Source organism: Grus americana, chromosome 13, assembly GCF_028858705.1.
Source record: "Grus americana isolate bGruAme1 chromosome 13, bGruAme1.mat, whole genome shotgun sequence".
NCBI lineage: Eukaryota > Metazoa > Chordata > Aves > Gruiformes > Gruidae > Grus > Grus americana.
Window position 1 is genome coordinate 16,216,290 of NC_072864.1, and position 144,179 is coordinate 16,360,468.

The 144,179-nt window shown below is 40.4% G+C and overlaps 1 protein-coding gene across 2 annotated transcripts; it reads left to right on the top strand.

The window, feature by feature from the left end:
• Positions 1 to 3,214: 3,214 nt before the first annotated feature.
• Positions 3,215 to 119,432, top strand: NKD1 (NKD inhibitor of WNT signaling pathway 1). Of its 2 annotated transcripts, XM_054840862.1 has the most exons (10): positions 3,215 to 3,459; positions 3,599 to 3,631; positions 3,834 to 3,991; positions 74,811 to 74,868; positions 93,723 to 93,829; positions 96,400 to 96,495; positions 105,073 to 105,220; positions 106,267 to 106,351; positions 111,076 to 111,206; positions 111,953 to 119,432. In XM_054840862.1, the coding sequence occupies exons 1-10, from the start codon at positions 3,435 to 3,437 to the stop codon at positions 112,525 to 112,527; spliced, it is 1,416 nt and encodes a 471-aa protein (XP_054696837.1). In that variant the 5' UTR covers positions 3,215 to 3,434; the 3' UTR covers positions 112,528 to 119,432. The 2 variants fall into 2 exon arrangements, with proteins under 2 accessions (XP_054696837.1, XP_054696838.1); XM_054840863.1 differs by lacking the exon at positions 96,400 to 96,495.
• The last annotated feature ends 24,747 nt before the right edge of the window (positions 119,433 to 144,179 follow it).

Sequence of the window (144,179 nt, forward strand, 5' to 3'; positions counted from 1 at the left end):
GAGATAACTCCTATTATTGCAAGTATTGTCATTAACTTTACTATGCTATTGAATATTGAAAATTAATTCCCGGAATGCTCTTATTCACTTGTTCCTTGGCTAAGTTACATTTATTTCCTATCATCAACTAGTTTATGTTATATCAAGGTTCAAAGGGGTTTTCCGTCCTCTGAAAAAGTAGAGTGTAGTCAGCACTAATGAAAGGGCAATGAATAATACTCTACGTCATGGCTTTCAAACTTTAAGAATTCCACTGGGGTCACTGGGTTGAATTAGAGACCCTTTAATCATTAGTACAGTTTTATGAATGGTGTACTTTACTCTGCTATTTTACTAGACGTCACTACTTAACGCACTTCTGGCTCCATGGAAGGAAAAACAAAAGGCTTTGTGTGCCTCGAGGTCCCTGTAGTTTTGAGGATCATTATAATTCTACTGAGTCAAATCCTGAGGTCCTCGTTTAGTTGTTATACCATGCTAAATCCTCCTGAAATCAACTGGAATTTGTCTGAGCAAAACCACGCTAAGAATCTCAGATTTGGCCCTGTAAGAGCAGCTAAAACTTTCTCCCAGGTGGAGGAAGAAATAGCTCCAGTTGTGATTCCTACTCAGTGTAGTGTCACCAGCTTATATTTGTGTTAGTTCTGTGCCCAAGCATCGCAGTCATGAACCCCATTGTATGCGGAGTCAGCATTGCAATCATGAATCCCATTGTACGCAGAGTCAGCTACTGAGATTTGGGATTCTTTTGTCAGATTTGCTCTCCTGTGAAAACCTTGGTTTTGCAGGATACATTGTTGACAGTAATTAAAAAGGGCTTGCTTTAAACTCTAACAAACGTTGCATATGTGAAAGCAGTACTGCACAACAGTGACTGTGTCACAAATGCAAGTCCCTTCAACTCTGTAACTGGGACACAAGTGGACCTCTGTAATCCACTGTGAAAGCGAGGGCTTCTTCCCCTGGTCCTTGTTCAGACCTGCTGAACTCAGGACATTTCTAAGGCCTCGTTTTGTTCCCAAGAGCTGAATGATGGGGACACCATTTCACAAAATAAATTAATAAATCAATTTGGAAGGCACTTCCACTAAGGTGTTCTGTATTTCTTGTAAACAGTGAAGATAAGTGATATCTCAAATAAAACATTTGCTGATGAAGTTAAAAAAAGGTACCCGAGTATATGCCAAGCTGAGCAGCAAATAAAATTGGTATCACAATTTCAAATTTCTTAATATGCATCAGAGAGTTTTTACAAGTTTTCACTGTCTAGGTGAGACTCATGCCCCACGGAGTCTGCTTTATCTAAATCACTTTCTTCCCCTTTTTCTCCTTCCCAAAACAAGAGGCAATCTTCAAAGGAACAAATACGTCACTTTAAATACACAACATAAAAAATGGGCCAAATAAATTATTAAAATACATAAAAAAGAGATTCGCAAAAGATGCATGTTATTAGCTATTTGACAAGCAATTGATGCTGTTGCAATGGCTGCATTTCACAACACGAGTGTTTTCTTTGCTAGACAGATAAATAGTTGAAATAATGTGAGAAATGACTTTGCAGTCATCCAAAGAACAATTTGGCTTTAAATGGTTCATTTAATGGCTTTCCACTGGCTGTGCTGTGTAGTCGTTTCATACCAGACCTTCACCACATCCATGTGCTTTGGAATTCCTTCTAAAAATGAGCTCCAAGCTTGACCCTCCTCTCCCCGTCCCAATTCCCTGCAGAAGTGTTACTACATATGCTTTGAATCTTTTTTTTTCAGATGAGCTCCCAAGTCTAACTCATTCCTCCCTGTGCTTGAAACGTATGGATTTGAAAGCACAGATGTGGCCTTGAAGTTTTTGGACCAGGCCCATCTGGGTCAATCCCTACATAGTTTGACTAGTAGTTTCTTGAGTAAAATTCTCAGAAGCCTTCATTTTTTCTTGTTCTGAATCTACTATGCACTCCCTTTTATCTCCCCTAGTTGAACTATAAGGATCTCAAGGGAGATGTGATTTTCATACACAGAAAAATAACGACCAGCCAGATGAAGGAAACAAATTTTTAATGACTGTGAGAATTGTCTTTATGAAACAGCAAGTTTCCTTTTAGTTTATTCTATATGTAAAAAATATACCATTCATAAACTGGAGAAAGGGAGATTCTTTTTAAATCTCATCTACTCAATAATAATAATAATAATAATAATAATAATAAAGCAGCTGATTGAGACTTTGTCCTTCCGCTGTCAACATTTTGAATCACTGAGAAAGGGTTCCAGATCTGACCCTGAAAACTGCGTTTTGGCATTAACAGTGACTTCAGTAGGATCACTTGTGTGCACAGAGGTGCCCATGAGAAACAGTTTGCAGGACTAAGTCAATGGAACAACTGCTTTTCCAGACATGCTGGCTTCTTTTGCAATCAAGATACTGCTAGGTAGGGACACGAGGGGTTCGGGAGCACTTCATTACCGCATCCGAGTACCAGGGGTGATGGAAAGCGGTTTGCGAACATCACAAACGGCGTGCGGGGTGTCCCGCCTTAGGATCCCTTCTGCATCCCTGAAGAGGCGGCCGAGCGGCAGATACAGAGTCGCGGCTGGGAGGGAGACCCTTCGGCCCATGCGGAAAAGCTGCTTCTCCGCGAATAAAGGGGGCAGGCCCCCGCGGGCTCGGAGACCGGTACCCCCGCAGCGCCGGCTGCCCGCGGGCGTCCCCGCAGCCTGCGGAGGGCGGCACTGCCCGGCGAGGCAGCCCCGGGAACCCCCGGCCGGGCCGGGCAGGGGCGGCCGGCGGCAGCAGCCCGGGCCAGGAGCCGCCGGCAGCGCGGAGCGAAGCAGGGCTGCCTCCGCGGGCGCGGCCGCCGCGGGCGAGCAAGGCGGGGGCGGCGGGGGGCAGAGCGGCGCATTGTCTGCCCGGCGCCCCCGGGGCTGCGCGGGGAGCGGAGCGGGGCCAGCCCTGCCGCCCGTGCCTGGCTGGAAGTGAAACGCGCCCTGGCTGCTCCTTTTTCTTTTTTCTTTCTTTCCTTTTTTTTTTTTTTTTTTTTGAGCCTCCAAAAGGCTCACTCGCCCCTTTCATCTGCCGCCGCGGCCCAATGGGAAGGCGGAGGCTGCCTGCAAGTGGTCTAATCTCAATGAGGTGTCAATCATGTTCCCCGGTGGGTGAAGTAAGGTCTTTTGTAACCGCCTCTGTCTTTGGGAAAGAGAGGAGAGAGGAGGAAGAGTGGAGCGGAGAGGAGAGGAGAGGAGAGGAGAGGGGGACGCCGGACCGTGCTGCAAGAGAGGAACTGAGATTTGATCTCGCTTGTGCGTTAGCAGGGAGAAGCGGAGCACATGGATTTCTAAACACGCTGGGATTTTATATATCTACAAAAATAACAACAAGCGAACCTGACCCTACTGCAAACAGTCAAATGAATCGTAATTACAGATCAATGCAGAGAGATGGGGAAACTTCACTCGAAACATGGTTAGTTCTTTTCACTTGCTACTTCCTTAGCCCCTTCCCCTTATTCGGATTTTACTCGGTTTGTTGCTGTGATTTTATACTGGTGTCTAATGATCTTCCTTTATTATTCCCCCCCCCACTTTCCTCCGGATCTGCCTAGCTGCCGTTTGTAAACCCAGAGAAAGTCCAGAAGGTAGGGATGGCTCCTTACTGCTAGTAACTTTGAACGCCTTCCCCCGGTCCGGGTGGCTGTCCCTGTCCCCCTGCCCTCTCCTCTCAACTTTCCGCCACGGTTTGCGCCCTGCGTGCCCGCCCCGGCTGGCCGCGGGGATGGCCGCGGGGGCCAGGCGGGCTCTGCGGGCGGCTCAGCGGCGGCATTGTCTCCTCTTTTCTAGGTGATAGTTTTGCGGTGAACGCCTCTCTGGCTCGCAAAGGGCTGGAGGACTGGATGGTGAAGCAGAAATACTCCGGGGGCAGCAGCAGCGGAGGCAGCAGCTCGGGACTCCAGCAAGGCTGCCAGCACCGGGCTGTTTGCAGGCTCTCCAGCGCCAGGGTATGTCAGCCTCCTCGCTGTCCCCACCCCCCCCGCCCCTTCTTTTTGAAAGAGGGAAAACCAAAAGCTCTTTCTACATCCCTCTCTCCCTCCCAAGGGGCGGTTGTGCAAAGGAAGGGTTTTCTTTGCCCTAATGTTGCTCCAAGGGGCTGCCCCGTGGGTGGTTTCCTTCAGCCCTTTGATGAAGTTAGGAGCTGCAAAGCAAACTTGGTGCTGGTATAAAACCCAGAGGAGTAAGGGGACCTGTCCGCTAGCGTCTGGGCAGTACGGTTAGAACAAAACCCTTCACAAACAGGAACAAACAGAGAATCTCTGGGAAAAGCTCAGCACCCTGCCAGTGTGCGCAAGCTTAAGAACCCTGATTGGCGCACAAGTTTGTCTGTGACATTTTGGCAGAGGAATTCAGGAACGGAGAAGTCCCTGAAGAGTGTATTGTTATTTATTTGCTCTTTGCTAATAACGCATGGCTGACTGTCTCCGTAAGAGTTACTGCACATGTCACTTGTCCTGGCTGTTACCACTGTGGTCACTTTCCACCCTTTCTTTTTGTCCAGTCCTCCCCTGTAAAGCTGGGCTGCAGGAAATGTTTAAGTTGCCTTTTTTTTTTTTTTTCTTTTAATGTTGTCTCTTTAAACAAAAAGGCATGATGGGAGGTAAACAAACTTAACAATTCTTAGAGATGGTCCTCATAGTGTTTCAGGGTATGATCCAGAGCTTATTGATGTTTACTGAAAGACTCCCATTGACTTCCGTGAGCTTTGGATCAAGCCCTGAAAGCTCCATCAGTGGAAAAGTAACCTGAGAGATGGGGAGATTGGAATCTGTGCTTCCCAGCAAGGAATGTGGCTCTGAAAGCACAAGCAGAGCAGGGCCACCAAACCTCCTGCAGGCTCTTTGCTTTGTTAGCCACCGGTTTTATTGTCAGAAGCCTGGACTTCTCATGTCTCAGGAAAAATTAACTCGCAAGTCAAGAATACTTCATTTTAGGTGGGGCATTAAAGTGCATGGAAGATGTGTAGTATGGGACAAGCTAATGATGACTTTTTAGATTCCACCAGTATTGTATTTAGAGGAGGATAAATTGTTTGGGAGTCATTAGAAGTAAGGCGAAGGGGGTAAGATATTGATGTAAGTGTTTGTAATTGATGAGCATAATCATTCACATTCAACTTGCGGGTGTGGTTGGTTGAAGTGATTTTTATTGTGCTTTACTTCGAGACAATGTGTACGAAGAAAGACATTCTCAGTAATAATGGTACATACATATATGATACAGATGCAAAGAGTAAAAATGTGCTTTTAATTATTTTTAATTATCCCCATTTTTGTGAGTCAAGCTTTTTAGATATGTTCTACCTTTCACATATATATTTTCTAGGAAAGAAGTTGAGCTCAGCAAACTAAACATAGATTTTAAATACAAGAGTTAAAGGTCAAAAACTGTGACTTTAGCTTTGTGAAATGTATTTTCTTCCACAAAGACAGTTTGCTTTCTGAAAAGCAGAAAAAAAAATCTTTTGTCAAATATACTTTGCTATTCACAAAACTCTTCAGTTTTCAGTTCCGTGAGGCTGCTCAGCTGGAATGACAGTAGAACAGTATTTCTCTTACTCAAGGTGTCCTCCTCATGATAACTCAGCAATTAGCAAGCCATTAACTAAAAATTAATCTACAGTTTTAGTACATTAGAAAACTGTAAATAGGTTTAAGTATGTTTAAAAGCACTGTTCCCATGAACCTTTTTGCTGTCATGATAGAGCTGTTTCTGAATGTTTGAAAATATTTGCAATTTATTGCCTAATATATTTGGTAGTATCTGTGTGCATGTATAGCCTGCTAATTGATTTAGTTTAATTGTCATCCTGTCACAGGCACACTGTGACAGCTACATTAAAGTTCCTTTAAAGTATGAACTTTTTGTAATATGGAAGGATGCATTTCTAATCCTACATTGGAACCAGATGTGCCATATGTACAGTCCTTTTGACAAGGATTGTGCAGTCACAGCTATTGCCTCCATAACTGAGATTGCCTGACTGTTTCACTTCTGAGATCTCTTTGATCTCTTGTATAATTATACCAAGATACAAAGCAAATTGTAGCTTAACCTGTTGGCTCTTCGTTCACCTCAAGTTGTAGAAATACTAGATGCTTCTACTAATGGTTAGTCACATGGGATTGTGTGGGACAGTTGTGTATTCCCCAGTAATGTAGTACTGTTGCACTTGAATTGACCAAGGGCTCTTCTCCTTACAACTTCAAAATTCCTCCTAAAATGTTCAGATACCTTACAAGGCTCTGTGGAATGGTACAGTTTTGTAGTGTCACAGCTGAAACCTTGGATTCTCATTAAAACATTTTTTTCCTGAAATAGGGGGAAATGGCAGAAGGAGTTAGATCAAACACTGATGAAAATGTCTGCATTCAGAGAAACATCCAGTTGAGTTTAAAAAAACTAATGGTCCTAGAAATAATTTTCCTCCTAGGAATCCTTAACCAGAGTTTTCTTGATAGTAGTTTCATTAGTATGTAGGGCCCTGTTTGGTGAAATCCAGTGTACTTCCAAAGACCTGTTGATGGAAGTGAGCACTCTGTTGCTTCCAAGTCTGAAACTTCAAAGATTTGAATAATTTTGATTAGAACTTGAATGCGATAGTGAAATTTGACTTACACTGCTCTACATAAGCCAAAAATTCTGTATTGGTTGTAGTTGGAAGGCTGTTTTCCTCAATAACAGAAACACATTAGTCATCCAGGGGAGATGACACTGAAGTTCAGGGGGATTCATGCAGCGTTTTATAAGAGGAATGAGTGACTAATACAGGAAAGCAATAAAATTTCATTTGTGCTCCTCTCTAGAATGATTGAATTTACAGTAGTTGTGGAGGGGAGGTCATTGTGTCAGTTCACTCAAGGAGTGTTTGACACAAGGAGGGTTCAAGAATACAACACCTTTTCTCTTCCTGAAGTGAAGTTTTGAGAATTTCTTGGTTAGAGCAGACTTCCCTCAGCTGACATGTTGTCCATGTCGTGTCCTGTCCATCTGGGTCTTTCCGCTCCAATTCACTGGAAGAACAGTAATTAGTGTCCAGCTATTGCCAAATGCATCAGTCATCTGAGAAGGATCTCAGAGTAATGTTGGGTGAAGGCATGAGCCATGGGAAGGGGAGTGTATCTGAAATATGCAGTTCTGGTGTGTATACAACTTTCTGTTCTGGGCTAAGAGCTCTGATCTCATTAAACCATTGCTACCCGCCCAGCAGGGGCTGCTCTGCTCTAAATGTTTTAATTACTGTGGAGGCTGAGGGCTGGGCTGCAGCCTTCCACATCGTGTAGAATTAAAGAAAGAAGGAATTCTGTTGCATCCATGAAAAGTATGAGGTCCAGAGTCATCTTCTAGTTTCAAAGCTAATTGAATCCACTGGGGTTGTAAATCTATTAGAGCAAGTGAATACGCTTTGCTGCTTTATAAATGAGTTAACTTGTGCCCAGAAATGTTTTCTGACGCTGTGGATTGTCCTGTATAATTCTTAAGTTTAACTTTATTCAGGGTGTTTACTTTTACAAACTATTTTTGGAGATCAACATTGTTTGCAAATATTCATGTGTTTATTTATTTAACTGAGAAGTAGTTCTATGCTAGAGGGGAAAATATTAAATATGACATTTGTTTAGTTCAATTTACTTTTATCTTCAAAGCCGTAAGAAATTTTAGTAGTTTCTTGTGTGTCTTGTTGAGATCTGTGCTTGGGATTGGAAAAAAATCTCATATTTTTAATTAAATTTCAAACCGGCTCACAGTGAGCCAAGTTGTAAGTAATCGTTTTAGGTAAAAAAGAAAAGACTTTAACATACCACTTCTGCTGGGCTCTTTGGTGCTGAGTTGAGTATCTGGTCTGGGAATAATACAGTATGAAATGCTGAGGCACATCCCTACTTCAGAGGTGGAGCTTGTTCTCCATTTGTTCTGTGCCTTTAACTGTCAGTGACATTAATGGGCATTCCTTGCATGGCTGAGAGGAGACTACGCCAGTGTCAACTTCACTGCTCCTCTATAGCATGATCTTTCTTAAATTTTAAAACAAAAAACAAACAAACAAAGCCGTTCCCCATGTCCCACTGTTGAATAGCATGTGTGTGTGCATATAAAAATACATAGCCTTATGGAAGACACAGCTGGGTAGGTCATTTATCCAAAATGAAATTATTAGACTTTTTAAGTGGTATGTATATACTATGGTTTAGAGGCTGTTGAAGTGGAAGATTTAATTGTAGCACTACTTTGGGGTCATCTCAATTGGGTAGAATGACATTTGAAAGACTGCCTTCTTACTGATATGGTGACAAGAGCAATTAAAATTTCCTTGGGTGCTATCTTGTGTGACTGCTTGAAGTGATCTTCCCAACTGAAATATTTTCAAGTACATTAATGTCAGTATTGTATAGATAATTATTTGTATTGACTTTGAGGATAAAAGAAACAACAGACTCGGCAGTGCTAGATATTGGTATGACTAAAAAAATATTTTGATATACAAAATATTGTGTATGGCATTTAAAATAAAATTGCCAAACTTTGTATTTAAAGAGAGAAGCAGAATATTATTTAGTGTTGAAATTTGGTGCTGACAAACCAAGATAATTTAATTAGTGGTGCACGTAGTATATCTTGACAGCTCTGGTTTGGGAAAATTATAATATGAATATTAACAATCAAAGAGTCTCTGAAAGTATTACTGCCATAGTGATGAGATTAGTGAATTGGCCAATAGTGTAGCAGAAAGCTGGATTCCAAGGGAATTATCCTTGAATGATACCAGTTGGTGCAATTAAAAGCCACAATTCAGTTGCCATATGGAAAGTGTTAGGCATCCTTACATGGTTTCAAAGCTATGTGCCAGAGGTTAAATTGACATATGAAGAAAAGAATAAATTAAATATTTTGTGTTATGAAATTAAAAGTTTACTTTGCTTGAGCCATATGGAGGAGGTGGATGGAAGACAGTCTGTATTTCATCAGGGCTTGTTTTATAGGTGTTTCAGATTTAACATGGTGCACTTTTAATTTGGCATGTTGATTGGAAAGCTGAATGGCCCGTGAAGTTTCTGCGAACAATCTTGTTAAAGTAACTTTTTTTTGATCTCTAACAACCCTCTTTCTCCCACCCCCTCTAAAGTGGAGTTACTTAGGTTGATGTTTGTGAGAAGGAAGTGTATTCTGTGTAGTAGCTGGGTGAAGTCCTCATCTAAGTGATAGAAGCTATGTCTCTTGGGCTACTGATAAGTTCCTCTTGGCTTAGTGAAACCTTAATTCTTCTGAAGGAAGCGGCCTTGGTTATGGAGTACACTTTCTTCGTAAATGGGGATGAAAAGTAACGACAGTAAGTTATATTCTTTAATGACTTAAATGTAAATAATGTAGTCCAGACTTTACACTAAAACTTTGGTTATAACAAAAATGGGAAATTTGTAGCACATGATTGTCCACATATGGGAATGTTCTTTACAGCAGCATTCATTAACAGAAGGGTTTTCTGTAGGTTTTGTGAGATTGGTAATAAGACCCAGGAGGAGCTCGGTAAGTGGCTATTTGTAGGCACCCTTTAGAAGAAGATCTTAGTTGACTTTTATGGTTTCTTTTGAATTGAGTTATGAACAGAGGAAAGAGAAGTCTTTTGAGTATTGAAACTTTGTAAGAGTTAGGTTTTCCAAAGTTGAGGAAATAATTGTTTGGTGATGATATTTAAATCAAAATGGAACATTGCTCCCTGTGCTGCAGATGTTGGCCTTTGTAGAAATCCTTGTGGATGGATTTTGCTTCATGAATGTCAGTATCAAAACCTGGTTGGAAAGTAAATGGTAGATGTTGAAATGTGCAAAATACTTGAAGTATTTTTTGTAACTAAACCACTTTTCTAGTTAATATACTAGTTACTCTGAATACTTGGGAGTTTTCAGACTATGTGATATTTATGGAAAATGAGGTATAGTTTTAGTTCAAAAAGTTAATGTGAAGAAATGATCAAATAGACTTTCTCTGTGAATTTATTCAGTCATATCTGCCAACATTGGCAGCACAGCTAAGCTTGTATTTACTCCTACAGAGTAACTACAGCTATGGGAGACTGAGTTGGACTGTATTCCATTCAAGAATTATTAACCAAGTTCCAAATGCAAAAATCTTCATTGTGTCTGATTTCTGAGCCAGCAAAGCATGTTTGTGTTGGAATATCTCATGACATTTGTCTTGCAGTGGTGGAACACCAGTGGTGTTAGCTGTGGTGAAAGGGCTGTGCTGGCACAGATACTTTAACTACTGCGTAATCTAAGAAAGAGGGGAAATGACTTGTGTAGGTTCAAACATTGCTGTCCTGGTCTCTCTGCAAGGGATACAGCTGTACAGTATACATCTGCTTTTTGTAAACTTCTGGATTTATTGCCATCAGAGCAATATGGCATATACTTTTATCTTGTAATTTGCAGAATAGAGATGACATTTCTGAATGTGTGAGACATCCTTTTTTGAGTTGGAAGTCCTGTATAGTTAGTGTCTTGCGGTTACGTGACAGCAGTCTATTTGCATGTCCGCTGTTTAATAAGGACTGGACCATTGGCTTGTCATGGGAGTTGGCTTTCAAACAGGCTTATATCTGCAAGTAGCTGTTCAGCCAGGTTCCTTAATACCTATACATGTGTGTCTCACATGGCCTGATATGTGCCCATCATATGTGAGAAATACTTCTGGATTAGTCATACAGAATCTAATTGTTTGAGGAAGGGAACGATGCAGTCTCTTGTCGGGAGGTCCTACAACAGCTATGAAACTTAGTACCACTGATTTTGTTTGTGTGATATGGCCTACTGTATGTTGTAGGGCAATAAATGATCCTATCGTTTTAGTCTATAAAACTTTTGGTGGAGTAAATCGTTGTGCTCCTTGAAGACCAGACTCTGGCCACAGGAGACTGAAATGCCATCAGTGCCTGAGAAGCTCCTCAATGGCCAAGAAGAGCCCTGTAAAAACACACCTAAAAGATCCCACCACACTAACCCCTTGGCAGGGATAATGGAAGACCCTGTGGCTCCCTGGTTCAAAACAAGGTCCTTGCCAAACATTCATGAGAAATTGTTGCTCCTTAAATCTGAAACTGCTGTTAATAAAACTGAATGCTTGTTCACAAGACTTATCAGGCAAGCAGTTTTTCTGCTTTTTGTCAAAGAGTTTAATAATTTTCTCTGATAACCCTTCTCGATCTGAAAATTCAGTGGAACTCTGAAGCTCATCGAGCTGACTGTGAAAGGGTGTCTTGCTTATACCTGAAAAACTGCCATCTACCAGTCTAGCTTTTGGTTGTAATGGATTTGGATTTAAATGCAGGCTCAGTGGCACTGGTCCCTGATGCCATTTGCAGTGAGAATCCCTTGAGAATGTGAGATCCTCCCTTAAAATGTGGGAGGGGATCAGTTATGTTTTGAGCAAAATTTGCCGCAGAGAACTTTTAAAGTGACTGGAATTTTCACCCACCTATCCTTGGGCTTCAAACTAACAAATGCAGGCAGTGTACGTTGCTTTAGCTCAGACATGGATTGGCATGTGGTCAGAATAGTCTATGCACTGTCCATCGAGAGAAATACTTTGTGTTTTGCAATTAGGGTGGAATTTAATGCATTTGGGGGCATTACTGTGGCAGCTTTAAAGGGATTAAGTATATCGAGGTTCCTATTAAAGTATAACATTGTGATTCAAGATCTGTGAAAGAAAATCATGCATGGGTGTTTGATCTTGGGGTGCAGCCACACATGCTGTGAGGCATAAAATAAGGGGATAGACTCAGTAGGGAAGTGACAGAACAAAGTACTGTCTTGCAGGAGAAATGGGATTTGGGAGCAGCCTCGGATCTTTTGATCCATACTCTGATGCAAATGATGAGTGGTACGGAGGTGACAGATTTGTCTTGGGGGAGGAAGGAGAATGGTGGGTAGTGTGTCGCATTGCCCTCGGAGATAGTTTTCTGTCTGATTCCCCAAAGATTTGATAGCAGTAGGTAAGGACTAAGCCGCTTCTTGTTGTCCTATCTTGAAAATCTTTTATGATTCCAGGACGGTTAGTTTCAAGAGAGTTAGGTAAAGAAGGTAGTAGCTGTAAAGCTAAGCCTTATGCATTAAATGCATATAAAGAACAAATGCCTGTTTGCGGGGGCAGGAATTTTCTCTGAGCATAGAGTGCCCCAGTCCTGAGCTCACAGAATAACAAGCAGTCTCTGTATTGCATAAGATGCTGTGGTTAAGCCTGTATCAGTGTTTCTGTAATAAACTACTCTTTTTGAAACAATAAATAATAATTTTGCTTGTGAACTTTCCAAGTCTCTCTCTGTTCACATAGTGTACGTGTGTATAAACTACAGACACTCATTCCCCTATAAAGAGAGAACATCATAGTCTAGCAAACAGAGTATCTGTCATTCCAGCTGAGCAAAGGTCTAAGGCAATAACCCAAAATATCCTGGAAGAAATTCTAAAAAGCATTGAAGAAATCAATCGTCTGATCCTAGAGGAAGGTCTTTGATGTAATCCTGGTAAGTTTATACTGGGAGCCTGCCTATTTCTTTATGGTCAGCCCTAGACTCTCTATATGAAAAGTGGATCAAATAATTTCATATGCTTCTGCTTTAAAAAAAAGATGGTTGATAGTTTTCTAAAGCATACACGCTGTTTAAATGTAGATTGTGGCTTTTAGCCGAAGCCCAGGTGGGGAGGAAAGGCTTTTCAAAACAAGTACTTACAGAAAAATAAATAATACTTTGATATTTTCCCATGGAAAAACTGTGCCTCATTTAGCCATCCTGAATATTTAATTTTATTTTGAGGATAAACTTCATAGGTTATCTCAGTTAAAGCCATTTTTATTTATGCAAAGCTTATGTGCAAGGTCTTGTTCCTGATGTGGATGTGTATGTAAAAGGAGTTTTTCAGAATACCATAAATAAATTACTTTTAAAGGTATATTTTTAACTCAGTGCAGTTAGGTAAATCTGGTTTTATCATCTTGAAAAATTCTCCAATATTTCTCTGTTATGCTTTGATGCAAAGCCCTGCCGTAATAGAGGGGAAACTTCTCATTGCTTTCAGTGGTTTTGTATCGGGTTCTCTGCCACATCAGTGGAAGATGAAGGAAGGTTGAAGTGGTGAGACTAATAGTCTTTTTATCTAGCAGCTACATTGCTGGTGGAATGGCAATGTATTTTCCCCTGCAGATGCAGTTTATCTGATCATTTTATGACAGGTTCGCAAAAGTTTTTCCCAGTTGTACGGCCACTTAAATTCCCATTTGCAATTAGCAGTGTAATTTTGCAGATATGTTTTGGAGAGGCTATTCCCACAGCACTGCTTAATACCCATTAAAATACCACATTTTTATTGTACGAAGGTGTTTTTTATCTAATTAGGTTGGTTTGTTAAAGTATTGCACCACAGTCTCATTCTTTTTTTTTCCTTTTTTTTCTTTTATTTTTTTTTCTTCTTCTTCTACTCTAAGGCTGTTTTTAATTGTCTATTTATGACCAATAGGAAGCACACAAAATCTTTAACTCTGGCCTAATGCACAGCATAGAGTAGTAAATGAGATCTCTTCCTGCCTAAGCTATTGCACAGGTCTTTTCTTTGAAAGGCAGTCAATCTTGGATTAGAACATGGTGATGTGTAACAGAAAAGAAAGGAAAAAAGACCCCAGCATTCGGAAAGGAAGTATCGTATTCATTGATGCTACGTAGACTTCATTGGAATTTGGCCATCAACCTTACCATGGCACTCTTGTCCAGTTGTGCTGTTTGATTTCTTTTTTTTTTTGATGCAACTTAGAAAAAAATGAAATAAATTTTTGTGAGAACTGTGTGATGAAAGTCAAAAGTAAGGCACGTTGAAGTAGCTCTGTGTCCTTGGACATTTGCTGTTATCCAGGAGGGACTAGCTAGGCTGGAGCATGCAGGTGTTCCCTGTGCTTAGCCAGTGAACATACATGTGCTGTTTAAAGACAGAACAAACCTCTGCTAAAACAATTTAACCTTAATCTATGGCCACCTCTGATTCTCCCCATTTTGGAATGACAGAAACTGAAGATACTGCAGTGGAATCGCCCTAGATTTGCCAGTAAATCAATAACAGACAATGGGTAATGTCCTGTGGGAGTAGCAAAAAGACTGTGAGGTCCCTTATTAGTTCTGCAACAGTAATCTGACTGTCCTTGTGTGTTTGTGATGGCAACACCAACAGTCCTGGTCTCCTCAAAAAAATAAGGACAATTTCACCACCACTGAGGAAAATTGGAAAGCTTGTCAAATACAGAACAACAGAATGGTTACAAAAGAAAAATGCTAATGTCGTGCCTTTAGGGGTATGTTTTAAGCAAGGAAAGAGTCCTGCCCTACTGTACAGTCAGCGTGTCTCCTAATAGCAGCAGGAGCCCTATCCAACGACAGGGTGAGGCTTCCTCCTTCCACGCTCTCAATAGACATGGAGTCTATTCAAAATCTCCTGTTACTGCATATCAGTTCCGATATCCAGTAGTATCAGGGGTGGATAACCCGTTCTGCTTTCAGTTAGAAATATGTCCAGAGACATGTTTCTCTTTTCTGAGAGGTGTGCCAGTCTGAGAGACATGCCAGATCAGGGGGAGGATTTGGCTTTAAATTGTGTTGGCCCAGCTTACTGATGCCAGCGGGCTGGGTGCTAATAGCTGAGGGCAGAACTGGGCAGAGGGAAGTAACTCAGCTGAAAAAGCAGTCTGCTGGTGTTCAGTCTCGTCTGTCTGTAAATGGGTGGACATGTGTGTTACCTGGACTCAGCTCTCCACAGCCAAGAATCTTTCTTCTCATGATGATGGTGACTAACAGTGAGTATTTTGTGTCATACCCGGCTGTGCTCCAAACTATATTGTACGGTTTGTGCAACACTGGTTTGCAGTGGCCCTTCTTGCAGGGTGATGCCTTCTTTCTGTACCAGCGCTGCTTTGTCTAGGTGTAGCACCCTTTCTTCTGTTGACCAAGTTCTGCTTACAGCAGGGTTTCCCAAACTTCATGTGCCTGTTGGAATTGCCTGTGTTGTACAGAGAGTGAAATGGTACAGGTTTCGCCATACAGTTTTTTGACTGTATGCTATTGATAGGACAGCTTTTGGAGTGAGTGATCTTTGTGGAATATAAAGGGTTACGTTGTTGAAGTTACACAGGCGCCAATCCACTGGCACACCGCAGGTGATCTCGGAGTGAATGTTGTTTAAAGCGCCTGTCCCACGGTTTCACAAATGTGCTCTGACCAGAGGATGTTTTTCTAACTTCAAAGGGCTTCTCGGGCTGGCTCGGTGCCTCACAGACTGAGTCCACAATTCCTCTCTGCTCGTGATGTGTTCTAACCATGTGTGATTTTTTTGGTATGTGATGTTTTCTTAAAGCGGCATTGACCTGTGTTCAAGTGAAACTTGCTCTTAAGCTTGTAAACACAAACTTGTCGTGTGGGCAGTTTTCATCTTAACCTGATGTGTGTATTTTTTTTAAGAGCAAGAATAGACATCAAAAGGAGGAGTAATTTATAGGAAAAGAAAAAAAAAAAGAAGAAATAAACTTGCAGCAGCATTTTGAGTTGCACTATCCAGAGGCTTTTCCTTGAAGATCAAGGTGGGGGTCCTTTGCTGGCTGTAAAGAGAAGAGCATCGTTCCACCTTGGCAGTGCCAGTGGGTTACTTTGTATGAAATGTGCCTCTGCACAAGGGGTGTGCATAGGGGGAAAGCAAGGCAAAAAGGAGTAGAAAGTGGAAAGAACCTTAGGCCACTTAGCAGTGATGTGATTTTTAAATTCATCCCCTCTTTAGCAATGTTATATTAATATTTAAAAACATACAAGCATATTCCTAAAAGTTTATATTTTAAAGTTTTCTTTTTCTTTTGTAGTACTTTGTAGTATGGTTTTCTGAAGGGGATTATTTTCAGGTTAATGCAAAATATACTTTCTTTTTAATGCCAAGAATTAGAAATGACTGAGTCTTTGTTGGTCAAATTCTTTTACCGTTGGAGTCCATTAACTCTGCTGAGAGCAGGATTAGGCCCTGAAATATCTCCTGAGGCACACTATGCTACATGCACTATGGTTGTGAATCTGGGAAGATCTCGTGTTCCCTTGGTGGGCACTGGTTTTTGCAATGTTTGAGCATTCATTAAGGCTAGAAAAAGTGGGCTACTTTCAGGTTTTAAAGTCATAATTTTTAGTTTACTGTTATTACTATTATGGGTGCTTTTGAGTGTATTAAAAAACCCTGAACCAACAGCAAAGCAAAACCTTTCTTCAAAGAAAACAATACCTTACAAGCCAGACCATAATACTGCTTGCTGAGTGATTGAAAAGGATCATCTGCTGTGGGAATAAAACATCATACTGTGAATGGCATGCCGTGAACAATATATCTCAGCTGTGCAATGAAGCTTCGATCCTCATGAGTAACAGTACTGCAGTCTAGCACTTAATAATTAAGCCAGCTTTCAGATGTGGCTTGATCCCCAGGTCCTCATCCAGACCAGATCCTGGAGAAGTTCGTGATCTCTAGGACGTGAAGCCCTAGCAGCAAACAACCTGGGCTACCCTGCCATCCCATGGTTATCGACAGCAACCATCCCACCACGTTTATTTTGGCTAGTTTTAAAGCAGGTGGCCAGGATGAATTCCTAGTTTCAAAGTCGCAGCTGCTGCTTTGAAATTGTGTAAGAAGGGCTTTGGTTTCTTAACACAAAATAACTGAGCTGCTGTTTGGTATTACAGCATCATTATTCTGGGAAATGCACTCTTCGTTTTAAAAATATATTCTGTATGGAAGTTGAAAGTTTATACCTCATGATTCTAAGGGCAAAGAGCTGAAAAAGTTCCTTGTTTTACTGATGACTGCAAATACTTAAGAATTCCTCAGTGACTTGAGTGAATGGAATCTGAAGGTAGTATTAAAATTAATATTAGAAACACTGATTTACTGCAGGAATCTCTTGTTTGTTGGTATTAAATAATTTTGAGGGGGGTTTTTTTGCGTAACTATAATTTAAGATTTTTTTCCCTCTTAACTGAATGTCCTTGTGGCAGTTAGCCCAAAATTGTTATGTCTTTATCATTAAATCAATTAAAAAGTCCAAGTGGACTTTATACCATCACAATAATGATGCTGTGATTAAGTAGAAGGAAATGTACCACTACAAGTCCTCATTTCCTCTCTTTGTAAAATTTTGTTTTAAAATGAGACTTCTTGGGTGACTTTTTCAGTAGTGTCAGCAACAGTGTCAGCAGAATGGTGAATTCATGTCGTTGCAAGTATAAAGAGAATTCATGAAGAAGTTTGTGTTAAGCATAGTTTTATTTTTTATAAAAAAGGATTCTCTTCACTGTGTTTTTTTTCTTCTTTTGTATTCCTTCCCACCTTATGATATTATAATTTTTTTTGCCTACTTTCAAAATTTCATAGATATATATTTATAAAAACTATATGTCATGTAAGCCTTTTTCTAGTGTAAGGGAAAGTACATTTTATGCAGGGTACATAGCATGGGGTTTTCTGGGCCTTCAATCTCATATGATCCTGTCTCACAATAAATATATCAAACAGGAATGAGCAAAGTGCAATCCTCCCGGAGTGGGTGAAAATGCGCTCTTAAGGAAGAAGATGAGGCAGGGCTGGTTAGAGGAAAGGCTAGACCTTTCCTCTGAAAGGAGGCCTGAAAAAAGCGAGTAGGCAGCGGATGGAGTGTTTCTTCAGCTTATGTAGACAGGCTTGTTAAAGGATGCAAAGTGCAAAATTAGGGTTCATTTGGTACTGGGAACGTGGTCAAAGTAATAAATGAATGTAGGATACACATGCATAGGATGGAACAAAATCATTGACTTGGTTGTTAAGGGGATGGGGTGAGAATGGGCACATCAGAAGCACAGGCAGTACTGATGGGATGTCTGGGCTGTGCCCTTAATCCTTTTTGCTTCAATCATAAGATAATTTTTGTTTGTATTTTTATCTTGTGATAGTAATTACTAGTAGCTCTCTTGTCTGTTGGAAGCTGCATGTTCTAGTGCAGCACTTCTTAGATTTATCCATTAATAAGTGGTGCTGAACCATATTTTGTATACATATTTTATATATATGGCAGAAAGATCCCTACTAAGTTAAAGCTCTCGGTGGTTCAGAGACAGGCTTACTGTGCAATCCTTGCATCCCTGATAACAGGGTATGCCTTTGCTAACAGGGCTGACTAGTGTAGCCCCTTGGGTCTCTATTTAGTGGTTGGGATTTTCCTGGGTAGGATGTCAGTCCTATTGTACTTAAGGAGATAGGGTTAAATACAGCTTTCTTGAGGACTTTAAATCACAAATTAGGTAGGCTTTGAAGTCATCTGAGATTAGAAGACTGGTCTGTGGGTTTGGATGTGAAGTTGGGAGGTGTTTGTGATATGGGTGGTCAGATGGATAGCCATTGCTGTGGTGCTACCTGGTCCCTGAAACTCTGAATTTATGGCTTAAGAATGAGATACAGGAGCCAGTCTAGACCCTAGCTTTGGCTGTATATCCCTCTCAAGTTGCTCAAACATGAGTCTTCACAGAGACCCAAGATGGCTAAGCACTTGTCACTCATTTAGTCTCACTTGTCTTCTCTTCGAAACTACCGGTTTTATCCACTTTTTCCCACTTTCCCATCAGGAAAATGAGGATAAGTTTTATCCTTTTACCTGCCTAGGCTGTTGAGGTAGACAGAGAAATATATAAAGTTCATGAACTTCAATGCCAGCTGTACACCTAATTCATTGGTATGTCTTTATGAATAAACCATGTATTTATTACCTGCTTTCCTGAGCAAAGTAAGAAAATAAGAATGTAAAAGAATGTTTGAATTCCCGTTGGAGTTTATATAATCCTCCTTTGCAAAAAACCCCTCTTACATTGTTTCTTCTTTTGCTCTACAGTAATCTTCCTGAAATCCTTTTGGAAAGGGGCCTTTCTGAACTGTCCAGCTCTCGTCACAATCCAGTGGCCCAAGACGTCTAAGTCTAAAAAGTTTGTATTTATCAAAGTAGTTTTAACATATGGAGAAAAAAGACATTTTACTTCCCCCTCATCCGAACAAGAGTTTGGACAAGGTTATAAGGTGGTGGAAGGGATGTGTCTTTAATGTATGAGCTGAATCTCCGCTCCTTGTGGAGGGCTGTCTGAGGACACCTGCATTCAAGTGATGTAGCCTTCCTGCTTATTGCTGTACCTTGCTTTTTGTAATGCGCATAAATTCAGTGCAAGCTTAGCAGGAATGTTGGGATAGAACATATGGCTAGCATATGTATAAATCATAATTGGTAAATAATGTAGGTTGAGGAGAATGCCAGATTTTTACCACTGTTACTAGATGAAGTGGACTACACAGCCATAACTAAAGGGAGAAGGAAAACATTTGTTAAAAATTAGACTGAAGATGAGCTCTGATGCGCCAGCTAGACTTGAAGCTTTGCAGGGAGATGAGCTTTTTTTGTGGTGTTTGCTTGAATAATGAAATTGCCCTCTCTTTAAGGATATTCTTTGGAGCAGCAGAGTTTGTACATGAGTGAAATGCATGTCAAAATGTTTACAATGAACTGGAGTGGTGAGTCAAAGCAGTAGGCTTTTGTTTGCACTGTCTTTGTAATGGAGAGCCTTATAATGAGGGTGAACTATGCCTCCTATTCTGGTGGGCCTTTGTACTATCTGGAGCACGAAGTGGAGCAGGTTTACAGGTTAATTAACACCTCTTCCCTCCTCCTTCTGGTGTTGGCAGTGATGTATCACCTATGATCATGTTTAGAAATGGTGACTGATGGCTAGTGATGGATACTCCCAAGATTTTTAGTTGTTGCCACTGGATTGTCTGCTGTGAATGTCATTTGTTCTTTTAAACAATAGAAATCACAGTTAATGTATGGTGCTGAAGAGAAACTTATTGTCCTGTTAGCCTGGCAGCAGTGAGCACACCCCTCCAGCTGTGTGTGTGCAGCCAGGCACATCCCCGCTTGTAGCTTCCCTGCTCCCCCCTCCTTATAAATATGATGAGAATTCAGACAAATTCTGCCTGTCTAAAGAGGATTTAATGGCATCTTGTAACCCATTATTATGTATTTAAAGATGATTTCTCTGAATATTGAATTGTAAGAATGGTTTTAATCTAGCGGCTCTGTGGTTTTGAGAGTTCAGTGAGTCTGGCTGGAATCGTTGTAATTTGTGTGTTAGATATGGGCATTTGTTGGGTGTTTTCCTCTCCCTTTGGAGACTTAAAGTTTTCTTTGCCACCTATTGCCAAGGGTTCACACTTCCTCAGCAGTTGCCCTGTGCTTCTTTCTTTCCCTCCTGGTTCCTCAGGTCTCAACACTGCATGTGTTAGATACTTCTATTTTAACAGCTATTGCCTTTGCCTGAGCTTGATCTAAATGATACATTTGTTCAGAAACTAAATGTTGGTGGAGAAACAAAGCCACATGGTGGTCTAACTAGCAGGGTGCACATTTGGGTGTGGAACATCAAGAATCCTTTTGCCATCTAGCATCGGCTAGCACACCATACTGTACCATTTGAGGCAAATATGTACCATACATACTGCCTAGTCATACCATACCCACTGTACAGATTGATAACAAAAAAACATGTATAGCATATGTGTATTTTGTGAGGAGAAATTCTTTCAGCTCCAATATCCTACTTCCTTACTTGCCTATTTGTGAGTGGAAAGACAGTGGAGCATAGCCCAGCTCAGGAGCAGAATCATTTCTGGAAGAGGACAGTGCAGAGGCAGTGCTTGCCACCTTCCTTGAGGCAGCGGGGAAATTGGAAAGGAAACTGTGATTCAGTGAATCATAGCCATCTCTCAGACAGCTCCAGGGGCAGTGCAGCTCTCAGCTGCTGCCTTGCTCGCAGTGGATTATAGGGTCATAATACAGCCCACTATGCTGAAGCAGAAAAGCAGTAAATTCATCCTCGGGAGCTGCTTTATGTAGTCTAGAAATGAAGAATTTCTCTGTTAGAATGTAGTGCTTTTTATCCAGCTTCCCAATTCCCATGCTTCAGCAGTATATTTATCTTCACCATTTTCATGCTGTGAATAGAGGAAGGCCAAGAAACATGCATAAAGGACTTCCTTTACAGCCAATGATATGTGCAGTATAGCATCCTATAAAGTTAACAGGGATTAAGGTGAATGACCATGTGAGCAAGGGAGGCATTCCGTCAGGAAATATGTCTGTTTCTGTGTAACAGCTAAAGCAATACTATCTACAGACTTTGAATCAAAGGCTTGGACAGCTAAACAAAGCTAATCCCCAAAGATGTACTATTAAACTCATTTCCTGTGTATGGAACAAATATTGTAGGAGTTTTGAAAAGCATTTTCCAGCCATTGTTAAGAGAAGAGTTGGGGTGTGAGCTATAAAATTCTGATCTGGGTTCAGACTTTCTCCATATTTGTGGTTTTGGTTTGAGCCTGTCTCTAGTTAGCAGGGATATAAATGTTAAAATTTACCCATGTGGCTTGAGAGCTGTGCTGTGTTAGTAGTGTAAGACTCGCTTTTTCAGCGTGTCTTTATTTTAGAACATATTTCTTTCTGCTGGGATCAGAGCCTTTCTTTTACTGGGCAAACTCTGAATACTCTGGCAAGGAAGGACAACTTGACTAGGCCTAGTAGAGCTGCAAGTGTAAAGTGTTAATCATCTATGAAAAATCATGTTTCTCCCTCATAAATTCTCTTGAAGTGAGAACTCAAGTTTGTATGCCCTTATAGAGAAAAAAGTAAATGTCCTATCATGTTATTTCTTTTAGGAAAGCTTTCTTTTCTTTGTTTCAGCTTTTGATAGCTTGTTATATTTCATTGCTCAAGCAATTGAAATTAATTGATAGATGGGAAAAGGTGAGTAAAGAATATCCTTGGTTTTGGAGAACTGAACTTTAAGTGAGAAAGATGAACACTAAGAATTAGGTCCTGTAGTGAGCTCAACTTTTTTAATATTTCTTTTTTTAGTTTGAGCCTAAATACAATTGCAAGAACAACTCTCACTTTGGGTAAAAGAGCTGTCTGCTCAGATCCATTAGGTAAGGTCTGACTGGGTAGTATGTTTACAGAGTGGGAGGTTAGGGCTCCAAATTTGAATTCTTGTCATAAGACATGATGATTTATGAATGGCAGAGAGAAATGATTACCCAGATGTGAACAGAACAAAGAAGCTAGGCATTGAACATGCTTTCTCCTGGGCTGTCACCCATTGTATCTGTAGCCTGGTGTGTGGCACTTAATGCAGTTTCAGACTAGCTTCATTCTGAGCAAAGGCTGATAATGCGTGAACACGTGTGATGGTCCTGAGACGATGGCACGCAAGCCCATTAGACACTGCATGGTGTCTATTTTCAGAGGGGATCTTAGTTCTGATTTCTGTAGAGTTATGCTCTGGCAGTCAAAATTGCGTAGCAGAGAATATTACAGAAATTGCTATACAAGCATTCTCAAATGCTTGGCACTTTGTCGTATATTTAATCTATTTACATATTTCCTGTACCGCTGTGCAAACAAACCAGTGGGCAGAGTCCTGAAACCATTTTCTCAGGCAAAGTTCCAGTTGATACCAAAGAGGTTGGGATTGAAAATAATCACTTGATTAGAAGCATTTGAATGTGACCTTTAGAGAAATTCTCTTTCCTTTTGCTGACTTTTTGAACCCCTCATTAGGGAGTTACTGAAGATCAGTAGGAATCCTCAATGAGTTCAGGCTACAACCCCAGCTGAGTTGTCACTTGTTCCTTTTGGAGCATTGCAGGGGACATCGCTTCTTCAGAAGGTAGCATAGACCTACGGTATTGTTACTCTTCCCCGTTTCTCATTCCTTGTTGAATTTGCAAGTACTCCTCTGTTAGCCTTATTAGATCTGTGGGTAAAAGCATGTGTGGTGAACTTAGACGTGTTTCAGCATAGATGCTGAGGCCAACCCAAGTCTGGTAGTGTTTTGCATGCTTGTAGAGATCTTATCGCACAAGCAGTATACAATATTTTGTTCTCTGCCACCATTACAATATCCTTTTGTTCCCAGAGAAACCCTCAAAAAGATATTGGCCAAGCTTGAAGAAATTCATAGAAGAGCTAAAGGTGGTTGAACTAATATGACTGAAAGAGCAAATTATTTGCTTCTTGTGTACGTAGGGAAACTGATAAGAAGAGTTCTTGTTATAGAGTGAAAGAATAAAAGTACTTTTATTTATCAGTAATTTATGTGCTTACTTATACCGACTTTTATTGTGATACAGAATGTTTGTGCAGCAACTATTCTGGAATACCTATTGCAATCAGTTTCCGTATGTAAACACGTCAGTAAATACTACTGAAGCAATGACCGAATGAGAATTTAGTCTATATTGTTTGAAGCTTAAAAAAGGTTATTTAGACCTGTGAAGGAATATGATTAGGAATAGTAATGGGGGAACTTAGGAAAGATTGGGTGTAACGACATGGTAATGAAGGTCTATTTTAATGAGGAATAATTCTTGGAAAATGGTACAGGTTTTATTTTATCTCAGAATTGTTAAACTGCACAGTTTACATCTCTAACTTTCTCCAGTATGTAATGAAAAGGCTCTTCAAAGTTGAGTCCATTGAACTCAGTTCATTTCAGTTTCTTCTACTGAAAACATAGAATAATCATGTGCATCTGTGTCAGCAAAATTGAGATTTATGGGATTTTTTTTTCCCTTTCAATGAACATCTTGTACATGATACCATTCAACATAGAAGTGCTGTTACTTTAGGCGTGGCTTTAGCAGATTATGCTGACAGCAGTTAGTTGTAACTCGGAGCTCCATCCTTTATAAAGATTAATGATCCTTGAAATAATAAATATATTGGAAATGCAAACCCTGCAAGTCATTTTCAATTCATAAATATCATAGTTTGTGTAACAGCATACATCTTCCCGCGCTATTTCCTATAAGAGAGCAAAAGTAAAATACTAGAGCAGTAAGGTTTCGGTATCTCAAAGGTGCCATTGGAGAGAAAAGATCCCTTCATGAGGAGTATATGTGTTGGGAAGGGCAGGAAGAGGGTGATGACAAGCCATTTTGCAATATCACATTTGCTTATGGCTTATGGGGAGTGCTGCAAAGAGCTCGAAGCTTTTAACACATCTGAGCATTGTTGATTTTTATTCTGGTTGCCATCATTCAGTGGGCAGAAAACAGCTCAGCAGGCACAGGGGCCAAAAGCTTGCCTTCTGTGAGTGGGCATTGTTTTGGGGGAGAACCAGTAACTTATTTTTAAGTTTGTTACAGTACAGACCTAGCAGTAAATTAATCATGACATTAAAAGGGAATGTATGTATAGACATTACTTCACAGAGTTGTCATAAATTCTGCTCTTGCCATATTTTAATTTCCAAGGCTTTTGAATCTCAGACAAGGTGCTATAGATGTCGTTATTAAATTCAGCAGAAATATTTTTATTGGGTAGGACATTGCTTGATGATGTAGCTGTGAAAGCCAAATTCAGAGACTAGCAAAAGGTTCTTTATCCATGCATTTAGGAGGAAAAATATTATTTTGTAACACTCACTTATTATTGAAATACTTGTTTTAAATTTACCTTCTTTTTCTTGAGAGTGTGTGTGTGTTGTGTCATAGTCATGACAATGTAGGGTTTATTCTGTTTGTTAATGGATTATCAATAACATTGTCATTGATAACACAGAGGTGGAAACACAGCTTTGGAAATAGCAGAGGGGTTCTAACTCTGGTGGCTCAGCAGACACTTGTTGTTGTAGAGTGACCTGAGGACATACTGCTCTTTTTCAGCTTTTCTGAATACTCTTAAGGAAGCTTAGGACAGGTTGTCTGCACTGAGGATGTATTGGCAACCAGGCAAAGAATAGAATGCCAAAGTGCTCAGAGAGTTAAACCCCACCTTATCCCATTTGATCTGTGTAGCAGATCTGTGCGTGGGTAGGCTGGAGGTATTTTAGGATCAAGTACCTTGAAGGCTGATATGGGAGTTTGGTTGGAGTTTTGGGGCAGATGGTCTCTGGGTGAGCAAGGCTGTGGACACACTGGTAACTGGCTGCTCCATGGAGTCCTGTCTGCATTCCCTTATACCCCATGGTAAATACAAGGTAATTTGAGGCAGCTTATGCCTTCATTTACCCCAGTGGAAGTGTTGACACGAGCTATTACTGTGGAATGCCTGCCATGTAGCCATACTCTCAGATGTCCTGATGTTGAGAAACTAGCCCAAAGCTATTTGCTGAGATTCATCCAGTAAAACTTCCTAGCTCTTAGTCATTTGCTCCATAAGCCATGATAGCGGAGCTGTATCGGATGGCAAAGTCCTACAGCTTCTCGCTTATGGCTTGGAACAAAATTTAAGAGTTTTATGTATCGAGTTTAATTTGATGTAATAATAATTTATATAGTGTAAACATACTAGATATATATTCTGTTGCTGGAATTAATCAGGGAAAAGTCATGTATGTAGAATTCTCCTCTTCGTCTTTCTTTTAAAAACACATGCTCGCTCCTGGTTCATATTTTAACAGCACTGGTAAATGAAGTTCTTTGCCACAAAACAGGTGTAAGCCACCGTCCTGCCCTGCCAGCACGCCTTGGTCATGGCTTGGAGAGCCAGAGCTTGACCTGCCTGGTGAAACTGCCAGTTGTGTTGCAGACACCTACTTAACAGAAATGGGAAGTGAAATCACTGTTTCATTCAACATTGGCCACCTATTGGATAGTAACTCTCAGTCACCATAAGACTGGGCTGGATTTGAAACAGCAGCTTGTTACCGAAAGACTCTGTTTCCCTTTCTGATCTGCTGAGCCAGCTTGTGCTCCAGAAGCATTTGAAAAAATGTGAGTGGAGGGTAAGCACATGAAATTTCCCTGCCTCTTCCATCTGTTTGCCTGTGTCTAGTTCTCATGTGCCCTTCGGTTCACTGTTCAGTCCTGAGTTCTCACATGCCGTTTGGCTTCAATTTCCATGCAAAATTCTTGGAAACCGGAGATGATTCAGAAGGGGATGAAACCCTTGTCCTACAAGACTCTTCCTGAAGCAGGCAAATGGTTTTCTTTCGTGTAAGGAGCAAGCGAGTGCTCTGAGCCCTTGAGAGCCAGCTTGGTTCCTTGCTCCTCACGCTTGACACACACAAGTCAGGACACTTCTGCCAAGAGTTTTACTTGCACTCACATTAGCGGAAATGTCCCTGATAAGAAGTAGTCATTGTTGAAGTCCCATGGCTTCGACTGTGAAGGCTTTTAATTTTTTTGCATGAAGACTGTTGATCCATTTATATTTGTTATTGTTGTTTTATAAAAATGTGAGGGTTTATCTTTTCCTTTGAGATGTATGGCACTAGCTCTGGAATTGCTTCCAAGTTTACAAAATGAGTCTGTGGTTTAGACCTCTCTGATAAACATTTTTTTTGTTGTTGTTGCAAAGTTGGATCAGATTTTTGTTGTCATAATGGTTGGTGCACTTGGCAGCTTGCATTTTAAGTAATTAGGAGATAAAATTGGACTCTGTTTGAAATCCAGTATGTCTGGTATTTTCTTGCTTTACTTAGTGATGTTTTTAATCCCCCTTTTGACTTTGAAGACTAATGTAAGGCAGTTAAGAACCGAGGGTTGATAATTTTTTTTGTCATTTTTGAAACCTAGATCCAAGTCAGCTTCTCTTGCAATATTTCAGCCTCACCCTCCCAGGACACTTTGAGATAAATCAGTGTCTTTATCAAAAGAAGTAGGCCTTTTGTGGTGGTAGCATTGTAACATTAAATATTCATTCTGATTTGTAGAGTTGAGACAATTATATTGAAGTTCCTGATAAACTTGACTTAGGATTTTGAAGCCTTAAAAACATGCCACTTGCTTAATTTCATTCTGCAGTAGCCAGTAAGGGAGTTTACAGCTCAGATGCATTGAAGTGAGATACTCTGGAAAGCTTGTGGAAACTCTTCAGCGCCCTTCATGGCACATGAAACAAACTGAAAGGCAGGCATTGGGGTTTTGAGGGTTTTCTCTTTCTTTTTTTTTTTTCCCCTTCCCCTCTTCTTTTTGCTGTACACAGTGTCATGGGAGTGATGAGGGAGGAAGGAAAACAGCAGGCTAAATTGGGAAACATTCTTCCCACTTAAAGAATCTTTGCTGCATGCAGTTTATACATTGAAAATATTCTTTTATACAATTTTGAATCCAGTCACATTGAGGAAAAGGATCCTCATTTGCAATATTGTTCTGCGCCTCTTAGGAGCTATTGGTTCCAGTTCTGGTCCAGAAGTGGATGCATTTAAACAACCAGAGAAGTAATTTTCTGTATCATTAGAATCAAATTCTAAAAAAAAAAAAAAGAAATACAAACTTGGCCTAACTGACCATAATTTGGCAATATACTCTACATTCAGCAGAGGATTAACAATACAATATTTGTGACAGTGTGGCTCAGGCTGTGTCCTCTATATCCAAGCTTGGGAAAGGAGATGCGCTTTGGAATTAAGTAACATAGACTGCAAGCATCAAAGTCTAACTCATACACAGATACTTTTTTTTTTAAAATTATTTTCTTGATTTTACTTAGTTAACTTCTTTAGCCCAGAATAAATCATGTGAGGAAGGAGAACTAGAAGTCTGGTTCACAGCCAGCTATATAGCTACAAATGTCACTTCCAATGAAACATTTTTTGTTAACAGTCTACCAAATATGCCACAGAAGGATAGTTGTGGCACCTGCTCTCACTTCACATTCTCGTGGGCATCTTCAAACAGAAAGCATAGAAATTCAGGGACTTTGAATCACCTTGTTTCCTTTGCTCTGACAGTCCCTCAAGTGTGGAGTTGAACATGGCAGCATGGAAGAACATAACCTTGCTCTTGTCTGAGCTGAGTCTGTTCCGAGGATAAATTGACTATTCAATCTGCTTTCTTTCAAAGGGTCTAAATTCACTTTACTCTCTTTACAGTTGATTTTCTGTAGAGATTGGGCCTCCCAGTTTTTTCCTCTGGGCAGCTTGTGGGAGGAGATCCAGATGCATAGGCAACTGGTAAAGCAATTTTGTTCTGCTGCTGGTGGCCTTAATTAATTGTGTCTAGATTAATTAGCTGATCCATTTGTGGATGCAGTGTTTGGGGAAGAAAGTAACTGGGAGTGTTGTGAGCCAACAGTTAGGGCTCTTGCCTAAATATGAATAAGAAAACATACACTAGCTGATATTCTCAGAGCAAGTGTGCTCCCTCTTCGTGCTTATTGTGCATACATATACATGATTTTAAATGGTGAAAATAGAAGTTTAAAAAAAAACCCACTGAAGTTTGAATGGTAAAAGTATATACATAAAATCAAGCTGTTTCCTTGTGGAATGTGACTTCTGGAGAGGAACACCCAAGTTTTAAACTTCCTCCCTTCAAAATTTATGGAAGCCTCAGAAACTTTACTTTTTTTCTTTTTTTTTTTTTAATGTTAGGATCTGTTTCAGGATTTAACTTTTTTAAAAAACATGTATAACCCCCCAGTACGTTTCACAACTTGATTTAATGCAGCTTCCATGTGTCTTAAATACAATAGTAACTTCTGAAACCAATATTTCTTTAGAGAGCAGTAAAGTTGTTTCTTCATGACACCAGTAAGTAGTTTTCTTGCCAAGAAGTATATTGTAAGATTTATTAGACTCTCCATTGCCCTCCCCCAAGTAACCCAGATTTTAGCTTCAAGTAAAGCAAACATGTTCAAAAAGTACTCTCTAACTTCAGGCTAGGCGGATACAAAATAAAATCCTCCAGGGGTACATTACAACTAAAAGATTCACAAGCCCTCCAGGGGGTTTAACTTTTTAAGTAGGCATTTCACAAGTATTTGTTGCATAAACCATTATATGCTCCAGGCTGGGGTTCTTGGAGATTATTATTTTTTTTTTAATATAAGACATGCAGCAATAAATGTATTTTTGTGAAAAATAATATCTCATCTTTGCTTAGAAGTGATGTTCTGTGCTTTAGAGCATGTGTTTTCTTGGTTTAATATTTAATATCAAATTTCTTGGACTGTCATTTTAGTCCATTCAGTACCTTGGGGTGCTGCTGTATGGAAATGGAGATCATGCATTCCAATTACCTCCATTCACTCGTTTTTCTAGATTGAGTGCTTTTGGTGTGCTGCAACTCCATCTTTGGCAGTTGGAAAAACAGGTTTTGGAGACTGCAAAGGCAAATGACAGCCAATTATAAGTAAGTTGTCCTCGCATAATCAAATAGACCAGATGGGCACAAATGCCTTGGAAAATAGCATACCAGAAAGAGGAGGTAGTAGCCTTTCAGTTTTAGGCGGTCTGGCCTCACTTTCCGTATCTTTCAGAGACTTCTTTGTAAGCTTGGACAAGTCTTGTTTCTGTATTTTACACATTGTTCATCCTTCCCACACAGATAATTATCCTTTATTTGTTTCTTTCAATTTTTAACTCCTGGGGCAGAGTCCCTCTATTCCAGTGCTGTAATGGGCAAACTGTTGTCTACAGTTTCATTGGGATCTCCAAGTGCTACTGAAATGCAAATGACAAATAAGAATACAAAGAATGGAAAACAAGTAATGTAAGACAAAAAAGGGTCCTTTTAAGATTGTAACAGGAAGCAATATAAGAAGTTTAATCCAACCCTGAGCCTTCCAGAAGTGAATGAGGACCTGTAACTCAAACAGATTTTGGAAGAGAAGCCCTTGAGTATACAGGCTACCAAGTGACAGGAAAATGTGGAAAAAGAAATCTTGATTTGTCTTTTTAGACAACTTGTTAGTTGAAGTGTTGCATTTAAATAAGAATGATGATCAGTTCTGAATAGAAAGAGTAATAGAAACCCTTGTAAGAAGTGAAATGATGTGTCTGTCAGAACAGTGATACTCAAATCATCAGACATGAAGGATAAAGACAAAATACTAAAAGCTTCCGAAATACAGGAAGGGAATATAAATCCCAGCAAATTTCTTTCTTTCCAAATATGAGTCCCTTATATAAGAAAGAGGAGAGCCCTAATACCTGTAAGAATACCTCTTCAAAGAGGGGTTGAAGTCAAAATATTGTGTGCATCAGAGCTGAGAGTTATATAATAGAAAGTCTTAGGTATTTTGTAGACCGAAAGAGTTCTTGGTGGACAGAAACAGCCATCCAGAGATATTTTGAGATCTGAAGGTACTAGGATAACTACTAGACATTACTAAACTGACGTAATATTTGTCTTGAGACTTCAGTGTTGGAAAGGCACTTGGTAACGTCGGCTCTAGAAGTGGTCACTCCCTACATCTCCATTTCCCAGAAGAGACTAGTTCTGCCTTTTTTGCATGAGCATCCTTATGTCCAGCAGGAACTCATCAAGCTCTGACAGCAAGACATCTATACGTTTGTTTCTACTAACCACTGTTTTCAAAAGTGTAATCCATGAACAAGCCTTGCTTTAAAGCCCCAATTTGAAGGAGAAAGATGAAGCTCTGCCTGCCCTGTAGTGTAAATACTTCTACCCTGGCTGCATAAAGTTCAGTGGTATATTGTCTGACTGCCAAGGGACTGTGCTTATACTTTGACTCACACAGAAATTTGAAAACTATTAATGAGAGCGCAGATTTGCTTAATTATTGATTCATTCCACATGCTGCATGCTTTGTAAATCATATTTTGCATAAAAGCACATGGCTGGTACAATCAAGGGGACATCACTAGTTAATCCAACTGGCATGGTAACCTGCTGGATTTGTCCACAGCATAAATATGATTTGCTTTAGTGCCTGGAGAAGCATGAAATTGTTCCTGGTATGAGGAGGTGGCAGTAGAAGGTTGCCATTAATTAGAATATGGTTTGATGGGGCTATGGGGGTTTTTTGTTTGTTGGGTTTTTTTTAAAGCAGAAGCATACTACTTGTGATAAATCACTTTTTTCCCTCCCCCCCGCCCCATCCCAACTTCTGTACTCTATTTTACCTTTCCTGAACTGGAAGAGTTAATTACATTAACATTATTTATCTTCAGGGATGTTTCTTTGTAATTTCTGTAAATGTTCTGATGTCTATTGCAGATTCTTTTTGAGGTTTTACTATTCTGGCTCTGTCGTTTCCATTTGCATTCTTGCATTTGGACATGACAAGTTACATCCATTTCTGTTGTGGTTATAGCTGATGTTGGTTTTCCATTTTATGGGCCAAATAAAGTCCTTAGATGCATATGTGCCGTTCCCATAGACTTCAATCATCTATATATTTTATTTATAGTCTTTTTTTCCCCCAGACACTCACCATTTCAACAGGACTATCCAAATGTTGCAACCTCCTGGTCTCTTATGGCCTGAATAAAGTGCAAATGAGTCAAATTCTTTTCATGCTTACACACACAGAGTGCCTCACTTTGGGAGTGAATGTGTGAAAAGGAGAGATTTGTTTCAACATGCCTGAGGCTTTTATGTCTCATCCCTGTTGATACAACTTGTGCAATTTTAGTGAAGTCTAACTACATTAATGACAAAGCAAATTTGATTATTAGGAAGCAGTGTTAGCCACATAACATGCAGGAATGAGATAGCTGGTTGTAATAACTGGTATTGTTTCAACTCTGTCTCACTGAAAATTACTCAAGTGAAATGTAGATTACATAAATAAAACCATGAGAGTGCCTTTGAGAGCATTATTGTTATAGAGCAGTTCGTTCATTGTTCACCTGGGATAGAAAGAAATACTTGAATTTGAGAGGACACATGTACTCTGCAATTCAAGCTGTCCTGCTTCACAGGTAGAAATAAAGCATAGCCAACTGAGGACTGTTCTACTTGTTTACATATGCATTTCTAGTGTCTTAATGATCCTCTAAGAGTTTTTTATTTTTTTTTTTTACCAGATGCTCACTAGAAATAAAAGCCACTAATAAATTTACTTTGCATTTAACTTGGAGAGTGTGTTGTTGATGACATAGTCTACAGAACAAACAGTTCTACAGACAAGCTGGAGATTCAGGGTACAAGATCAGATTTTCTCGATTTGTGGGAAATTAATTTTGTCCTGGTTTCAGCTGGGATAGAGTTCATTTTCTTCCTAATAGCTGGTATGGTGCTGTGTTTTGGATTTTGGATGAGAATAATGTTGATAACATGCTGATGGTTTAGTTGTTGCCAAGCAGTCAAGGACTTTTCAGCTTCTTATGCTGCCCTGCCAACAAGAAGGTGGGGAATGCACAAGAAGCTGGGAGGGGACACAGTCAGGACAGCTGACCCAAACTGGCCAAAGGGATATTCCATACCATATGACATCATGCTCAGCATAGAAACTTGGTGGAAGCTGGCTGGGGGGTGCCACTGCTGCTCGGGAATTGGCTGGGCATTGGTCTGTTGGTGGTCAGCAATTGTTTTTCATTTGCATCACCTGTTTTTCTTGGGTTTTATATCTTTTTGTTATTTTCCTTTTCATTACAATTTATCATTATTTTTATTTTATTTCAATTATTAGACTGTTCTTATCTCAACACATGAATTTTCTCACTTATACCCTTCTGATTCTCTCCCCCATCCCACTCCTGGGAGGGGGAAAATGAGCCAGCAACTGTGTGGTGCTTAGTTGCTGGCTGGGGTTAAATCGCAACACATTGGAAACTTACCATGGAAAGAGGAAAAAAATCTTAGATACCTTTCTGGTGAACTTCTTGGTGTATGTGAATTATTTTCTGAAACAGAATGAAGCCAGGATATATTTGTAGCCATACAGGTGCTAGGATGCTGTCCAGTTTTGGCTCCTGATAGCTTACCAGCTCCTCTGTAGCGCACCTTCATGGTTGGGACAATCCTTCTTGAGAGTTGATGGAAAATCTAAATCAACTTTAGATTGCATTATCTCTTCTTTGGGGCTAAAGAAGACTTACAAGGGAGCCAGGGTGATGAACCTCGTGGGTTTTCTTTGATCTCTTACTGGCAGTGTGATAAGAAGCATATCCTTAGGACTGCAGAGCAGCAGTCAGTGCTGTGGATGCAATTGAAACTTGTTTTTGTGTTGCACATCCAGCTAGTCTACATTCTACATTTACTTACAGGAGAAAGGGGGGAAGATTAACCTCATTTTGCTGCCCACATAGTACCTTCAACAGGATGAAATGAAATCTGAATAGTGTGCTGTTGAATTCTTGCTGGTTGGTTTCTGTGGAGAGTCTGCATGCTTCTTTTTAATTTTTCTTCATTTTTTGATTTTTTCTTTTCCCTTGATTCTTCCTTTTTTCAGTCATTTGAAATAGGGAATGTAACTTGAAACTGGAAGCAAAAAATTTGCTTTGAGAGATCAAGAGTCTTTTAAGCGGCTTACTGGATCAGCAGTTGCAAAGTTATCATGAGGCCTGAACTCTTTCTATGGGTTTAATGGAAGCAGCACAGTGCAGGAGCAAACATCACAACTCTGTATCCTCAAGGGAAGACTTAGTGCTTTACACATACAAGCAGAACTAAATACTGTACTTTGATGTACCTTTTTTTTTTTTTTTTTTTTTTTTTTTTTTAGTTTCAACCTGTTGGGAGTAAGTTTTTCTGCACTGCTGGTTAAGATTTCCCTTGACATTTTGTGGATTTCATGTACATTATATAAAATTGGAAGGAAGGACACTAGATGGTAACCATCCTAATAGCTATAAGCTATGGATTTGTGTCAGTTTGTTTTTTATACAATTCCATGTGTGAAACAGTACTCATCATGTGGCAGGATTATCGCAATGTGTAAAAATTTGCTGTTTGCCTGGTACTCTTTGCTGTGCTTGGTGAAAGCAGAATGGATGCCCAGTGTCCATGTTGTAGAGGCGGGCTGAGCTGTTGTTCCGCGGGTTGAATTAGACTCAGTGAGTCAGATACAGCACCAGGACTCCAGTTTTCAGACTGTGTGTATGTGGTGGGTAGTTACTACAACACACTGTACTAGTACAGCACACCGTACACTCTTGATAGTCATTATGTTATCTGGGTGTTGACAGGTGCAATACAGTGGACTTTACTCCTGTGAAAGCGTGTTTTTAAAATGCGGGGTACTAAGTTGTATGAGCTATCTTGAGGTAAGAGCACAGTGAAGACGAGGCGCTTCAGCTTTACCAGAGAGTTGGCTACACAAGGTTAGCAGCAGTCAGAAGGTGACTCTATCTAGCTTGCCATGTGTTTAAAAACCCTGTATCTCTCTCTAGAATGTCTCATGTGCATCAGAAAAAATGAGGCAAAGGGCTGGAATAATCCTCTGGGTTGTCAAGGTTATTCCCTGTGGTTACAGACAGCCATGCTATATAAGCACGTTTATAAACTCGCCAAGATCCATTAAAATAAAATAACCCAACAACGCTCCAGGGTTTTTGATTGTTTGTTCTAGGGGGAAGAGGAAGAGGAGATTGCCCCATTTTTCCTGTTGAAAAGGTGTTCCGTTGCCTAACCTTTGGGTAGGAATCTATGTCTTAATTTCAGCCTAAATTAGTTATCCTGAAATACAGAAACACCTTTTTAGCAGCAAAACCAAGGCCTCAGAGAAGGAAAACTAATGGCTGGTACATAAAAGCTTCAGGTTTCAACCACTGCAATGTCCTGGCATAACAGATCCAAATCCTGGCAATGTCTGTGTTTGTCCTTCAAAGGTAAATAAATTAAGCACCATGGATTTCCCTGGCTGGAAATCTGTCATGGGAGGGTAAAATTTCCTTTTGTTCATCTTCTTGAAGACCATAGGATAGTCTCCTTAATAAGTACGAATTGTCCTGATGTCCCTGATTTAAATTTTTTCTTTCCCATTCTTGACTGTAAAGTGCACTAAACTGATGTCATCAATTCAATAAATTCTATATGTCAGATACAGGCATGTTGAAAACTTCCATGACAGAACGCACGTATGCTGTGGAAATTCAAGTGCAAAATAATAACAATAAAAAAAACTTCATTGTAACAGCTGAAATACATGCATTTGCATTGACATAACAAAAAAGTATTTTGAAGCTTTCCCAGGCGGTTTTGTGGAAGAGAAAAATTTACAGTAAAACAATTTGTAGGTATTTGTTCCGAGATTCTCAAATACCTGCATTACTGCTTCATATCCTGAAATCTGGACTTAACCAAATTTCCTACTGAAACCAGTAATCTTGCTTAAATAATATTAGTAAAGATAGTGGGAGAACCCAAAGCTGATTTAGAATTCTGTTGTGAATTTTATTTCCCAGACAATATGATATGTCAAAATAGACACACTGTGTGATAAAGCTTAATTTCAAAAAATGTCACATTTTATTCAAAATTGCTGAAACATCTGATTTTTACATGTTTGAAATGAATCTTTATTTCTACTGTTTGAGCAATTTTTTGTTCAGATATTTCAGTTATAGCAAGTAAACAAGCAGAGGAGATTGAACTTGAAACAAAACTGGTTGAAAATGATCTAAATAAATCTCTGGGTGCTTTGATTGGCCCAGGAAAATTTTTAGGAAAAAAAAAAAAGAATATGTCACTCGTGACTTTTTTTAATCCTTCCTTAAGATATGTAATTTTTCTGAAGTTTTGAAAATTATTGTTCAGCTCTTGAAGGTTTTTGGCTCACACTACTGTATGGAAGTCGATGTTTAAAGTAGTCTTTGATCTTTCCCTGTGTATGGAACTCTATGCTATGAACATTTTATAGTTTCTTACCCAAAATAATTGGACCTGCAATAATTGTATATGCAACAGCATTGTAGTGAAATAATGCTGAACTTCCCAGGTGCAACACAAATGTTGCCTCAGATCCGAGGACTCACGTGACAGCTCTACAAGAAGGTTTAGCTATACTAGGCTTTAAAGGGTGTCTTAGCTAATTAGTGTATTAGAGCTCATGGGCCACGGCTTGTGAGTTCAGAGCTTCTGCTAATTAAGTTTTGAATGTAATTTTAGTTAAACTATTAAAGCTTTGTCCCAGGGCTGTTCTCATTAAGCAGAACTCCAGCTCTCCTGGATTTTCTTTGTTCAGAGCTCTCTTGCAAGTGCATGGAGGCACATCTGGTATTGGCTATGGCATTCACATGGGTCTAAAACTGCTGCAAAAGAAACAATGCAATGAAATTTATCTGGGAAAACAGTGAGATCACAGCATAACATTTCCCTGGAGAAAAGCCTGAACCTTTTTTATGATCTGGCTTAGTAGTTAGTACAGTACCCTTAACCATCGAACTTCAGGGCATATGAAATCCCGAAGGATGGAAATGGAAATATTTTTTTGTTTAGTGAAGGCTAGAGTACACCAAGATAATGATTTCATCGCCTCCTCCAGGATTCGTTTAGGGGCCTAAGCCCCCCTGGGTAACACGTACAAAACAAGTACAGTAGGTAGTTACTGCAAATGGGTAGGGCGTCACATACTACGAACCACCTGTGACTCGAGTTACATTGAAACCTTGCAAATCTCTCTTATATTTCTGGTGTCATAATATCACTTTGTTTACCAGCCTTGGGCTTTTAATTAAATTTTACAGGATACTTGCCCACAATATGGATTAGGCCCATTCTGTTACTTGGGGGAAAAAAAAAATTATTAAACATGAGGCTTTAAAATTGGCAGTTGCTCAGATTTATTTTTTCTTAAGGCTTAATAGGCATGTCCAAATGAACATGGCAATTTCTTTAGAATAGAAATGAATACACTGTTTTGTTCTATCCAGGATCTGTGTAATAGACTGTGACATCTCCTGCTGTGATACCAGGTGAAAAATCTCTTTCAGAAGGGCCAAACCCCACCCGTTCCCATTGGCCTGTACTGCATCGCTTTCTCGCTGGTGGCCGTAGCCTGCTTCCCACCGCACTGCTGCGTGCAGGGGGAGGCTGCAGGTTGCTGAACTTGTAAGTTGGCTGAACTTCTAGGCTAGCATTGCTGCATAGCACACGGATATGGAACGATAAATGGAAAGGTAAAACTAAGATAGAAACTTGGGAGTTGATGTTCACTGAAAGTGAATGGAAGTAGTTCATTCTAGAGGCAAATTTTTTCCCTTTACATCTCTATGGAGAGCCCCATGTAGCAAAAGATACCTGGTGTTACTGTTTATCTTTGTCTTCAGTTCTTATGTACGCACTCTAACAGCCTTCCTCCGCCCCCTCCCCCTTCTGAACTACTTGTTTTCTTTCCTTATGGTTGTGTAGTGTGTCCTTTTCCTGATTTATTTTTTTCTTTCTGTACCTGCCTTTCCCCAGATCTTTCTTTTTTCCTCTCTACTTCTCATTTTTCATTTCTGTCATCTTCTCTTTTTGCTTATGGAGCAAGAAGCTCCTGGAGTGACAGCATAGAGTTTGGACTGCTCTGCTAGGGCTGAAGCTGCTGATTATTGCAGTGGTTCACCGCTTGGAGGGAGCTGGAGGCAGGCTACCAGCCGGGAAGTGGAGAGGGAAGCCAAAAAAGGCGCACTTGGTTTGCCACACACGAACACTTAGCAGCAAACAGCGCCCAGCACCTCTGCATGGAGATCCTACCCTTTAGACATGCTGACAGATCATTACCTTTTCCTGGGTATAGCTTTACTAGGGTGTTTACTGTGTTTCTGTGTGTTTGATGAAAGTGAGTTTTTTCTCGGGTGTTGAGTGAACTTCAGAAGCTGCTCCCTCAGGAAACCATAGCCATGGTCATGGTTTATCTAAACAGTGGGAACTCTGAGTACTCAGCTCTCAGAGGACATTTCAGTCATGTTCAAGGACAGTATTTGCCCTTACCCCTGACTTGCAGACCTGTCCTCTTAACTTCTCTTCCATGTCAGTCATAATCCTCCTGGTTCTTCTGGGGCAAGAACTCAGTCCAAGCACCATCATCATTTCAGATTCCAGCTCTTTCTTTATGTTGTTTCTCTGGCAGCACTTGTCAAGACTGTGGCATGTTTTACTCAAATTCTGGTTTTCTTTTTTACCAGGAAGAAACCACACCATTCCCTCAGTTGGCTTGGCAAACTACCACAGTGGGTTAGCAGTCTGAAGCTCTGTGAGGCTCCTGTTGTTGCTCAAATTTTTAACCCTTTTCTTATGTGTCAGGGAAGAGTTGCTGGTTTTGAGACTGTAGCAAGATAGCTTAACTCCCATCCTGCCAGGCTTCTGGGCTGGTTTTGCGTGTCTTTGCTTCCTCTAAAATGACAGCATTGAGAAACAATTTTGCAGATAAGGTTTATCTATTTCACCTTGTATTAATTTTTCTTTTCACTTACCCCACGTTAAACATCAAAAATAAGATAATGGGTTGTTGGTTTAGTTTGTCCTGTAATAAGTCTTTTCTTTACTTACATCTTTGCTGTTAATAATCTTTGATTCCTTTTTTTTTTTTTTTTAACTATAGCTCTTGGAGGCAATAAACAATTCAGCTCTCATTTCCTGTCAAAGACTAGCACCATATGACTGATGGAGAAAGTTAATGCATCAGCAGATCAGCGTTTATGTAAAATCTGGTTATTGTATTCTTAACTTTAATCGTTGTTCCTGAGAAGTGTGATGTCCACATTGAGACAGAAGCTCACACTAATTTGGTGGTGAGATTATTACTAGTAATATTAACCGTGTCTAAATAGCATTCAGCACGATAGCCTGAAACTGTGAGTGGTGTGGGTGGTTAAAATGCTACTGTGTCTGGCAAAGAAAATATTCTTTTGAATGGCTATAACTGTGGTCAGAATGGACCAGTGTACACTTGTATGCCATCCTGACATTTCTAAGGTAAACCACCACTTTCCATGGAGGGAGAATGAATTAGAGCTGAGCCTGCTTCCCCAGGCTTTTCATCCTCTTATTCCTTCCCCCCACTACAGCAGAACACTGCGTATAGCAGGACGGCAGCAGGTCTGTCCATCAGCTCAATTACTGTGAGATGCTCATTCCTGACTATGCTCAGCGCAGACCTGTTTCTTACAGCAACCTGGTGTTATTGGCATATTGTTGAAAAATGTGCCACAGAAAACACCTTGCTGAAGTTGTCTTGGGAGCCTAGTATTAAGAAGAGTTGTTCTCCTAAAGCCATGGGCTAATAATTTGTTTAGCTGTATTAGGTCTTTGAACTGGTATTTCCATTTCCTATCTCTCCCCACTTTTTCTAATTCTTCTTTTTTCAAACTCACCCTCTAACCTCAGCCTGTCTTGGACATTTCTTTTTCACTTCCTCTTCCATGTCTGCTCTTTCTCTCCATGCTCATCTTTGTCCACATCTCTGCTCCCTGAAAAACAGCAGAATTTCTTCTGTATCCTGGAGCAAAGTTATACCATAAGAGATTTCTGCTCCAGCACCACCAAAGCTAGACCTGAGTCTGCCTTTTCTCTCTCTTCCTCATAGGCATAAAGTATCCAATATAGAGATATGGTAAAGAATAAAAGTTTAACTTTTCTTTGAATAATGGTAAAACTGCCCGGCATTGCCTGGCTTTGTGTCCATTCAAGAAGGGTGACAAAATAAGCATTATATGGAACATTTTATCATATTTCTGTAATTATATACACCTTCAGGGTCATCATTCAGGAGATGGGCTGGAGGGACTTCCAGACTATTTTCAGTCTTCTATTGAACCCTTATGTGACTAGGAGTAAGTAGTTTCACTTCTTTTGAATCTTTTTTCCACTACTATGTTTACTTATGTCTCTCACCTATTAAGACTGTGTAGGGCAGGATATATCTTCCACTTGTATTTAGAGCCTGAATATTATTTGGATTTTTAGATACTTCCAAAACGCAACTGATCTTTTCAAAGTTTGCTTAATTGTGTGATCAACTGCATTTCTATGATCATAAATTGCTCTGTTGTCTTAGCCATGAAAGATATTCTTGACTCTCTCATATGTTCTGTTCATTTTAGCGGAAATAGACTCCCTTTTGTATATATCAGATTTCTTTAATGGAATTAACCGTCCTCCTTACCAGAATTATTTTGATGATTTAATCCCTATGGAATTTGATAGGAAATGTAATCTTGTTCTTGTATGTAGCACTTTAGTTATGATCTTCACAGCTGTGAACTGGGTCTCCCTTATGCCTGTCTTGCTTCCCTTGTCTCTGTTAATACGAATTTGGTCAAGTGTGGTTTATAGTTAGATTTCACGCTCATTACAGTGTGACATGAACTGGTAGCCTGCTGAAATGGGCATTCAGAGGCTTAAGAGATGGGAAGGCTTGCTAGTGTGTTCAAAAAATAAACACTGTGAGGAAGTTTCTTCATTAGATGGAGCTGGGAACTGTAAACCCTGGGAATTTGAGAATTATCTGTGTACATATCTAAGCACTTAGAGCTAAACCAGGGAAGGTGTGAGATTTCAGCTTTAAGTCATACCTGTCAAGGGTTAATGGCAGTTGAAGCTGGGCTACTTCCTTGGCAGCAGTATCCTTTTACATACATGATTTTAAAAACCTGCTAACCAAATACAATCTGACCCTCACTTTCCTAAGGTTTAACTAGGGCTGTCTGTCCAAATCTGCTCACATACCATTTGATATCACATGGGAGAATCATAACTACCAGTGGAAAAGACCACACATTTATCCTAAGAGCAATGTCTTCTAAGAATCCATATCCTAAGTGACACCCGAGCTGAGAGCTCAGGATTATATCCACTTGGAGATGTTCCTTTGCAACTTCACTTTCCCTTAACTTTCGTATTCATATACCAATGTGCCCAATATTTCATAAATACATTTAAAAAAATCTTTTCTTGTGTGTTTTTCAGAATTTGCCTTTATCATAGATGTTTGCTTATTAATTTTTAATGAGGACATCTGATTGCTTGCATGATTGACACAATGAAAGGAAAACTCAAAACAGAAATGAAAAAGCACACACAATTTGATTTAAAACAAAGTAGATTATAAAATTAATGAAGAATTGCAATTTTTATGAATTTTCATTTAAGATGATATTTTTCTGAATGGGGGTGTAGATTTGTCTGTTACAGCCTTCTCCTATGACTAAATTTGCCAGAGGCAACTGTTATCTTTCAAATCAGATCCATGAATGAGTATCTCAGCATTGAGAAGAGCTGTTGGCCAGAAGAAAATTGGGTTGTAAAAGTAAGAGTGAGTTCTACAGATTACCAGATGTGTGTGAGTTCACCCTCACTTTAAAGTTTGACGTTTGATAACCTTTTCTCTCTGACAGGTATGGATGACTGCTCAAATCAGTTTGGGGGATGTATGTAAAAATCAGGCTGGCTGTTTGTTTTTAGTTTTTATGGCGTATGGTGGGCTAGCCTTTGAACTCTGTTATCTTACTGCAAGTCCGAGGTGTGCCAGAAAACATGGAGTGCCTGAGTGTACCTCTGAGAGTTGGCTTTCCTTTTTTGCTTTAATTAAAGATTTTTCTTCCTAAATCATATAACAATTTTTCAGGCATCTTGCTAGTTAAAAAAAATTGCTCAATGTTAGAAACACAGTGAGAGATAATTTGACTTCTGCCTTGAATTTAACCACAGCAGATGCTGCTAAATATACTGTGTTTCCCAATGAAGTAATTTACCTTGAAGATGAGAAGTGGAAACATATTGTTTAAATAGCTGACTTGATTGCTCAGAAATGAGGCTGACCAAAATGAGTTGATGACTTGTACCTTAGGACTAGGCTATTAAACAAAACTAAACATACAATACTATCAGCAAAAGCTGTCAGGGAGAACCAGACGTCATTGCAATGGGGATGTTATGAATATTTTTTTAAGCAAATAAGCATGCTGAGTCAAGCAATAATGAAAGAAATGCTGTGATTTGCCTGCAAAACTACCATTAGAGATCAAGAATGAAAAACAGCAGAGTGCCAAAAAAGAGGGTACTAGAGGTGCGAATGCCATTTGTAGCAATGAGTGGTAAAGACAAATGTGCTGCATGTGACGCAACACAGAAAATTATTCTGGATTCGTTACTGACTTGAGCTATCAAGAATTTTGTAAGTTATAACTAAGCTGGAAAAGTTTCACATGCTCAACTCAGTAAAGTTGGGATCAAAACCTGCAGTACCTACTCAGATAAATTGTCATAGTTGTCTTTATTCTAAGACTTCCAGCTTCTACAAATAGGAAGTTCATTACTAATTTGGTAATAGTTTTGTTACCTTATTTAAATAAAATGGGCATAGGAGAACTTCCAGATTTTATAGTACTCGCATGCAGAATCTGGATTTAATTTATGGTTACCCTTTGTCTTGCTAGCACCCCTCATCACAACTGCAGAGGCACTGTGCAAGTACTCTGTGCTTCTTGTCATGTCTTGAGCTCAGTTCATCTCAGCTAACTTTAGATGTCTACAAAGTAAATGTAGACATCTGAGCTAGTCATGCTGTCTCCTTTCATCAGTGGAAAGAAACAGAAACTTAAGTGAGGTCAGTTTTAACACTTGTGACTCTTTCTGGTAAGCCATGTGAGCAGGAACGTCTATTTTGCTGTTTGTGTTATGCAGAGCAGAATGAGACCTTGTCTCTGGCTGGCTCCTCTGGGTGGTACTGTTAAATATAGACCATGGGTGAGAATATAGCATTGAGAACGTTGTTATTTTTGAATATATAGCGGGAGGTAAGTAAGGTAGGATTAGCTGCTCAGTGTCTAGCTGCTTTGAAATTTTACAGTTAGTTGTGCTATTTTAACCAGAGGAGATATATCAGGTTTCCATGGATAGACTCATGTCCACTGTGTGTGCTGGAAGTCACTGCTATGTCCAAAACTGTCACCCTCTCTCAGGGAAAACAAAAAACCCAACCATGGTCAGTGGCTGAGAAGGAAGAAACTTACCAAAAGAAACACTGCAATAAAAATCTGGGAGAGGATATGTATATGTTTATGTATGAAAGGAAAAGAGCAGATGACAGAAAAAGAAAAAAGGAAAGCTGCTGCCTGTCCTTTCTTTATTCATTGCTGCATTAAGAAAGGCCATTAAGCTGGAGAGCAAATCGGAGTGTCAGCAGCGACACGCAAGCATTAATCTCACGTATCTGAAAAGGGATAGATTTAGGAACCTCTGACTGCAAAGCTTGGCCTCCATTGCACTTTAAGTGTGGATGTTTAAGGGAGAGTGTGTTTGTGTGTACATGTGTCAGAGAGAGAGAAAACAGAGGTCCAAGGACTTTGCAGCGCCAGAACATGACAGCCACTATCAACAGCGGGTGCGTCTCCCTTGCAGGTAGAGGGGTTTGTCCATTGATCATCTTGTTCTGTGTGTCTGCAGTGTTTGCCTGGGTGTCACAGAACTGGATAAGCCCTCACAGTGCTTCTCAGCTTTGAGCTAGGGCTATGACTTATCCCGTATCTCTTTGTGTCTGCTTTTTACATTGAACAGACTGGGAAAATCCTTGCTTTTTCCCCAGCAGCACAGGTCAAAGTAACATCTCCGTTATGTTAGAGGTGAGATGTGCACCAGTAGAAAGAAGTGTGTGCATGTGTAAATAACTTGAACAACTGAAGCTGTACATTTTTTTCCAGAATGGTTCAAAATATTGTATGTCTTTTTCACATATGTATAACTAGCATAATGAACTAGTAATAACCCTGCCACTCTGCTTTGGAAGGATTATTGGCCAATAGTTATAAGTTAGGTGAGGTTATAAAAAGTCCTGGGTTCTTTGATTTGTCCTCTTCAGCTCTAACTTCTGTGTGCCATGCTTTATCTGTCTTGAAAATACCTCTAAACTTTTTCAACCCTCATTGCATCATGTACCCATCCTATCACCTGCCATCACTACTCACTACCACAGCTAGTTGTCACACTTATTTTACAAGGTTCTGTTAATGTCTGTAAAGCAATTTGTACTTACTTTCAGTCATGGATTTCAGTACTTTCTTAATATCTTCCCAATGGCATGGTATTTAGGGACAAGATTTTGTCTGCTGAATAACTTTTCACTGGAGAGTAATACCAGTGTTTGAGACTTTCCTGAACAAAAGATGATGTCAGCCTCTCGCAGGAAGGAAGAAGCCTTGCCTGTACTTTAGTGGCATAGATAAAGGGAGGGGGAAAAAAAAATTCCTTCCCTGAATACTTGTGCTTGAAGCAGGAGGAGCTCCTATCACTCAGATCTTGAGATGCTTTATTGTAGCCTGGTCTTCCTCTTTGATGCCTTTTTTTTTTTTTCTTTAGAGCCCTGTAGTTAATTAACTCACTTGATTAAAAACAGAATGTCCAAACTCATGGGTCACCACACTTGGGAAGTTTAGATGTCCTGTTTAAAAATAGGCATCAGCACCTGATATGCCTTTTGAAGACAGTGGGAGCCAGTCCTGCATGAGCTGGCTAAATATAGCGGCAGCCCCACTGCTTGCTGGAGAGATTAATAAAGGGGAGAAATTCCATTTGGGCAGGTAGGGTGCAGCGGATCCAGAAGATCTTGTAGCTGTGCTGTCTGGTGGCATGGGCTCTCAGTAGAAGGAGAATTGCTGTGGCTTTTACTTTTTCAATATAGGGGTATAGACAAACTTGCTCTGTCAGATCTTGTCAAGCTGTGAACAAGAAGGATTTACTCAGTTATTACTTGGACAGAGCAGGAATACTTGAAAATTGCGTTTTTACTTCACAGCTACTTGCAGAGATCAGCCATGCATGCAACCTTCACTTAGTGAAATAATGAGAAAATTAAATGATCCTAATTGCACGGTGCACCTTGATTCCATCTTTCAGCTGTCCTTCATTTTAGTTTTACATTTACTGCCATTCCACATAAACCTATTTTTTGTCTCATTTGTTTTACTGTAAATTATTGGCATCACCTGAAAGGGACGATGAAGGTGAAGTTAAAGGAGCTGGACTGGTGAATTACTTAAACTAAGGTGTAGTTCTGCAATTTTACTTTTTGTGTTCCTCAGTTTAGGCATATGTTTTAAGTCTGTGAGATTTGGCAGGTTGGAAGGTTTTGATGTATGTTGACTTCTGTATGTAAACATAAGCCACCAACTGTCCAGAAAAGGAGAAGCTAATCCAGTGAAAAGGCTAAGATCTGAAATGAGAAATGGGAACAGTGGATAAGAGGAGAAAGGAGAGAGACTAGCCAAATTAAAGATGCAGGAACAAATTCTGAAGGCTGACAACTAGCTTTTGGAGTGTTTTTACTCCACATGCTTACACTAGGTAATCCATTCTCTGAAACAGAGCCTGAAAAGTTTTGCTTGCATCAGCCAAAAAAAAGCTTTAACTGAAGGGGAAGAGTAGTACTATTGTGGAATTTCTGATTGTAGAGTATGATTGATATAAACTTCCTTTGCCTGAAAAGTTAAACTAACCTTCCGATTTTGGACACAGTACTGCTGAGTGTAATGTCCTAATACCTGCCTTAGTCTGCAGGCAACACCGGAGCTTCTTGTGCTGCCACAGCACTCTTACATTTCAGAAGTGTGCGCAGTAAGTGTCCCGGACAGTTTGGAACAGCATCAAACAGTCTTCTGCTGCTTAGGAGAAATTTGTAAATCCTTCATATGTCACTAAAGGTGTAAAGTAAACAGTGTTGACCGGATTTTGACACACAATGCAATACAGTACTCCACTGTCATAATTCAGATTCATCAAAGATCAATCAAACACAGCAAATAAATCAAACACAGGAGGCCTTGAAAAACTGCCAGAGACAGTGCACCTCTGGGAGTGTGGCACCTCCAGCAACTGAGAAAGAGAAGGTTGCTCATTTACCATGATATTGCCTCTGTACAGATAAAAAAATATGTTGATACAGAGTCATTTGACCCTATCGTTGCATTCAGTGTATAGTGAACAGCGTATGGTTACCCTGTACTCCTAATTAAAAAGCAAGTTCCTTGGGAAAGAGATATCTGAAAAGGAACTCTTTAACCTTGATTGGTAGGCTTAGTACTTGAAGTACGTGGTATGAATAAATCTTTCACCTTTGTATTTGTAGATTATTTCATCTTTTCTCCAAAAATCTGATATTTAGAAACACACCTACTTACTGCATGCAGATGTTCTGATCTGAGGACCCTCTTCAGGTAATAATTTGGCCTCTTTGAACATAAGAGCTTTTTTCCCCACAGACCACTTGAAGCTGAAACAGATGCCTGCCTGACCAGGAGGGCAGGCTGATGAACCCCAGACTGTCTAAATACTAGCAAAAGAAGGAAGAAACAGTGATATGAAAGGGTGGGGGAAAACATACTCTAAAAAACCTTCTATGGCCTCTGTATACATGGTCAAAATACACTGAGAATTGCTCAAACACAAATAATACAAAGGTGGGACTCCTCTTGGTCAGCTCTGTCCTATATTTCCTCCCTGTATATGTGTGATGCAGGCAGGCACATCCAACATTTCAGGTGGGGCTGAGAGCCAAAATTTCTTTGCTTTAATTTCTGAACTCAGATAATTGATCCTTACTATCAGTTGCTGATGGGAAGTGTTTACCAATGTCGCCTTCTCCCTCCACCCTGAAATAGTGCTGTTGAAATAATGCCTATCTAGGAATTTAAAAAAAAAAAAAAAAAAAAAAAGAGATGTAGCTAATTTTGTTTTATCAATGTTGTTGTTAAAGATGGGTGGTTTCAGCAGTTGCAGGAGAGGCTTAAGATCCAGATGAATGCTGCAACTGAGTGGAGAAGAAGCTGAAAGAAGTACATATTCCATGGGGACCCATCAAATAATTCTTGCCCCTTTGTTAAGAAGGAATACAAAAGCATATTCCCCAGGCTCTGCTGCCATTTTGTCCATTTGCTATTTATTCCTTTAGTACGGAAAAGACAGAGAAACTCTTTCCTGTCTGCATGAGGCAAAAAATACAAGCCCAGCCGGTCTCTAGAGAGCCTCGTGTAGGGCTGCTCCCATCTGAGATAATCTGGCGCAGTTAGGGCCGGGTGGTGCTGATTCCTGGAGGAATGCTTTTTGCGTGGGATGACGAGGAGCTGTTTGCACACAGGCCAGGAGCCTGGTCCACGCTCACAGGCTCATTTAAGTGGTAGTTCAGTGGTTAGTGTGAGAGGGTTCCAGCTTATCGCCAGGGCTTGTAGGCATGGCTGCGATGCAAATAACTGTTGTTACTGGCCTGTCGCATTTCAAGAGTGAATAGATATGGAAGCTAAAATGCCGTATTAAGTGAAGTTTGAAATAGAGGCAGCAAGGAAGAGCTTGTACAGCCAGTACTGCATGGCAGAGCACATAAAGGCTGTCGATCTCCTGTACTTTCAGGGGGTCTTCCTTTGTGCAATATGTTTTTATAGAAGTTAATACTCTCTCTCTCTAAAAATCTACTTGTGTTTGAACCTTGTGCATGCTTTTGTTAAAAGTTGGGAAGCTTGAAGAGAGGAAAGCTCCCCTTCTTTTCAGACTATCTGCCAGTAGCTTCTTCTGGATACTCAATCTCCTCATTATTCCATTGTAATTACATCCTTTCTCCTTTTGTGTAAGAGGGTTAAATATTTCAAGTGTGTTAATCATTTTTAAGAAAAGAACGTGTTTTTGGAAGTTTGCAAATTTCAGGTTGGCCTGGGTGGTCTTTGTTATTCTCTCAAGATGTTGACAGTATTTCTAATGATGGCTTCACTTTTACACAAATATCATTTAAAAAAACAAACACAACCCCCCAGCCTTTTGAGTTTCTTCAAAACGATATTGTCCTTCTGCCTGTATTACCCTTAAAAGTAGTCACCCAACTCTGAAGTTTCATGAAACTACAGAAAGTAATTTTTTTTCAAATGACATCTGGTCTTAAGAAGATATTTTCTATTTTCTGTGCTCCTAAAAACAGTATTTCCCTTTCTGAACTCCTGCGCTGCTTTTGTTTCTGCTGAAAAACTTGGCTAAATCAGATGTAAGAGATTAACAGAAATAAGAGGATAGAAGGTGAAGAGAGAAGGAAAGTACTTAGTGGCATCACTAGTTTTAAGTGTGTTGTACAAAGATACTGTCCTATCAGTCTTTGTGTAGTCCGTGTGCCTGTGCAATTTCTAAATGTGTGTATCTCATGAGTTTAGAGTAAGGAATCTATTAATTACTTCATTTAACAGGAGTTGTTTCTTTTTTTGGAGCCTTTCCCAACTTTTCTTTGGGTCCCAAAGAGGGTGGATAGAAGGTTTTGGAAATTTGCAGCATTTTCCTAATGCTGACTGTGGACAGCTAGGTAAATCCTGATAGATCAAGACAAATTACATGCACTTGCCTGTCTGTAAGAGACAGTAATATACTGGAAAAATATTTCTTTGCCAGCACCTTTCCCACATTGATTCATCTCGTTCCAGCAGCTTAATCGTGGCCATTTGAATGTGCCATTGCAGATATTAATTCAGTTTGACACATCCATTTTCCATACACTTGGGAAGGAAATCTCTTTCTACTGGTTCCCTACTTTAAGACACAAAGCAAAACAAAAAACAAAGGAACGTTATGTGATTGGTACCAGCACCAGTTGCTCTGTTTGTTTGTAAGTTCTTGTTCTTTTTGAAATAAGCTTTAGTGGCAAGAGAGGCCTTTAGACAATCTGGAGGGGATATAAAGAGTGTGCTTTGTTTATAGTGAGCAAAGATAATTGAGCTTTTCTCTTGCTGCCTGAAAGCCATGTCTCCTGTTTCTGGGACCTGTTTACTGTGTACTGTACAGAGCCTGCAGCCTTTCTGCAGCAGATCGGGACTCCCCTAGCCTTTCTGCCGTTTCCTTTTTTATGGTTGGGCTTTTGAGCAGCACTGGTATGCCCCAAACACCTGCCAGATTTGCATATCATTCTTGCTTGGCTTGAGCATCCACTGCAAAGTTGGCACATGAACTGTGGAGAAGCAGGGCTAGTGTTTTGATTGTACGCCAGAGCCTGATACTGAAATAGGCAGTGGGAAGGAATCCAGTAATTGTTGGCCTCTGATCAATGAAAACTGTCGTTAGGCCAGTAAATCGTCGGTATGTGGGCTTAGTTCTATATATCATCTTTGGGCTGGTGTCACCCTGACTCCAGGACGAGAACATTATCAACATGTCATCAAGTCTGCCGGGAGCTTTTTATTACTTTTTCTCCCTTTGATTTATATCCTTTCTCAAATTTCACGCAGGTCAGGTTCGACAACACTCTGGAGGGATGTTCAGGGGATTGTTTCTTTGGTGCAGAAATAGATTTGCCAGCCCCGTCTAGCAGGGAGCCCCACTCCTCTCCCCTGTACACCCCAAACCGCTGCTGGTAGAGCTCTGGCCTGGCAGAGCCTCCCTCACACGTTGCTAATTGCTGTGGCAGGAAGCAGAGCCTGCCATTATCTCCACTCAGACTGTTCGCTGGGATTGTGGTGAGACACCACCTGATTAGCTTTGGCCTTGTCCACACACACACGAGTGGCACAACTTTAGTTTAAATAAATTGCTACTTTTGTTTGAGTCAAATGGTGAAGACTCCATTGTGGGCATTAAGGATTCTGACTATCTTCTTTTTTGCTTGGCTTAAAATGGTTCTGGATGGGTTAAGCCAAATAAAAATAAGCTGCACAAAACAAACGTCCACGTGGCTTTTTGCACTCTAACTCAGTTTAAAACCAAGCCTCCCATTTAAATCCAGCAGAGCTTTCTTTTGCAGGCAAGCCTGTGCCACCTGTAGTGCTGCGAGAATAATGCTGGAGCAGCCCCTCTGAGCAGAGCAGATGTACCAGCTCGGGCAAAATCTTCTTCTGTTGCCATTGGGAAATGTAGGTCTTTACTGGCTACAAAAGCTGCAGCTTCTGTGGCTTTGCTCATATTTTTCTAACCAGGTAAATGGATAGTCATTGCTATGTATGGATGTGGGATAACGTAGTCTCTTCTTTAGGATAATTTATTGCCAAATAAAGACTTTTTCTGCAATAGTGCCTGCAAAATAAAGATACATTGTTAAAGCAGTAGCAGAATAATTGTAATTGTGACAACATGAATGTTTTCAGTGTAAAATACTGGCCTTCTCTCTGAGCTGGAGCTGGGGAACTAGGTGGTATTTCTTCAGTAACTTTTTCCTTTATTCCTAGCTATATCCAGTATTTTCGGTGCAAAGTAGGGTTCTTTCTCAGTTATTGCTTATGAGAATGATTAGTATTTAAAAGTATGTGGTGTATGCAACTAAAGCCTATTGTAGTGTAAAAGTTTGAATTCAACTCCTTCTGCATGCAAGTAACGACTGAAATCTGGAAGAGATTACAGCTGAAAAGAATTTGGCCTGAAAATACGGATGTTGCCTGTTGGATTACAAAAGTAAGACAGCACGTTCAGAGTTAAGGCTGGCTGCACAAGTGGCTGTGGTATACCAAGGGATTATACGCTGCTGCCTTCTACATATAGGCACAGCGAGTCCGGATACGGTTAAGAGTCCAGGCCTTGGTTTTTCCCACATTTAGCTGAACTTGAAACGTTCTGTTTAAAATAACTCTTTGTGGATTCCTTCCTTGTATGTAAGATAGCTTTATTCAAAGGCAAAGTTAGATAAAAAGTTGGTGGTTAAGGTGAATGGCTAGCTTTTTACAGGCTGAGTGGCTTTTCTGGAAACCTTTTATTCTAATGTGTAAATCCTCATTAAGGACCCTCTGTTTAAATCTGATCATGGCCCCATTTCAGCAAAGCACTTGGCGTGTGCTGAAGTATGCGAGAAGTCAGTGAGATTACTTGGATGCTTAAAGTTAAGGAAGTGCAGTACCGAATTGGGATGTGCATGAGCACAAGATTAGCTGCTACACAAGTACAGACCTTATTACTCAAAGTTAAATATTTTGAATTCTTTTTTAATCTTCTTAATGGGAAAGTGAGTAGGCTGCCTTGAAACTCCTTTCTTGCCAAATTCCATTTCTTAAATCAAAGCTCACATTTGAGTTACATGACCACAAAAAGCATTATAAACTAATAAACCTCTGAATTTGTTTACAGTTGTGTGAATTGAAAAACAGATGAACCAGTTTAAGATTGCTTTGTTCTTATTTTTCCTTTTCTTTTTCTTTTAGTATTTACTTTCAGAGTTGGGCCTTTGAACTATGTTCTTTTCCTTGGCCACATTATGCTCTTCCCTAGCTCGAGCAGGCAAGGGGGATTTCTGACTGCTGCCTGTACCGAACTACACAGCTAGCCTTGTTACCTCTGTGCGCACAAACTGTCTTCAAAGGAGCTACTGTTTTCTGTCAGTACAGTTTAGTATGTCCAGAGTGACGTACCTACCTGACCCAGTCTGTCATCAGAAGGCTTAAATGCAGCCCTGATCATAGAGGGCTGCACGACTGCTGCTAGATGTCACAGGGTGGTGACTTCCTCTGCATACAATTAGGAAACTTGTGTTCTCCGTGATTTTCCTGCTTCTTCGGTGAGGAGAGCAGAACGCACACTGTCAGTGGAGAGCTAAGGCTCTATGTGTTATGCTTTAAGGGCATAACAAAAATAAATACAGTGATAATACATTAGGGAAAAAAGAGCAGAGATCTCTAAACAAGCTTTTGTGTGTTATCTCCAGCAAGCTTATAAGAGAATTCACAGCATGAATTTGTGTTTGCATGTGATTATTAGCTTCAGCACGTAGGCTTTAAAGTCTCGTACAAATTGTATTTGTTGGTATTGCCTCTTGTCCTAAATTCTACCCAGAAAGTGAGATCTTGAAGCTATGATAGTTTCCTGTTCCATTTATTTATTTATTTTTAAATCTTTTAAGTTTGTTACTCTTAAATGGAAAAGACACCAAAGCAGAGGAGAAGGAGCTCTGCCCATCAAAACAGGCCTATGGAAATATCCCTAGCTAAAATAAACAGAGCTTTATTGGGCACATTTAGGATTCAGTCAGGATGCAAAGGAGTACCCAACCCATAACAAGCTCAGCAGCTGCAAAGTTTGCTTTGCAGGCATTGTGTAAGAGATTCACAAAATTAAGCTGTTAACAGGGATTCTACTGCCACATTACAATTGGCAAATATTGGGTATGCATAGTTATTTGCTGTAAAAGCAGAGAAGCTTGAAATGAAATGGTCCGTTAATAGCACAGCGCAAGCAAATGAAGAATACCTTGGACTCCAGTGCAAAATCCATATACTGCCAGCTTATGTGATTGAACTGGTGTGCTAAAACTATCACAGCCACTGTGTTTTATGATACAAGCCAGCTTGTGTTCATGTTTCCTGAAGTCAAACGCTTGTCACATGTTAACAAACACTCTCCTCCTAGGCTTCCTTCCAATAGTTGAGTCTACAATATTCATCAATTCAAATGGACCAGAAAGTTGTGTAAGTTCTGTTCCTGTGTGCTGCGAACCCCTCTGTGGCTCCTTTGCAGAGCTTATGAGTCTGCAGCAGGTGGCTTTTCAGGGAGACTGTCCTCTAGCTCAAGCTGCTGGGGCTTCTGCTTTGGCCCTGGAGACCTTGGAAAACTATACAAATAAGGTTTACCACAAACATCTGAACATTGTGTTTTTTCCATAAACTTGGTGTAACTTTCAGGGCCTTTACTTCCATCACAATATGTATTTTCCTAGCCTACCTCTATGTGCTTTTCCCACTCCTCAGGTTTTTCTTTTGTTGTTTTTTTTAGCATCCCTGTTATGGATTATTACCTTTGAGCAATGTCATTGGAGACGGTTACTCCTTTCTGCCTCATAGAACACATCTGAGTGGGATGTCTATGCTATACACCCTGCTGTAAGAGCTGCTCATGTAGAAACTTTGAGGATTGCTTTACAATGGTTGCTCAGGTAGCACCGACAGTGCATGGCAGCACAGGGGAGCTTGGTGGTGCGTGAGCGACTGCACTGTCTGCTGGCCACACTCTTTCAGCAGGGTGACACTGTTTGCAGAAATTTGTTAAGATGGATGCAGCATTAATCTGCCTCTTCAATAGTATGGAGTTGTCAAAGCGCTTCACTGAAAGACATCATCCACAGAACTATCTCCATCATACCCAGTTTTCTTTTGAATTCTTGATTTTTATTATTTTTTTTCAAAGCAGCTCTACGTATATGTTAGGTGTTGATACCTAACTTTATTTTACTAGGGCAGTGTTCTCAGTTTTTTCGGAACTGTCAGCCAGCAGCCCATCTCATTTCTGCTAGGTAAGCAGTAGAATTTGTCCATAATTTTTCAGAAATCCCAGTCTCCACTGGATATCTGTGTCTGCATTGCACCCCATTTTGTCACACTCCTAGCTATTTGTTCTCATTGGACAAGGCTGTGGCTGTTGGAGCCATATTGTAAGAAAAATGCAACCCTGAAAGGGCTGTGAGCTAATGACTAAAGCCTGCAGATGCGCGTGTGTGTGCTCCTTCACAAGAGGAGCCCCTGCAACTCTAAACCTGGGAATGTCTTTAGGAGTCAGACCCAGGTCACTGAAATTCACAGCCATGGCTTTAGTCTTTTCATCAGGTGTTAAATGTTTGTGGGCTGTGGCTCTGAATAGATAGGGGATAAAGACCTGTGGGCACGTTCCTTCTCTACACCCATCCCACTTTCTTTCCTGCTGTAGCTCTTGCTTCTTTGCTTTGTTTTTGTTTCAGTCTGATTACTCACTTTTCACTGCATATTCTAGTATAAACCTTAGCCTAGTTTCTATCATCACTTTTAAATCTTGCCTATATTACCATTCAGGTTTCTCGTCCCACTTTGAAGTTTATTTTTAATGAGGGATAATTAACATTAGTATTAGTGAGATACAACATTTCATGTGCTGTTATTCTGTTACCGATACCTTGTATCTTTTTTCATTGTTTTTAAGCATTCTTTTTAGATGCTTGATCCTGCAAACTGAAATTTACTCATTTAAGTAGTCACATTGGTTTCAAAATAACTGTTCGTTTGAGTAAGCTTCAGTGTTTGTGCAAAGGTTTCCATGACTTTAATTTCTTCTGTGCATCTGTTTTCCAGTCATCTTGTGTCGCTAAGCCTTGTCTGTAACTTCTCCCAACCTCAATGTCTTCTGTGGGTTGTTTATTGGTTTTTTTGTTTGTTTACTTGTTAAATTACATATATATAAACTCCCCCTAGATTTCTTACTTCATCTTCTTCCATCATTGTCACCATCCTAGTCTGTGCAAAATTGCTTTGCTCCTTCAAAAGAAGTCTGTTGGTAGTTTCTGGTAATAACTGTAAGGTAATTGTTAAAGCAAGTAACGGTGGGTTGACAGCAGTTTGTTAGGGATGAAAGGCAACTGTAGCCTAAAGTCAGACCTGCAAGGAACGACATATAGTCTAGGATGTTAATCTGCAGATGACCTATGCTATGCAATGGAAATAAGGTCTCCTTCCATTAAAATCAATGGCAAAACTCCCGTTTACTTAAACAAGAGAAGTAGCAAATCCACAACGTGTATTTTCTATAATTGCACACCTGAGAGTAGAGCCACTCAGATATTGAAACTTCTGTTTTAACCTTTTGAGGAAGGTATGTATTTTCCAGCGCAATGTATGGGTGCGATAGGATGGTAAGATTATTGGTTGGAGAGCTGGGAGAGTGTGGAGGTGAGCAGCGAGGTTCCAAGCTGTGCTCCTCCTTTTCCAAAGTCCCCAAATGTCGTCTTGCTCCACTCAGTCATTCCTCTTTTCCTCTTTCTTCCTTTCATGTTTCTCTTTTATAAGAGGAAGAGGAAGGCAGCTTTTATCCAAAGCAGGTAAATAGAGCAAAGTCTGCCAAATGCTAAGGCTGGTCATGGTGAAGAACACTAACTTTGACAACAGTTCAGGTATTGTTGTCCTCTGTTTTTTAGGACCTGAAAGTGGAATATATGTAAGAAATGAAGCAATTGGTTAGGGATTAGTGTTGGTGAGAAGCTTTGTTGGAGCTGTACCTACCTTGCTTCAGTTACGTCTGCCAGCTCCGGAATAGTTCTTCACACTTTGTATAACCCAGTGCCGACAAACCGAATTGCATGATAGAAGACTTGGTTGAAATCAATAATGAGATAAGAAATCTTTCAGGCGATCTAAGCTGCTTCAGTCTGTGTGGGGTGAATTGACCAATCTTTGTTCTGCTTTTCCCATAGAACACTGAAGGCTGTGCATTTGCAATACTGAATCTTGTATTCTGTGTCCCTCTAAATCAAATCTGTATTTAGTTCAAAATGCCAGTGTATCCTTAAGTGGAGAGCAGTAACCTTTCAATAACCTTTGTTGGGATTTATGAATGAATTTCTATCTTAAGGCAATACTTTATTTAGCTATTGTACATGGCTACAGCCCTGGGCCAGGTCCACTGCTAACACTAGCGGCTGGGACAGCTGGAGTAAATCTTAATAGCATCAGTAGGGAAGACTGATCAAAGTTTCAGGTCATTTGCAGCCTTGTGCTTCCTTCTTGTGTATCAGGAATTTCTTACTCTCTGCCTTCTTTCTTTTTTGTTTGCAATGTTTTTCTTTATGGTCAAAGAGGAACTGTAGCCTCCCAAGAGGTAAAGAAAAAATGAGGAAACTCCAGTGACTAGCATGAGCAGGCGACTGTTTAGATAATGAGGTTCATTAAATGTGGTGCAAATACCTTCATCAGTCAAGTGGCCCTTTAGAAGACTTTGGAGCCAGGATACTTCCTTTCATCATCGGGGCTTTGTTGAGGTGCACTGTTGATTAGGAACACGAATGTCAGGCTGTCAGTGTGCTGAGTTGGGAAAGCGTGTCTGAACAGACTCCCAGCAGGAAAATCGCTGAGCTACACTTAACAGGTGAAATAAGGTGGGAACTGAGAGAGAAAACCACTGCTAATAGAAGGCAGCTGACTGGGGAAGAATAGTGGCAAAAATCCTCATTATTATTGTTTCATGATAGATGTCATCTTTTCTCACTGCTTAGTAAGTGTCTTCTGAGGAACGACAGTGCACTGTAAACTGAAAGTTCACTTTTTGCACCTTCCCTGAGACTCTGCACCAGTCACTCTTGCAGACACTTGGGATGCTCTAAGAAAGCCTTTTTGCAAAGTTTTTTTCTCCATTATGCATTTAACAGGTAGACTGACAGTCCTTGTGAACAGCAGATACTGCTGCACTGTCTGGCTACTCGCTAAACTTACATATGAGGATGAGTCCTGAACAATACAAGGTAGTAGGTCTTAAGAGTCTTTTAAGGTCAAGTCCGGTAATTTAAAAACTAAAACCCTGTTGTATGGCTTTGTGATTTTTCACTGCATGTAAAAAAAAGAATGACCCACTAGCTGTAATTATTTCTTAAAAGAAAAAGCAGGTGGCACAATTTTTCTAACACAGGGCCATCAAAATGCACACCTCACTATTGAGTCAAGATGGTGTGACTGGTGTTGGTGCACTTGCTTCTGTCGTATTACAGTATACTTAAAGATTTTAAGACTTACCTACCCGTGGCTGGCAGGGCAGACATTCCCGGTCTAATACTTACCTGTGCTGTCACATTCATGGGTTACTATGTCATTTGGAAGTATTGGCTTATGCCTAAAGGCATTTCTGTTCCCTGCGATGCAGTTAGAACCAAAATTTGTCCTTGTAGTTGAGTTGGAAATGTGAGCTACTGCAGACCAGACCACCACAGTCAAGTGTTGCTCATACTAAGATCCTTTTGTGGGAAGTCAAGCAAAAACACCAAGAGGCCCCCATGGATGAACAAGGAGCTCCTGGGCAAAGTCAAACAAACAAAGGAAGCCTACAGAGGGTGGAAGCAAGGGCAGGTAGCCTGGGAAGAGTACAGAGAAACTGTCCGAGCCGCCAGGGATCAGGTTAGGAAAGCCAAAGCCCTGATAGAAATTAGTCTGGCCAGGGATGTCAAGGACAACAAGAAAAGCTTCTATAGGTATGTCAGTGATAAAAGGAGGATGAGGGAAAATGTGGGTCCCCTCCAGAATGAAACGGGTGACCTGGTTACCCAGGATATGGAGAAGGCTGAGGTGCTCAATGACTTCTTTGCCTCAGTCCTCACTGGCAGATGCTTGAGCCACACTGCCCAGGTCACAGAAGGCAGGGACTGGGAAAATGCAGAACCACCCACTGCAGGAAAAGATCAGGTTCAAGAATATCTAAGGAACCTGAAGGTGCACAAGTCCATGGGACCTGATGAGATGCATCCGTGGGTCTTGAGGGAACTGGCGGATGAAGTGGCCAGGCCACTCTCCATCATATTTGAGAGGTCCTGGCAGTCTGGCAAAGTTCCCACCGACTGGAAGAGAGGGAACATAACCCCCATTTTTAAGAAGGGTAGAAAGGAAGACCCAGGGAACTACAGGCCAGTCAGTCTCACCTCCGTGCCTGGCAAGATTATGCAGCAGACCCTCCTGGCGACTATGCTCAGGCACATGGAGGATAGGGAGGTGATTGGTGACAGCCAACACGGCTTCACTAAGGGCAAATTGTGCCTGATAAACTTGGTGGCCTTCTAGGATGGGGTTACAGCATCAGTGGATAAGGGAAGGGCAGCTGACATCATCTACCTGGACTTGTGCAAGGCATTTGACACTGTCCTGCACGACACCCTTGTCTCTAAATTGGAGAGACGTGGATTTGATGGATGGACCACACAGTGGATAAGGAATTGGCTGGATGGTCGCACTCAAAGAGTTGTGGTCAACGGCTCAATGTCCAAGTGGAGAACGGTGACGAGTGGCGTCCCTCAGGGGTCGGTACTGGGACCGGCACTGTTCAACATCTTTGTCGGCGACATGGACAACGGGATCGAGCGCACCCTCAGCAAGTTTGCCGACGACACCAAGCTGTGTGGTGTGGTCGACACGCTGGAGGGAAGGGATGCCATCCAGAGGGACCTTGACAGGCTGGATAGGTGCGCCCGTGCGAACCGCATCAAGTTCAACAAGGCCAAGCGCAAGGTCCTGCACGTGGGTCGGCGCAATCCCAAGCGCAACTACAGGCTGGGCGAGGAATGGATTGAAAGCAGCCCCGAGGAGAAGCACTTGGGGGTATTGATTGATGAGAAGCTCAACATGAGCCGGCAGTGTGCGCTTGCAGCCCAGAAAGCCAACCGTGTCCTGCATCAAAAGAGGCGTGACCAGCAGGCCGAGGGAGGTGATCCTGTCCCTCTGCTCCGCTCTGGTGAGACCCCACCTGGAGCACTGTGTCCAACTCTGGGGGCCCCAGTACAGGAGAGACATGGAGCTGTTGGAGAGAGTCCAGAGGAGGCCATGAAGCTGATCGGAGCGATGGAGCACCTTTCCTGTGAGGACAGGCTGAGAGAGTTGGGGTTGTTCAGCCTGGAGAAAAGGCGGCTCCGGGGAGATCTAATTGCGGCCTTCCAGTATCTGAAGGGGGCCTACAGGAAAGATGGTGAGGGGCTGTTTATCAGGGAGTGTAGTGACAGGACAAGGGGTAAGGGGTTTAAGCTGAAGGAGGGTCGATTTAGGTTAGATGTTAGAAAGAAATTCTTTACTGTGAGGGTGGTGAGGCACTGGCATAGGTTACCCAGAGAAGCTGTGGATGCCCCATCTCTGGAAATATTCAAGGCCAGGTTGGATGGGGCTTTGGGCAACATGGTCTAGTGGAGGGTGTCCCCGCCCACAGCAGGGGGGTTGGAACTAGGTGGTCTTTAAGGTCCCTTCCAACCCAAACCATTCTATGATTCTATGATCTTTAATATAGATGTCTTAATCTCTTCTTGCTGCTTTCTGATTTCTTTGGTCGTGTTGGCCCCTATGTGCACTTCTGGCCTTGTCCTTTATTAGATTTCTAAATAGCGAAACCTCAAGTGCAGACAGCAATTTGAACCATTAGGTCATGTGCACGGCAAGATAATGGCTGGGGCACGCTTGAGGTGGAGGTGACTGTATAGGCTTTGTGAGATACTGAGAACACAATGGCTGAAAAATCCACCATCGGTGACAAGCATGGTAGCTGAGGGGCTTTGCAATGGCTTCCTGCATCTTCCCAGCGCATGTTCCTGGTTACACAGAGCCAGGCAGAAGCAGATGTAGACGGTGTAAAAAGCCTGGCTACTCCAGCACTTGCTGTGGCAGGCATGCGGCGCTCGGATGTGAGGTGACCGCGGGACTGACGGTTGTGGCAGTACTGGTAGGGTGGGCTGCTCCAAAGGATGAGGGTTTATACAGCAGCTTGGTTTTGGAGCACCATAATGGTGTTGGCTTTGTGCATGTTTAATGGCATAACCTCTTCAAATGGCTCCTAGCCCTTATTTAGTGATTTTTAAATAAAAGCTTTCCTTTTAAGAAAGGATGTTACTGGTTCTTTTGAGTGCACGTATTTGCAGAAATGGTTTTCATTCTCATCTGCTTCCTCCTGCCCTTTTTTGTTGTGTGGTTTGTTTCTTTTTTTTTTTCCCTGTTTGTTTGTGCTGAGACCTTTTTTTCCTTCGCAATTTGATTGATCCTCCTTCTTTCAATTCCGCATTGGCTGGCTGCATATGGAACCCCGCCTGGCTTTAGCTAAGACAAAATCGACTGCACACAATTTCCCTCTGACAGCTTGTACAAGAGCAAACATTTCCGAAGAGCTGAAAGTCTAGAAATTCAATCAGCGGAAAACCTACTGTGTGGAACAGCTTTGCTAGTGCTACAGCTCCCTGCTGGGTAGAAAAGCAATCCAGTTACAATAAATCCTTAAGAGTGGAGTCATTTGGGTAAAAGGAAAAACAAAAGCTGGTTTATACAAACTGATTGAAGTCAGACGTTTTGACTTCCCATTGAAAAAGGAGTCAAGGCCCAGGCTTGCTTGGTAATTTAAAGGGGAGATTGGCTCCTTTCATCTTTCTCTAGGGCAGGGTTCTTAATATTTTGCTTGTGGAAGAAATATAAAGAGTTTTCAACTTAAGTTAAAATACCTTCTTTGATATCGATATTGATGCTGTAGCTGACTATAAAACAAGTTGGTCCTGAATGCTCCGGCAAGAGGTGAAGGCACAATTCTATTTCCAGCCACTCTGATTTTGTTCCACTGCAGTTACAGAAATGTGAAACTAGGATAAAACTGGGATCAAAATCAAGGCTTGCATGTCTTGCCAGGACAGCTTGGGCAACGGTTTGTGCTATGTTCCTGGTGTGTCATGAGCTTATGAAGCTGTTGATGCAATCTGGGCTGTCCGACAGACTCTTCTGACTGAACTTAAGAGTTGTGCCTAGTGAGAGAGATCTGTTCTGTTTGTGTTAATTTTATTTCATTCTTTAAATGCAAGCAATTGAAAATTAGCAGCATTAAAAAATATTTCACATTAATATAACACTGTTAACTGAAATGCCAGTAATGGCTGTGATGAAATATTTCTCCTAGTTTATATTTAAAAATTTAAATGAAAGCAGCTTGGGGTAATAAAGTCTTGTCATTTTCCTTTATTTTAATAATTACTTGCACCACTCCTCTTTGTGCGCCTTTCATACTGGGGCATATTAAATAGACCAACAGACTTGAATAAAAATATTAAGGAAGCAATCTTCTGTAAAGTCAAGTGAGCACAGTAAACTGACTGGAAATGCTGAGGTTTCCTTCCTCCTTTAATGCCTTTCAGGTGTTTGCACAAGACTAGGTAAAACTTTTCTGGGCAAATGTGAATTTTAAGGTGCTGCTGTCCCTTTAATAGCTGCATGGGGTCAGTCAAGCCTGCTGCTCTGCATATAATCTGCATTCAGCTGTCATCCCTCCTCGCTCCCCTCCCAAATGTGTCTGGTCCTCATGGAAAATATTAAAGATTGTATAAACATTTTAAAGGATTTCCACTGGCCTTTCTGTTTAAATAAGATGTTGTAAATCATAGCAAATGAGTACGAAACCTTGCCACAAAGGTGGAGTTAAGTTGGTTTGAAAAAGAAAATAAGGCAGGATGATAAGACACTTAAAGCTCCAGTTTGTGTCATTTGCTAGTTGCTAGCCCATGAGGAAGACTTAGTGGACCTGTGATGAAACTGAAGTACCCTAAGTTTCCGTTTCAGCTTTCTCCCACCCTCTATGGGGAAGAGAAAGTGACTGTTGATCCCAAGTGATGCCACTTTGGTCAAAGTGTTCTGTACTAGCCGTGGGGTCGTGTTTTCTATGCCACCTGTTTAAAGGGGGGCTGTGCCCTTCCAAAGGGGAGCACACTGAGGACTTGCTAGCCTGAGTGATGTGCTCAGTACGTGCAAATTTTGCTTTTGACAGCATCCAATGTCCTTGGTTTGATTGGCTTCTTACAGTGCTGGTTTTGGTCTCTCCTGTTTTGTGTGAAGTCTGGCACCAAGGTCAGCTTTTGTCAGATATATGCACTGCATCTGAAATCATACACAACACGTGCCTGGAGATGGATCCCTGGCATTTGGGCTTGATTTTGGAGTACCCAGGCACTTGTAACACCTGGACCAAAAGATCTGTTTGGTTGCTCAAGACCTGTGCACTCATCTTTCTCTGGGCTTGGTCACTGCAAGAGGGGAACAAGAGAGCTGCTCCAGATAGCAGTGTTTGGTGGGGTCTTCTCTGCTGCAAGCACCTGTAGGTGGCAAGAAATAAATCCCCGGCATACCTGTTGGAGTGCATCCTCCTGGGACAGGGGAGGGTTTGTGGCTCTGCATAGCAGTGGAAGGCACAGGCAGTGGTCTCTGCTACAGTATGCTGCAGAACAGTAATGGATAACAGTGATACTTGTTAATGGGAATAGGGGAACAAGGGAAAAAAGACATTGAAAGAGCTTCTACAAATATTAGCCCCCATAGTGCTTCAGAAACCAAGGCTTGCCTTTGTCACTGCAATATAAATTCCTTTGTTTCAGGCTAAGGAGCTGCGCATATATTCTGTGAGACTGGATTATGTTTTTCTATCAGTGTTTCTTAAGAGGAAACAATGTTTGGCAAAATTGTTCTTTTTTGTTCTTAAAGTTTCTGTTCTCCTTATAATGTAACAAACAAACATATATACACGATCAGAAAACCAAACAATACCCTTGAAATGGTGAAAAACAGCCATAAAAGCTCTTCCAAGGTCTTTGGATGTCTCTGGGCATCATTCTGCCCAATTCAAGAGACAAAACCATACCAACGGCCCAATGTTCAGAGTTTTGCATGTCCAGAATGTCAGAGTTGCATCAAAATGAGGATCTGCTCCATCATGGCAGACTGAAGTTGTTTGGGTTTTTTCCTCCTGTCACACGGTTCCTATACATACAGTTCCTGTGTGTATCGGCAGAAGGCCTGTTTGAGGAAGATACGCGCATCTGAAAGACTTCTGTCTAGACCTTTAGCATTCAGAGGGACATAGTTGAAAATACATTGATGCTAACTTTGACAGTTAAAAAAAAAAAACTTCAGGAAAAATGTAAAGAATTTTAATTGATTTTAATTTGTCTGCTTGAGATTAGAAAGGAATTATGAGTTTCACAGAGCAACCAATACTGCTGGGCCCCTAGTGCTGAGACCATTTGAAAGAGATTCACTTGAAAGGTTTTTTGCTCTGGCTTGTCTATAGGTTTGGTTTTTTCCTTGACAAATTCCAGCAAAAGTAACTTAGCCTAATGAATGTAAATTTTCAATGTATAGAGAGAGAGTGTCCAACAAGGTTACTAAAAGGCTGGATGTATAACCTCCTCTGTAGTTAATGTTTGAGTAGAGAAAGCAGAAACTAAAACCAGGCCATAGCATTTATTTTATATCGTGTATTTTGGGATGCTTTTCCTCACTCTGTTCTGGTATATGTGAGACAGAAGGAGCATGTAATTAGCCCACACTGGAATACGCCATTTGACAGTTGTGAAAATCATGTGCAAAACAGCCAGTGTGCTCCGAAGGCGGTTCCTGGCCCGAGTGCTGCATCCCGGTAGCTCAGAACCCGCCATTTGATGGAGACAGGAGTGTTGCCACAGTGCAGCCACCACAGACGCATGGCGCGAGTGGTTCTGGTGGGGCTTCACAGCCTTTCCGCACACTCAGTACTCCTCTTAGTTGGAAACGTTGGGGTGTTTTGGGGAAAATTAGAACCCAGATCTTACAGGGGTGCTATTTGGAGAGTTTAGTAAGCTTTTGAATTTATGGAATAGAATTTTAAATCTTCTGCTTCCATGCGTTTAGCCCGAAGGGCTCAGTAATGTTTTCTGCTTTCATGTTGTCCCCTGTCTTCTCCTGACTTTTTCCATCTTGGCCCTGCTCTGCCACTGTGGAAATCTCCAAGTCCACAGAATAGATTTGAGTTACCTGAGCAGCTCTGCTGTCTGCTCTCCTGCTGAAGTTTCCTGCCACCCTGAAATGTGGTGGATGACCTCAGGAATACGGTATTTTATTTACAAAGCCACAAGGCTTGAGGATGCCTTCCTTGTTATTCCCTCGAGGAAATGATCCATCCCCAAACAGTGAGGCAGGAGAGATAATAAGGAATCATTTTACGAGGAACCACATTTTGTCCTGAACAAATCTGATAGAAGATTTTAGTTCTGGTTTTCCAAAGCTGTTTACCAGTGTGTTTGGGGGATAGTTATTCTGGAAAGAAGGTGTACATGGGAGTAGCAGCAGCTGAAGTGGGGAGACTATTGAGCTGCTACAAGGAAAATTTTTATGCAGATGAAACTGGATGTAAATTGTGGTGCTTGGAAATGAGCAGCAGTGAAAAACTTATAATTCTGCATGTTGTGCTATGGTACTATGGCTTGTAATTGAACTGTTCTGAAAAAGAGACCATGCATTGTTGCTGCTGCTTCTGCAGAAGTAGGCCTGACTTTTTTTCCTCCCTCTTCCATCTAAACCCCTGAAAAAAACCCACGCAGAACATACCTGTTTGTCTAAACCCCTTAAAACTCTTCACATTTTAATTATTAGATGAGAGATGCCTACAGTTGCACGGTGGTATAGATTCCCCCTGCTTCTCCCCCCCCACCCCCCCCAACCAATTTTCTTTCTTATTGTTACTTCTTTTGTGTGAAATCTGCAGTTCAGTGGTAGGAACTTTATACAGACTTTTATACAATAACTGCAGTGGTGAATATTTAGGAGTTTGTGTATGAGGAGGAGAAGGAATTTAACATCGTTGTTATATTTTTGTTTGTTTTGACTCGATATCCATCCCGACGGAGGGCAGAGCACCACCGAGAGAGGTGCTGCCAGGTGTGGCTTCCTACTGCTTTCTAATTCTGTGATCACAGAATACCCGATTCTGCAGTCCTTGCACAGACGAGTCTCCCACTGATTTCAATGGGAAATTTGCCTGCATCAGGGATAAAAGAGCGGGCCCCAAGTTGTGTACAATGATGCAATCTGATCCTCCTGCTGTGTAAATTGATGTAATCGCATTCTCGCCCTCCCCCCTTTTCTCAACCCTTCTCCCTACCAACCCCTGGTGACTCCTGGGGGGCTTCTCACCAAACGGAAAGGAGGATGCAGCTGTGTGCTGAAACAGCAGGGGAGGAGACCTGCTAGAAAAATTTATGAAGGGTTGCATCCTACATGTAACCCTAGAAAATGGCTAAGGACACGGACCTGCCTGCCCTGAAAAATGCAGTCACCTGCTTCTGCTAAATGAGCAAATGTTTCTTCTCTATAATTGTGACATTTGTGACACGTCCTCCTGCAGATGTTGTAAAGCTGAATTCAAGTGCTCTGTGAATTGAGCAATCTCATTGCTGCCTGCATTCATTCCGTGCAGAGGGACAGGGTTAGCGTTTTTTAGGGCTCTCTGTATTGTTATTGTTGACAGTCTCCGCTTTTCAGCGGCGCTTTTGTGCCCTGGCACAGTGCAGGTTGCTTGGGAATATCGAACCTCGAGAATGCTGCGCTTTGTTGCTGGGCAAGCCGGGCGACCTCTCTGATGCTTCCCTCTGCTTTGCCATTTATATGGGGTTTGGGTTTATTTTTTTCCTTTGGGAATTCCAGGCTCAGCTGAATTTGTTCTGTGTTTTGCGGAAGAAAGAGCTTGTTAAAGAATTCCCCGATGACTTTGAAGTGAACTATTTATTTTCTCTCAAGGGTTATTCACTGTAGCCATTTGCCCCCTCTCCTCTGTTTTTTCACCCCAGTGTTTCCTGAGCTACAAGCATTCTTGGAATATATTAGTTGTAATGAGTTATGTGGGCATCAAAAGTTTTCTTTGAAACTATATGGCATCAACATCTGTTAGCTCTTAGAGACCAGAGACGCAGACAAAGGGGCTGATGGGGGGAGGGAGGAAAAAGATATTAAATTCTGGAGTATGAAGTCTCCGTCTCAAAGACTCAGGGGGAGGGGAAGGGGAAATCTGCTAAACTCTGCGGCTTTGATGTGGTCCTCTGGCCCTGGGATTCCTTTTATGGGAATGTGCGTGGCAGACGGTCCCGCACGGCCTCTGCCTGCCTGCCTGCCTGCCCGCCCTGCCTGCCTGCCCGCCCTGCCTGCCTGCCTGCCCGCCCAAGCGCTCCCTCCCAGCAGCCTGCCCAGCCTGCAGCATAAATCCTGCCACAGCCCTTGTTGCTACAGTAACATTTTCAAGGAAAATGCCGTGTGCTCAGTTTTCAGCTATTGAGATGGGGAATCGAAATTCCTAGTAATAGAGGTAACTCTTAAGTAAAAAGAAAAAAAAAAAAAGAAAAAAGAAAAATAAATGTTTAGAAGTGAACTTTTTATTTGCTTGTAATCCTCCTGACCCTGTGGGTCAACATGCAACTGTTCATCTAAATCAGGTTTTTAAATGGTGTGTGTCTGTGGTTTTTTATTGCCTGTAATTAAAAACCATGTGTCTGTTTCTATGTACGCAGCATCAATCAGCATTCAGGCATGATCACTGATGCTGTACTACTTACAGGAATGTTTGGGGTGGGTTCTGCTTTTTCTTTTATCTTTTTCTGCAGAGCCTCAGTGTTTGTCCTACGTGCCAGGGAGCAGAGGAGAAGAGTAAAAGAAACCTCTATGTCTGTCTTTTCCTCTTGTTGGCTCCAGTTCTAGCCATAATGTTGGTGGCATTGTGCTTCACTGTGACTTCCTGGCCCATTAAAACCCCGACCAGTTACAAAATGATTAGTTGACATACCTGGGCTTTGGGGACAAAGAGGTGGTTTAAAAAGGAATGTGAACCATCTGTTTTGCCAGCACCTCCTGTTGACGGATTTATGGATCAATGTTAGCATATGTGTCCAGGGTCACACACCTGTGCTTCCTAACAAGGTAATATTATTTAGCAGGGTATGTTTTCATCCTGAGGATTCAGAGCTCTTTGCAAAGGTGGGCACCAAGAATTCCGTTGTACAGTTGAAAAATGAAGGCACAGAGAGATTTAACTGACTTACCCTGCACCACACAGTGAGTCTGTGGTGGAGCAGTTATTGAATCCAGGTTTCCTCCAGCTGCATAAATATACGTCATCCATTAGCAGGAAAAGACTTAGAGCTATAAACATAATAGAGGAGCATTGATTATCATTCTAGGGGAGCTTTAAGCCTTTGTGCTGTATGCAAACCTGTGGCATGTAGGAAGACACAGGCTATTATCAGAAGAAAGTTTCAGAATGCAGTATGTTAAAGCTGTCTTAATCACTGAAGTCAGTGGAAAGAGCACCCTTGATTTCAGTGATCACGTCTTAAATGAACAAATTATTCTGTAGTCGAGCTCTGTAGCCATTTTCTGCATGCTTGTTTCCCAGCGTACGCCTGGGTAAAATCACCTCAGTGCACTCAAGTCTGTTTGTTAAAGAGTTTCTTGGTAACCAAATCTATCATGAAAGGAAGTTGAACAGAAAATCAGATTTATTATGTAGCTACGCCCATCTGTCTGCTGTGGTGAAGAAAGCCAAAATAAGCAATTTGGAGGAGTTATTGAGCTTCTCCACGCTGGAAGTTAGATGAAGATTTGTTCTCTTTCATTCACGTCCTTAGACTTGTTCATCAGTATGATGAACATCTATGTTGAAGATCTTGAGGGACATGGGACAATTGGTTTTGCAATCAGCAAAGAGGTTAGAAGATAGCTAGGAGAATGAAGTAAGGTAAATAGCTGAATCTGTAGAGTGAGTCTATTTATCCTTCTGAATTAGCTTCAACATGAATTTAAATATAGCAAAAAGCACATGAATTTAAATATAGCAAAAAAGCAGTCATTTCTTGTTTCAGTCCTATTTATCTCAAAGACTGATGATCTTTTTTGGTTGGAGATGGTTGGACCCTTCAGTTGGAAAGTAACTGCTGAATCCATAAGTCTATTCATACAGTTGCTTTCAATTATACTGTCTTTTATCTGGCAGAAGTCCTTGAAAAACTGTCTCACCCTATCACCTTAAAAAGTAGAAGTTCCAGAATTCCAGTAATAGTGTTAATGGAAGATGTCACTTTGCAACACCTAGCAAAAGTTTCTAAAGATCCATGAAATCCAGAATGAAAACATCATAGAAAGAGAAGTATTCTGTGTTGAAACTGGAATGATCTAAATGAAACTGTCCCCTAAATGGATCTTCTGACTATCTACAGGTCTTAATGTTCATTGGATAATTTTTTGCTAGCTACAAGCAATATTAAGCAAGTCCATAGTATTTTAAGCCATTATTGCTGGGATTTTTTTTCTTTTATAGATATATATATGTAAAATTTTTTTTTAGGTATACAGGATATAAATAGTTATATATTTACTAGCATGTTTATCTTCCACAGCACATAGGAATCTTATGATTCAAGTTAAATGAGCATGTTTCAGTATTGCTACTACCTGATTTTCATAAGCTGGAGAAAAGAAATATATCAGAAGAATGAAGGAAGGATTTGTGGTTTATCCTGTTGGAAAGCCTGGTCCCGGTGTTGGATTGGGGCAAAAGAGATTCAGCTACATGTTGCAAGCAACCTGGAGCAAAAAGTACCACGTTTCCTTTCTTCTTCAGACATCCATCATGAAGGCTTTTGTGTAAGTGTCCATCTGCTTTGCACTTTCACTTCCTCAACAGCCTCATGTTCGTGCTCCTATAGATCGGATATCCTTAAAAGCATATCACACAATGACTCCTTGTACCCGTTTCAGTGTCTGTAACGGGAATATCAAGATATTGGGATATTTTTTGTCTCATAAGCCTCTAATAGTCCACGATCCATTGTGACTGGAGATTAAGGGGTATTTGGTTTGGTTTTTTTTTTTTTTTTTTTGTAATCCTGTCTTTATCTTCTCAGTATTTTACCAGCAGCTGGAATTGTTCTGCAGTCACCTTCTGTGAGATGAGACTGCAGGGGCTCCAATTCTGTCAAATTGGTGGATATAGATACGGTGATTTCAAACACTATTACGATATTCTTATGGCTGGCACTTACTGCTCCTAGAGCAGAGGCAGCCAAACTGAATGCATTTGTGCCCATCACCACTGTGGTTTTTGAGCTGGTATATTAGTGTGAACTTTGTGCTAGGGTACCAAAGGATGAATTTCAGTATCTGCTGTGCTATACCCATTGTGTTCTGCCATCTCTGTTAGGAAGACCGTAACTTTGGATATAGAGGCCATCATGGCAGACAAAGGCAATAAAATCCTAAACCACAGCAGCTAAACTCACCCAAGATCGTCTATCAGAGATCTTAGAGGAGAAATCTGTTTTCTTAACAACTACCTGCTGTGATTATAGTATGAAGAAATTTTATCCGAGAGAAGCTTCCATGCGTGGTGGAGGAAGAAAAACCCATCTGCAATGGATCACAGAGCACCAGGTTCTTATTTCAGAGAAAGAAAACGTAGAAGTTGAGCTTGCTGCTTCTGCTTAACAAACTGCATTATTGCAGTTGCAATGTATATTTTAACGTTGGTCTAAAAGTTAGTCACCCTGACGACTGAACTTCTCCAGGTGTGAGCTGCTTTACACACTCTTTACAGAAAGTTGAATTCTGGTGAGTTATCTTTATTATTAAAGTGTCTGGAATGGCAAACTCCAAAAGAAAAAGTAAAACCGCATGGTTGCAGAAGGAAAGGTAAAATATGCCATGGGAGAAACAATATTAGGCTTAAACCAAGGCATCAATGTGTATTGCTCTATAGTGTTTTTATATATGGTATATGCTTTAATTCTTAATTGTATTTGTCTGGTTTCAATTTTAATTATAGTGAGGCTTGGAATATATACTTTATCTGTGTAAGGCCCTAGGTATATAGATTGCTTATGAACAGGGAAGGAAAGGAAGCTCTTGGCCTAAATAAGACACTGTAATACAGAAGCATATGGTTTATTTGAAAAGGCTTAGGAGGGAGATCTTCCAATATTTTTGAAAGAGAATATTAATGTGAAGGCTTCACTTCCAAATGCAGAGGGAGCCAAATGCGTGCCAAAATACAGTCTTATCTTTTGCCTGTAAGTAGTGATCACACAAAATTGCGTGTACAAACATCCACTTTTATATATATTTGACTGCATAGGTTTGTGTGCATGGAAGCTGCTAACCTAGCAAAATGTCATCTCCAAATATGTCTTACTACAAGTAGTTTATTTTTTTATTTATTTATTATATTACATTTTCAAGTTTTAAGCCTGGCTGTGAAGCTGTATTTGTAAAGAATGATGATCATCTCAGATACATGAATATCTACTTTCACCTGCATTATTCTAAAATAAATAATACCATTTTTTGATGTGTGAATAGGCTTCCTAGTAGTGAAGACTAAGCTTAGGCTGATCATAGTTATACATAGCTATGTTTCTAGTCCATGGGAAATTTCAGATACCCAAAGGGGATCTAGGTTCCTCCCATCAATTGTTTTCTCTAAAAAGTCTTTTATCTCTTTCTCTTCAAGTCTGGACAAGATTAAAAATAAAGTAAAACAATAATAATGACTGATTTGGGGGTTTGGATGGGTTTTCTGAAGCATCTTCAATAGACTAGATTTTCAAAATCTGCTAAGGACTCACTATGTGAAAATCAGACTTATTTTGGAAACTTGTTCCCTGCAAGTGAGACTGAAGCATTCAGAATAGCCACTTAGCAGCTGATAGAGCCCTCAGTTGTTTGGGTAAAGGCCAAAGGGCATCCTCATTCTCTTCAACCTCTGTTTCTTGGGATTATTTTTTGTCTATATCAAGAATGGAAGTTTGTGCGTAGGTGATACGGCATTGTTGTTGGCAGCTACTTTAAAACCATAATAAAATCTACTCCACGAGATGTTAGAGTTACCACATATCCCCTGCAGTCCTGTTGTGAAACACGTTTCTTCAACTTTGCTCTTTCCAAAAGTCTTGGAACTTTATTGCATCAATATGAGAATAAAGAGAGAAAAAAATACGTGCTTCAGTCAGATGGTTTAAAAATAGGGAGGAAAGTTTTCTTGGTTGACAATTTGTCATTTTGCATGTGTTTTACTTGGGGAAAGTGGATATGATACCTCGATAAGAACTTCAGCAAAACAAGAAATGTGTGCATATTTTCCGCAAAAAATGTGGAAAATTGAGTATCTTAAGGCTAAATCAAAGGATTTTAATGAGATATTTGAAGGAGGAGTGGTGAAGCAACTTGTTTCTACTTGAGAAGAGCAACACCTTTTAGAAAAATGTTAATGAACACAATATGTGATCTAATACAGGGAGTAGGGGGGTCCAAACTTTAAAAATGTGCTTGTCATCATGATAACCTACCTAAATCAAAGGTTATCTTTTCATATATTGAATACATCCATGGACGTAGCTGTTTTTACTTACACCAAAAGCAAAACTGTATTTCACGCCATGTTAGTCCAAATGTGGATTGCAAAAATACACTGTTTGCATTCTGTAGCTTTGGCTCTTTTGCGCTGGCTGCTGGGTGTCATGGAGGGCGGCATGAAAAGGCAGAGCCAGAACAGGTAGAAAGAGTCATACTGATGACCAAGATTAAAGGGATCGGTGGGTGTAGGGGCTAGGAGGTAAGGGTGGGACATGTAAATGCAAATACAACTGTGTAGAGCCTGGAAGGTGAAGACAAGGAGCTTCACCTCAGCGTAGAAGCAGAAAGGGAGTCAGCAAAGGCATCGGAGGAATAAAGTGATGCAGGCAGAACGACGGGTGAGGATCTGGATGGCAATGTTTTCAGAGAGCTGGTGAAAAGGAAGTCAATAGCTGGAAGCCCCAGAGTGAGTGCCTGGCCTTTAGTCTCCAGAGACTTGTATCAGTATGAAAACTGCACAGGATGGTTAGGGCTGAGGTTGGGGTTAAAAAAATAAAATTCTCAGCGAGTTAGTATTCATCGGAGTCTGATTGCACGGCAGAGGTGGGAAGCAAGTGATGATTGCCTGACTTGTAACCAGCTGAATAGAAGCCCTGGGGTGTGGGAGCTTTTAAAGATTGTTTTTCTTCCTCATCTATGTATATACTCAGCAGCATTTCTGAGGGAGCAGCACTAATTAACTCTTCTCTCCACCCCCACCCTCTTAAATCTGAGCTGAGTACAGCAGCACCTATCAGAATAGGATATATGGGACACAAGGTCCTTTCTACCCAGGCCAGGTAGCCAGCTGTTTGGAGTTTTGAAGCACATGTTTGAGCCTGAATCTCAGTCATTTTGTGTGATTTGTGTTGGTAGCTAACAGAGGCCAACCTTTTTATCTGGGAAGCTCCCGGTGAGGTAGAGACACTTACTCTAGATGGGTTCCTGTTTAGCAACCTATAGAAATGGCATGCTGGAATAATCCTTCTACGTAAATGTTTCTTTTCTTTATTCTTTCAAGTGCTCACTGACCTCATTTGTATAGTATTTCACAGGGTACATCTGGTTTTGGTTGTTTCATGACTCAGTGTTCCAGTTCAAAAACGCAGAGTTGCGATTTAAAACATCGTGTCAGGACAGTGATATACAACTACCTATGACCTAAATGTTGTCGCTTTTGCTCTCAGGCACCGCTCCTGCCGCGGGCTGGGCTCCTGCAGCTGCGCGGGGAGGCCCACGCTGCAGAGCCTGGCCAAAAGGCAGAGCCACTGCTGGCTTTTTCACCCCCTCGAGCCTGTGTTTCTTTTGTGCTCGAACATGCTTCTCCCCAGTGTCAAATATTCCTACCCGGCTGTAGCATTCGCTTCCCACTGGAATTTCTTGAGCTGCAAGTTATGTGTTACACATTTACCCTTTTCTTGTGCTCTAGTCCGCTTTCTGAATTTGGGTAGCTGGGAGTAGATGCCCTATCTTATTCGCACTACCACGCTTTGTGCAGGTTGCTGGGAGAATACTCCGTTATGCAGTACGAGCTGCAGTCAGAATCGTTTTCCCTGGTGTTTGCTCAGCTTTTGTACTTTTCTGTCGAGTGTGAGTTTGCATACACTGTCCAGAAGCCTCTTCTGGAGCAGGTGCATTGTGGTATTTATCCAGGTTGTGACATCTGTCTCAGTGGTGCTAAAAATATTCAGGTAACTCTCATGCAGTTTTATTGACAGAAGAGTTAATGATAATAAGAAGAATGATACATGTCTTTTTTTCCTTTCATTTTTTCCTTGTAAAATCTTAGCGTTGCCCACACCTTTCACAGATACGCATCTGTCTACCAAAGATAATACAGGTCATAATCTTACACAGAGGAACACATTTGAATGGGAGCTGAGCAATTCTGCTTAAATGTATAGCTAAAATGTTCAAATGATACTCTCATCAGTTTCAGGATGGATTGTCAATTTATGTGGCATTTAACAGTAATATTATGGTTCAACATCATATAAACACTTTTCTAGAATTTGGTAATTTATAATAATTTGGTTTAAGGCAGAAACACTTACTGGAGATTTGTTTGCATTAAGTTACTACTTTAACTTAAATAACTAGGAGCTGGAGAAGGAGTGAAACTAGACTAGAATATAAAGCATATTTACTTAATACTCGTGTAATGATTAAAAGTGAGAAAATAAGGAAGCTGGCTTAATGAATAGAAATGCTTCACTTTACTGTTTTACACTTCTGTCCTCCACTCTTTTCCATCAAGTTACTTGATAGTGCATTTTACATCAACAAATGTATGCTCATTTTTAAGTAACATCTTTTGAAAAATCATAAAAATTAATGACTTTTGAGATCAATGACATCATTTCAACAGGCAACATTTGATACCCAGATGCGCTGCTTGCTTTGCTAAAATTTTAAGAGATGAAGGCTACCAGCTAGCGTTCTCCTCAGAGGTACATCACAAGTAAGCTCATACCTACTCATTGCATATTTGCCGATCAGGTTAACAGAAAATATTTTTTTTTTTTTCCTAAGAGAGCAGGAGGGAGAGCAGGAGGGAGCCGGAATTCTGAGTTTAGTTAAAAAAAAAAAACAACAAACAAATCCACAAACAAAACAGTTACTAAATATTTAGCATTGTGGGAGAGAGCAGAGGTGCCACATATGCCTATCTAGTCACTTCTATGTATCTCATTATCTACGAGAGCAGCCAGAGGTGCGCTCTCAGAGTTTCATGGAAAATGATGACATGGGGGAATTTGATCAGATAAAATTATACTAACTTTTACAAGGCCCTGGAAAGACCATATTCTTGCAGAAATATGATAAGTTATTCCAACATTTAGTGGCTTCTTTTCATTCATTGTCCATTTCTTCCAAAATTTTTAAGGTAATGATTGATATTAATCAGCACATGCTCAAAAGGAGACCTTTTTCTGGAACAAAAACTCAAGGAAACAAAATAGTTTTTGTGATTTGCTTCTTGGAAAGCTAAATCCAGAATGACAGCTTTTATAGCAACACTGTGCTGTGCAGAATCCTAGCATTCTGGGCTAAGTTGCCAGCATGTCTCCGAGCCATTTGGCCTGTGAGTTCTAACTTTGTTTCAGGGTATCTGCTCATGAACAGACCAATATTTTCAGGGTCTCTGGGCTAGCTATCCAGTAATGTTTGTGAAATCTAATTTTTAAAATGCTGTTGCAGAAAATGATACTGATGAATTCCTCAGATATGCTTTTGTGGCTTAGTTACTTTCTGGTAACTAATCTCAAAGAATAACATTTGGGCATGTGGAAGGAAGAAAAGAACCTTTGTCAGCTTTTTAAAGAAGAAAGGTGAACTGCTTTCATCGTGATAAAATTACTTAACAGTAAAGCTAATGAATACAACTAGACATTAATTTTCACAGGTTATCCCTTTTTTCTTACCTTGTGCAAAAAGCTCTGTACTGTTGACTTCCAGTTCACAGGTTGATACTGAGAATGCTGGCTCTGTGTTCCTGGTATGTTTTTGCAGGTGAAATTAAAATGGCCTTGAGTGTAGCACACCAGCTTTTTAGGACCGTATCCTCCTTTATCACCATAACTATTTATCAGTGGCAGAGATTGTTCGTGGAGAATCTAGGGAGCCAGACTATAACGTGATAGATCAGTGACCTTAGGGTGATGCTAGAGCCTTCAGAATGAATGGGAGAAGGCAAAACATAAGGATAGCTGTCATTGCTTATGGTTTAGCTGGGGTGGGGGGGATGGAGCTGAAAGGGTCCACCAGTAAGAGTGTAAGAGTGCTCTTCAGAGTCTTTGTAAGTGGGATTTGGAGCTACAAATCCCACTGATGCCCTTTATTACTACTTCAGCACCATTAGAGAATTGGGTTTTCGGTCTGATGTAAGATCATCTGCATATCTCTGGCATCTGCTTCTGTATTGCTCTAGATGTACTGGGGCTGACAAAATTTGATTAATTTTGGGACTGAAAGATCAGGCAACTCTGAAGAGTCTGGTATCTGCTTTTCTTGGGTGACCTCTGGCATATGAAAGTTTTCTGTTTGTTGGTGGAACCAAGTGATAACATTCCTCTGGGTAGTGAAGGGCTTATTTCTCTTTTATTGTTTCCATTTGGAGGTTTTTTTAATCTTGCTTGATTGACAGAATGTTGAAATGCTAAATATTAACCTACTTTGTAAAAGGATTTGAATATGAACACTTCTTTTTTCTTTCCCCTGGTACAATGTATTCATCTCCATTAAATTTTGGTCCTAAAATATGTCCAGAGCATTGTAAAGTAGCACCAAATGCATTGACTACCACTAATAAAGTGATTGACTTCTTTCCCGGAAAATGACTTCTGTGCTCCCGTTAGTGTTTTAAATTAATCCTGGTGATAATAAATACATATTCTTAACTCTTCAAGACTTTATATATAGTATATTTGTCACTAATTTTTTTTTTTTTTTAACAGGATTTATCTGGGGAAGGCTACAGAGACGCTATTGGTGATGAACACTTTCATCTAGAAGGTATTTAAAGAACAAAACTTCTTGGTTAATATTAAGGGATATTGGAGTAAGTCAGCGAACAAGTGAGAATGCCTGTATGAGAGTGCAATTCTTGATACACTGATGTGTTGTTTGCCTGGCAAAACTATTAAAATGAGAATAGGATATTATTTCTGTATCTCCTACCACTGTCCTCCTAGTATCAAAAAAAGTCACCCAGTTGTATCATCGGGATCAAGTGTTTTAATTCAAGGTCTCACAATTTTTTTCCAGCTACTTCTCTTGGCATTGGTAGCAGTAGTGATTATCACTGTCCCCAGCAGAAGTGTTAAATGCAATCACTGAAAATGCTAGCATTGCGTTTTGTGATACGCTGCACACCCTGCTGCGTTACACGAACCAGACTTAGAAACCTCTACATTAATTTCTAAGAAAGACCAGAGACTCTTACTCAACACATTTCTCTTGAATGTGAATGGAATCATTATTGCCTCAGATAACTTCTACTTTCCAAGGCTCATCTCTTCATCCGTGATCAGGCCTCTCCTTGCAATGGAGATGGAATCGTTGTGGTGGGAAGGGCCTTTGGGAACCTTGAGTATGGACACTGTATTCTGTGTGCCAGAGAGCATATCTGAGGTACTTTGAATTTCAGTTGGGCAAGTAGGGGTTGATGAACAGAAGAGATTAATTTGAGGACATCGTTCCTCATTCTTTTAAAAAAAAACCAAGGAAATGAGACTTCAGAAACTCTGGGAAACTCTAGCATAACAAATGGTTGCACGGGCTGTGTGCTCGATTTATATTATAGGCTGGTGGAAACAATATGCCCAACTTATTTAAAGCAATGAACTGTGTCAAGCTTAACTTGGAAAGTTCTGTCCCTTTTTATAATCCAGCCATTTGTTTCTGGTGGTAGAGACTTCTGTCTAAACAGAACTTGAAAGGTTCTTTATGTCTTCCAGTTCCTTACCTGTGAAACATGTTAATATACTGTGTTTCTTGGATCCCATGTTTCTGTCATGTCTTTACTTTACAAAGAATGTTCCCTCGTATGTGCCTGTAATGTAGGAGCTCAATTTCAGCTGGTGCTTGTAGGCTACTGTTAAACACAAAAGCAAGATATACTTGCCATGATGGACTCAGTGTTTGTTAAAAGTGTTTCAATATTTAGCTTCAACACAGTTTGCTGCTCATATTAGGACGTAACTCTAATAAAGGGTGGCTTTTTAATTTTCAGATTGTAGGAGAATCTACTTAATACAGGATATTAAATGTCAGTGAGGTGAATAATTCCTTTTTTTGTGTCTCGTTCTACCTTTCCTTTCCTCTAATTATTTCTTACTTTGTTGTGTAGAATTGTCTTGCATAGCAAGCATAATATCCAATATATACTATTTCCAAAGTAGTCAGCAGCAGGATTGTTTTTATTAGAGTGTAAAACCTTTTAGGCTACTGTAATTTCAGTCTTTCAGCAGTTTTACATTATTACTTCTGATGCATCTCGTTTCTTACGAAGTAGCTGAGTAGTGAAGACAAGATTTAGATACCAGTAGGTGGTCCTTTCCTTGTGTGCTGCCGCTGGGGAAGAACTGTTCTGTGGCATCTTTCCAGTTAGGAGGCAGGTAACTGTTCCCACCTGGTGCTCAGGAAAATGCGTGAGGATTGCCAAGGCTTGGTCCTCATCCCTTCTGCTCTCAGATCTCCAGGCTAGCTTTCCATGCTGGGGACAGTGTTAGCCATTTACCTCTTGAATGGGATATTTAAAATCTTCTTATAATTGAAAGGTGATACTAGAAGCATTGTGTTAAAGCAGGATGCTTTCACCCTTTTTGTATAACTTCGTACATTTTACTGGCATATTTTTGGATGATTGTGATAGTACTAGCATAAAATTGTGCTATTAGGAGAAAGTGAAGCTGAAGCATGATTTGAGACTTCTGTTAGGGCACAGCTTGAATTCTGTGTGGCTTAGGTACAGGATGACCACTGTCATAGCTCTTTTCTGCATAGAAATGTTTTGTGTGAAAATGTCATTAATAATCTAGAAAGTATATTAATCTTTTCATCTAAAATAGTTGTTCTGCTTTTATTTTGCTACCTCACAATCTTCACATATGTACTGGTGTAACACATATGTTGCATGATTATATATTCATGTATGATAAGGTAACATCACTGATAACTGGTTTCAGATATAGGGAGCTGCAGCACACTGAAACATGGTTGGTGTGGCTAAGCTCACAAAGGACATGAATGGCAAAACGAAGACTTGAACTCAGCTCTAGCAAGTACCAAGCAAGTGTCTAATCAATGAACTATATTCTATCTTTATAAATACACGGTAGGGATGGAAAAAATTAAAAAGAAACATTTCTCAGAAATTTGCAAAAAAGCACAGCAGGTGCCACAGTTCTTCTGTGTTAGGGGAAAGTTACAGCCTTCACAATCAGAGACTTTATTGGAGAATAAATCTGAGTTCTTTAGAAGACTCTCACTGAAAAGACAAAGTGGCAATAAGAGAAATAATTGAATTCCTTATTTTGTTTTACATAGCCAAGTTCATTACCTTTTTTTTTCTCCCTCTTTTTTCCCCCTTAGCCGTCTGAGCAGTACAGATAAAAAGAACTCTCTTTGCTGGATTTAACTTCTGTGTTGTTATGTAAAGCTTGATCAAATCCTTTCGTCTTAACAGACTTAACTGGCCAACAGCAAAAGGCTCGGGATTCTGGGATTAAGATTGTATTTGGTAAGAGGACTGGTGCATTAGTGCTTTCTTTTGAACTATAGAAAGAACAAAGTAAACATCAAAAGCATTAAGCCATGAGAGCGGATTGTTGACTCACTGTTGCTGCATGACAAGAGGTTAGAACTCAATAGTGGCAACTCTGTTTACCAAGTGTTGTGCAGAAAGAAACAGTTTGACCAGTATTGTCTATTATATCCAGCACCTGCCTTTGATTTTGCTGCTGGGCAAGTAACTAAATTGAAATTTTTGGATTTTCTCTTATGTGGTCAGTGATTTCCTTAGATAAGAGACACCAATGGAAACCTCAGTCTCTTCGTATATTACTCTTACTCTGTTTCCTTTCTTCCTCTTTCATTAATAACTCGACAATTGGGCATGCTGAATGTAGGTTCTGTAGTGGATTTATTTACAACTTTCATTCCAAGTTTAGCAGTGCTTTCCCACTGCATTTCAGAGACTTCCACCTGCCAAACTTAGAGCACTTGTGCAATCTGCTATGGCTGTGTACGAACTTCTCAGGCTTGAACTTTCTTGTCCAGCAGTTTCTGCACAGGAAGCATGTGCTTCATCAGTCTTCATGTCTAGAATAAAAGAGCTTGAATTTTCTCTTCCTTCTCCCTAGATAGAATAGTAGGTCGCCAGAACTGAATGACTGGAGGTGGCTTTGGAAGAAGTCACAAAAACCAACATGGACATTGGGAGATATTTTTCATTTCATTTCAGTGGGGAAGCTAAAATGGCAGGCAGGAATTGAATGTAGCATCAAACAGTAAGTCACTCTTGCATCATGGAGACATGCAGGTGGCTCAAAAGGGTACTTGCTATTAGTGTGTTCAATAGTGATATCCAAGCGCTCTCTCTGCTCCTCAAAGCATAAGTAAGCTATTAAATGAGTCATTCAAGAGTCCTGCTCTTGTTTCCAGAACTTTTTTCACCTCCTTTGCCCAGACTTTTTGGTAGCTAAAGCCTGTAGACTAGGAGGGCTTTCTTATCTTGACCACTCCATGTCTTTATGAAGTGAACTGGGATTCCTCTGTCTTATCACTCGAACATTTAGAAGCTTTTCAGAGCAGCCTGTTTTCTCCCTGTTTGTGATATCTGAACTAGAAGCAGGAAAATCTCCCTCTGACACAGACTGATTGTGGAAAAGAGGCAATTTCCTACTTGTCTCAATACAAGCTCTTTAGAGCCCAGTGGGATACAGCTATCAGTCTACTTCAGCTGCCTTTTGGAGTACAAGGTGAAGTCCTTAAGCTCAGGAGACACCTAACCTATCACCCCAATTAGTTATGTGATAATGTGATTTCTCATGTCACTGTTCTCCTGAAAATATCACTTAAGTGTTTCTACTAAGCAGAAATCTTGTGTCTGTGAGATCAATCTAGTCCTGTACCTGTCAGAGGAGCAGCCTCTTATGCTGACAGCAATCTGTTCCCTGTTTCATTTGTCAGCTGAGGGTGATGTCTTTATTATTATTCTCTCAACAGAAGACTGGAGAAGATCCAAGCCTTCCTGGTGCCTTATCTGAACATGATATCCAAAGTCCTGCTGAAAGTAGTGACAGAGCTTGACCTGAATCAACAAACCCATTTTTTGATGTTTCCCAAACCAGACGTATCCAAATTCCTAGATGTAAGATGTTCCCTCGTCTGGTACCAGAAAGAACAAAATTATTCAGAAAGGATGAAATTATTCAGGTCATCTTCTTGCCCATAAATATTAGAGAGCCCTCCAACAGAGTTCAAAGCATATGTTGCTGCTGAAAAAATGTCTATCATATCATAGACGGGCTACTTGTAGCACTTTTCACACGTTTATAAGACATTACGGAATTTCTAAACCTTCAAGTAAGACGTGCTGTATTCAGCAAAGCAGAAAAATAATTCATTGTATTCTTAATAGTATTATATGTTTTTCAAGATGTTACTAGTATGTCCAGTCAGTCCTTCATCTCTTCTTCCTCCACCCAGCATCCAGGGAATCTGTGGTCAAGTGGGGGCCGAGGCATAGTTAACAGAGTTCCACCATGAAGAGCTGTGTTGTTATTTTTGACTTTAATAAGAACCGATAAGCAAACAAGGAACAAATAGTAAAGAATGAACTAGTGGTGTAAGGCTGCTGATCTTATGCCCAATGCTGCCAACCTTCCCGGACCCCCCACAGCTGCACGTGCTTTCCCTGCCATAGGTGTCCGGGACAGCCCAGTGAAGGGAGGACGTTTGCTTCTACGTGGGTGCTGCCGAGGTGCCCATGCTTCTTCTGTACTGGGGTTGCAGCTGCTGGGGAGGGCATAGGGTGCAGCAAGGTTGCTCTCGTGCATTGCAGGAGAAATCCCTCTCCTCTGTCGCTCTGTTCAGGAAAAATTCAGTGAAGACTGAAGTTCCTGGAGTTGTTTCTAAAATTGGTAATTCGAAGAATATCTGTTGGGTTGTCAACTCAGAGGAAGGGTGGCAAGGTATGGTACTTGGGCCCAAATTGTTTATAAACTTGTCAGCATAGGAAAACTTGAACAAGCATTTTAACTAGTTTTAGCTAACCATCTATTTGCATAGGAGACACTTTTTACCATACTTTGATAATCTCTTAGCTGTAATAAATTCCTGTATTGTGCTAGGCTGAGCTATGAATGGGTAATAAAAGGCAGTTATTTCAAACTGCATGCTCCTTTCCAGTTAATGACTTCAGTTATAATGGTTATTTCATTTATTTTCTAAAGCTTAAATAATTTTCTATGTATTATGTACATGAAATTCCAGTGTATTTGTAGAAAAGACATAGATTGCATCTTGCACATAGGCAGAGTTGCTTCATCTGAGCCCCGTTGTTATTACCTACCTAGTACTACTGATGCAGGCTTGGTGCTTTGCAAAAAATAAAGGTCCATTCTCTGTCATGTTCTTAAGCCAAATACCTGTTCATCACTGACACAAACAGAGTGCTAATAATTCTATCTTAAAAGTGCTCTTGTGGTCAGCCTTCTGGGATGTTGTATGGGAACTCTGCATTTTAATGACTTGTTGCTAATCCTACACACTTAACCACAGATTTGCTGCCCACGATTATATGCTATGTGATCACCTCAGACTGGTGATCACTTGCTCACTCGCTGGGTTTTTTTTTGACTGTCAAGAGGTTTCTGCTGTACCCTTTCCTACTACTCAATATGACATGAAACAACTCAAAAATATCTTCAGCTTCAGGGTGACCCACCGGCACTGGCCACCATAATCTGACAAACAGCTAGTCCCTGCCGAGGCTGGAAGTTGATAAGCTGGTTATGTGAATTGGAAGGACTACCAAAGAACATGAGGGGCGGGGGCGGGGGGGAAGGAGCAGTGGAGAGTGCCAAGAGAAAACTGCTTAGTTTGGCAGTTAGAATAAAAGTCACCAAAGAACATGAAACTGGTAGGATTAGCAGAAGTTTTCCTGTGGTCATACACAGATCCAGGAAATTATAAGAAGCAGGTAGGCTGTTTGCCATGAGTGGGAGGAAAATCTTATGGCATAAGGCACTTTAAAAAAAATTTAAAAAAAAATATAAAATTGTACAAGTGTTTCTTAACATTAGCCGTTCCAGTTGAGGGGGGTTGGTATTTGGATCAGAAGCTTTTACTTCTAGCTGCTGTTTCAAGTGCAGCCAGGTCAGTAGTGATGAAAGACTGTTGCCATCCAACGGTTGTCCATGGCCTGTGTGTAAGCTAGTGGTCTCCAGGTGTTTCCAAATGGACCTTTACAGCTTCTAACAGCTCCCACCCATGTTGGCAAGCAGAGCACAGAAAGGCAGTAGTGAAAAGTGGGCTGTTATGTCACCTTGGAGGGTGAGCTTTCCTCCTTGCACTGAGCCGCTGCTGTGTGGAGGCTATGTGCTCTGCTGCCCGTGCCGTGCTTGTTCCTTGCATGTAGGGTACCGCTCTCTTTAGCTGACAACCTACCAGCTCCTACCCGTGCTGCCTAATGGTTTTTGATAGATGATGTGTTTTGTCTATGATTTGAAAGTTTTGTTCTGGGTTATTAATCCTCTGCATCAGACTGGGAAGCTCATACCCGCTGTTAAGTAATAGTTTCATGTTGATCTCTGTATTTGGATCATTCTACACTGCTCGAAAGTTGTTATTCCTGAACACAGGCAAGTTGCATGTTTGGTTCAGGGACACAGTAGCAAAGGAAAGAACAGAGCCTGGGATTTCCTGTATCCATGTCTGTCCCTTACAATACAACAGAGAGAGGGTTTCCAAGTATAGTATACAAGAAAACCTTTCAAACTTAGAAGTGGTCTCTATTCTTTATGGTGGCTGAAGAAAGCCAAACGTTAATTTGTATGTAATGTATAAAAAATATTTCAGTAGAGAACCGAGGTAATGAAAATGGAGCAAGCACCTCAAAAAAGCAGAGTTGATACTTAGTGAACACCTTAAACATGGAAAGTTTTAAAATGATATATTCATGCTTGGTATTTCTAACAATATTGGTTTCCCATGCTCTTTCCTTCTACCTAAGACTGGCAACTTTTCCTTCTTTCACAGAGAAGCTAATGCTCCTTCTGAGTGGTCATTAAAAAGAATCAATTAACAATAAGAATATTCATTTACTCTCAGCTCTGGGGATATAGCTGTTGAAAAGCTATGTCTACGAATCTCTCAAGCCGCTTCTCTTGTAGTGTGTAAGAGGCAGACAGTCAGGGTGCATGTGGGAAGCAGGGCAATCAAAGGGCAAAGTACTTAGCTTAGGGAGATCTCATCAAAGGGAGGAGGGCTCTTGCATTTGCCTTCTACATCCTGACGGTGAGCAAAGCATCATGGCGGCACTTAGGCAGCAGACTGTGGCACCCAACTGGTTGCTCACACCAGTGAGTGAAGCCCAAGGGAAGCTTACTGCCGTGTAGAGGGACTGAGATAGGGGTGAGAAATGGGTGCCAGGAACATGAGGCTCATCCTCTGTGCATGAGGTTTGAAAGGGCTGGGCCTCAGTAATTTGCACTCGCCAAATCGGTCTTGGTCATTGGTGTTTCCCTTGGGCTGTCAACGTTGTGACTCAGAGGACGAAGGAACTGTAGCACGTGTAGGCATATCTGGGTGAGCTGTTCATCCGGCTTAGGCTGGGTAACAACCACACTGAGCACAGAGGAATGCAGGCTGGTGCAGAGCTCTGCACTAGCTGCCCACCGTGTGAGTCCACTGTCAAACCCTTAGCACCACCCGAGATGTCTGCGTTACAGCTAGCCACGTCCATCCGCATGGCCTGCTCTCCTGCTTCGGCAGTGGTGACTAATCTGGGAGGCACGGTCTGCCATCAGATATACCTCAGCAAACTGACGGACTCGGGCGTATCTCTGAGAGACAGCTGATCTAGCGTGTACAGAGATAAAGCTGCATTACTGTACATGTGCAGCAGTATAAAAATGTACTTGAACTTTGCCCCAGGACATCCACCACCAAGAACAAAGAATGAAATATGGGAACAAGTCAGGAGTTTGAAAACAATCTTTCTGGAAACATGATGAATACCAGTGGTTTCATTTATTCTACTTGAAGAACAAAGGTCCTTTTCTACTTTTAATTTCCCAGCAACGATTATTACCAGTTATTTTTCTTGTAGCTTTGACCACAGTTCGTGGAGGTTTTATTAAACATGTTTTTGAAAAGTGAGTCAAAATGCCATTCTTCTCTGACTCTCTTGTGACTCTCTCTGTTTTTTACCCATGTGAGTGAAACTAGAGCATATTTCCAGGCAAAGATTTGGGGCCAGATAATACTCTTGTGCTGGTGTTCATGGAATTCTTCCAGTGTTGTGCTCTTGTCATTGAAAGAAGTTTTGGCCCTTGCTATTTCAGAAGACAATGTATGTGTTTCAAATCCTTTGCCTTTACATGAAGCATTCATTTTTAGAAACCTTGAGTACTGCATTTAATAGGTAATACGTCCTGCTGCAACTCCCGAATATTCCTAAAGCTGCCGGTTCTCTTGTGTTTGACTTGACCTTGACACAGCCAGGGAACCGAGTTTCAGAGTGCCCCCTTTGCTGGGTTTTGGTAGCTTTCTGCAATCAGCTTTTGTTTAGATCCCACGTGCATGCTCCCGTAAGGCCCTTCTCTCTTGCCCATAGGGATTTCGTATCCCAGTGTCTCATGTGAGGATACAGTTTATGACAGGATTAAATGGTTATTGCATTTCCGGGATCAAATTTAGGAGCCATCGTTTTCTATACACAGCCTGATAATTGTATAGTTAGAGAGATGCCTGAACCTTCAGGCTGGATAGTTTAGACACAACAGCCTGTCATCCTGCTGAACCTTACAAGTACACAAACATGTACAAGCGGACTTGTAGAGGCAATTTCAGTGAAAAGCATATTGCTTTTGCCAGTTGCTGTTCCAAATTCAAAGTGTGTATCAGTCAGGGTGCTTTTGTGTGCTTCAACTCCACTTCTGCTGCAGTAGCTACAGAAACCCAAAGTTTTACCTCACCAGGCAGAACAAGTGCCCTTTGTTACCTAGACAGATTACAGCTTTTTCTAAAGTCTGCTCTTCATAAAAGCCCAGCTTGAACAGTGGAAATTCTGACTTGCCTCAGATACTGAGGAGACTTTTATAGTTTCAAGTAGCTCCAGGGTTATATTTTAAAAGTTGAATTTCATCACATGTTTCAAGTTTGGTGGAAAAAAAAAAGGCATGATATTTTTAGCAGAAAAAAGTCCCCCCCACACCTTTTTTCTTAACAGATGTTTCATCTCAATCATATCCAAACCTCAAAGCACAAGTAGCAGTCAAACTTTTTCTCCCGTGGAGAAAAAGATAAAATGTCATTTGTTTGGAAGAGGGGTTTTTTTCTTTTTTTGTAACCACAACTAGTTTGTGAGTAAAGGCAAATAATAAATGCAGCACTATGGGGTTGTGGAAATGAACCTGAAGCAACATTTCTGCTCTTGAAAGAGCTCGGAGTCCAGCTGCTCTTGTTAGATGGAAAGTCCCAACCCCCAGCCTACCAAAAAAATAAAAATACCAGTAATCAGGTTTTTCTTGCTTTATAAATCTGATCCAGCAATCCAGGTCCTTTCACCAGTAAAATATGTCATACAAAGTGCCCAACTTTGTACCAAAAAGGATTTAAACCTGTAAAGGTAACAAAAAGAGAGGTAAGGAATAGCAGTTGTAAAACAAAATATCCAGAAGTAGAAGAGCTACTACCCCAGGAATTTTCACAGGGCTCTGGAGGAGCGGAGAGCTTTGCTGTACTTTGCAGCCAGGCTGTGCGCAGGGCTCCGCGCCGGCAGGGGAGAGGCTGAGGGGAGCCAAGGCAGCCCTGAACTCTGTGCGCAGAAGATTTACTTGGGAGGGAATAATAGTCACTCTTAAGGATTTGGAGACATAAAGCTAAAGTGTGGTGCTGCAGGCCCTTGGTTTTTTGTTTTGTTATTTTAATAAATAATAAAAAAGCCTTTACAGAGAGTGGAGCCATCCAGGTGTGGAAGGATATTCTCGGTGTTCAGATGAAGACTGCTCTCTGTGCCTGCTGCAGGACCCTCCAGGAGCTGCACTGAGCACCCACACGCCTGCCCTGTCCCAGGCTGCCTGCACCCCTGCAGGGGCGGCTGCCCAGGCCCGCTAGCAAGTAGTGATTGCCGCCCAGATTTCAAGATGCTACGTTTGAATGAAAATTCACAGTGACGCTGTCTAGGAGGATATTGCAGGGTTTTTCACCAAAGGGGTAGCTCCAAGTGGGAAGCTGACTCTTGATTTGCAAAACACATGGGCTCTTTAGAGCAACAGGAAGGGCTGTCTCCTCCTGTAGGCATGCTCCAAACCATCTCTTCTTCTGCATTTTGAGGGGTATGTAGCACAGCGGGCTTCCATCTCTGATTGTGGTCTTTAGCCTGTACTGTAATTATTAATAATGGTGAGCAGTTACCTTAATTTGCTCTGTAGGAATCATTTCTTGTGATGAGATCCTGTGTGCTCTCTAGACTTCAAATAAGGTGGTGGGGTCAAGCCTTGATGAATTTTATTTCTCTGCATGTTTTGCAGTATATGACCTTAGTACCATTCCTCACGCATATATAAAAATGAAAAGGGAGAGAGATGTATGCTCGTGCGCGCACACGTATATGCTGCACTGTTACGGTCACTATATTACTTTTCAGTTGTGTTGTGGATCAATTTCCATTCTTTGCCACCTCTCAGAGTAAGATGTAGGGCTCTGAGGATGGGAATGCTGAACCTGCTACTGAATATTAACTATGAGGGAGTTGTCAGATATGCAACTGATTCATCACAGCCAAAATAACATCACAGTACAGGTCCACAACATTGCTCTCTGTAAAAGGCTAGCTTTGTGAGGGTCAGAGTGACATTCTTCCCCATGGGAAGCAATTCTGATGAAATGAATCTTACAGTTCACATGCCTTTAGAGGCCCCGTTATCATAGCAAAGGTGGTGGAAACATGATTTTCCCATTAAACATCTAAGTTAGATGGGAGCGAGTTGATATCAAAGCCTACATTTTTAATAATATTACCTACTCAGCCTTCATTTGAATAAAGGATTATGTAGTGGCGGGTTTTTTTTCTCCTTTTTCTTCCCTTGTGAATCTCAGGGGGAAAAAATCCAAAGAGACAAAGAAAATTTAAGGCAGAAAACCCTATGTGAATGTGCATATCTGCAACTTACACTGAGAAGGGATTTTTAAAAAGCAAAATTGTTACCAGCTACCAAAATCAGTGTATGTCCATCTTCAGAGAAGAGAGTTCTTTCTTCTTTTGCTTTAAGTTACAAATGATCAGTTGGTGTCCCCATCTGTCACTGTTCAGCAACAGAATTCAACACTTTGCAGGCCCATTCAGAGCTCCAGGGACACACAATGCTGTTAGAAAGTGATAAGTGGTCCATATGACAGTGACAGTTTTCACTTAAGAAGTATTTACCTATGTTAAATGATACAGATAGTTACAGCAGGTTGCATTCTGTTAATGTGGCTTTTGGTATGCCCACTGATCAAACACGTATCATCTCGCTGCTACAGGTATCATCCTGAACTAGTCTGACCAAAGCTTATGGAGATTTACTCCCCCTGTCCCACATCCCCTTGCCTTTTTCCTTCTTTTTTTTTTTTTTTTTTTTTTTAAGACGGGAGGGGAGGGAGAAATGATCTTCTTTGATCTCCAATGAGGAAGGGAAAAAAAAGACTGTTCTGTTCAGGCTTTTGGCTAACACAACAAACAGTGTTTAAAATTTAACTTTGCTTAATTAATTAGTAATTCTGTTTAGTGCTGTCTGATCTTCATCCAAAAGGTATTTTGAAGCTTGAGAACTGAACATCAAAGTGTATTGGGTGAAGATGGTCAAGTAAGGCATTTAATCTGGCAGTTGCCGTTGGTGAAATACAGCCAGTTGGGGAACTAATTGGAACAGGGAATCATAATCTGGCAAAATTCAACAAACTCCCTCCCTTCAGTAAACTCACTCCAGAGAGAGTGTGAGAAATCTAGAGTTAGTGTTTAAGCATGTATGAGTTACACCCTAGCTAGCAGAGAGAGACTGTATTGTCCTTTGTATCTGCATCTTCAGTACAAATCCTTTTTTGGTAAGGAGAGAGTAAAAAAAATTTTCCCCCCACCCCAACAGCCAAAAAAAAAGACACCAGACCTAGACAGAAACCTGTGATTCTGTATCAAGGCTTGGAAATATTTCTACTTATATGTGTCAAATTATTGGGGTTGGCAAAAAGAATCGAAGCTTTAAGGGAGGTGGTGTTGCACAGACCTGTGAGTTTGACTACTTTTTATTCAAGAGAGAAAATGTTCTCTGAACATTTGAGTGAATTTCAGTTTAACAATTCCCCAATGTCCTAGTGGTGACTTGTGAGTTAGAATCAGTATCTGATGCCTGAATGATTAAAACATACTTTGGTTGTCTATTTTTGTTGGGTTTTTTTGCAAGCCATCACATGGTCTGAGTCACTACCCCTCTGTTCTGCGCTTAATTGTCTCCCCCTGGTTGGGTGCTGGCAGTAGGTCTTGTGACATCATGAATGTTGTGGGTTTTTTCCACTCCGTAGTGTACAATTGAACCTTTAATTTGTGTGGTGACCATCAACAGGAAACAGTGAAATAGAAGAGAATGACTTCTCTCCATATTTTCAGGTTGAAATACCCATCCCAGACTAGTACAAAGCACTACTAGTACAGCTCTTGCTAAATTGCTTTTGACTTGTCCTGCTGGACTTAAAATGGACAATTAATTTCCCTACAGCAAGTTTCAGAGAAGGCAGTTTGATCTTTGTTGTTTTGAAGGGTGTGTCTAATTCATCAGCTTCAGCTTTCAGCCAGAGAAAGTTGAATACACGCTTTTGGCACTGACCCAGGACAAGCCTGTTTTTCTATGTGCTTATTCTGGTGGCTGTGGAACAGGAATGTTACTCCCTTCCTGGTCCTATTCTGCCTACGTTCATTTGGCGCTGGAGAAGAGGACCTTTGCTCAAGCACAGTTATCTCCATGGGGGATGTATTTCAATCAACTCTGTGGAATAAAACCAAAATGTGTGCTTAATGGGGGTGATATTTCTTGATCTGTGGCCTCCAGGAGAACTTAAAAGTGAAATCTGAATGTGAATGCAATTGTTAATTAAAGGACGACTTCTCCTCAATTTGGACTTTCCAACATAGTTGTTATTGCTCTGGTTGTTGTTGTGCAGTCACTGAAGAATGTCAGTTATGTTTGTCAAACCTGATTTGCAATGAAAAAAAATGTTGACAGAACCAGATAATTTAGACATCAGAGACTTCAGGAAAACCAACACAATTAATTCTCTTTGTATCTGTTTGGTCCTCATAGTCTCTGACTTTAAGTTCTGCTGCATCTGCTAGATCCGTAAATTGGAAGTGAAACCCTTAGCCTATCGACATCAATAGGAATTTTACTACTGAGCTCGACTGGACCAACTCTTTGATGCTCAATGCCACCAGTCAAATATTGCTACTGAAGTTCAACTTGAGCTGTTACAGAAGTGCTTATGACTTCATCTCCTTGTCTTGATATGTCTATGCATTTTTTAATTTTCCTTTTATCCTACTCCCCCACAAGTCTCAGGTTCTAGTGTGTGGTTTGTTGTTTTTCCCCACATACAGATAAATCTGTCCCTTTGTTTCTGGTAGTAGTTTTAAAGAATTGCCATGGAATTCAGTCTATCCAATTTGAGGGGAAGGCTAATAATATTTCACTTCAAAGGGTTTGGTTTCATGTATGCCAGATGCTGACTTTCATAGGTGGCATTTTTGTCAGTTCTCCAATTTTACCTTTACTCTGCTTTCTCTCAACAATTACACAGTAATGACCCTGATGTTAAGATAATTGTCACTGGTAATGTCCAGTCATAATTTATCACTGTGGAATTGCATAGCTTCTCCCATAGTTCTGCTTTCTGAGTTAAGGCCCTGTGATCCATCACGTACCTTTTGGAAAGGCTGTCATCCCAAAAAGGCTCTGAAGTAGTTCATCTTTAGCCTGAGTTCTCCTAACTGCTGTGCAAATTGGGACTCGGTAGCCGTAACTTAGACCTGAACATTCATCAGAGTTGCATCTTTTTTTGTTTCTGGCCGCAAGATCCTCTTAATCCATCTGACTCAAATGCTCAGTACAGTTGAAAAACAGTGAAACTGTCCTTGCTCTGAGAAGGAGGATCATTTGTTAAAGAGCGTGGTGCTTGGCTTGAATGAGGCTTTGAGAAATCTGAAATGACAAGCCACCTGAGTGAGGGTGAAAGTTTAAACAGTCACTTTTTAACCTGACTGCAGCTGTATTTTGGTGCTCTGGTTTTTTTCCTCTCTCATTCTCAGATGCAGGATGGAGGTGAGTGAAGAATGGTTTGGCTGTCTGAAGCTTAGTATTCTATGCTCATTCATTACACGGAGCACAGCAATCAGTTTTACTTCATTTCTGGGATTTTTTGGTGATTCCTAAGGAGCAGTTAGAATTATTACCCCCTTTTCTTAGGAATGAATAAAGCCCAGAAAAAAAAGAATTCTTCAGGGATGAGTCTTAATACCTTTAAACTGGTGTTCATTCTCTCCCACTCTTCCTCCCCCACCTCAGTTACGAACAATTGGGTGGTAGTAATTAACAATCTTAGAGAGAAACATCTGCTAGTACACTTAAGCCAGTCAGTTTGTTTTTCATGAAAGAATGGTATTTCACAATTTTTCCAAGTTAATATTTTTCCTTTATTGTCTTTCCAATTTCAAATATTGTCCAGACGCATTTTTATAGTGTCTTAAGGTTATAGAAGTAAATACAAGACCATTAATAATGAACAAGAAAAGAGAACATCATAAAGAAAACATATGCAGTATTTCAATTCATGAAACTTTCTGTTAGGGAACATTGTTGTTGAGAGCATATGGTTATTCCCATGAGAAGCAATAAATATCATTTTTTTTTCTCCAGTTGTGGATTCCCACAACAAGGGTAGGTTTTCTCTGTGTATTCATCTATATAGTGCGTTCTCTTTGTCAGGACTTGTTATCTGAGTGGGGAGGTAAGTAAGTATTTTTGCACAGATGATATATTGTATGTGGACCTATTTCTGATGGCCTAGACTTTGGAAACGCAAGTCTATTAATTCTCCACACTCCTTTGAGATAGCAATCTTGTCTGGTCTAGTTTAATATCATTGGCAGAGCTGAAAGGAAGTTCACATTGTGAATATATCTGAACCTTGGCATGCGGCTCACTGCTGTATCTCTGTTTACAGGCTGCCAGTTTTAACTGTCCCAAGCAGACATTCTCATTTTATTTATAAGTAGGTTCAGCATGTGTTTGTATCCTTCATGAAATTGAGTGCATGTCAATAGTCAAAACTAAGTATAGAAACAAGATACCAAACGCTTATCCTGCTCTTCTCAGACAAAACAGTTGTAGTCCAGTATGTATTTTTAAATGTTCATTGGGTTTGGATAAGGCACATGAGGATATATGCACAGACACATTACTTGATCACTTGTAAATATTATTTTAATACCCCTATATTCCCCTTTAAAGTTTCCTCGTTTAGATTTCATTCTATTTTGCTGAATGAAACTTGACATCAGGATGAGATCACCAGATTTCCCCATTTCATCTGAGCTCCAAAATGAGTAACTGATTTCAAAGGATAATTCCCCGGAGCAGCAAGGCCAATGAGTTCTTCAGATCAAAGGTCAGCAGCGCTCAAAGAGGATAATTTCTGGCATACAGTATTTAAACTCTCTCAAGGAGTGTACTGCAAGATGTATCGCCTCCTTCCACAATAGTTGAACTCTTGTTTTTTGAGAAGACTAATTTGTCAGAGCACATTTTTTCCTCTGTTACATAGATTATACATTAAAGTGCAAGCTTCCTATCTGAACACACAAACTGTACATCCAGAGAGGTTATTAAACGTGCCAGTGGAAGGGCTGTTCCTGAAAGCAGAAGGTAACTCTGCCGTTCCTCTCTGAAGCACCCTGTGGGCTGGGGAACTTTGGTGCTCTTGGCACGTGCTGGCAGCTTGCAGCAGCAGTGCAAAAGCACGGTGGTGGAAGGGAGAGAATGCTCTGTAAGACACTTTGTTTTGGCAGAAAAACCCAACAAAGAGCACTGGGGTGGAGAATAGTGACCTTGTGCAGGATCTGCTCACCAGTGCTCTCGGCCGAACGTGTTTGCCACGCCAATGTCATTTGGGATGCCAGCCGTTAACAAATAAAAGACCACCGTAGAAGTCTTTTGGCCATTATGTACCTTTACACATTTAAAAATATGTGTGATAACAGGGGTGGATTTTTTTTTCCCCAGCTGGTTGTCCACTGTTCCAACAAAGCTAGGGGTCATACCAGCCCAGCTTGCTCCTATTTCACATTCCCTAGAGCAAGATTGTGAGGGCTTGCAAAAGCCCCTCATACAAATGTTTCCATCAGCTGAGTTAGAACTGTTCATCTGAGAAACTGATCGCTGGTACAAAAGAACCACGGAAAATCTAGGGGCATACTGAAGAGTTGTCAAGACCCACTGTCAATGTAACTGTCCTTGTTATGAAGGCCTGTGTTACCTTTTCATTTCTTGTTGATTTTAGAATGAAACAACAAGGCTGGACTAAGGTAGACAACCAAATGTTGTCTTTTGTTTTATGGGGGTCTTATTGTGGCCTTAGCTTTGAACTTCCAGGAATATGGAGTTGTATTTATGGACAAACTGAGTGTAAAGCAAATGGCCCTTCTTCAGACATATGTCAAAGTTCTGTATTGTAAGTAATATTGATTTTAATAAATGCCTTCATTATGATAAACACTATACAAAAGCCTCCTCAGAAACAATCCCTGCTAATCCGCTAACACCAGGTTAAAAGGACAAGGGAAGAAACTGCTGTGAAGTGAGCTTTCTCCTCCTTCAGCTGACCTTCCTGCTTAGTTTGTGTTTAGTGTAGGGAGTCCTAACATGGCTTGGAGTAGAAATCAAAGTGTATCAATGTGTGAGTACGTGTATGATGAACTCCATGTCTACTTGCATTTGTACAATGCAGATTACACGTGTGTGTTGGGAAGCTGAGGTTAGTATAACATCAAAACTGCAAATAAGTATCAAAGTCAGGAAATTCCAAAGGTTAGGATTTCTACCTCATTCACCATTTCTTTACTGCACATCCAGAATCATTTATAGTATACCACAGTTTTGAAAACCAAAAAAAGAAGTAATACAATAGTGTTAAATTTAAACAAAGAAATAAGACTAGAAAACGGGATACATTGCAGTGTAGCAGTGTGAATATTTTGGCAGAAATCTTAGCTTTTGAAATTTCAGAGTATAAAGCTATGGCAAAGGTAGAATTTTTTTTTTTAAAGTTTTTAGCTAATTGTTTATTTTAAATGTGAAAGAAAATACTGAAAGATGACTAATATAATATCTTAATTTCTAGCATGTTAGGGACTTGCTTTCCTGGGAGAATGCTTGGGAGGCACCTCAGAAGTGCCAAACACTGGGAGAGCCACAGAGCAAACCCAGTTTGAAATGGCTCATCCTGAACTGGAGGGGATCATGTCTCCTTTTTTGTAAGGAATCTGAGTTTACTGAACTGGCACTTACATGAGCTCCTACTTACAAAGGCAACCACAAGAAACGATTCCTACATAGCATTAGGATAAAGGCTTTGGGTAAATGCAAATGCTGCAGTACAACAATAACAATGCTGACTTTAAGACCCACATTCTCGCAATATCTTCTGTTTTTTGGGGAGTAGGCAGGATTACGGCTATGCCTAATGAAGTATGGGCGTAACATTGTTGGCAGAGGTATGTGGATGTATAAAAAATCATATCTAAAATGTTTGAGGGTAGGGTTAAAAAAATCTGTATATTTTCATAATGAATATAGAATTAATTTTCTTCAGATACAGGTTTTCATTATGTGCAAGGCTGAGTGCCTCTGCAGGAGCCAAAGGCACAGCTATTAAGCTCCTGGCCATTTGTCTTTTAATCCACCTGAGAAGTATAGATATCTTTCTGTTATATATCTGATATATGTTATTTATGTTGTGATATATGTCTGATAGATGTTAATCTTGATTTGCTTTATGAGTGCTATTGAATTATTCAAGTGAAAATGTTTTAACTTGAAACTTAGGTGACATACCTTTTCATACCTACTTGAAAAAATGCAGCTTAACCTTTTTGGCAGGTAGTGTTACCTTTTTTGGAAGGTAGTAAGGTTTGTGTGTATTTGAGGAGGGAAATTGAAACGGAATGAGGACTTCATTTCAGCTTCATTACTTAATTCACTGCTGGTGAATGCAGTGTGTTTTTGCAATATGTCACAAACTTTCAATATTTTGCCAAATTATTCAACTTATTTGCAGTAATGGTTCTGCTGATTTATATTCTCATAATACTGTGTTTGAACTTCCTGTGACTCTAGTGATGTTTGTAGGAGAGGCTGTGTACCAAAAGCTGTTGGTTGTCTGCAGAAATTATCCCAGACGTGTAGGGAACACAAAAGCAAATCAAGTATAATGATCCTCTCATACAAGTTTGCTGAAATCAATTTCACCCTAAATATAAAGACAGATTTGCAAATATGAGACTGCTCTGACATTTCCTTACAAGCGTTTTTTCTTAAATATATTTTTCGCAGTGGCTTTGCCTCCAGAGAAGACAGATGGAGTTTGCAGTGGAGATGAAAAGAAAGCAGAAAAAGAAAGTGACACACGCACAGGTTCCAAGAAGCAACTGAAATTTGAAGTAAGTCCTCTATATTTTAAATTTTCACTGTACTGGTATAATTATGGTAGAAAAATAACCTGTGGACCAAAGAGTGTCCTCTGATGCATGTATATAGCTCCTGACAATTGTAACGGGTACGGGAGGAGGCAGAATTGGCACGAGTCGGTGTCTTACTATTGGTGCTCCTTATGAGGTGATTAGTGAGATTTATTGCCAGGTTTGGAGAGGATCAAATGATGATCGTTCCTCTGTAGGATCTGAAATGTATAGTAAGAAGAGGCATTCAGTTTAACCCTTTACCTATGATCCTTTCTTTAGTAATTTATTATGCCAGCTACCATGTTATCAAATCTTTAGATTGACTTTCATGGACTATTGCACTTGGTTAAATCCGCCTAGTGTAAAAGATGTTTGTGAAATTTTCTTAACCATCAGTCTTCTGTGCCTGGGCCTCCAAAGTGAAATAACCCTGAGCTGCTACGTGGGAAATCCATCTGGTCACGTGGCAGGAGGAAAAGGATCCTGGAGGGCAATGAGTCTGATGGTCTATTTCCTTGTAGACTTACGAACATCATAAAACTGCCAGACATTGTGTGTAGTTGGCAGGTTTTGTTTATATAGGGAGTGATTTAATAAATAAGAGTATTGAAATGTGCTGTCATCCAGCTAGAGGGTTGTCTGTCTCAGTGAGGAGGAAGATACTCTGGTACCGGCAAGAAACAGCACAAATTTTCATCTCTCTGCACTCCAGCAGACGTGGCAAACTTCTACCTTTCAGTGCTGTCAGCCTGTCACAGTAATGAGCTTTGCGTTCCTCCATTGTTATTTAAAAGACCATGCAGCCACCTTGCAGCATGGCTCGAGTGTTCGTTTCCTTGTCTAGAGCAGATTTAGTTGCTGGTTTAAGGCTGATTAAAGGAGGTAGCTTTCCCATAGGCAGTTCAGGTGTTGCTCGGTGCTTGTGTGCCTTCTGGGGGGAGGTGACTTTTCCTGCCTTTTGTTTTTTTGCACAGCAATAACTCTTTTTTCCTAGGCACATTTTATATTCTACCTTGAGTAGCAGACGTTTGCAGACAGGAAAGTCATGAGAAATTGCAGTTAGCAGTGCCTTGATATTTGAATGTTGGAGGACACCTGTCAACATGGTTGGTGCCAGAGTAGCTGGAACTCTACTGTACCGGCAAAGTCTGTGTTTGTTCCCAAGTAGTTCTTGGCATGCCATAAAGGTTAGCACTTGGTACTAGGCTCCATGACTAATGCGGGGAAGGTTGCCACGGCTCTTAACTAAGCAGAGCACATCCTCACATAAAGATGTTATGTTAGGCAATGTGAGACAGGGAAGTATTAATATGTGGCAAGAAACCAAGTATTGATATTTTTTCCCTTGTTCTACAAATGAAAGTTTTCCAGCTATGTAAGCTAGGAGCTCAGAGATTGGTACATGTTTCAAAGGTATAAAAGAATCAGAAATGCAAGTGTTGAGACAAGAGGTCTAAATCTGAGGTGGATGTGATTTGGCTTTTAAAGGTGCCGGGCATGTTTATGTAACACGAAACTGTGTTTCCACGGTAGAGTGTGGGGCACTTGGCAGCTTTCAGCCGGGCTCCTTACAACTGGGAGAAGACTGCCTTTGAACTCGGCAGGGGACAGGGGGTACCCGTAACTGCTGTAGGGAATTGGTTTCAAGTCAGAAGATCAACCAGGTATTTTGAGCTCTATCATGCCGAAGCTATTTGGAGCTGTTTATTTTACTTCCATACAGTGGCTTTCATTTTAATTGCACTGTAACTTTTCTGTTTTGCCTTGTTGTGGCTCTGGATAATTCTGATTGCACAGATCTTGGGAGAAAGCAAACGATTTGCACCCAGGTGACTGGAGTCAGTCAAAGTGCATCCTTTGCTCTTGACTGAAGTCTTGGTTTTGGTTTAGGGAATTTTTTTCCGTTTAACAAATTGATTCTTTCAGGCTTTCCACAGATCACACTCTCACTAACAGAAGCGCAGTTCAGATAAGGACCAGGCACTACTCCCAGGTTGTTCTTAACAGGCCAGTTCCTAGGCAGGCTCCATTTCAGGAGCTTCAGCGGCATGACGCTGTACTGCACTAACTCTGACAACCTTTGGGTATCAAGTATCTGTGTCAAGGACAGGTCTCACTGGTGGGGATTTGTGTTAATGACCACTCTTGGCACTGTGGTGTACTGCCTCGTTTTGTGACTCTGTTTCTGTTATCTTTCTCTTTCTGAGTTAAGTGGAGTTTTCTTTCTCACTTTTTAGTGGGAAGTCTTATTATATTTCAAGAGCTTCAGGGAGTAGTTTTCTTGTACCTTTTTGCGTTTTCTACAATGAAGCAGAAAGGATCTTGCAGATTCCTCGAAGTCTAGCCCAAGGGAGTTAGGATTATCGTGTGACTGTGATGAGACTCCTTCAGTGTGGTGGACAGAGGTCTCCCCGGGACATATCCTGGAAGCTTCCTCCCATGGAGGGAGGGAGGAAAGAAGCAAGCAAGCAGCCTCCTCCTATGGAGAGTCTCCTCTGCAAACAGGCCTTTTGCTTTAGGTAATCAGCTGCTCTTTGCATGTTTCTTAGGAATTGCAATGTGATGTGTCTGTAGAGGAAGATAACAGGCAAGAATGGACCTTCACACTGTATGACTTTGATAACAACGGAAGAGTCACACGCGAGGTAAGCAAAGTACAGCTGCCCCTTTGTGTGCAGCGTTTGCTAACAAGAGAAGTGTTTTATAACAGGAACATTTTTTCTTCTATGAAATAGAGGTGTCCTGCCAACTTAAACAGCAGTTTCCATGGACCCTTCCCTCCTAGAAACAATCCCACCAGTAGTTTACTGTTTTCAGATGTACCATACCACTTCTTAAGCTGGTTGTTGTTTAATATCTGGGATTAGCCTTTAAAAAACAGTACTGGCATCTGAGGAGGAAAAATATCTGAAACAACTGAACAACTAAACACATTGTCAAAATAAACTCCTGCAAATGTATATTGTTCTGGCTTCTATCCTGCTTTTCAGAGTTAAGCTAACCAAATAGCAAGGTTGCTTTCTGACATTCTTTCCAGAAGGACTAACTATACTGTTCTGTTGTTTTCACAAATATTAGGCTGATCTCTGCCTTCTCCCTCCAAGTATAAATAATGCTGATGATACTTGCTGCAGGACCATAGCGAATGGCTGTCAAAGCGTACCCGTGTGTATTTTTTATCATCAGGATGTCTTCAGGTCAAATTTCCTGTGCAAATAAGCCAAATAAGAGGATGTATAGATTAGAATACAGTCCTTTTTCAGAACTATTTCTATCCAAATTGAATGATACTTCTAGAAGAATGTCTTTTACTGAGATTTACTGCAATGTGCTGTCATTGATTTTTTTGTGAGGTGTGTTGACTGGCTCCCGTGCCTTCAGATAATCAGCTGAAAATTGACAGGTTTTGTCTCTCTTGGCTCTTATGTTGGTGCCTGTGAAAATTACTAAGAATTGATTGAAAGGAATAGGGTAAATACTGAAAGTGTAGTGGCCTTGGACACCAAATGGGGGCAGAAATTTTTCCTAGAAGACTGAAGCAAATCTCTTTTGACATTTATGAACATATTTCCAAATGTGGTGGTTGTTCAGGGTTTTTAACATGTATGTGGGCATCGTTACTAGGCTTTTTTTACTGTCTCTACTCTGATAGTGCTTTGAATAGTCAAATGAAATCTGTGCCCCTCAGGCAGATGAAATGTTACAGGCCAAGTCCAGAATTTCAAATGGGAAGATGAGATATATAGAGGGGGCAAGGGGAAGGGGGGCTGGGGAAGTAGTATTGTATTTGTTAATGTATGGGGAACAGAGACCAGAAGAAGAAAATAACTTGCCTGAAGTCTCACAAGAACCTAGTGGCAGATTGAACCCAGATCTTTCAAGACCCAAGGCTAAGTCTTCATTACAAGATTATCGTGAGTCTCAAAGAATAGGGGGAAAACACACAAAACCCAAACCCACACACATGGGTGTCCTTTACATTCAGGCATGGAATTCCCATTAATGTCAGTGGGAGTTCCATGTGCTGAACATAATGAGAATATGCTTTTAAGTATGTATACAATAATTATTTGTGATTATGTGGTACACCAAAGAGCTTAATTTGACTGTACTTAGAGAATATGTTACAGCCAAATTCTACCTCTCCCTGCTACAAGAGCAGACTGCAGCTTAACTGAAACCAAATCTGTGCAGGGATTGAAAATTATACTACTCTGAGGTCTGGAGGTTGCTATATTCAGGCTTGAACCTGTGCCAGAAATAATTCTTTTAACCAAGGGACCAAATAGGTTGATAATTTTCAGCTCTTTACATGCGAACAAAGATAGAAACAAATCGTATGCACAATTGCAGAGTTTCCCAGTTATGTTACACACTTCTTTTGCAAGCTGTTCCAGTGCCATTTGTATAATCCATCTTGTTGGTTGTCTTCTGTTGAATCCAGATACAATTTAAGAGTTGTTTGTGCAAGAATGACTAACGATAGCAGCTCATAGATAATCTTGGCCACAAATGAGGAATTTCAGTCTCTTCATATGACATAGAATTTCTTGTTCTGTTAGCCCCTGAGAGACTGGCAGTCAACATAGTCGGCTTGATACTGTTGTTCGTCAAGCAGCTCTGCTCCTGATCCAGCGAAGGACTTAACGATGGCAAACGTTAAATGTGTGAATAGTTTCAATTAAAATGAACGGAACACATGCTTTGAGTTAAAAGTATGCGAAGCACATTGCTGGATCAGGGACAGAACGACGGTCTGAGGAAGAGGGCTGATCTGTACCAGTGCCACTTAGTGAGCTGATGAAAATGCTTTCAGAACCAGTCAGCTTTTCTAAACAAAGGTCCAGTGTTCTGGTGAGAAAAGCTTAGTGTGGACCTCTTCCCCTTCTTTGAAAATTTCCCTTTAATGTCTCCTGGATTTATAGCCAGATTTAACAGAGAGATGAAATTTCTTCAGTCAGATTTCTATCTGTAGACCTTGAGGTGCTTTATAAAAAGTCGGCCTTATCATTCTTGTTCTTCGTGTTGGAAAAGTGAGACAGTGGAAAAGGAAGTGACTTGCCCACTCACATCCATTTCATTTGATTCAAAGTCATTGTGTTTAAAACGTTGGACTTCATGTCCAGGGAATTTCCAAAGGAATACACGGTGTTAAATTAAGTTTGTAAGAGGCATGTAGGTGGGGTGCAGTTTTACAAGTGGACTAAATGTCTTTTTCATTAAAATGTTTGAAAATTGTAAATAAGATATGGATTTAGTTACTGGATAAAATTTCCCTTGGGTTTTACACAATGACAGATCACCGCAAGAGCATTCAAATTCCATCTTAGTGAAATTTCTTCTGGATCTTAACAACATCTTCAGAACTTAATACTGCTTTGATTTCCTCCTAGAGTCTGTATGGCTTATTCCGTAGTCCTTATAATTAGAAATTCAGATCTAGTCATGCTTCTTGAAGAGATACACCCATTATGAAAGCATAATTATTGGGATAGCAAATTATAAAATTAACATGAATGTATGTTATTAAACTACTGCTTTTTCTGTCATAAAATACAACCATTTTCCAGTCCTTTTGGTGTAGTGGGAGATAACTTTTCCTGCTCTAAAATGTATATTACAAAACTTGGCTAATAATGTTTCCCTTCATTCCATAAGCCATAAGAGGACAATTCATTATGTACTACAGGCCTTTTTAGAACTGACAGCTGCGCTGTAATTATCTTCACACAGATATTTGTAATCGGACTTGAAACTTGGATAATTGAACTAATGTGTTTTGATCCGTGAGGTTTTATATTGAGCTCTCTGAATGTAATTATACTGCATAAACACTAGCCTTCTTTTTTTTTTTTTCTTTCTTTCTTTCTTCTTGCAATCAGTTCTTTCTTTGGTGAGTGGCTGCACAGGAATAAGGACACAAGAAAGTTGCTTGTCAGGAGTAAAAAAAAGGGAATTTCTTCTAGACTAGTTGTTGAGTAGATAGCAAGTGAAGCTCCTTTTAGGTTCCAAATAATGTTTCAGAAACTTATGTGATCAAACAAAGCTGATGTTGCAATAAAAACATCCTGCTGTATGTAAAAATCAGACAACAAACAAAGTACAAATGAGACAGTTGTACTTTTCCTTTTCTGAGGGAAGGGTAATGAACTGATATTGATGTTTCTCTTCATGCATTTTTAATGCTAAAAATGTTCTTTGCATCTTACATTAAATACCCATTTTTTCCTCTTATGTTTCCTTTTTTTTTCTTTCCCTTTTTAGTTATTTTTGCTTATATCCTCTGTAATGAGTGAAAAGGTTTGAGGTTATTTCTGTATTCAGAATTCTGCACCAAACTTTTGATTTGGGGAAGGATACTGGCTTTTCTGGGGCTACCGTTTATCAGCCTGACCCTTATATTGAAATTTGTTGGGTTTGTCAACATTGTATTAACTCATGGTATAGAAGCAGCAATGGAACCAACAGATAGAGTAGTGCCTGCCTGTATCAGAGGGGCCGTCATTTCAGCCATTAGATTTGATGGATTTGTGCCAGAGAGAAATATTAAGAGAAAATATGACTTTCTCGTTTGGTTTTGAGGGGAGCCAAAGATGTCTCTCCTGGACAAGTTACAAAGAATCAAACTGAATGTTTTCTTTCAGTATGGTTAAACTCAGTGGGGTGTTTTGGGGTTGGATTGTTTGTTTGTTTGTTTGCATTTGTTTTTTGGGTTTGTGGGGGTTTTTGTGCAAATATCTCATTCTATTAAATTAATTCTGCTGGAAAAACCTCTTAGTTTCTTCTACAGAATCTCTAGTTTGCTAACTAGTCCTGTGATGATAAACTACGCTAATACTGGAAAAATAGGGTCGTCCCTGTACCACTAATGTTCCAGAGAGGTAAAAAGTGAATACCTGGAACAGGGACTTTCTCAATCACATGAATTCTGTAAGGAATGAAGAATCCTTCAATGTAATTTGCTCTTGTTCTTTTTTGCAGACCCATTAGTTTCTCTGAATGTTCTAAATTCCTGCTAATCTCCTAGCGGAGATCTGTGAAGTATTCTGCAGATACGTGTGTGAGTGCAGCATACGTGTGTGGCCGTCCGTAACTGTTTGCTTCTTAGTATTTCTAATGCAAGTATTTCTGGCAATCTATTGAAGTTGCTCTTTTTAATATACTTTGTTGTATTAGCTGCTTGATAAAATAAGATGTGAAAAACATGCAGATTAACACTGTTAAATCCTTCAGCCCTGGAAAAACCAACTGTAGCATACAATAAGCAAGACACAAATAAATCTGGGTATGGCATGTGCTGACTGTTTGGATACTACCCAGCAAGCATGTGTTTTCCTCTTTGAGGAAAAATTATCATAGTTTCAGTTTTCTTACTTGATTTAACTAGTTATCCCAGCAGAAATTCTGCACACTAGAAGCCCTTCAGAAGTTAGTTAGATTCATGTGACCTGTTTCCCCTCTAAATATGACCTGTTTGCTATAAAGGAGAGAATTATTTTTTTTAATTCTAATTTTTCTTTACCCATTTAGTATACTAATTTAAAAATCCACAATGATTTTTAACTAGAAATGGTTTAAAAGTACATTTCAGTTAAAAACCCAAGCAATGATATTTTTGGAAAAATGGGAAACAGTGAAAAATCTGTTCTTGTTTATTTGTCACGTAAAAAGGGAGGAAGTTCGAGATATGTGGGATGAAACTTTTTGCGTGGGAAGTGCCGAGCAGTCTTAAGCAAAGCAGTCATATGACTAGTAAAAATCATAATTCATTCTGCAGAAAAGTTATATTCTTTGGTAGGTGGTCTCTGAGATGTGCTGGTTGGTGGCCCAGAAGAGAGGAAAAATTAACTAGCTTTTATTCTTGATCTTTGATGCTAAATTTCTTGAGGACAGTGAAATGCACAAGCTGGTCTGTGGAAGGTAAAGCTGTGTCAATGGTTTTAGGTAGTTCTTAAAGGATTTTAAATGCAGATAACGTTCAGTGGAACAGCTTTCAAGGGGAACATAAATTGCTTCGATTTCCTGGCAGGCTACTGGAAGATGAAAATTCTTTTGGGGGTAAATATAACTATAAAATACAATTTTTGTAACATATTTAATGATCTAGTGCTACTAATTTGACAAGAAGCCATTACTCTCTTAGCTGCCAAAAAAGGGCTGTGAGAAGGTAGGTTTAGTCGTTGTTCAAAACTCATTCACGAAGACTATTCCTATCAGATCAGTGCCTCAGGAATTTGTATGTCGTAATTGTGAAGCAACAACTGGAAAGCAACAGGAGGTTCAGGCTGCCTTGTAGCTGGTACCTACTCAGCCAGGACCTTGGTAGATGACAGAGTAGCGAATGACCCAAGCAGACTTGTTTGACCAAATCCGAACTGTCAGTTCGCTAGAATTTCCAACCCCAAATTAGGACCACAAGTAAATGAATACTATAATAAAAATGTTGTTGTCAGTATTTAAAAGATCAGCATAAGCATTAAGCGGTTACTTATGGATATCCCTAACCTCGATCTTGGTATATATCCAGTCTGACAACCACGTTCATTCAGTGCCAGAATGCAAAGCAGTTCAGATTGTTGTGGCGGAAGCCGGGTATTAAACACGTCACGAACTGCACAGGCAGCAGAGCGTAAGGCCACAAGGCGTCCTGATACCTCTGTGCAGCCTCTTGAACTGCGCGGAGCCTGGACGTTAATTTGGGTTAATTCGGGCCCGTTTGGCTGAGAGATGTAAATTGTCCTGATGTGATATGTGCATGCACATATTTCTGAGTTGCCAAGTATGTGTCACACAAATGTTGCATCTGGCCTTCCTTGACAGCATTTGGGAGTACTTTTTAACTGCTGAGTCAAGCTGCTTGTTGAGAAAGACCCTCACAGAACACAAGGGGCAGATTGTATGTCAGTTAGCAAGTTAGACCTCATGACTGGAAAAAAATCATATAAAAGGACAGTGGGAGCAAAGACTTTTTGTCTTTGCCTATTGAAGTTAAAATAGACTAGATGATCAGCTTGTACAAACATCTGGCGTAGCTGAAAAAGGAAGGAGGACAGATTATTGTGAATGAAAGAGTTGATAATAGCCTCTTGATAGTAGCCTTGGGTGGAAAGATGCCATGTTGGCTAACCAACACTTGTTAAGGAATGTATGGGAAAGGCTCCATTCACCAAGTGTGGAGTGTATGAGGCCCTGTTGAATAAATATGGTGCTTAAGTATTCTGCTGAAGGGGAAGGGTTGGCTTATCGAGGTGTAGGATTATAGCACAAGCATCCTAGAATATCATTTATGGAGGGCATCTAAAGCAACAAATACGTTTTGTGTGTCAGTCTGTTCATGTTCTTGCTTGGTTAGGTTTTTCTCATCGATGAAATAAAAATCCAGCCCTTCAAGCTGACTGTCAGATATGGCTGTGTCTATTTAGAGGTCTGGCAAGGTTTCAAATTAGAGTGGAAGTGTGAGAAGTGAAATGTGTTAGAGAGCTGTGAGGTGTCCACCAGATTGTCACTGAACAGTCTCTCCCTCATTCAAGCTTTAGACAGCAGTTGTTGTCAAAAGGATGGAAAGCAGCTACTGACATGGTAGTAACGGTCCATATATAGAGACTCTTGTGGCAATGGTAGAAAAGTATTTCAGTGGGGAAGTAAAGGAGAAACTGCGAATTCTGCTCTCTTTTTATGAATATGTTGTCTTGAACTCACAAGTCTGGAGAAAGTCCACTGAGTGCAGAAAAGTCAGCCAGAGCACATGTTAAGATAAAGTGTGGACCCTCCAGGATTTAGTTATTCATTCTGCCTATTGAGCTGGATAATCATCTACTGTAAAATCATTTGTCCTGGCCATAAGGTCAGTATTTCCCTAAGTTCCATGTGCCTAAAAATGAGTATTTCTGTGTCACCTTTAAAGCTGGTTAGATAATGAGGACCATGTAGTATATTGACTACTAAAGTACTGGGACCCGTTAATGCATAAACTTTGAGCTGCCATTGTTACAGGCATGACCTGTGGGTAAAAGAAAATTGTAGAGGTTTTGAAGTTTTGTAGACCTGACCCTTAATCCTCAGAACCAGTTACACTTAACAAAGGGTGATTTAGATATTTCCTTTGTGCTTGCAGGCATCTGGAAAGAGCTTAGGTACTAGGATAGGTCAAGGAATAGGAAGACCAGCATGGGGAAATTCTCAGGTATACATTGAATGGTATCTTTACAGCCTGCAATGATCAGTATACTTTGGCCTTAGGTTGGTGCCCAAGATCAGTTTGGGTGAAATCCTTTTGGGGAAAAGCAGTGAGCCAAGAGATCTCCTTTTTGTCCTGCCAATTTAAGGTAGTAACCTATTTGAGCCTGACAGGATTAGATCAACCTGAGAGACCTTTGAGTGTCACCAGCTACTAAACAGTGTTTCTCCTGTTTGAAACAATTGGCAAGTGTTCTTTCTGATATAGCCAGACATTTAAGCATTTGTTCATGTCCCATTGCCTTCAAAGATATGTGTGAAGAACGTTCTATAATAGGCCTGACTGGATAATCTCTGCTGTTCAAAAATATAAGTTTAGAACTTGTTTGAATTTTGCAAAAAAAGCTAGACTCCGCGTATGGTAGAGTGACATTCAGACGTCATGTATGTCCAAACCTGAGGTTTACAGTTCTGCCACTTCTCTTACTGGTTTTCCTCTATATAGTCAACCATTTAACTATATGAAGAAAAAAACCCAAGAAGTAGTAAGAGTTTAATGTCCAAGATTTTCTTCAATTGCTGTATTTGTTTGGATGATGTGAACTCAATTTTTAGTGCAGTATGAATGGTTATTCCTGGGTTCTGTTGAAACCAAAGAAAAGAAAAGGCAGAACACAATTTTGCTGATTCACAGTTTGGGAAACCTGAATGCCTTGTGCTTTTATTATTGTTTTGATCTGGTTTGCCCCATTTCATAAATCTTATGCCATTTGATGAAGAAGAATATGGATCTACTTGAATCATTCCCTTCTGTGTCTGTGACTTGTATTATAGTCTCTGTTAGAAAAAATGGCGGTTGACAGAAGAGAGAAATGGATCCTTTCTTGAAAGGTTCTGTGCAAATTCAGCTCTTTTAAATTCAGTGATTTTGGAGGACATTTCAGCATTTAATAGTCCCAAGTCTAAAATAGTTGTAAGTATCAAAGCTGTAGGTTTCATACCATTTTCACAATAGCGTGTCTCTCTGTGTTTCAATCCAACTATAGGATATTACCAGCTTGCTTCATACCATCTATGAGGTAGTTGATGCATCAGTAAACCATTCTCCTAGTTCCAGCAAAACTCTGCGAGTGAAACTTACTGTGGCACCAGATGGCAGCCAGAAGAAAAAGAGTATCTTGTTAAATCATACTGGTAAGGATGTGCAATCAGCCACTGGCAAAGAATACAAAAAACTTCAAGAATCACCTAAAAATCCATCTTTGTATTTTGTTAATTCAAATAAATACATAGTTAAAGGCAAATAATTATGTGGGTATTTTAAACCCTATGAAGCTGTTTTAAGATCTCAGGTGCAAAATAGCCTACCCTCCTTTCAGTGTCTCCTAAGCAAATTTGGTTCCCTCTCCTGATTGATTGTTTCTTCCTGGCAGCAGCAATAACCCGTATGTTGTGTAATTGTGTACTGCAAGACAGATTTGAGGCCTTTTTGACTTGTACCGCTTTAACTCTGCTGATACTACAGTGCTCTGTTTGTGTGGAAACAGGTGTAGTGGTACAAAATGGTTTTTGCAAGTGCATAGCTATCACTGCTGCTGGCTAAGAATAAACGATTAAGCATAAGTAACCTTTATGAATCTATGCATAAACCCTGCATGTTTTTCTGTACTGGCAGAGTCTGCCATTATAAGATGGCTTTTACTCTGATGGCTTATTCACCTTATTCACTCTAATAGTAGTTGTATCAGCATAATTACTTCAGTAGATGAAGTAGTACTAAATTAAAATACTTAAAAGTATTTAAAGTAATACTTCAGCAGAAAACGTGGGCACCTTATCCAAAAGGAGAGCCTTCTTACCTCAGTTTGAATATATACATCCACTCAGTCAAGTGCAGACATAAACAAACGTGCACTGCTGGGAAGCTGTGTGATGCGTTAGTGCAGCATCGAGCTCCCAACTGCCCAGCCCTCCTGAGGGACGAGTATATCAGTGTGAATGTGGCTCCGATTAACCTGCCACATGGCTTGCAGCCTAACCCTGACTAATGTCCGACAGTCGAGGTTATGTCTGCCTAAAATCTGTCCTGCGGACAAAAGCACTTTTGAGAAGGTTACATGAAATGATACATTACATCTTGATCTACTGACAGGAAAAAATGTATTTGCAATGTAGCATGTCAGTTATGCTGATGAGCATGGACAGTAATGTGAGAATAATGTACTTTCTCTTGTTGGCAGATTTGCAGAGTGCCAGGCATAGAGCTGAAAGCAAAGCTAATGAAGAAGTAAGAAGCTCTGAGAAGAAGCAACGGGCTTCTCTCAGGTAAGGGGAAAGAAACCTGGCTCCTGACAGGCACTGTCAGGAAACCTCAACCACTGATTTCTTGCTTGCCTGCTTTATTTTAAAAAATTATGTTAAAATAGAGGAATTACAGTTTTTTCACGGTGGAACTGTCAGCAGATTCCACAGATGGATACTTTGTATATTAAAACAAAAAAGCAAATCTATAGCGCACATTACTCAAATTTTCTTCTTCTGTTGACACTTTGGAGGACATGCAGTGTCTTTTTAGATGCCATCTGCAAATATTGTACCTACTAGTGAAGTTTATAGCACAGCCTTTTAGCTGAAAGTGTCCTAAAATCTTCATCTTCATAGAGCTCCTGCCTTTCTCTGCCCTCCTTCCCATCTTTTTTGCTGGTCAGCTCAGTTAGCTCCAAGCTTTGTTAACTCTGTCTCATTTACCAGGTCAGAGCCAGACTGGCTTCTCCTTGCCACCTTTCCTCCTAAAGGAAGCAGCTTTCAGCTGGCACTGGGTGCAGTACCTAGCAGAAGGAGGGAAGCAGCAGAGCAGCTGCCACATCAGCTTTAAGTCAATGTCTCCCTTACAGAATTACTTATTAGGTTGTATCTAATTCCATGTAGGAATTAGCCTGCTTGCTTAGAACCAATATATTTAATGTAATCTTGCAGGAAAATTGGGATAATTTAATTTATCTTTCTTTTTCTTTCCCCCCATAAATTTCAGAATACATTTCACCACTTGAAAAAATACCTGTCTGTTGTCTTTCAATGGAATCCAGCCTGTGTGACTCAGAGTGCATCCATTTCCACTGCACAAGCACAGTGGTTTCTTTTATGAACAGCTGCAGGTACACTTGCAGCCATCTACAGATTAGATAAAGAAAGGTTTTTAGTTCTTCCCTAGCAGAATGTACAATATTATCTTGGATGCCAGTCCACAACAGGCCTTTTTGCTCTGAAAATGTGTAATCGTGTGTATCTACCCTGTATGATGTAGATACCTGATAGGTATTACCTGCACTGAACTTCAGAGTATGTGATAATAATTTGCAATGTATTTTTCAAGTATTAAATTTTTTTACAGCTAAGAAAAATGTTAATCTCTTGGTCAAATGGAGATGTGCTATTCCTTTTCTGAATTTGTTATTTTAATGGATAGAAAAACAAATCAAAAGCAGGTAATTTTGATGCGTTTTAATGTAGATTAGTTGCTCCGAACCGGTCATCTTGGTGTATAGGTTTGATGTGGTTTAAGGTTTTATGTTTCATGCTAGGGCAGAGGGAGGTGTTTGCTGAAATGCTACAGTAATGACATTGAATCATTAGTTGCATTTGTTTCTTCAGCTGCAAATTTAAAAAAAAAAAAAAAAATCTAGTTTTGGCTTTCCTTGGATTTAGAGATGTTTGTCCAAATACATGTATTTAGTTTAATAAATTTATAAGGAGAAGGAGCATTCAGTTTTATTAAAATTGACAACAAAACCGTGCCTCCCTTTTTTGGATAGAGTAAAAACGCTGGTGAGTTATCCCAATGAGTAAGTCCCAGTACAATCAGATTTCAGATTAAAAAGAGACTAAAATGATTTCTACTCTTCTGTTAGCAACTGTGTACAAAATCTTTTGCAAACTAAAGAACACTCCACATGAACTAAAGAATACTCCGTGGTTTTGCTTGCTGGCCTAGATGTCGTGTTCAGATTCCCTCTGCCCAATAGCAAAGGTTTGCCCTGTGTGAATTTAATGGACTGTTTGTGTTTGATAATCTATTGCAAAAATCCCCTTTCAGTTTGAAGTCCCCTTCCCATCCACCTTAATGTCTTGTTTTTGCACATGTGGTGGTTTTATGAGCAGCAGCCATTTCCACTTAAATCCACAGTCATAGAGGTATCAGATATTGAGGTAGAATCTTGGCTCTGCTGCATTTGTCCTTTTCATCCCTTAGGTTAGAGGCTTCCTCAACAGCATAAACCTGTGTCTTCAGCTGAGCAGGTCAGCGTCAGATAACTGTCAGCATCTGACAGTTTTTGTTGCATCTCATTAAATGTGGACAGGCTGAAGATTGCCCTGTGCATCTTGCAGGGGTGTTTGCGCTCTCTGGCCAAATTGCCGACTCTCAGGAAAGCTCCCTGAGGCCCATATCAGAATCTCACAATATTAATGCAGAGTTTTCCCCTTTGAAAGCAACAACGAGGACTTGTGAGAAGCACGCACGTTTCACAAATTCAGTCACTTAGGAATTCTAGGCAAGATGTGATTAATATTCAAGGTAAAATGGATAGAAATGTTTTTATCCTGAAGGTGGGAGATAGATGGGTTAGATTTTTCATCTGCTGGAAGCTACAGGCAGGAGTTTTTACCTGTAGGGCTAATACAAGTATCAAGATCAAGTAACTAGATTCTTAGCTAGCTTGCCTGGCATGTGTGGTGTAAAATTAATGGTGGAAGAGCACCAGCAGGCAACTTGGTGGATTTGGTGTCTTCGTGCCATTCTAGTTTATATTTCATTTAGTGCAACAGGGAAGATATGATGCATGCCAGCCTCTAAAACATCTTCCTTTTACCCACAGATAAACATTCTCACTCTTTCTTTCCTGCTTAAGTGATTTCTCCCTGACCAGCTTAAACTCTTATGTTATCAGCAAGTGTAGCTTTCAAGGAATGTCCCTGCATTTTTCTACCCTGCGCTCTTGTCACTGCTCTGTTCCCCTTACCAACTATATTGCTGTGTGCTTATTACCATCAGAATGACACTCCACCGTGGGAATTTTAGAAAGGGCTTTCATACGCTCCACAAACACTTAAGCAGATGCCTTTTTTATTAAAAACAAAACCAAAAACCAGCAACACCACTGTATATTTTTACACCCTGTGCTTGATGCATGGCTGTTGCATGCCTGTGCCTTCCCATGTGTATGCAGGAGAGCACTGTGGGGCTGGATGCCAGACGCTTCAGTTCTCAGAAGTACTTAAAGTTCTCTTTGACGGTGGAGCACATCTCTCATCAGTATATAATTGCTTCACTGTGTATATTTGCATGAATATTGTCGAACGTCATCTTGCATGTAAGAAAGCCATTAGAATGCAGTCCTGTGGCAGTGCTGGTGTAGTTTTTCTTTGCTGTCTTGAGAGAAATGGAATTTATTACGGTAACAAAAAAACTGGTTCCCTGTTAACTTAGTTTTCAACAGACAGTGCTGTATACAGTCTTGCTTAATTGTGTTGGATCAAACCCAGCGATGTTTTTTCTGGGTTAACTGTGCATTTTCTTCAGCACATGTGTGCAAGTCCCAATGGTTTCGTAGGCAATTCATGCCTGGCAACTTCAGTTAGCCAGGTTCTAGCCCCAGAGATCTTTTATGTTGACCTGACAAAGTGTAACAACCTGTAAAGGTGTGTCTGAGGCAGGAAAGGTACTGAGTTAGCTATGTATCCAAAAAAATAAAGAATATCTGGACATTCCCTCTTTTTTGACAGTACCCCATGTCACTTCTAGAGTTCAAAGCTGACTCAGAGTCTTTAAAGCTTACCTGCTTTCGAGGCAGAGTCTCCTCCATTCAGGAGACTCTACCTCTGTCAAAGTAGAGGACAAATGATCTTCCAGGTAGGTCAAGTCTTGCGACTTTTATCAAAGAAACTGTAGACCTGTGTCTGACAGAGACAGGGGGACTCAGTTCTGTAATGTCCCTAAGCAGTACTGTGCTAGACCAGGAAAGCAGTTTGTGCCAACACTCAATGGGATCAGCAGCCTCTGGAGACCTGGAAATGTGTTAATAAACTAAAAGTGGAGTACTGGGTACCACACAGTACAGACCCCATATTTAGTAACTGGTGTGGGATACAAGGCCAAATTCTGGTCTTAGGGTGACATCAGTGCAATGCATAGAGAAAGAGCAAACCCTATCTTGTGGTCTTGGAGACTGAACTATCTGAATGATGGGCAGTGACTTAATCAAGAGTTTTCTGCTTATCCTGTTCATTATATTGAAAATATTGTTCATATCTGCAAACATCCATTTAAATTGCTGAATTAAATTGTTCAGCATTATGGGCTACACCACTGTAAACCTCTGCCTGATTTTTTTCTGCCTCATAAATGAATGGTATTTCAGATATTCATTCTCAGGAAATAGTTCTGCTATAAATAAAATTGCAAAGCAGAGCAGGAAAAGGAGTCGAGACTCGGAACCCAGCAGCTGATCTGACCTTATTAATTGTATTTTGGAAAGCAGTGGTTATCTCTGGGTGGCCTACCAACACCTTCTCTTCTCAGGCACTCTCTAGTTACTACACCTGAGCTGTTGCCTGTTGTACTGAAGCAGATACACATGAACGTTTGTCTGACACAAGGCTTACCCCAGTGCTTCCTGACAGCGGTGGGAACAGTCATGAATCAAACAGCAGGTTTTCTTTGGCATGTCCAAATTAGAGAATCAGTTGAATGGTTTGGCCCTAAGACAGAATGTAATAAACCCTAGGAGCATTTTTATTTGCTTTTGCATGCATGATGCAATTTGAAAGCCTCTTTTGCTTTGCAACATCAGGGGCGATTTATATGAGGGGAAAGAACAGTCAGTTCAGGCCTATCAACTTAGCAAATCCGGTCATCCAGAATTTCAAGCGTTTGTTGTTTCTGTGTGAGCAACTCCTGTCACTTCAAAGGGGCCATTAGTTGTTGGTTTGCAGATGGTGATAACAACTTTAAAGAAGTTCTGCTGAATTGTAATTTTGCTTCCTGCTGACAGATATCACCAGAGTGAGAACAATCCAGAGCAAAGTGGGTGCTATCGTCATTGTGTTGATGAGAACATTGAAAGGAGAAACCACTATTTGGATCTTGCAGGAATAGAAAACTACACATCAAAGTTTGGGCCAGGTAATTTGGTAATTTATGTTGCAACCTTTTTGTCTTTTCTTTCTTCAGTTGCATGTCCCACAGCAGGGGCAGTGAATTGTGAACCTGTGTGATTTGTCTGTAGTGACTTACTGGAAAGAATAGGACTGTGTGAATATTGCAAGATAATTACTGGCGAAGGTGGTATCACAATGGAGTGGCTAATGTGCTGCAAGCCTCCTTTGAAGTACTTGTTTGTGTAGCTAAACTTGGAGGTGAGCCTAGGAGAGCAATCTTTACATCTAAGTTATTAAGTTTAGTGTATGGGTGAGGCGAGGACTGATTTTTGGATGTTGGAGCTCGTTCCCAAGATACATATTTTGTACTCGCTACTGACCCAAAAATCGGAGAATATGGGTTTATACCTGGAATTTTGGCTTTTGTCCCCAAATTAAAGGGATTTGGATTTCCTCCCTTTCCCTGTCCTCTGCCAAGATTTTACTATTCTACTCAGTTATTTTTGTGCATTTTGGATAGATGATGACCAAGAGAAGTTAATGTAAAGACTTAGACACACACACACACGCTTTCTTATATAGACACATATGTATATTTGTGTGTATTATTTACTAGTCAGAATTATTAAATGTAATTAAACTCGACAGCTATAATTGCATTCATTTCCTTAGGAAAAATTCACTCTGCCGATTAATGCTATCCCTGCCAACAGCATGCTACTAATTAAAACTTGAAATACTGGATGACTAACTCAGCTTGTTATTTCCTAGGATCTCCTCCAGCAGCTCAAAAACATGACCCACCAAGCAGAGTTGTGAATCAGACTAGATCCCGTTCTCATGAACCTGAAACCTTCCATGCTCACCATAGGAAATCTCAAGTGGTGGATCCAAGCCACATCAATCTGGCTGAGAGTTCATATGCCAAGATTGCAGAAATCCAACAGAGGTTTCGGAACCAGGACTCAAACAAGCACTTTGTGAGGTCTCCCAAGGCCCAGGGCAAAAATGTTGCCCCTGTGCATCCTGGAAGGGCAGTAAGAAATAAACCTTTTCAAGGGGCGCCCATGCCAATGGCTTCCCCAAGTGCACGTGTGGGCCAGAATGTTCCTTACCTCCCCTTGCAATCCCAACAGGTTCACAAGAAGCATAAGCAGAGGGCAAAGGAGAATCACCAAATGTGCAAAACCTTCCAGTCTCCAGGGACAGTTGTGGAAAAGGAACATGTGAGAGACCTGCCCACAGTCATTTTATATGAAGGCCAAGTTGGACAAATGATACAAAGACATGAACACCACCACCACCATGAGCACCACCACCACTACCATCACTTCTACCAGACATAAAACAGATCCCACCAACATCCTCCAAGAATCATCCCATATGAAGGAAATGTGTTCTTGTGATACCAGAACTAAGGCATTACTATAATTAATATTATTGTTACTCCATTAATATTCAGCTAGCATATATTTTAGAGGTTATATGGAACTCTTGAAACTTACCCTATTTATATGTTGTGGAACTGCATAGCTTACTTAAACACCTTGTGGATTTTGTTTTTTTAAAGTGGCTTGTAAAACAGCAAACAGCCATAGCTTTTTGAGCTGTGATTTAATACAGGTCGTCAACGCACTTCTTTACAAGTACTACTTTCATTGTAGTAGGAAAGATACTTCAAACACTATTGCAGACATCTAGCTTACCAGTCTGCTGTATGTCGGCTGATCGCACACAAGCCTTTTATCAGGGGAGCAATGTTCGAAGGGTTGGACTCCAGAGATACTCAGAATAACAGAAAATACAAACAGCTGCTACCTCTAGTATTATTCAGATTTTATTTTCTTTTTATTGATTGTAATGTGCTACAGGGGGGGATTTTAATATACTGCATTCATGTAGCCTGTTTGTGTTCACATCCTTTCAAATTATCTTAGTAATTACAAAGAAACATTAGCTATACTTGTCAACAGAGCTACATTTGTATGACTTACACTTTATTTTCTTGGAGATTCTTCACTGACACAATACAGTCTGTTATATACTGGGTAATATTTAAATATACTACTTCTATTTTTGGTTTTTCTCCTGCTTACTCTCCATTCTGTTTGGGGTAACCATTTGAAAAGAAGAGGATGTGAAATGGGGTTTTCAAAAGTATCACTAGACTTTAGTGCTTGGGCCATAAGTATCGTTCACAGGGGTTTGGGAAGGAGAGGGCTTGTTTGGGGTTTTTGTTTTGTTTAAATCCACAGTTCTTTGTTTTGAGAAAGAATTGAGGAAAATATACTTTCTCACTTTAAATGTTGGCAAATATATATAAAATATAAATATAAATATATATATATAAATATGCACACTCTCAGGTACATTTTGTTGTGTTTTGGAAATCTGTGGTTTGAATATTAACATTATTTTTTTTTTTTCCACAACAGTGACTTTTTAGAAATATATGCGATGGCATTTTCTTAGGTGCCTCCAATTTAAATTTCCCCAGCACCTACCAATTTGTGTTTCTCCCATTTTAGAGACAATTCAACATGTAAAAAATATCATTCACAATCATTCTGGCCTCTTCTACTTTTTCTGTATCAAAGGGCTTCCATTCCGTGAAGGAGAATGAGACCATACTCACAAGACCTTACTGGCTGCTGAGAAATTTGAAGGTCAAAAGCAAATTGGAAAAGTGAAAAAAGGGTCAGTACATACAAGTTTTACTTTCTGTGGGGCCCAGATTTATAATACATTCAAGCTGGGTTTTGTACAGATCACCATTTTGCAGGTAGAAAGTGACTGAGAAACACCTACGTCGCTTTGGAACTTTAAAGTAGAGAACTCCTCACAGAAAAACATAGTTGTTCTATAAACATATTTGCTTTTTGTTTTAATTATTTTAAATGTTGTGGTATTTTGTCTATAGTGTATATTGTAAAATGTAACTATCCCACATTGTTATAAGCCCTTTATGATTAGGGTATTTTTTTCTGACTAGAGTTTTGATCAGTCCAAAATGAGGTATTACCTTACTGCTGACCAGTTTTAGAGGAATGTTGTCCTGTCTAAGAACATGGGTGCATCAACTTTTAAAGAAAAGTGGAAAGCCTTGCCTTCTTGTGGAATTGGAATAGAATCACTGCTTCGTGGTAATTAGGTCCATCTCTTGTCTCCCTGGATCAGCAGTTGTTTAGACTTATTGTCCTCTTTAAAAAATCTGGTTTATTTTATTTTATTTTTCTTAGCTGTCAACAGTATGTTCTGTTAAATCTAACAAAATGTTTTTAAAATGTGTTTGATCTGTGTGACAACTATACTGTTCTGTTTATTTTTAAAACTCCTAAAGTCCAAAAATATTTATATGCAGAAATTTCTGTATTGAAAATATGAAAAGGCCACAAATTTGGTTAGTTACCACTGAGTTGTTCTAGTCTAAGCCTTTTTTGCTGCTTGTGTATCATTCTTTTTCAATGTATATATAATTATGGACTGCAAAAAAAAAAAAAAGGCATTTATATGTCTAGTAGAAGGAATAAGCTTATTTATATTATAGTGTTAACAAAGTCTGATGTATTCAAGTGACTTACGTTATACCGCATGCAAACACACAAGTGTACATTCCATCTAAGAAGGGATGCCATGCTATTTGTTTTGAAGATGTAATTAAAGCTGCTCTCTTTTCAGCAGAGCATATGCCAGAAAGACTGTGAGGTGGGAATTGTTTCTTAGTCCATTCTTTTTTTAATGCATATTATTGCTGAAAAGCAGAAAACATTCTGGAAAACTAGAGCGCTTTCAGTACTGTGGGCTTTTCTAAGAAAGGGCAGCAAAGGGGCTCTTTCACCCAAAGATACTTTGCTGGAAAAGATAACAGCACCAATACAAAATCCCATCTGACTGAGCAGCGTGCAGTACTAGTTGTGCCAAGCGAACTCGGAAGCGTACCACAGCTGACCATTGGTTGCAACCTTGCGTTGATTTGGTTTGGTTTATTGTATTTGGAGATTCAAAAGACAAATTCTGCCTTGCTCAAATTCCGTGAAATACGAATACATTTTAATAACGTGGCATCCCCATACTAAAACTTTACACCAGCCATGTATGAACATGCAGTATCTAGATACAGTCTTGCAGTTGTGTTACGTGTATTAAGTGTGAATAACATGTAGCACAGTTTCTTTTCACAGAACCTTAAATTTCCGTATCTTTTAAAAATGTTTGCTTTTCAGTATTTTGTATAGTAAATATAGATGGTTTTGACTAAATGCTTTATTTATTTAACAGCAAAAACTGTGCCAAGAGAACCCCCTGTTAATTAAAGTTTTACTAGTTCAGAAAGTATATTTCCTTCTTCTTGTTGTGGATTTCAGGGGCTTATTGCAATTGCTGTCAGTGCTTGCAGATCCCACTGATGAAAGAGCTTGCATTAACATTTTTGGGAACAGGATCAGGCCATAAGGTATGGACTGGATATGCTTTGGTTTTATATTTAAACTACCGAGTTTCAGAGTTAAATTTCTTGTCCCCTACTATTAGACCTGTGTTGAGTAACTGATTTTTCAGCTCGATATTAATTCTGAAAACATTTTTTAAAAAAATATTATTTTAAGTTGCGCAAAACTGTGGCTAAATCAAAATTTAAAATAGCTTCTGGTTAAACAAAACTTTTCATTTCCAAGAAAAGAAAAAAAATCAGAGTTGAGTATATTATTACTATTTAAAAGTAAAATGGAGTGGCATGAAATAATTTCAAGTGAAAACATCCTTTTCACTTACTTTTTCTGCTTTTACACAAAGCAATTCAGCAAAACAAAGCCGATCGCAAAGTTTGTGCTATTTGCTGAAAAAATTTCAACTGAAAAATTATGCTCAGCTCTACCAGCTGCGATTTTTGGGAAGCCAGGTTTTTGAAAAGAAGGATTGCTAAGCTCTTCTCCTAACTTCATGACCACCTAATACAAAGTAGACGAAGCTAAGGATAGCAAAGTGAAATCTCTATCCCAGTGAAATCTCTGGCAGGACTGCCAGATTCCCACTGGCTTCAGGGTGCCTAAAATTTCATTCCAGGAATGTGGGTTTGAAGTCTACATAATGTGCAGACAGTGATTTCAGTATTTATTTTTTATGTATCTTACTGCTGATGGTTTTGAAGTAGCTAATATTAAATGGAAGTTTTACTGTAAGAGATCAAGCTGGTAAGTTAATTAAGATTAGCAGCAAATACTGTGCTTTATACTTATGCCATTCATGGCGCTTCCAAATGTCTTTGAAACATCCACACATCATTTAGTCACTGTTAGAAATTAAGATCCAGTTCTGCCCTTGGATGATGAAGTACAGGTTCTCCGGGCGTATTGGCAGAGCAGCCCCTTAAGGCCATACCAAACTAAAAAGCCACATATGACCTCTACGACTGCCTTCCTACTCTAGTCATCATGAGCACAGAACAGCAAAGTATAGCTGGAGAAGTACCTTAGAGGGGGTGGGGGTGTGTGCGGGTGCGCGTGCGTGTGTGTGTGTGTATATATATGCGTGTCCTCTGGCAGGAGTTAGTGAATGGCACAAGATGGATTCTGACAGAGGTGATCTTTTATAAAGGGATAAGTACTGTGTATGCTCAACAGTCTACAAGTTGTCACATAAATATACGGATATGATGAATGCTTACTGTTCTCCATATGTCATTGTGTACCTCAATTATTGAATGACAGATTTCATTTGTATTCCAATTAACAGGAAAGTTAGGCCCTTTGGGGCCTAAATTATACTTGAGAAAAATTCATCATGCTAGAAAACTTGCAAAAACATTCACCATAATTTTTGCCTGGAGTATAGGCAAGAATGTTCATGTTTGGAAATGTGTCAGCTAATCAAGTCTCACCTTTAATTACCTTGATGCAATTCATCAAGATCTGAAAATATGTTTTCAAACATGACTTATTCATAGTTTTGCTGGGAACCAAGTCGTATTCAGCATCCTGTTAGTTGTCAGACTTCTTTTTTTTTTTTTTTTTAAATGAACCAAGCAGAAACATGTTTGAAAATCCATGAAATAAAAGTTGAACTTAATGTGTTTTATAAATAGCTTCTGGAAGAAGATTTCTTTTCTAATGCACTTAGCAGCAAAACCAGCCTCAATTTATCACATAATGATTTATTTTCTTTGCATATTTGACAGCTGTTCAGTTGATTTGACTTGGAAGGAGCTGTTTTGGGATTTTTTTGGCTTGTCTACATTTAAAATGGGCTCAAAATGGGCTAAAAGGAACAGATGTAGAAAAGCAAATAACTTTATATTGAAATTATTCAGTAGACATTGAACTGCATCTTATTTGAAGTTTGGATTATAGTTATTAAATAATGAGGTTTTCAATGATGCTGTAATTTACTTTTACATTTCTATATAATTCTAGATAATTTGATCCTACTGAGCTAAAATGATAGAAATCATATGGATAAGGTCTTCTAATTTCTTTTTTTTTAAATAGCAGGACTTAAGGAGTATTCAGATGGATTACTGTGAGGGTTAGAGCTGCAAAGACAGACTGGCAAGGGAAGGATGGAAAGATTTGAGCAGCGTAGGGATAGCACAGAACTGTCTGACAGAGGGGCAGGGCGAGACAAACAGGAGGCAGGAACATACGGTATGGAGAAGCTATATTCATATTACTTTTTTGAATCTCTTATGGTACTTCTTTTGCTCCTAAAACAGCAACAGTATTTCATAGAATGCTTTTCACTGGGAGAGCTTGAAAGACTTTCTGGAAGAGGTCAATCTCCAGTGTGCAGCAGGAGGCGCAAGGAAGGAAAGCTGTAGATAATCACTGCTAGGGCTGTGGCAGAGTAACAAATGATGCCCCAGTTCCTGAGTCCCTGTCCAAGCTGAGGGAATTATTTTCAGTAGTGGAGGTGTTTCTACAGATGTTTTCAATATTCCTTAGAACATGTTTTGAATAGTAGCATAGGTTCTTTTTCCATTTGATTACAAACACACAAAAGTTGGTCAAATGTTGCCCAAAGCTTTTATCTGTTCTGATTTTTCTAAACACTAAGCACTAACTATGCCTTGGAAATCTACTGACACAAAGTATAATCTTTATATCACAAGAAATGGCAGACCGGACCTATCGGTTGTCCTGTCAGCCTACTATTTTGGGGTCCAAGAGTAGGAAGTTCCAGAAGACATAATGTTAAGGGCTTCATAAGTTTGCCAATGGGCAAACATTAACAATATCAGGCATACTGGTAATTATGTGCACTGTGCTTTCTGGTTTTTACCACATGCTTATGAAGTGGGGTTTGTGTCTTCCTTTGGGTGCCTAGTCCATATAGACAAAACAGCCTGTAATTGTTACCAGCCAAGAGATGCATGCTTGTGTTGAGCCTGTACTTTGTGGATGAAGATACAGGGTTCAGATCCTTCTGGTGCTGGGTGCTTATTTTTGCACTTAATCCTTCCCATTCTGTTCTATTCACGAAGGATAGTACGTTAAGGCTTTGTGAATTTTCTAATAAAACATCTAACAAACTGGGCCAAATTTGTCTTCAGCTTCACAAACGGAAGCCAGAAGACCCCCATGCGTGTCTTGGAATTTGGACCTTCAAATGCATTTTGCTATATGAGTCATCATTTTTTCTTGTACTAATTTCAGATATTTGATAAGCTCTTTTTATGGTTTACAAGTTTAAAAAGACAAATAAAACTTTGTAGATTAAAACGTTCATTTGGAGGTTGTATTTTGTCTTTTCTCAGTGGAGTTCTGTGAATGGTCTTTTTCTGCGGGCTTTAGCTTAAACCTACAAAGTGACTTTGGAGTGGGTGTTTATAGTTCTTCGCGTGCTTGTTCACAGGATAAGACTGTTGATAGATGAATAAAGTGCCACTTGAGGTTGTTAACAACCAGGACTGGTAACGCTAGTTTAACTAAGATAAATAGTGAAATGCTATGGCAATTAGCATTAAGGTCTCACTTGGCCAGTGCTGATTTTTGAAGTCATAGATACGGTGCTTTATAGAGACGCATGGCCGTGGGATCTGGAGCTATTTATTCCATCCCTGCTCTGAGTGCTGTATGGACTCCTGTGTGGTGCGTGCCCAGGGCATCCTTGCATACTCAACATGCCATTAGGAAGCAGGAGTATGAAAATCATAATGTTTCAGTCCAAAGCAATTAACCCTCTCACCCTGCAAGGAGTGGAGGGGAGGAAAAGCTCAATTAAAGAGACTTGGAGTTTCCAGTAAGTGCAAAAGTATGAAGGGAAGCAAAAAGCAGCACTGTGGGCCTCACATTCCTCCTGTCTCTTTACAGCCTTCTCAGGGAATATTTTTTACTTTTGATGTCTATAATCACAACTTCTTGCTGTTTGAGTATGCCATCTGTTAAGGCCATAGCCCTCAGTGGCTCTGCACATGTGACTTCCATGGGTTTCAATGGAAACGTTGTGCAGCTTAACTAGGTCGGCAGATGTAAAGAGAGGTACTGCAATTTACACTCGCTTGGAATCGGGGCGCTGGGGCGCTCGTAGCTTGCTCTGATCAGGGACAGGGTTTTATAAGAATTTTCCTGGTCTAATAAGTGGATGCTAAAATCATTTAATTTAAAATTACAATCTTGACAGTTAGGAGTCTGAAATACGTGACTATGAATTATAGTAGTAAGTCACTGTTTTCAGGAGCAGGGCAAGACTTTCATACTTTACTCTGCTAAAAGCATCATCACTGCAACCTCTTTCCTTAGAAGTGTATCACAAATTCAGCACTCACAGGATACTATGTGTCTGCTGATCTTTCTAACAATAGTTAATGAAGTTTATTTTACTTAGAGCCTTTGTTCATATAGATACTGCTTTTATTGCCCACAAATGTAAAGGGAACCTCTCAACAACAGACCTCACCGTGAGCATCCCACGTGCCCTGTTGCCAGCCTCCCCAAAGATGTGCAGGATGGAGTCACTCCAAAGAAACGGTCTGAAATTTCTGCTTCTGGCCACACAAGAGGTACGCTCACTATGTCTGTAACCCCGACAGAGAGAACTGAGGAGCCAAAGTGGTTCTGAGGCAAGTAACTGGTCCTTTTCCTCAAGAGGGGCAGCAATGTCTCGTACTGCCTAATCACTCCCCTCAATGCCAGTATGCTGGCTTTCTGCGGATGCGCTGGGACACAGGACAAGTGGATGCTCGTACTCAGTAAGGCCTTAGATTCCAAAATGCTCTTCCATCCCTTTAGTTCAGCGACAGGAAATGTTTGGAAAGATGGCACTGTGAAAAGAACTTGAACAAGACAATTTTTTTGCTGTTGACTCTCTGCTGTGCCCTTTCATGGGTTTAAAATCCACTTATCTGAAAGTGTGCAGTTACATTTTGTCCTTTTTCATCATTTAAATGCATCTTCTTGATCTGAAGAAATAAAAGCAATTTAAAAAATTAGAGATTTTGTTTTCATATGTGCTGCCAAGTCTGATACTGCAAAGTAACTGCTGAATTGGCACAAGCAGTTTGAGAGAGCCAGCAGATTTAGGAAGGGAGAAGATAAACCTTATTATGTTTCTTTGCCAAAGGAGAAAAGAAACGATATTGACTTAAATGTGGGAAATTTAAAAGGGGCCATATGTTCTCACTTTGTGCTTTGTTTCTAATAGATAGACAGAAATCTTTGAAGTGTGGATTGGCACAGTAGGGTGCATGCTTCTGTAGAGAAAAGATGCTAAATGGGGAGGATGTGAGGGGGCACATGAAACTCTATTAGCCATGCAACAGCAAAGAGAGAAAGGCAAATCCAATGATAATGTACATCTGTTTCAGGGAATTTATAAGCTTTGAACATTTTTTATGTGCAGATAAGTGGATCCTTTTCTTACCATAACTTAGAACTTCAAAGCAGATTGTGTGGATAATGCAAATTGCTGAAATATGAGATTTTCCTACAAAGAGGTTTCCAAAAAAGAAAAAAAAAATAGAATTAAGGCTAATTGATGCCACAGTCTTTTATGTACAGTGTAAAAACTCTACAAAAATTGATTTTTATGAACTAAGAAATTGATGAAAAAAATATTGAAGTCTGCTGTTTGCATTCAGGGACTGTAGCTTGAAACTGAGGTTCTGTGAATTAAACATTTGTCTCTACAATATCACTACAGCAATATTGTAACATAAATTAAGATATGTAGCCGAGCTGTAATTGTATCAAAGTCTGCCATGTCGTAGGAATGTAAAACTCATGAGTGTGGCATGACATGCAGCACCTGACGTTAACATCACTGTCAAGGTAGCGAAGCAGGAATTTCTAGGACATGAGAAAAAATGATTACAAAAGACAAAAATGAATGGGAGGGAAGCAGGGAGTGGAGGATAATGATATGGTAAATCCTGGGAGTAGATGAATGGGTAACTTCTTAAGCGCTCAGAAAAATTAGTTGCTGTCTGAACTGGGGAGTTATGGCTGGGCTTGGGGATGCCGGCTGCGTTCCAGCTGGGAGATATGAATATCCCAGTTGAAAGTGCAACGCTATGATATCATATGCAAGAAATGACATAAGCGAAGGCATTTTGAAGACTCTCATTTATTGCATGTGCTGCAGAGGTGCATTCCCTTCCTCTCTTGCCAGTCTCAGACTATAAAGCCAGCTTTGTATTTCTCCCTGCGCTGTAACTGCTGGGCACAGGGGTGCTAAGGCTCATCCTGATGCTAAATACATAGGCAACCAGAAGTGGGAGCTCACGTCTCATTGCTGAGTCTTTGCTCAACTTTGGCTTCAACTGCCGGCTTGGCATCTTCGGTAGATGTTTCTTTTCCTGCACTTCACTCTGAACAGACCATCATGACCTCAGTCCTGGGTTGGTTTTTTTTTGTTTTTTTTTTTTTTTTTAACTAAACCCTTGCACAATCTTGGTCACCGTCTGTCATGGCAGGAGATCTTCTGAGGAAAGTGCCAGGCCTCGATACCCTGAAATAAGCTTATATCCTTTCATAATTTTGCGATGCATTTTCACATCCGGGGCTTGTTTTTCTTCCCCAAACCCGCCTCAGCTGAGGTGGCCCCGGTGGAACCTTCCGGAAAGGCGCCTGCAGGCGCCTTTCCGGAAGGTTCCGCCGGGGCCACCTCAGCTGAGGCGGGAAGCAGCTGTTGCTGCCACCACAGCCACCAGCTCTGTCCCCACACCTCGTGATGGCGGTGACTCAAAGTGCCTCCCCCTCACCCTGTGACAGGTACAGTTGTCCTCAAAAGGCTGGATTTTTATTTTTGTCCCAGCCTTTTTGCTTTGTAATGTTTTGCCTTGTGATGGGATGAGTGTTGTGAGGTTGTGGGATCCGTCCCCCTGTGTGATGGTGTCTTCCTAACTGCAATTAAACCAAACTCCTGTGAGGTAATGAAACAATTTACCTCATGATTTGGGCAAACACTTACTGGTTTAGGCAATCAGCAAGGGCCATGCCTTTTAGGCACCCGGTAAAGTGCTGTTTGGGTTAATTAATCAGGCAAGATGCTAGCGTCCAGCAGCAATGGTGGCCCCCCCCTGCCCCGCCATGCTCCTCAGGGCCAATGGAGACCCTCTCCCAGCACAGCTCCATCTCTCCAGGCTTGCAGTTCATGGGTAGAGAGTTAAACTTGAGGCAATCTCGCCTCATCTATTTACAATCATACCCCAACAGCAGGGAAAGGGCAGTAGGCCGTGATGTTGAAAAGAACAGCTGTATGCCATCAGACTAAAGATAGAAACATGAAGCATGCAGACTAATTAAGTTCCCAAGTGGCAGTGTACAAAGTGTACAGACCAAACAGAACAGTGCCTTCTGCTTGTTTTGATCAACTCTGTTTCTATCATTTTGATGAAAATAACCGCTTGATTTGTTGCTCCCAGTGGCTGCCAGGGGATCCCTCACTCCATGCTTTCAGACAGTCTCGCGCTGTCAATGCCGCCTCACGATGAGTGGTGCAGCCCAGACATGGAGCCATTTCATAACCAGGGAGTGACTGTGGCTTTTGTTGTCAGCAAGTGGGGCCAGGCGGCAGCACTGAGTGTCACAAAAAAAAGTGTGAAAAATGTTCAGAACTTTTGAATTTATTTTGCTGCTTTTTTTTTTTTTTCAGCCAACTATAATATTAGACACTTTCACCCTAACTAGGGTGAAGTGGGCATACTTTGACCAGCTCAGCACCACAGTATGGACTTTAGTTCTTTATTTTTCCTTCTCTGATGTCTTTTAATAATTTCTTTTTTCCTTCAGGGGGGCCCCAGCTGACTCTTGGTTAGGTCAGTCAGCTTGCTTCCTAACCGGTTTGTATGTCTGGTGACTTTTAATGGAGACTGCATATGAGCCAGAACTGCCTTTTTTTCAGAGTTCTGAGTAGAAAATTACCTTAAGGATAAGCATGCAGAAAAAAATTAATCTGAAATTCATCTTCCATGTGGAAAATGAATTTGTGATGTTTCAAAGTCTCTTATGCTCCAATAGGAGGCAGAAGGGACACTCCCATGAACCGCTCTAGGAAGTTCAAGAGAGAAAGGCTTGGCTCAACTGTAGTTCTGCAGCAGGTTATAAGTTGTAAAGCTGAAGGGCTGTGACAGGTTTGAATTCTTTGTTGTAATGATGCTCAGATAGAGACTGAAAGATGAAAATGCTCAGTGTGAAGAGATGCTCTTTCTTTGTTCTAACTGTAATAGCTCTAAGTTTACATTGCTAAGCTGCTTCAATTAGAAGCATGAGGTGACTTCAAATTTTCTTTTATTCCAGCGAACTCTGGAATTTAAATTTAAGTCTATTTTCATTCCACACTTAATCTCTCAGTTGAAACCTCGAGTTTTCAGAAGGTAGTATCATTGATGGCTATTTCATTCCTGATCACCAGTAATTAAGTTATGATGAGATACACACACACACATACACTTTTTTTTTTTATTGTGAACTTTCTTTCTGAAGTGTTTCTGGTTTAATTTTTTACAGTCCCATTTTTCATTCATTGAGATCTAAGTGCTCAGCCCACACTTGTTTAACTGCAATCCACAATAATGGACTCCTTGAGGGAATTATGAATCAACAAAGCTACGTCTTCAGGCACAGGAGACCTGATGTCCTGTAAGCTGTCAGGCCTCAGTGTAACATACGGAACATATTGTCAAGGCTGCTGTGCTGTTGATGAATCAAATAAAATGACTGCTGTTCTTTACAGTAAGAACCTAAATTGCTCATGTATTTTATCATGATTGAGTTTCATATCTCTACTGATAGAAGGTTAGACCCAGTTACGTCCTTAATCATTTCATTTGATATAGTCATACTTCATTTAGCAATAAGTGTGTCAGCTCTAATTTACTGTATTGGCCACTTGCAGTAGATTGATTCCCCCCCCCCCTTCCTTTTTTGCTTACTGCTGAAGGAGTTTACACATCTAGTTCCTACTTCTGAGCTCCTTAGGTAAGGAGACCAGTGTGTAGATAATATTTTTAGATGGGAGGTGTAATAGTTGAAAGTGTGATAGCAATTCTTGGGTCTTTAAAGATACATGAGCTGGTTTTCTCCCTTAACTGCAACAATAAGTGCAATTAGGGAAAGATAAATGAGAGTCTGACATTACAGTGGTACTATGTACTATAACTGTAGTGCCAAGCAAAAAATACAACGTATCCCTTTTTTTCTAGAAGGTTTCAGAGACTTTGGAAAGATTTGATAGGAGTGTTCGGGTTACTGCTGTGTAATGCTTGTTATCTGCCACTGTGGAGGAAATGCATCAGTTTCCTTAACCAGGGTTTACAGCTACATGAGATCAGTTAATTAGGCTAGTAATGAACTGGTTTGTTTATGAAATTTCCAGAGATCATGATGCCTCACAAAAGTCCCAAATCTGCACTAAATAAATATTACCAAAATAGGCAACACTAGCAGGTACTTTAGTTTAGCATTACAGTTTTGACAGCAGTCAGTACTGCATGCGTTTAAGGGATGGGATAAAAAACAGCATTGAGAAGTTACTTCCCAAGGCTTCTCAGCAGTCAGAGCTTGTCCTGAAGCCTGCAGCAAACAGGACGCCCTGTGCTTTCCAAAACTCCCAGCCCCTTGTACTGGGTGATGGTCTGATGATGGCTTTCACTATTATAATTCTGATGATTCTTTTGCCCTTATTGACTGCACAGTATTTAGTCTTCTACTTTTGTTCATGTTTGCGTTTTAGTCTTCTAGAAGGAGATGGAATTTCAGGGAGGGAGGGGAATTGCACTTTCTTTTGGGGAGTTACCGAGTGTGCTCAAGCAAGATGTTGGGGTATCAGAGGGTCCTGGCAGGGCTGTGAGGAGGCTGCGAGGAGCACAGGCACAGCAGAAGCTGCAGCCTAGCCTCAGGGGGCTGCAGACCCTGTTGGCTGCAGCTGAGAAAGTCCTGGGGCTGGCTGAAACCATGCCTGGAAGTAAGACCCATTCAGACTGGGCCCCAGCCTGAACACATTGGTACTGCTAGAGAAGTGTATTGCTGCTGCTACAGACAAAGACATAGTTTGTGTCAGGATGTAGGCATCTTAAACTGGCATAACTGCTGCTTGCAAATTTAATCGGCTTCCTTTACCTTTCTGTCTCTGGTCTGCTGCTACACAGCTCTTACAAAACTAAATCTGGCTTCTTGCAGCTGAGTTGGTACTGACAACTATTTCTTTAAGAATAGGCTAATGTTTAATGAGAATATTTATGGTGATTTATGACTTGACCAGGCCATATTTCGGTCTCAGGAAAAAAGGAGGATAAATATGGCTTATAGATGGTGTGGTTTTCAGTGTTTGGCCTGGGGAACAAAGTGAGCATGCAGGATTTCACCTGGCTAATCCTTATGCTTCCAAACAATTCTTTTCAACAACATCTGATAGGTAGCCTGAAAAAGGTGCTGTAGTATGGTAACTGGGCACTAGCAGCAAGGGGGGGGTGAAAGGAAGTGAATGTGATGCTGCTAAACTATTCTCAGTAATTTACAACCTTCAAGCACAGCAGAGCACTAAATTGTTGTTATAGTTCTACTACTATAAGTGATATAAATAACATTCTGAACATTTTTTCTGTTAAACATTTTAATCCTGGCACTTTTGGCCAGCTAATAACAATAGCGAAACCAGAAAGATTCACATGTGTCTTAGAGATCAGCAGACAGTCCTCTAAGGTAGACTGAGTCAGTGCTTTGACAAGGAGGGAATCTCGCTGGAATAATGTTGAAAGCAGAGAGCAGAATAACAATGAGTGTCAGGAGCACTGAGTCTACAGAGGAGTTGAATGCAGAGGGCAACAGTGACAGAGACTGAACTCCAAAAGGCAGAAATAAAAAGGTTAAGTCACACACACAACTTCATACAGTCAGAAGGTGCTGCAGAAATCTGCCAAATCTGTCAAAAAACCCCTGTACTAACAATGGTATTTTTAGGCAATATCATTCTCCTCAAAATCTGCATTAATTCACGAGTTATTTTTTTTTCCTGACACTCAAAATATCTGCTGGAAAACCTCTTCCATTCTTCAGCAAGTGCCTGTCAGCCAAGGGGAAAGGACTGATGCTCTGAAGCTTCTATTTTCAAACCTGGTATATTTCAAGAGCCACCTCTGAAAACTCAGAGCTCTTTGATCAGAGGCATCCATTTTATTTGGTTGGCTCAGGCAGCCCAAATAATTGTCCAGATAATTTTTTCTATTTGGTTGTTACAAGGTCTAGACTATGCTACCAAAAAAAAAAAAAAAGGCATTTTTAAGCACATTATGTGTCTTTTTTTTTCTCTTTTTTTTTTTTTTTTTTTAAAGAATGGGTATTTAGTTTGTATAGGCAGAAAGACCATGATATAACCATATGCTGAACTATCTTTTAGCTTTGGTACCTATAAACTTGCCTGTTCTGCTGCTCAGTAGTGGTAGCAAATGAGAAACTGTAGCCTAAAATGAGCTCAGGTGTTTGTTTTGTTTTAACCACTCGAGAGACAAACTACCTTTCAGATTTCCTCAGTGTTACAAGTTCCTTTGACAGTCTACAGGTTTGGACTTCTGCAAAACAGAAGGGGTTATTTGGATTGACCTGTGTGAGTAATTTGCTGTTTAATGTTGGTCCGTTTTTAGCTTGGTTTCTGCATCTTTCAAAGTAAGCTGCAAACCACATCCATTAGTGGAGAAGGGCTTTCTGAAAAGCTAGGCTTAATAAAAGGTTTGTTTGGTGCAAGCTTAACTGGATAACGGTTGTTTGCTGTTTAATGAAGATAGGCTAACAAGGATTTTCTCTTGGCTCCCTGCAAACTTTGTGAGCCAGATGAGATGGTACGTTATGAGCTAAGCTACTTGGGTTTCATCCACATGCAATCACATCTGTGAATTTTTCCAGAGCCATCTTCAAAACCCCACTCATTCGCTTCTTTCAGAGACAGGCATCACCATGGTTTATGCCAAAGCCAATTTTCTAGGTCAGTCAGAACTTCGCAAGTTTGAATAAATAAAAGCAAGGTAGACAAGGTTTAGCTATTAAACCTCTCTGTACCAATGCTTAGCTGTCTGACAGAATTAGGGTCACCTGGGCTCCGCTGGGTAATAAGAGCAGGCCAACAGCCATATAGGTGTCACCTGGGCTGCAGAGTAATCAAGGGCCCTGAGGAAGCTTCTGTGGTAGTGGAGGGCAGTTATAAGATTTGACAGACAAAACCCCGTCCAAACTTCCAGTAAAATCAAATGGCATCTTTCCTTCGACTCTGACAGAAGCTGGATCAGGGCTCCCATGAATTATAATGAATAGTTATATTAATCCACTGCTATGTAGCTGTGAAAATCCTGCATCCCCTTCACTGGGATGACGGTGCAAGGCTAAATCACCATGGATATTTGATTGCATTCTGGCTCATGTAGCAGTAAGAGCATTACCAGGCAGCATTTTATCTAAGACGAGTGCTCTCTACAGTACTCACAACAAATCTCAACTTATTGAAACTCCAGTGATTAAATGTTTTACAGACCCCTGCAACATCAGAAGACTCTGTGAAATAGGCATGGCAGCTTTCAATATGGTCTCATAGGGATCTGATTACTATTTGGACTCTCTTCTTACAGTCATTCAAGTGGACCTTCAAGAAAGTGTAACCCTCTCACTTTCAGACTTTCTTGGTATGCAAAACACTTGCTCAAGGGTAAAAGGCTCGAGAATAAAACCTGTAACACTGGAGCGAAATAGTCAAACTGATCATATCTGTGCTGGTTTTTAAGCACAATACAGCAAGAAATGAGGTAAAGTAGCTATAGGTGTTGTTTTGGTCATTGTATTTGGTTGTAGTTGTATTTTGAAAATAAAAGGTCTCTCTACAGCAGAAAGTCTGGGCTAAATGCATTCCTGCTGAATCAATTATGGTAAATGTTTGACATGTTCTTGTGTTGGCACCAATTATTGATAAAATTCTGTTTGAAAGCAAGTAGCTGACACTACGGTATGTGCAGAGTCTATGCACATCTAGTTGCTTAAAATGTAGTTCCTGCAGATTAACAGTGTGACCAAAGTTTTTATTCCCCTCCTTTTGGAGCAGGCACATTACAAATGCACATCAAAGAAAATGAGCTCTATTCTGACTTACAGTCTAGGCATGTTCCTGACAAACCACATCTGATGAAGAGTCTTAAAGAAATAGCACAAGCAACACTGCCGGCAGCGAAACAACAAAAGGGTTGGCCCCTTCCACCAATGAAGGGAGTCTGGTTAATCAAAGGATTTTGTACCACGGAGAGGAACTGTGTGCTTTACATTGAAGCAATGCAGTTGAATAATACATATGCAATGACCCAGCTAGGCAGCATTCTAACAAATCACATTTAATTACATATCTTTTCCTCTCATGATATTCTTCTCAGTTCCACTGCAGTCTGGGAAATCAATAACAAATGTTCATTTTGAATGTCTCTATTCTCTAGCCTTGGACTAATTATGCACATTCCTACTGTCCTTATAAGGACAGGATAGCTCTTCACTTCAAACAATGAAAGAAAACATGCAAAGAAAACCTCCCTTGATAGTATTCAAAACAATAGGAACATAAATTATGAACCAAATCAAGTCTTCTGATTGTGGTGTGTAGCACCTTCTGATAAAGTACAGCTGGCCTCCTCCCAGAGCTGTTGGCACTTTTTGTGTCTGTTACAGTGCCGAGCACCATCACCTTTGATTTCACGACCAATGTGAACCGCTGAGTCGAGCATCCGCATAGGAATCAGGACTGCTCTGTTTTATTGCTGGCTAGTTGCTATCATGGCCAAATGAATTAACATCTCTTACTGCTCAACTTCTTCACCTGCAGCATAGGAATGACCATGCTTTACTAAATCCCTCTCAGTGACCTGTGAATGAAAAGCACAGCACATGCACTATTATTATCAGTATTAGTGAGGTGATGCTGGGGGTCATGACACCTGGAGTGTGTAAAAGTCACAGGTGTGAAATAAATAAGCTCTTTAAATAGTGTGTGTGTTCCTTCAAGCCACTGTAGTTTAGGCACTGGGGCCTGTATTTAACAGACTGCAGTGATATGCGGTTTGGTTTTTTACCAGGAACAAAATGTTTATACAAGTTTGGTGAAAATGGCAAAGATTTTCACGTATTCATGGGGAAAGCAGTAGTATTTCTTTAAGGGGAAAAAAGAGCAAACTACAAGTTCCCCTGGTCTTGGCAAATCATGAGGCGTTTTTCATTTTGTAACATCAAAGTCGGCTCCTCTTCTTTGATGTCTTCACATGCTGTTTAAGGTAAAGCATGAATGAAGAAATGTCAATCTGCAAGGTGTCCATGTAGTTTATGCTGAACACTGAAGAGGACTTGTAGATAAAAGGCAAACACAAGGTTTGATAATGAATGTCCAACAAGGAGGTGTGCATATCTAAAAGGAAACACTCAGCTGGAGAACAGCTCTGCAAACCTTAAAACTCTGCTTAGCCCAAGTGTAAGAGATTAAGAAAAAGTGGATTTTTTTTTTTTTTTTTAAGGTGTGGAACCAAGACAGGGATTCTGTAAAAATCCTTGTTGTTATATAAGAAATGAGTGTTCTATCAATGGTTTTACTTAACAATCATAAATGTGCCACCCACTGTGCTTAATTTGACAGTGTGTAATTTTGAGAAGATAGAGAGTGAATGCTGGGAAAAGCATCAGAGGGGAAAGTACAAACCAGCACAGGATATTTTGGAAGTGCGTAGCTGTTGCTTTGTGGTGTTTAGTGTCTCAGAGTTGTACGCTGAATTTAACAAAGGAAAGTGTCAATTATTTAACTCAGTTCATTCCTATGATCTACAGATTGTAATGGAGCAATAGTCACTTGGGGAGAATAAGCAGTTTTGGGATGAAGGGGAAGACACTTTCCAGACCCAAACCCCACATTTTTCAGTCACAGAACATCGAATGATGTCACTAGAAACTTAGCTGTAGAAGAGGGTGTTACTGCTGTATTGTCCTGCTGCTTGCACTGAATTTATGTTTCCTCTTCATTATTCCTGAAGCTGGTGAAAAGGTTGGTTTGATGAACCACGTGCTGTACTTGATTTACTCTCAGAACAAGTGCATCGGGCATGCTGCCCTGGAAAAGGGAGCACCCATGGGGACTGCGATGGGGGTTCGGGCTCTGTGTCCATCAGTGTTTTTCTTTGCTGAGACAGCTCTGCAGGGTTTGAGTCTGAAATATATCCATGTCTTAATATTACCATCTATCTGCTAGAAACTGGACTGAGATTGCAAATTATATGATTAATTAACAGGGCATAAACCCCCTGTAATAGGTGCCTGTTGTGGTGGGGTGTATGTGAATAGGTAACACATAAAGGTGAATTTCCAGACATAGCCAGCCTCCTTTTGTGTGTATTAACCTGTATGACACTAAAATGAGCCTTGCCCATTAGGATCAGAAATATTTGTCAAAAATAGTGATGACTCAATGTTTGGTCTTTGATAGTTGAGGAACGGATATCCACAGGAATCCAGAGAAACAGGAGCTAAAACTCCATAGCTTTGGTCAAGGCACTTAAATTGTTATCAGTCTTTTCTTCTGCTAGTTGGGAATAATTATAAGAAAATAATATTTATTATCTTTGAAGATGAGGAAGAGACAAGCATAAATATGGAGTGACTTTTTCTGTTTAAGAAAACATATTATTCAGAGCTGCTTAAAACTCCCTGGAAACTTTGCAGTCTTGGGATGCTAAGTCACAAAAGAAAAATGTGGGTTATAATGCATGGGAACATTGGTACCTTACCTGTTTTCTGGCATGTGGGACATCTTGTGAGACAATAACGATATTAGTAGAGAGGATGCCTATGTTTTCTCTGGAAAGCTATCTATGACTCCTAAGAATCACCTCTTGAATTTCTCGAATTTTTCTCATTCTCTATTCTACTTTAACAATATTAACATACAGAGTCAAAAAATAAAATTTGGATAAAAGAGGACCTTTTATTTCATGCCAATCTCCCTGCCAGAGTCAGACTTTTTTGGCTGAAGAGGATTCGGTGTGGAAGAGGCCCAGGGAAAGTCCAAAGTCAACAGCCAGAAATATTTTTTCTCAGTTAAGATGGGACAAAAGTGAAAAGAGATTATCTGATTGTGAGTAGTGTGAGCTGGCTGTAATACTTGCTGATTTACAGATTCATGGATATATGGAAGTGAGTTCTGGCATCATTTTAAGACTCAGCTGTTAAATAATTTCTCTAGACTTGGATTTATTTTTTTTTTAGTTTTATCATCAATCTGTGGATTTCATGTCCGTTAAGGAAATGCCTTGAAAGTTCAAGAATGGGGAAGCTTCCATGGGGATGGTGTGCAACTGCACTACCCTTTGGAGAGCTCTTGGAAAAATTCCTACTGAATACCATTGCGCACAGGTAAAGTTTCACTGAGCTCTCCCTTTCCAAAGGATCTTGTTTTGGGGTTTGAACAGATCATGGGAGCATGAAAGAAGATCCTTGTGCAACAGGATGGTTACAGGAGCAGACCTAAAACTGACCATTGAATAGGACCAGAAAGATAGAGTGGCTTCTTTATTCTTGCATCAAGCTCTCCCGAAGTTCAGTAATCAGATCTCGTGCTTTCAGGTTTAGGTGCAGCTGCACAGTGGAAGAAATGCTTTTGTAATTATCTGACTCTTTAGGCCAAACAGACTACCCATAGCAATAGGAGCAGCTGAAATAATGTGTCTTGAGCTGAGCTGGTGTGCAACATCTGAGATCTTTCTCCTTAAGATCTAAACAAATGGCTGAGGTCTCTTGGTGCCATTCAAAATTTAGGCTTATTTTGAAGTGCAACTGGATTAGACAGTTCTGAAAAAGAATAACAATATATTAAAAAAGAGACGACAAAAACACTCCTGAGACATTTTCAAGGACTTCAGACATATTTCTAGTGCAGTGAAGGGATCCCACATACCCTCAAGTTCACTTTAGCTAACCCCTGGTGCAGGTAGCAGGGAAGCTGTCAGGGAGTGGAATCTAGCCCAGCCTGTAAAACCCATCTGGGCCGCTGAGTGTACTTAAGTCTATGCTGTCGTAAAAGCACTCAGCCATAGCCAGGCTGGGTTAAGGATGATTTGGTAGTCTGAATGCAGCTATCACACCTCTCATGACATTCTAGGTGTTTTCTTCATTGTGAGCCATGCTAAATTGCTGACGGATGTGATCCACTATTCATAGAAACTCCGGTTCCAGCAAACAGCAACATCGACTGTAATATTGCATTGACAGAAGTGATTTTTTTAGTTCAGATTAGTTTGTTTAAAGAATTGCAGTTACATATAACTCTGGGCTGAAACTGACACTATTTTGTCTCAAGTATCCTTTTAGTCAAATTAAGTCCCAATCCTATACAGTCTTTACCTTTGTGGTCGAACTGTTACAAAGAGAAATCCACATTTGCTTTATTTGTCTGGTAGATATCCAAATATTTGCTGGGAAATATAACTTTTGAGAAGAGAGATTAGCTTTCAAGCTCTGAGTCTTTTAAATGTCATCTCTGTGAAAACTACTGACAGTCAGTAGGTGGAGAGTTGGTATTGTCTGACAAGGATATTCGTGGGGAGCAACTTCAAAATGCAACACAGAAGAAAAGAATTTCAGGACTCTCAAAAGACTTTGGAAGCAAGAAAGTTTTACCCCTCAACACTTGTGCAGAAGGAACTGTATTTGTTCTAGGAGGCTTAATCACCTCATTTTGTTATGATCCTCTCTCAGTTCAATTTCTCCAGACACAGGGAATCGAAATAGGACTGGCAGGTAAGAGGTGATTTTGGCATTTGAATCTTGAAAAGATTGAAGAAGCAGTGGATTAATTGTTCAAAGTATATTTCTCTCTTGGGCTGTTGGACTGCAGTATTCTTCAATGGGGTGCCACATGGTTTCAGCTTACAGCAGTGATGATGATTTCTTTGTGTCGTATGTACTATAGTTGGGCCTAAAAGCCCTATTCAGCTTCACTTGTGTGAGGCACTTCATACAAATCTTATGCAAAGATAATCCCTGCTTAGTAGAACAGATCTGTTACAGAATCACTTTTCTGTCGTACTCTAGCTCTGAAATTCAGGGCTGTTGTCACAGGAAGGCAGATGTCTCTGTGCAGTAGAGAGAAAGGTGGGGTCTCAAATGGATCTTTCTTACATTTTCTGACATATATGAGACGCTGAACACTGGAAGGTATATGACAACCAAAGTCTCCCCCCCTTCCCCATTTTGAAACTTTCCATCCATTTAATCCCCTTTATATTGATTTTAATTTTTTAACCTTAAGAGCTTTGATCTGTTTCATCTCTCCCCAGAGAACAGCTGTTCTCTCTGTGCTCTTGTTCCTTTTGCCCACTTCACACCCTCCTGTCTTTATATCTCCTTCCTTGTTCAGCACAGTGTCATGTGTTGTCCTTCCTGAACCTGCAATCTCCCTCCATGCTCAAAACCATGCATGTTAGCTGAGTGTACAAACACTGTCCCGTTTGCCAGTTCCCTAGAAAAACCAGCTGCAACTGCAATGCAGTCAGCTTCTGGGGAACACTTTGAATGGGAACCAGCTCCTGGCTCATACACTGCATGTTGTCTCCAAATGGTTTGCTGCTCTGCTTGGACTGTAAGGGCCCTTGGATCCACCTCTCTCATATGGTGCAGAAAACTCTGACAGCACTTAACAAGCAATGGCTGGTAACAATAAGAAGAGTCTTCAAAGAGTTATATTTACATGTAAAAAGACATAGGGACATTTATGTATACCAGATGGCCCAAAGCAGGTGGATATTATAATGTAGCTATTGCTTACTGCCATGCCAGAAGAGGAGAGTGCATGTTGTTACTAAAGCAGCACCTCAGGGTCCTAACCTGGGCTGTGCTATGATTCCTGTTTTACTGGACTGTACAAATGTATCATGTCAGTCACTGACATGAAGAGATCACAGTCTTAACAGACAAGATAATTACAGAGTGCAGTGGATGTAGAATGACTTTTAAGGGCCCTGCAGCCTGTCGGAGGCAGAGCTGGGACTCTAGCTCAAGGCATCTTAGTACAAAATGAGTCTCTTAGTCATAAGTCCTTGCTACTGTTGACTGAATTGGCGGTTTTGTTAATTTGCCCTGGATCCCCTAGCCTGCAAGCCCCAGCCCCTTCTGCAAGCACCTTAATCTTTGAATTAAGGCTCTGTGTATTAGTTCTGAAGATCCTTGTCATGAAAAAAAAAAGAAAGAAAAAAAAAAAGGTCTTGAAAAGGGACTGGTTTGGGGCAGCAGTGAACGTACAAGACCATGGGTTTATATCATACAGCCTGACTGAGCCCATTGGATGCTGCGGATTGTACTAATGCTCAGAGACCATTCAAACCCTAGTTGTGGCATTCTGTGAGTATACTAAACCTGAAGCACATGAGAAATTTCAGACTCCATCCGAGTGTCTCTGTCTGAGCTTACTCAATTTGTGTGTAAATGAAATATAAAATGAGCTCTATAGGGTATCCTGGGAAAAAACAGGATAGGGAGGACAATGTCTGTTATATAGAAAAAGTTCAGTGAGTCCATGGAGAAATGTGGTGCATTGGGCAAGAGCTACTGGAAAGGGAAATCCTGCCCCTAACCTGCTGCAGTTCAATGAGGTGTCAACAAGCATGTGCACATCAATACTTTGATTTTCAAAAAACCTTTTTCAAGGTTCCACATAAAAGGTTATCACAGAAACTACATTACCAAGAGTTTGGTGGACGGGTTATTTTATTGAAAACTGGTTAAAGACAGGAAATAAAGGGTTGGTCTTAAAGGTTACTTCTCCATTGCTAGAGCCAGAATGCACCACTGGCCTGATCCAGTATTTCTTACGTTCTTGAATCAGCTGCAGTCTCTTTTCCAGGATAAGTTTGTAAAGTGGCCATATGAATGTCTTCGTGTTACCTAGAAGCAACTGGGAGTATTCTGCTCTCTGTGTTTAGTCAGGAGTGACTTGCAAAGGAGAGGTAACACACGTTATGCAGAACTAGAAGAGTCAACTTTGGGCCATCCTTGTTAGCCTAATTTAGAAACTTGTGAAGTCAACCGTAAGTTCCAGCCCTGTTGGATCTGGATGTTGCTGTCTTGATCTTGGAGCACCTGGCAGCTAATTTACTTGTGGAGAGACAGTTCATTTTCACTGTTTCTGAATTGTTGTTTAAAACTGCATTAGACTGTGTAGCCTTTTACCACTGTATTCATTGTATGCCTTACTGAAGAAATAATGGGCAAATGAGCTGTTGGAGACCCAAAACGGATGATTGTAATTTTCAGTTTATTATGAGGAGAAAATACATCTGGAGTGATCAAAGGCAAAAGCTTTGCCCTCCGGAGCAAAAGCAGCCCCTATGACGAGCAGGCATATTGTGGCACACCTGGAGGTGAGCCATGGGTCGAATGCCTGAGTCTTATTTTTGAACATTTCCATTTAGAGGAGGGGAGTAAAAATGAGAGCAGAGGCAAAAGAGGGGTAAGAGCTGAAAGGAAACAGAGTAGTGATTAAAACAGACCAAAGGATTCTACCCCCAGCTGGCACAGCTTTGCTGCTGGATCTCACATGCTGCCACGAGTTTTCAAAACCAACATCTACCTTGTCTCACTACAGAAGGAATAAAACAAACTTTATCTCCTGCTCAGTCTCTCTCTTGGAACAAGAATTTTCAGTGTCAGTCAAGCTGGGTTTTTCTGACAGAAGCAAGATTTTTCCAACATGTGATGGAAGAGAGGGGGAGTAATGTAGAATCAGCTTCCTTGTAATCTGAGGCACTGGGAACTGTATTTTTAAGTATGTTAGCTTCCCAAAATGGGAGACTGGGAGACAAGCAGAACAGGAGCACATGGCTCTGTGATACCAAGGCAGTTGGAACTGTAAATAAAAAGTATTACTTTAAGGAACCTTGAGCCCAAAATGATCATTTGATATCACATGGTATCATGAATAAAGAAAAGAATACCCCAAATAACCTAAATAGAAGAATGGGACATCCAGAGCTGTGACCAGGGATCTCTGAAATCATAGGAGACAATTGAATTAAAGAACTGAAGTTACAGAAAGTATTTGCTATCACAGAATGCCAGTGAAAACAAAGACAAGGAGAAGACAGCTTTATGTGTGAGAATTAGAGGTCATCTTGCTCTTGATGTATTTAACAGTTTTTAGGTAAATTCAAGCAGGGGAAGCATCCTGTGAGCCCTTAGTACAGAAACAGGCTAATACTATATTCCTTGTAAAAGATGCATGTGAATGTCAGTTAAGCTCCTTCAGGTCCAGCAGTGAAAAAACCGCAATAGAGGAGAAGTGTGATGGAATTAGAAAATACTTTAAGAAAATTGTCTTTTCCAATGGCTTCATTCCTTAAGGCATATACAAACCAGGCACCTGAGGTATATTTTGTGCTGTGATGGGGTAAGAGTCAAAAAGGTGGACAGCTTTCTCTGGGCCTCAGCTCTAATCAAAAAGGTACTGCCAAGGCAGTTTGGGTTAGCAGGGTGGACTGCAATGCTGCATAGACGCTGTGCTGTATTGGAGTCTGCATAACTCCAATTTACAATGCTCTGTTGTCTGTTGGAGGGTCAATGGCTCTGGATGGAGAGAGCCTTAGAGCAATCTGGACTTAAGGGCTTACGTACCTCTTGACAGGAGTGAAAACAGTGGCCTGTTTTCAGCCTGACCACCCACTCCAGGTATTTCTGCAAGAAGGTGGAGTGCTGAGAACTAGATATCTGACAATGATAATAACTAGGTTATTGCATATTGGACATGCCACACCCCACAAAACTGATACTTGTCTCTCATCAGTGCTAACAGCAGTTCTGGCTCCCTGCACTCTTTCTGACTTCTAGTGTCTGAAAGCAGGCTGATAAGAACTAAGCAGGTCTGTTCTGGTGCTTTTAACCCTCTGATTCTTTCTTTTTTCATTCTGCAAATATATCAAAGAACAGTAAACATCCATCCACCTTTAGGCTTGAAACTGGGGGAGGCATTCAATGAAGGTGTCATAATTTAAGTTCCTGCTTAAGTCACAGAACAAGTCTAAAATGAGGCCAGAGTATTCAGAAAAAGCTTTAGAGATCTTTTTTTATTTAGCTGTCTTGTAACTTGATGTTAAAGGTGCTCCTAATTCTTCAAGTACAGTGGATGCAGAGTTCCAAATCATTTGGCTCTATTCGTGCTGAATTACTGCCACATGGATTGGGAGCCAGAGAATAACTCTCTTCCCTTACTCTCTTGTTAAGCCTCTCCCTGCCCTCCCGCCTTGGTGTAAGGAATACAGCACTAAAGTTTCATCAGGTCTAATGAAGTCTTGCCCTTTACAGATCCAAATGCACCTCTTTTTTTTTCCCCTTCTTTGTGAAGCACTTCTGTGTAAAACAACTAAGCTGAATTAGCTTCTATTTTAAAATGGTCTGCTGCTGACAGCTTCAGTTCTACAAGCAGTTGAAAATGGCTGGCAAACCTTTATACAAACAGCATGCAAAACATCACACAAAGCCTAGGGAAGAAATGGCTTTAGATGTAGGGATTATAAAAGAGTGAATACAATTTTAAGATAAAATACAAGTGATTAAGTTAATGATGGATAATTTCACCAGTTTGAAAACTATAATTAATAGGAATTAATTGTATATTTAGAAGTTTAGCATAGCTCCACTAAAAACGCTACATCAAACGTAATGATATTGGAAGCCTATATAATGAAGAAATGATCCAGATGTTCATAAAAGCTTATACAGCTTTAGAAAAAAAGGGGCTGCATGAAGAAGCTCTAATGATAAAAAGATGCCACTTGCTGTTCTGCTCTTCTTTTAAATACATCCTTTCTGAAATAATGATTATCATTTGCACTTTCATCTTAAGTTAAATAGCATATGGCTTTGGCTGATTAAAGCCCCCTCCTGGTATTAATCAGCATCTTAGTATCATGTTTCTAATGGAGGCAGCAGTTGCCCTGCTGATATTGTAAGCTTTTTAACAACATCTAAGTCTGTGGATCACTGCTGCTGGGAAGAAATAGCTTTGAGCCTTCTATGTACAAGAGTATTGCAAAAATGTCACTTACAGGTGCAGTTTATATGAGGTTCTACAACATATTGTATTTTAAACGTTTGCTGAAACTTAAAGTTTAATAATAACCTTTCATAAGTAGTTACCTGTTTTTAAAAGAAAATCAGAGAACTTTTGAGCATGGTAACATTTGCTACATAGAGGCATCATGGAACCAGAGATTACGTGCTGCAGGGAAGTGTTCATGTGCCTTTGAATGTCTATAAATCATGAAGTCTGTCCACGTGGCCACTGTTCTAGCCTGAGTCCAGGCCAACAGTGATGCTCACAAGCTGACCTGACAGCTGTGGCACGGCTTCATGCAGAAATGGCCTCCTATGATGGCTAAGCTCAGTTTAGGAGTGTTGTAGATTTGTCACATCATCAGTAAAATGCAAAGGGAGAACTGCAGGCAGTGCTGTGGTGGCAGTATAGCTGTTCACCTAAACACCTGGGGTGTGTTGCTCAATGTTGGAAGCTCCTACAACACCAGGCTGGATGGAGTGCAGGGAGACTAGACTGTGTGATTTAATGGAGATTGTACTGTTTTCTGTCACAGAAATGTATAGAGGGGTGTGTGTGTGTGTGTGTGTGTGTGTGGAGAGCTGCTCAAATTTGGCATTTCCCATAGGGACTCTGCCCATCCCAGCTCAGCTGTAAGGCAGAAGTGGAGGCCTCGGGCAAGCAACTGAGCACAGAATGCTGTACCACGCTTCCTGTGTCTGGTTTTGCTTTTTTTTCTTTTTTTTTTTTTTTTTTCTCGAGACTTGCTCTCATTTACCATTGAGATTTAACAATAGCCCCCAACTTAGTTACCAAACTTGTTTTGTTTGTGCTGAATGGTAAAACAAACAAACAAGCACAAAACAGCAAGAAAACTGATGTTAACAGAAAAATTTAATAAATCTTATTATTGCAGAGGTGTTCGAAAGGAGGAATATCCCAGTAAGGCTGACAGGCCAGGCAGATCTTCAGCACCTCCGTTCCTACACAGGAGGCAGTTCTGAAGACTTGTTATCTTGTGTGTTGTAGTGATAATAGAGTTTACATATATGGATACTTTCCCAGATCTGGTATTTCTGCCTCAGCACCTGGGAATCCTTTTGGATGCTGCTTCCGTTTACTGTTTGATGTAGCTACCCTAAGGCATTGTGGTTGAACAAAATCCTACAGCCCGCCACTCCTTTTCTGTCTGGATCGCTGTGTTAAAAAAGCATAGGGTGCAATGCTTAATTCTGTCTTACAAATAAATTTTAGCAAAGCAATACTAACATAACTCTGTTGTTGCCACCTTCTTCTTCATTTACTCCCATCTTTCTTTTCTCACTTGTTTTGTGAGGTGTTCATCTAACAACTTCATAAATGCCAACTGGACAATTAGTCTCTGCCCTTTTGTAAATGGCTGTTATTAACCTAACATTTTGTCTCTGTCTTTTGGAACTTCTGGCCTCACTGGATATCACAGTCTACCACTAACATGGCTCACAAGAGACTTGGATATTTTAGCTGTTTTGTTTCATTTATCTTACAGATTTTTCCTGTAACATATCCCAGTGGTCATGCTTGTCTGCTGCTTCTGTCTCACAGGTTAATTTAAATTTTGAATCTTTGGCAGGTATGTTTGAACTTGAATTTTTTCCATTCTAAAAAAATGTACAGTCATTATACTTAGTTGTATACTTGATTGTTAAAGTAATTGAAGACTAATTTTTAATCTACCATTTTCCCAGTCTCCATTTTGTTTTAGAATCAAATGCTCCTAGAAGCTGATCTATAGGATTTATTTCTTTTTCTGTCTTTCATGTTTTCTTGAATGAAAATATCTTTACATCTTTATGAATAATATTTGCCTTATTGATAACCATTGACTATCTAAATACTTTATTTCTCTTTTGAATGATAGGCCATATGAATCATACTCATGCACTGAATACATACAGTAAATTATGCAAACAATTTCATTTCTTTTTGTCAGTCAGAATTGGTGGTATTAGGGCCAATTTACTCCCCAGAAGAGCTCCTCTTGGCAGTTTAATGTCTTTTTATTTAGTTATTTGCCATCTGTAACTTGTTTCTATTGTATTTCTTTACTGCCTATTGATGAGGTCAAGATGGTGATTTGGCAGTTGCTGCCAACCACCTGGTTTTCAGCTCATCAGCCCACATGGTTGCCACAACATCATGTAGATAGTACAGAACCTGCCTCTGTCCAGGGCTTTACTTGTAATCGATTTCCTTACAAGCCACAAGGAAGTCCCTTCTGCCACTGCTCCATCCCACTGCCAGCAGTGTGCCTGAGATCCCTCAAAGAGGTTGTTCCAAAACAACCAATCTTAAAGGCCATGCAAATTTCCATCAGCCTTTCCATAAGTAACAGGAGAATCTGCTTCCTGTTTAAAAAGAACCACTGACATTGTGTTTCAGTTAGCAACCAACCACACGTGCCTTTTTGCAAAAATTTCTCTTTGATCATTACAGTGCCTTCATTTTTCTTCCCCACTAATTTGCCATTACTCGGTTAAAAGAGGAGAACATGGAGTTACTACTGGACATGCATCTCAGGAAGTGAGCGGTAGCTATTGCACCATGGAGTGGGATCTGTGTTTGAGAAATGGAAAACGGGGGTCACATTTCTCCCAGCTCTCTAGAAGATAATTTTAGCAGTGGTATCACCACTGGGTTTCTAGCATGTGTGTGCATTTTCTTGCGGTGAGAATTATAGTTTGGGGACAGAAAACATAATTGCCTTGTCATTTCTTTCCCCTCCCCCCTCTTAATGAGAAAGTACTATTCTTAATGATTTTTATAGTGACATCTACAAACTTAGTCATGAAGCATTACCACACTCTGCTAAGTACTGTAAAATGAGCAAGGTGTGTTTCTTTCAGTGTCATATATTTGCTTACAAGTCTGCTATTCAGCTGCTGAATTCGACATAGAGCTACTTCTACAGAGGAAGCAGAGCTGAAACTCAAGCAGTGTGCAAATTGTTGTCCAGATACTTAGTAGCTCCTTTCTTTCTGAATACTTCACAATCCAGTCCTTACAGAGCTCATATCAGGAATAAACTTGAGGAAGTAAATGTGCCTAATAGTAGAAGAATATGTGCTTGCCATGTTTCAACTTTCACTGATCTTTCTTTACTCTGGGGCCACTTACCACCTGAACCTCTGAACATGTCAGCTGAAGCCTTCCTCTGGGAACTCAAATGGCAGAAACACTGCACGTTTTCAGTAGTGCAATGGAATGGGTTTACTTTAAACTGCATCGTGTGCATGGTAGTAAGAATCTGCTCCTCAGATTTCTTTTGGATTCCTCATAATTTCTTCAGATTCGCAAATGTTTCACTAATAATATACACAATGGTACTGTCAGTCTTAATGCAGAGTCTGCGTAGCTATAAATTGTATGACATGACAATTATGCAATTTGGGAGTTGTGGGAGCTATAAACATTATAATAATCTGATTTAAATACTCAGTGCTTTAACAAATTAGGCATGATTATAGTGAGTTGAGTTCCGCCTTGAATGCAAATGCAGTTTCATCCAAATCCGTAGCAATTCCATAAAAGTACACAGCGAGAGCATGTGACTCATAAAGTATTTTTAAAAAAGAAAATGTTGTATGTATTAATGAACACAGAATAAAACCTAGGGAGAAATATAAATATACTTTGTGATGCTTATCTCAGGGATAATTGTTTAGATTTTTATGTCTGGAACAGCTAGCATTTCAAAACCTAAATATTTGATTCATACAGTTTATTTTATTTATATTAGACATTCTCCACGTGTCTGAAATTTATCCCTTTGCTCTGGACCTGCATCACTTGCACCCTTATCTTGTATGACGAAGCTGCAGAGCTACACAGGCCTTGTATGAGCCCTCTGCACAACGGCAGAGGCCATGTGTTAGTAATAGGCAGATGTTGAGTGTGTGTATCTACCTGCGCTTCTCTGGGCTGCTGCTTGTCAGCTGGAGTATGGTACTGTGTAGGACCTCTAATTGTGGGCTGGTGACCCCAGATCTACTTCAAAGAAAGAAGAAAAAGTCAGTCCATTTGCCAAAAGCTGCCATTTCTAAGACAAGAAAAAGCAGATGGATATGGACAGGCAGGGAATAAACAGAAGCAATGACAGTATTGATCTGTATGACTGTGCACTCTGCTGCACATTGTGTTTAGCTGTCTCCTTCACAGTGAGTGAGGGCTGTGGAGAGGGTATCTTTATGCAGAATGGCTTAGTTTTGCACTGGGATAGCCAGCTCAAAGAGGAGGGCATATGAAGAATAAAATTCACGCTTGGGTTTAAGAGATAAAAGTGCCCGTGGGTAGCTAGCAGTGCCTGTCTAGAGATGAGGGAGAAGCACAGATGAAGTGTTTTTAACATCCACGTTCTACCTACTCAGTTTTCTTAATTGTGTGTTGAAATCCTGCAGATAAATACAGACCCCATCCTGAAGCAGAGTGATGTACCACAGGTTGTTTGCTAAACACCAGGAAGGGCTCTGTTCTGTGGCTGACAATCGAACCCCTGGAGCACAACACATGGTGCATCTTGTCATCCGGATGGAGAAGGGACATCACAGTGAGCGCTATAAAACTGAAACAGGGGAAAGCCTGGGGTATTACTGTAGACAGAACAGAGCTGTCAATAGAAATCAGAGTAGTCCCTAAGATACCCATTTCCTTCCCACACTGTGTGCATGCACACACTCGCAACTTTCTGTCCCTTTCCCCATCTCCTTTAAAATACGCTAGCTATGATGGACAAGCCTAGAAATGCGGCTATATATTTCCCCTTACCATCTGCAGATGAAACAGCTGGATGAGTGGATCACCATGCACTTTGGAGGTGATACCAATGGCATGTGTTAGATGGTCCAGCAGGCCATGTTTCAGAACAGCACAGGCACCACTCCACTTCAGAGACATGGTGCATCATTTGCACTGTGGCCTGAGTTGGGGCATTGTACACCATTTTAGCTGTCATGCTAAAAGACTGGCAGCAATAGAAGCTCAAATGAATTAAGTATCAGCCCATTGCATGTCTGCCATAAGCAGAAACATTTGCAGTGATCAGTCAGCAGTTTATTGGCTAAGATCAACAACTGAGATAACTACAAATAAGTGGCGTTGCAGCCTTTTCTTCTAGCATGTCTTTTGCAATCAGTATGAATTATTAGAGTGGGTTTCAAGAGGTACAAAGAAAGTTCAGCTAACAAGCAAATAGATATAAAAGAAAAGGATAAAGGGAAAGCCATTGTTAATGGCTTTTCCTTACCAAAGACAGCTGGAGTTCATAACTGTATCACTATTAGTCTGCACAGTGTCATTGTCAGTCTGAAGACAAAAAAATCAATGTGCTGTTTTCTTTTTTCGTTGAGAACAGAAGAATGCAAGAACGATTAGGATAAATTAGTTCAAATATCTGATCTGATGGCAAATAACATTGGGATCAGAGAAATGAAAATGCTATATGAATTCTGGC

Excerpts from the sequence above, each read along its gene's own strand:
- NKD1 (XM_054840862.1), top strand. The coding sequence starts at position 3,435 with ATGGGGAAACTTCACTCGAAACATG. Across the intron at positions 3,460-3,598 it reads GAAACTTCACTCGAAACATG|CTGCCGTTTGTAAACCCAGA; the intron begins GTTAGTTCTTTT and ends GGATCTGCCTAG. Across the intron at positions 93,830-96,399 it reads AGAAGCAACTGAAATTTGAA|GAATTGCAATGTGATGTGTC; the intron begins GTAAGTCCTCTA and ends CATGTTTCTTAG.